The sequence below is a fragment of the Ursus americanus genome, chromosome 14 (genome assembly GCF_024610735.1).
Source record: "Ursus americanus isolate L20-20 chromosome 14, mUrsAme1.1.p, whole genome shotgun sequence".
In the NCBI taxonomy this organism is placed as follows: Eukaryota; Metazoa; Chordata; class Mammalia; order Carnivora; family Ursidae; genus Ursus; species Ursus americanus.
In genome coordinates this window covers 58888886-59022686 of record NC_142140.1, presented here as the reverse complement: position 1 = coordinate 59022686, position 133801 = coordinate 58888886, and the positions used below count along the sequence as shown (strand labels likewise).

The window sequence follows — 133801 nt, the reverse complement described above, 5'->3', positions numbered from 1 at the left end:
AGGGGTTCCGTCTCGGCACCTCTCCTCTCAGCCTGAAGAACTACCTCTGACGGTTTCTAGAGTGTGGGCCTTTGGGCAACAAAGTCTCACAGCTTTTGGTTGCCTGAGAATATTTTGCTGGCATTAATGACGGGTGTTTTGTTGGGAATGGAATTCTAGGTGGGCAGGTGGGTTCGGTTCTTTGTGGGGTGTTTTTTGCTCGCCAGCATTTTAAAGACGTCATTTGGTTGGTTCTGATGTGAGGTGAGCTGTCATCCTTGTTCGCCCCGAAGGCGGGTACCGTTGTGTCCGGCTGCTGGTAAGGCTGTGTGCGCCGCTCGGCTGTGCTGTGCGGTCTCCTTCCTGTTTACCCCGCAGGGCACTTGCTGAGCTCCTCCGACCTGCAGGCTGGTGTCTTTCATCAGCTTTAGACGATCTCCTGCTATTAGCTCAAGTGTCTGTGCCCGAGCTTCCCTGCCCCCCGCCCCAGGACCCCAGTTATCTACGTGTAGGACCATCTTCTCTGACCCCAAAGTTCTCTGATGCTCTGGAGGTTTGGTTTTATGTTTTTCTTTTCTTTTTTTTTTTTAATCTGTGTTTTCAGTTTGGATAATTTTGACATGTCTTTGGATTTACTAGTCCTGTTTTTTTTTGTGTGTGTGTGCTTTGTGTGTTCTTAAGCTCTCCAATATATAATTTTTAAAAAAGATTTTATTTATTTGCCAGAGAGAGAGGGAGAGCGCAAGCAGTCAGAACTGCAGGCAGAGGGAGAGGGAGAAGCAGACTCCCCACTGAGCAGGGAGCCCAACATGGGGCTCCCAGGACCCTTGGGTCGTGAATGACCCAAGCCGAAGGCAGATGCTTCACTGACTGAGCCGTCGAGGTGCTCTGCCAGCCAGCACATTCTTTGAGATGTTTTTTAGTTCTAGAGTTTCCACTTGTGTTTGTAGAGTTTATTCCTCTATTGGAGTCCTCCACGCCTTCCCGTCTCTGCCCCGCCGTCTTCTGGATTCTTTACCAGTTGCAGAGCAGTGACTTGATAGTCCTTGACCTCCAGTTTTGACCTCTGGTTTCAACGTCCGGGCCCCTGGAGGTCTGCTTCTGTTGGTTGTTTTTTGTCCTCTTGATTATAGATGACATTTTCCTCCTTCACATCTCAGAACTGTTTTTGCATTCCAAACACTGTGTGTGAACACGGAGACGCCAGCCCCCCCCCCGCCCCCCGGCGAGAGGACACTCCTTCCTGTCCTGGCCGGCCTGGATGAGGGACTTGGGCGGGCTGATCAGGCCGGGTTTCCACCTGAGCTTCCGCTTGCCTCTAGTTCACACGTCTTGAACTTCATTTCACGTCTCGAGCGGCCTTGTTTTTATTGCCAGCCCTGAGTTCTAGCAGGACTCTGATTTCCAAGCATGGCGAGACCACAGATTTCACTCTGCCTTTCCACCCCCACCCACCCCGCATCAGCAGCCAAGCACCAAGCAAAATCCTGTGGGAGAAAACCTGCCATTTTTTGAGCTCCTCCAGGTTCCGGTTCGTTCTGCCAGCCCGCACAGGCCTCAGCCCAGCTGGCTTCTCTTCCGGCAGAGAGTACCCCACCCACAGCATGCCCAGCTCAGCGTATGCTTCTGCGGGGCACTCGTGGCCTCTGCTCACCGGGCGGTGGCTCTCCCCCTGAAGCCTAGCCTCTCTAGATTCCCTGGCATCCACATCCCTTTGATATGTTAAATTAAACAATTAAATATTTATTTTAAAAAAAAATTGGGGATGTTCAATGTGGTCTGATGCATGCATACAAGAGGACACGATCCCCCACAACCAGTGCAGTGAACACAGCCATGAGCTCACAGAGTTGACCGTGTGTGTGTAGGGTGAAAACACAAGGTCCCCTCTTAGCAGCTCTCAGGTATACGGACTGCGCTGAGTGTAGTCACCAGGCTGGGCAGTGCACCCCCAGAATGTGGCATCTTAGACCTGGTACCACCCCCAACCAGCATCTGCCCATTTCCCCCACCCCTGGCCACCAAGGTACTCTCTGGTTCTGAGTTAAGCTTTCGTTTTAGAGTCCACGTGTAAGGGGTCATACAGCATTTGTCTTTGTGTGCATAATGTCATACATGCTGTTGGAAGTGGCAGAGCTTTTCTTTTTTAAAAAAGGCTGAATGATACATACACTATGCATCCCATTTTCTTCATTCATCCACCCATGACACTTCATTTCCATGTCTTATGAGTAAAGCCACATGAACATGGGGGTGCAGATGTTTGGGATACTGATTCCCTTTTCTCGGGCTGTACACCCAGAGGTGGCATTGCTGCATTGCATGTTTCCGAGTTATTTGCAACTCCAATACTGTCGCAGTGGTGGCTGCACCTGTATGTAATTTCACAGGTGCACCTGCCTTGTCTTTTTAAACCAAACTTCCAGTCTGCCGTGACTGTCCATATCCTAACCAGAAATGACCCCTCACTGTGTCCTCAGTATCTGTAGGGTCTGTAGTGCTGTCCCCTTTTCAGTCTTGACGTTGCTCTTGTGTTTTTGCTCTTTAAAAAAAAAAAAAAAAGTTTTCGTTTTTGCTAGGATTCCATCAAGAAACCAGCTAATGGCTTGTTTTGTATTTCATTTGTTTTTTGCTTCATTTTTGGTCTCAGTATTTCTATTTCCCATTTTGGGGATCTAATTTGCTGTTAACATTGTAGTTTCTTTTTTCTTTTTTTTCTTAAAGATTTTATTTATTTATGTGACAGAGAGACAGCCAGCGAGAGAGGGAACACAAGCAGGGGGAGTGGGAGAGGAAGAGGGAGGCTCCCAGCGGAGGAGCCTGATGAGGGGCTCGCTCGATCCCAGGACTCTGGGATCACGCCCTGAGCCGAAGGCAGACGCCTAACGACTGAGCCACCCAGGCGCCCCTAACGTTGTTTCTTAAGATGAAAACCTAGACCTTTGGTTTTAAACCTTTCTTCTTTTCTAATCTATGCGTAAAATACAAATTTCCCCAGTTCCACCTTAACAAGATCCTACAGGTTTGCTATGATACAATCAGAGTATCATTCAGTTCAAAGTATTTCCTAATTTCCATATGGCTTTTTAGCCTATGTTCATGTAAACATGCTTCTTTTTATCTTCCTATGATTTATTTCCAGTTTGAGTCCCCTGCTGTCAGAGCGCAGTATTCTGCGGATGCCAATCGGGTGAAATCTTTCTCATTGAGGGGTGTGGTGGTGGTCATTTCCAGCTAGGGTTAGAGATTTCTCCGTTTTGTTCTGCTGACTCCGGATTTAGATATTTCAGACGTGTGCTCTGGTGGGTACACTTAGGGCCGTGCTTTCTTCCTGTCGAATTGACCCTTTCATCACCGCGAGACATCCTTCACTTCCAGTGGCCCTTGCTGCCCTCACATCTCCATTGCCCGACGCTGGTGTGGGCAGCCGACTTTCTTGGAAGGTTAGTGTTTGCGTAGTGAAACCACCTCTTATCTTCAGTTTTTCTGTTTCTTTGTAATTAAAGTGAGACTCTTGTAATTAGGAACTAGTTTAGTTTTGATTTTGTATCCAGTCTGTCTTTTATCTTTTAATTGGAGGGTTTAGATCTGTATACGTTTAACATAATTGACATAGTTGGGTTTTGGTCCCGTCTTGCTGTTTGTTTTAACTTCATTTGTCTTCACTTTCATTTTTGAAGGGCGTAGAATTCTAGTTTGGTAGTTCTGGTATTTTTTTGTTTTGAAGATTTTTTATTTTAGAGAGAGAGTGAGAGCGTGTGCTGACGAGCTAGGGGAGGGGCAGAGGGAAAGAGAGAATGTCAAGCAGACTCCACCCCGAGCACGGAGCCCGACACGGGGCTCAGTCTCACTACCCCAAGATCGTGACCTGAGCCCAAACCAAGAGTCAGACACTTAACCAACTGAGCCACCCAGGCCCCCTCTCCTGTTAAGATTTTTTTCCCCTTGTTTTTTAGCAGTTTGAGTATATGTGAATTATTATTTTTTTAATCTCACTTTGGGTCACTGAGATTTTTAAATGTCTTTATTCATTTTGGAAAATTCTTAGCTATCAGGCCCTGTTCTCTGCCTGTTCTCAGGGATTCCCTGACACATGGCGGGCAGAGCCAAGCAGGGGCCCTGGGTCAGGTTACCCACACTGCACAGGCACGGCCTAGGCACCCCCTGTGTGCCAGGCGCAGCCCAGGTCCAGAGGGCAGAGCTGACAAGGTGTAGGCACGGCGTGTTACCGCAGAGCCTTCCCTGGGGTCCCCCACTGCTGGACGGCAGGGGCAGGATGGGCAAACCGGAAGTTTGTGCAGAGGACAGAGGGCATGGGGAGGGTCCCCCGTGCTACTGGATGCCCCAAGGTGGGGACGTCTATGTCAGGAGACCGTGATTCCGGACGTGGGAAGAAGTCACAGGCCCTTCCACGGGCCCCCCAATCTTACAGTGGGGGAAGCAGCTGCAGGGAGATCTCAAAGCTGCCAGGGTCCTGTCCCGCCACCTCCAATAGGAAGAATCACGCAGGTCAGGGCAGTGACGTTTCTTTCCTTTATTTAAAAAAATCATTTGGGGATCTGGTGTGGGGAGGGCACACCTTTCATGGCTTTGGGGAGGACAGTTTCCAGAAGGAATCACTGGGGCAGAAACACATGGTGGGGAGGCAGGAGGGACTTGGGGGAGGGGCTGCGCCCTCCGGCACCTCTGGCCAGAGCGCTCTCTCAGAGGCTGGGTGGGGCAGGGCTGCAGTATGTACAGGGCGGGGGGCAGGTGGGCCAGCCGGGGACCTGGCCATCATGGCAGACCCACAGCATCGCCCGGGCAGACAGGGTCTGCGGTCCATGGCCGTGGCTGCAGGGGCTGGACGAGTGTGGCCCTTCACTGGGCCCACTGGGTGGGCCCCGGGCCTGGCAGAAAGCCAGCCTGCAGGACCTCAAGGGGGGCTGAGGCCAGTGTGCTGGGGGCCGGGGGCAGGGTGGCCTAAGCATCCCCAGGGAATAGGCCAGAACACGAGACCCCAAGCAAATGCCCCCGCACACCGCCTCCTACCAGAGAAATGGGAATCCGAGATGCACTGCCGTGTGCGGTGGAACAGCGAACAGGAGACGGAATCCTACTCGAATCCTGCGGTCAGGCAGCCCCGAGCTGCAGGGACAGCGGGCAGCACTCCGGCGCCCGAGGACCCGGCGGGCCCTCCGCTCAGGGCGGGTCCAGGCCAGCCCTGCCCCCCGAGTCCCACGGGGCAGTCTCGCAGCCCCTGCCCGGCTCCTCTGAGCAGGCGGCCAGGCTCACCACAGGCGGTGACCCTCTCCCGACGCCCAGAAACGTGGCAGGGAGCGCGCGCACAGCAGGGGCTGCGGGGCGCGGCCTACTTGCACCAGGCCACTTTGGGGGCCTGGGGGCCTAGGTGTAGAAGATGACCTCGGGGATTTGGCCGTCCTCCACGGACGTGCCGTTGTTGTTTCCGGCCGCGTAGCAGAAGGTGAAGCACGTCTTGGCCCCCGTCGTGGGGGACTCGTGGGTCACCTTGCGCAGGCCCTTGGTGCCGTAGTGGGAGTCCGGGCCCTGGGGGGGGAGCGGGATCCCGGCAGTCAGGGCGGGGGGCAGGGGAGCCCCTCCGGAGGTGTCTGCGCTACTGGGGGTCGGGGTGCCGACGGGGTCTGGGGCAGGGCAGGGCCCACCTTGAGCGTGGCGCAGGCCGTGTAGTTCACGCTGGGGAGCACCTCCACCGGCTCCTTGAACATGACCCGGAAAGTGCTGGCGGAGCCGTCGCAGCTGAAGCCCGTGTCGTTCTGGCCCAGGACCGTGTTGCTGTCCGTGTGGATGATCTGTGGGGGCGGGAGCAGGCGCTGCTCACCGGGGCCCCCCGGAGGACCCCACGCAGGCCCCGGGGGGCCGAGCCGCACCGAGTCCGGCCTGCGACCCGTGAGCAGGCTGCCGGGGACGGGGCGGGCACCTGGATGTTCACTTGGTAATCCGTGGGCCCGTGGATGGAGCCGTAGAGCCCAAAGCCGACCACGAAGATGCGCTTGCTGACCGAGAACCTGCGCCGTGGACAGAGGGGCGCTAAGCCAGGCCCGACGCCCCGCCCCGCCGGGCCCCGCCCCGCCCCGCCGGCCGCCCACCTGATGCGGTCGCTGGTGCCGCTGTAGCCCCAGCGGCTCTCCACCTGCTGGAAGCGGTTGATGCTGCACTCCTTCCCGCGCAGGCAGCACCGCGGCCGGTCGATGAAGTCAACGCGCGGCTTGGGGTTGACGGTGAAGTGCAGGAAGAGGCTGACCACCTCGCGGTCCACGAGGATGCCCGACTGCGCGGGCCCTGCGGGCACAGGGGGCGGAGGTCGGCCGCGGAGGGGGCCTCCGAGGGCACCGCACCGGTGTCTCAGCGGTGAAGACGCCAGGGCTCCGGGCGGCCCTGGGGCAGGATGGCCCCACCCTGGCACTTGGGGAGGCGCCTGGCTCACGGGGCGACCTGCGCCTCCCCGCCCTGGGTCGCCCAGCAGGCCCCGGCCCCGGGGGGCCGCCCCGGTTCACGGAGCACCAGCTGCCCCGCCCAGGCTCACGGGGCGGGGCGGGGGGGGGGGCACCGGCTGCCAAGGGGCGACTCGCCGAGACAGGCCCCGAGCCGGAGGGGTTCCGGGATGGGGTGTCGAGCGGGGCCGCCCCGCCCGGCACCGTCCACGCCCTGGTGAGCTGGTCTCTGCAGGCTGATGCCAGCACTGTGCGCAGCCCGGGCTCCGGCGACGGCGGCCACGGGGGACCCGCGGGGGACAGCTCTTCGTGAGCAAGGAAGATACAAGGTAGAATACCGAATGTTAACCATGGTTCTTTTTAATCTCTGCACAGGAAATGCAGAAGGAAAACACATCAGGCCGCGGCTGTGGCGCACTGAGCTGGGGAGTCTCTGGGCGGAGTTTTCTCGAACTTCTCTCTAGTCTCGTACTTTCCAGTGGGACACAGAAGCAGGGGAATTCTCTAAAACATGCTAAGTGACCAAGAGCCAGAAGGCCCAACTCTACCCCAGCGGACACACACGGGGTCATTCCCGGTGACCTCAGGCAGAGCAGGGCAGCCTCGGGGGGGCCCCCCAGGAGGGGCGAGGGGCAGTGGGGGCACAGGGAGCAGCCGAGGCTCCACACCAACGGGGAGGCGACAGCACTGGCAGGGCTTGGGGCCCCAGGGGGTTTAGCGGCCAGATGGGCAGGGGGACCTCCGGGCAAGCGGTTTTGGGGCTGCAAGCCAGGCTGGAGAGGGAGGGGCCCAGCAAGGGTCCCGCGGGTGTGGGGATGGGACAGAGCAGCTCTGTCGCCTGGCGTCCCGGGCACCCTGGGCCATGTCTCGGGACATCTGTGGTCCTCACAACGGCTGCTCCTGGCCCCATGACAGCCCCTCGCCCCTGACAACGACCTGGCCCCGGTCGGTAGCGCCCAGGCCCCCGTGGTCACCGTGTACTGCGGGGCCTGGCACACCAGAGGCACTCGCTAAGCGTTTGATGAATGAGCGAGCCCGGCACAGACGGGACAGCCAAAGCCGAACTTCACGTCAGAGACAACGACTCCGCAGCGCGGGAGATACTCGCGCTGAGGTTACTACCGCTGCCGGCAACCCCGAGCAGGGAGGGGGGCGCGCGGAGACACGGGACCGAGCTCCGCACCGGCCGCGAGGCTGTGATGTGGGGCCTCATCCGGGACCCGCCACCCCAGAGAGGAGGTTGGCAGATGCGTCCGCCCGGGGCGGGAAGCGCTGTCGGGGCTGCCCCCACACGGGCCTGACCCCAAGCCCTGGCGCAGGGCCCCGACCCCAGCCACCTCCCACCCCTCGCAGGCTTGTCAAGGATGCCGATGCCAGAGCCCGGGCCCCAGGACGGGAACCCAAGACGAGGCCCTCGGTGGGTGGCCCAGTACACGCACGCACGCAGGCACACGCACGCACGCACACACGCACGCACACGCGCACGCACGCATACGCGGAACGTGGAGGGGAAGGAACCCAGACACCCATCAGGCGGCGTCCGTGCGATGTTCGGTCTTCACACATTGACACGCGCTCCACGCCGTCCACGCGCACACGGCAAGGGTGTCCTCGGCAGAGAAGCACAGCCGTGCTCCTCGCGGCTGGTTCGGGGTCACTCCTGGGGTCCCTGGGGGTCGTGCTCCTGCCCAGCGGCCCCTGTCCCCTGACCGTTACCTGCGGCAAACTCCTCGATGGTCATGAGCGGGAAGCGGATGAGCGCGAGCGCCTTGCCCAGCACCTTCCGCTTGTTCTCGGGCGTCACGGGCAGCTGCTGCCGCTGGCACTCGGCCTCGGACCAGCGGACGACGGCGCCGAACAGACGCACCTCCCGGATGCCCAGGGTGTCCCGCTCCAGCACGGCCACCAGCGTGTCTGCGGGGAGGGGACCGGCTCAGCGGCCTCGCGCCCCCCCCCCGCGCCCCACGGCGGCCACGCGCCCCGGCGGCCAGGGCCTCACCCAGATCGATGTCCGTGAAGCCCTCCGCGGTGATGGCGTCGGCGGTGTTCTTGTCGATGTTCTCCAGGCACAGGCTGGCCAGCTGCGGTTCGTCGAAGAGTCGCGCCTGCTGAGACGGAGTGCGTCAACACGTGGCCCGGGGCGGGAACCCTGGACGCCCCTCTGGCTTGAACCCGGTCATGAAGGTCACGTCTCACAGGCCGTGGCTGCACGGACTCGGGAGCCGCGGGGGCCTGCACCTCCCAGGCCTGGCGGCGGGGTCCGCGGACAGGACAGGCCCCTGGGAAGGCAGGAGGCCCCGGGCAGAGGGCCACGCAGGGCCAGCGGACAGGGAAGCCGGGCACTTCCGACTGGGAGTGCTCCATCAGGAACCTGCAGGCTGCGGGAACCCGGAGCCGAGAAGATTCCGGCTCCTTCTGCCCCGGCGGTTGCTGGCCAGCACAACCCCTACAGCCTCTATGTCCACTCCCTGCCTGGGGCCTGGCCAGCACCACCCACGTGGCCACGGCCCTCAGTGCCACATGACAGGCCCCGTCAAACCCCACTCGTCGGGGGGCTGTGCTTGGGCCAGCTGGAGAGAGGGCGCCCCCCATACCCCAGGCGGCCCTGTCCCCTACCCGCCTGTGTCCACATCCTTCCCTGCCTCTGGTCCCGGAGGCCACGCCAGCCCCCCCCCCCCACGACCCGGACCACAGAGCCTGAAAGGGACCTGCTCCAAGAAACTTCATGATGACAAAAGCCTTTCTCCCCACACCTGACCCCTGAAAAAGGGCATCAAAACGGAAGTGGGAAATCTTTAGCCAAACAAGTGCCAGGCGCCCTGCTGGAAAGGACCAGGTTTAAGGGACATCACAAACTCAAGAGATCTCCCCCCAGCCCCGTCTCAGGTCCTCCCCTAGCACACCAACACCTCCATTCTTGCCCAGCCTTCCCCCTCCCACACACCCTCCACCTCGCCCCGCACCCACGCCCACCTGCGTCCCTCACCCGCCCCGCGCGCCTTCATCTCGCCGGGTCCCAGCATCCCCGTGCTCCCACGTCCTCGAACCGTCCCAGGGCCTTCACCTGCCCTCCCCGCCAGCACACCGGGGTCCTTGCCCTGCCCCCGTGCACCTGCGTTCTCACCGACCCTCCCACTGCGACGGCGCCCTAACCTGCACAGATGCTTCCTCGCCAGAAGGCACAGACGCTTCCTCGCCAGGCCTACCGTCCTCGCCCAGCCCCTGCGAACCCCTGTGCACCCCGTCCTTACCTCCCCCGCCCCCACTCGCTTCGTCTTTGCCCCGCCCTCGCGCTCTCGCCGGGTCCCTGCGCCCCTTCATCCTCATTCGGCCCCTGGACACCTCATCTTCACCTGGTCCCCCCCACCCCAGGCCTTCGCCGGACCCCACGCACCTGTGTCCTCGCGCCACCCCTGTACACCCTCTCCCTCGACCCCGTGTCCTCACCCCACGCACCTGCGTCCTCGCCGGGCGCCACGCCCTCGTCTGGCCCCTGCGCACCTGCACCCTCTCCCCGGCACCCGCTTCTCGCCCGGCCCCGCCCGCCTTAGTCTTCGCCTTGTTCCATTGTCTTCATCTGCCCTCCCCCCGCCCCCTCCCCAGGACACCTGTCCTTGCCCCGCCCCCGCGCCCTCCCCCGCCTCCACCCCCCGCGGCCGCGCCAATCGCCTCGCGCACCCACATCCTCGCCTAGCAACTGCGCACCTCGCCCTTACCTGCCCCACCTTAGTCCTTGCTCCGCGCCCCCCCCCCCACCGGCGTCCTCGCCTGGTCCCAGCGTCCCTGCTCTTTCGCGTGCTCGCCACCACCCCCACCCCACACCCCCACCCCACCCCACCCCGGCCTCCCGCGCCTCGCGCGCGCGCGCCCTGGCCCACTCCAGACTCCCGCGCCCTCACCTCGCCCCGCCCCGCGCACCTGCGTCAGCAGCATGAACGCGTTGTCCGCCCGCAGGTTCTTCTTCAGGAACTCCACGCAGTGGGCCTCGAGCGCCGGCACCGCGTACTTCTTGGCTGTGTACAGCGTGGTCATGACCGTCTCGGGTCCTATCTGAACCTCATCCGAGTAGAGAAACCTAAGACAGGACACCAGGACCGTCAGACCCAGCTGGCAGACATCACTCCAGCCCCGGCCCCACCAGCCCAGGCCGAGGAGCCTTCGGGAACCAGCGTCTGTTGCCCTGTGGCCTGCAGACATGACCTGGCAAAGACCACTATCCGCCAAGACCAGCCGCACTCCAGCACCGGAACTTGGGTCTATACAGCAGGCCCGCCTCCTTCCCGGTGTGACTCCTCGAGCCAGGGCACCGAAGCATAAGCCCCCGATTCCTCTGGAGGCACCTGCGTGGGATCGGCCCTGGGACGGCCAGAGCTTTCCACAGCTCGGGCCCGGACGTCTGCATGGCTGCAGGGCTCAGTGGGTTCTGGGCGGGTCACAGGAGCAGGAACGCCAGCCTGAAGCAGGCATGGGGCACTGTGACCACCGCCATCCCCACACCCGGAATGGGGAGGTCCGGTCAATTTTACAGAACGAGGCGGTGGAGAGATGAGAACCGGCCGAAGCCAGTGGGATGCAGAACGAAACCATCGTAAGAGCAAGGCCTGGAAGGCTGTACCCATGTCCGGGGCCCCCGTCCCCCGAGAATGTGCTGGAAGCCAAACACAGCCCCACACATGAGCAGCTATAACTCTGTGGGGTCAGGGAGACCCTGGGCCCGAGGAGAGCAGGGATGCGACACCCCGCGGCGCCCCGGCCCCACCCCCGAGGTCAGCAGTGCGGGGGGACCCCTGTGACAGGCCGGCCGGCAGGGGCGCGAGGAGGGGGCACAGCCCCTCACGCAGCAGCGAGGGCAGCACCAACCCTCTGAGGGGGCAGCTCCCCAGGAGTGCTGGGAACCGGGGAGCCAGCGGAGGGAGGTTATGGCTGGAACCCAGCATCCCGAGTCCAGTCTAAGCCAGGGTTTCGGCAAACTGCGACCCGTTCCGTGCTTGTGTGTTTTTAATGAAGCTCTCTTATTTATTTTCTAAGAATTACGATAAACTACACACAACAAGGGGGCGCTTGGCTGGCTCAGCTGGAACGGCATGTGGCTCTTGGCCTCGGGGGCATGAGTTCGAGCCCCACGTCAGGGCTAGAAATTACTTACATAAAACTTTAAAAAAATACATGCACAGCACCGGTTGTGTCACTGCAAGCGTTTTTAGGCGTACGCGTCAACGGCACGAAGCACGCTCACCCCGTCCTGCAGCCGCCCCCACCCTCCGTCTCCAGAACGTTCCGTCTCCCCACACGGAGACGCTGTCCCCAGGAAGCACGGACTCCCCAGCCCCGGCCCCAGCCCTGGCTCCCACCAGCTCCTCTCTGTGTGGACGGGACTCCTCTGGGGACCTCCTGGGAGTGGGGTCCTGCGGGATGTGTCCTTCTGGGTCTGGCTGCTCTCGCTGAGCCCGGCGTCCTCAGGGTCCGTCCACATTAACATTCTAGCGTGTGGACGGACACTGGAGTTGCGTCCGCCCCGTGAGGGTCGTGCCGCTGTGAACAGGGTATGCGGGTACCTGTCTGAGTCCCTGCGCTCAATCCTCGCACAGACGCGCTGCGGTGGAACCACTGGGTCACGCGGTGAGGGACCTCCCTCCTGTCTTCCGCAGAGGCGGCCCTGCCTCACATTCCCACTGGCCCTGCACGGGGCCCCGATCCCCCACCCGTCACTGATTCTTGTTATCTTCTTTTTGTTTTTCTGTGTTTTTCATACTAGTGGCCCTGGTGGGCGGGAAGGGATCGCTCATCATGGTTTTGTCAGCTGTTTTTGTCAATGAAGTTTTTTTACAAAAAGTCTGTGGCTGCTCTTACAATACCAGCGGCACCTGCCCACCTGCCCCCGGTCGTAGCAATCTGAGAAGTTACATGGTGACAAATCCGTGAGACTGTTCCCCAAAGTGCTATTTGTCATCGGGAAGACGCTGGCAGTGCACACAGGACCCAGCGTCAAGGACTACGGGGCATCCATGGACGGGAGCAACGGGACCAGAATCCCACGCGTCAAGGAGCTGTGGACAGCGGGGAGAGGGGGGTGGCGGCCCCGAGGGCAGCAGGTCGTGGGCCCGGAGGCACAGCCAGCGCTCACAGCCTTGGACACGGCAGATGGGGGTGGCTTGTTCTGTCCTCTACACTTGCTGGGACTTCCACTGTTTCCTTCTCTTTCCTTCCTCCCTCTCTCTCTCGCTCTTTCTGTGAGTCAGGGCCGTCTTCATAATCATAAGAGAAAAACCAAACTCTGCATTTAAAAAGATGTTTTCACTGTTTGGAACAGTCTGTGAAGTTCCCCACCACGATCTACACTCGGCATTTCTGGAAGCGAGAGACCTGTGCTCTGCGGAGGGGAAGAGCCCAGCCAGCCCACAGCCTCGCTTCGCCCCTGCTCAGAGCAGGCGACCCCCTGACCCGGGCGCTCACTGCTCTGATGCGAACACACTTGAGCGGGAATTTTGAGTCTCGAGAAGAAAAAACTAGTTCTTACACTGTCTTACTTCTTCCACAAGCCCTGTTGACCACAAAGGGCGAGAATGGGGATGCACACATGCTGCCCGGGGACGGACCCGAGCCCACGACGCTCACGGAGGGAACCAGACACAGAAGGCCCCACGGCGTGTGCGTCCACATGTGTGACACGTCCAGAACAGGCTCCTCCACGGACGGGGAGGGGGCTCGTGGGGGCCGGAGAGGGGGAGTGTTGGGGACGGGGTGTGCAATGAGGCAGCACCGACAGTTGCCAACCCTGTGGACACATTACAAACCACAGACGTGGGCACTATCAATGGGTGGACCGTCCAGTATGTGAATTACGCCTCAGTTAAAAATATACAAAACTGAAAATGGGGTGGGGCCTCCAGGGCCCTCGCTTCAGAGGCGGGCCTGGAAAGCTTGCGGGAGCCGGGGGCTCTCCGGCCTCTTCCTCAACTCGGGCTCCATGTCTGACAACACCAGGCCCCTCTGTCCCGCCCCACCGTGAAAGATCCAGAAGTCTTACTTGAGCAGCGCCAGGAAGGCGGCCGGCTCCACGTCGGGCAGCTCGATCTCCGTGGAGGTGGTGGCCATCCCCCCGTTGAACATGGCGTCGAAGACGGCACTGCCCACGGCCAGCACGAACCTGGCGCGTCAGAGAAGAGCCCGGTTACCCGCCACGCGGCCTGCCTGTTCCCGACTCCCGAGTCTGGGGGCCCAGGTCCCCCCACAGGAGGTGCTGCGGGGGAGCTCAGGCCGGCCCTGGCAGACATGGGCCCAGAACAGCCTGGTGGCAGATGCTTCCAGAAGGAGGCGCTGGGGAGCAAGGTGAATGCAGCCGGCGCCACAGCTACAGCAGGCCCCCTGCGGCTCCGCCCCCCCAAGCGTACACAGCACACACACACCCCCCCCCCCCGCGCTCAGGCTGTGGTTGTCCCCCGTCCCTCCCACTCACCCCCCCCCCCGCGCTCAGGCTGTGGGTGTCCCCCATCCCCCCCACTCACCCCACCCCCCTGCGCTCAGGCTGTGGGTGTCCCCCATCCCCCCCACTTCCCCCACCCCCCGCGCTCAGGCTGTGGGTGTCCCCCGTCCCCCCCACTCAGGCTGTGGGTGTCCCCCGTCCCGCCCCCCCGCGCACCCCCCCCCCCCGCGCTCAGGCTGTGGGCACTAGGGTCCTGGCCATCTTGGAGGGAGGCCAGACACAGGTTAAGTGCACAGACAGATGGGAGCGAGGGTCAGGCAAGGCTTGGCAGGGACATGGGAGCGGGTCTGAGGCTGCAGGGAAGGGCATCGGAGCCTGGGGAATGGCAGGAGCACGGGGGAGCATTAGGTAGCTGTGAGGCCAAAGGGTTCATCCAGTGTAATGTGACCACACGGGTCCCACCTGCCCATGATTTCTCAGCTCAAGGACAGGAAGGCCCAGTGGGTGAGGACAAGCAGTGAGGTGCCCACCCCCCCGCCGGAACACTCCATGGGGGCCGCCCGCTCTGTGCTATCCACCCGCGGTCCGCAGGGCTCACCCTGCAGTGCGTCTGCCCCAGAGCACCCGTCTCTGGGTCCACAATGCCCCTGCATCACACCCACTCCCGGGGTCTCTGGGAGACTGGGTCCCAGCCACTGGGTCCCAGCCACTGAGGCAGGGGGTGGGGAGTCCATGCTTCCTGGGATAGCGTCTCTGTGTGCAGAGATGGAAAGTTCTGGAGCCGGGGGGGGGGGGGCTGCAGGACAGGGTGAGTGAGCTTCGTGCCGCGGAGCTTTGCGCTTAGAGACGGTTACGATGGTGACTCTGGTTGTGTGTACTTAAAAACTTTAAAGAAGAACAGAACAATGACAAACTGCCTGAATGAGGCGGGAACACCTAAGTATTCTGGGAAAGGGGGTGAAGGCCAAGCGCTGCCCTGCTCAACACGTTCGCGGCTCCCAGGAAGGGCCGCAGCCCTGCGCTTCCTCCATGTGGCCCCCAAGCGGAGTTGTGTGTTCGGGGCTGTGCACGGAGCAGGCGTGTCCTGGAAGGTGCAAGCCGGGTTCTCCTCCAAGGACAAAGGGGTGACACGTGCAGGGGGGCCAGCATGGATTCTGGGGTGCTGACCTGGAGACAGAGGCGTGGGGACCAGAAGCAAGCACAGGCATGTGGGGGGTGCGCTCCAGCTCTGTCTGCTGGGAAGGGCTCGACACACGGGCACCCCATTGGCGAGGGGACGCCCAGCGCCCGGAGCTTGGTGTGTACGTCCCACACCAACAAACGGGACCTGTCCCCTGGAGACCTGGTGGGTTCCGGGGCCGGAGCCGGAGCAGGGAAAGGATAAGAGGAGCTTGGAGTATCTGAGGGGCAGGAAGTAAAGAAATGCTCCAAGCGTGACGGGGAAGCGTTAAGAGGACGCGGGACGGCCAAGTCTGGGGCACCGTGAGCCACCAACAATACGGGCACTGGATAAAGCACGTGCCCACGTCCACGCGGACAGAACGATTACGCCACGGAGTGAGCAGAGCAATGAGAAGAGGGCACAGCTCTTGCCTTTAGAATTCCAGCTAACATGTAGGGGCAGTTACGGACGCAGACGACCACCACCTGGCAACCATCCGAGCTAAAGTGTCCGGAGAACCCTCATCCCTTGCCGGACGGCCAGCAGGCACCACGGAGAAGACACGGGGGGTGTGCACAGCCTCACAGTGTCCCCGGGGAGAGCTGCTCAGAGGGGACGGTGCTGTGCTCCCGACCACCAGCGTGGGGCCGGCTGGCCTCGGCGGGCCTTGGCCACGATGTCCTGGGAAGGACGCACGCCACCGCGTGACATGCAAAGACACAGTGAGAGTGGGGGGGGGGGTGAGGAAGGCACAGCCCGTAAGCAGAGACCGAGTGAATCCGACACGACGGGCGTCGGGATGAGGATCTCACTGAAGACGTCCATTTCCTGAGCTCGGGGGGCCAGTGCTCTGCAACAGGGGACAGTCATGGACAAGCGCGCACCTGCCAACGGCCTCCCCGCATACACGAAGCAGAAACTGAGTGTTGAAGGAGAAAGACAACTGACAACTGGACAACCAGACCTGGAGCTTCCGGACTGTTCTGGAAGGCCGGCCGAGCGGGGCACAGACTGCGGCCAGCCTGGAACAGGCGGCCTCATCGACCCACCTCTGGGGGCCCTCCCCGTGCACACACAACGGTCACCAGGAGTACACAGCCCGTGCCGACATCAGCCAGAGCGCGCTCCCCAGACGGAGGAATTAAAGTGTCCGTCCACAACCAAGGGAAATCCGAGACATCCCCATGTGTTTGGGAATGAACACACGTCAGATGCAGGAAGCAACGTGTGGCAAACGAGAAAAGATCTCAGCTGCCCTGAAAATGAAAACATGACCCGCCACGGGGAAAGAGGAGCTGTTAGAAGCAAACGTCGTGAATCCACGAGGCGAAGCCTGGGAATCAGCGAGGGGAGCTTCTGCCTCAGGCGTCCAGACAGTGGGGAGCAAACCCAACCCAAGGAGAGAAGGAAGCTGACGGGACAGCGAGACCTCGTGAGCCCGGCCACGGGGGCACACAGAACCCGCTGCCCACGGAAGAGACGCAGGCCACTGAAACCAGCAGCGAAGCCGGGAACATCGCTGCGGACGCTCGAGAAGAGGAACGACTTTCAGAACAGTTTCATGCCAACACATTAGAACAGCTGAGACGAAGGGATGATGTCCTGGGAAGACGCAAACCGCAGGAGACTCCCGAAGGAGAAGCTTGGAACACACGCAAGCACAGGTGAACGGGCCCCTGAGACCTCTCCCCGGAGGGAAGCCCCCCAAACATTTCAGAAGGGACGGTGACTGCGGGCAGACTCTCCCAGAAGACGGAGGAGGAGGGAGGAGCGCAGCCGCGAGGCCAGCACCGCGGGGGCCGATGGCATGGACGCACTGGAAAAGCAGGCTGGTGCTTTCCTTTTTTTTTTTTTTTTTTTAAGATTTTTATCTATTTATTTGAAAGAGAGAGATTGAGCACAAGCAGGGGGAGCAGCAAAGGGAGAGGGAGAAGCAGGTTCCCCGCTGAGCAGGGGGCCCCTTGGGAGCTCAATGCAGGGCTCGATCCCAGGACCCCGGGATCATGAGCTGAGCCGAAGGCAGACAGACGCTTAACGACTGAGCCGCCCAGGCTGGCGCTTTCTTAAACTGTCGAATGTCAGAGTTACCCCCGAATTCCAAGGGTCTGCTCCCAGGTACTTCTCCAGGAGGAAAGGAACCGCGTCTGCATGGACTCGAGCGCCAGCGCGCACAGCAGCGTCACTCACAGTAGCGCAGGAACCGACACGGCCGCCCGGCAGCTGGTGAACGGACCCACCGCGGCCCGTCCCTGCGGCGGGATTCAGAGACCGCCCGAATTACTTTAGTGATCACCGTAACTGAGCCGGGGTGCCTGGGTGGCTCAGTCAGTTAAGCCTCGGACTCTTGATTTTGGCTCAGGTCATGGTCTCAGGGTCGTGAGACCCAAGTCGGGCTGCGCACTGAGCGTGAAGCCTGCATGGGATTCTCCCTCTCCCTCTGCCCCTCCCCCAACAAATAGATAAATAAAAGTAAAATTAAGAAAAGGTAACCAGGCTGTAGCCGACCCTCGAACAGTGCGGGTCCACACACACACGCAGTTTCTCAGTCAAGGCAGCACGGGGACCGCAAACGCCCTTTCTCCTCCTAGGATTCTCTGTATTCTAAGAACACAGCACATGACAGATAAAGCACGCCAACCACGTGTTAACCCACTGCACGTGTAACCGTGAGGCTCGCGGCCCACTAGGCTATCAGTGGGTGAGGTGTGAGGGTGGAAAGTACGCGTGGATTTTTGGCTGTGCGGGAGGCCGGCACCCCAACCCCCCGTGGTTCAAGGGTCGAGTGTACGGATACACGCAACAGCGTGGATGAATCCCAAAAACTTTTTAAAATTTTTTTAATTTAAAGATTTTATTTGAGACAGAGAGAGAGAAAGAGAGAGCACGAGCAGGGGGAGTGGGAGAGGGAGACGCACGCTGCCCGATGAGCAGAGAGCCTGACGCAGGACTCGATCCCGAGACCCCTGGATCATGCCCTGAGCCGAAGGCAGACGCTTCACCCACCGAGCCACCCAGGGCCCCTCAAACACTTTCAAGAAGCCAGACTGAAGACGACATGCTGTCTCACTATGACTACGTGAAATTTCTAAGAACAGCAGAACCGGACAGACAGGCCGCTGACGGCAGCAAGTGCGCAGGACGGCCCCTGGGGTGGCGGCCACACGGCCACGCACACCTTCTCCGTAGACACTCGTCAGTCCGCACAGACCCGACTCAGGAAAGGGGCTTGGGACCCACACCTCACGAAAACTCTCCACAAGCACGAACCGAGAGACATGTGAGAGAAGCTGTCGGAAACCAGCATCCGTGGCCCCGTTTGTTGAGGAAAAGCAAAGACACCTCGCTCTCTCCTCCGTTGTGGAGCAACGTCCCGGGATCAGAAGGGCAGTAAGAAGGCGCCTACGGGGCTCTGCCGGTCCCGCGTCTGCCTTCCGCTCAGGTCATGATCCAGGGTCCGGGATCAAGTCCCGCATCGGGCTCCCTGCTCGGCGGGGAGTCTGCTTCTCCCTCTGCCCCTCCCCTGGCTTGTGCTCTCTCTCTCTCAGATAAATAAATATTTTTTAAAAATTAAAGACTGAACTCCTCAGTTACAACAGCTATGTTTCAAACGCTCAGGAGCAACGTGCAGCTAGCGATGGACCGTGCAAATCTAGAACATTCCCACCATCATAGGAAAGTCTACCGGACGGTGCCAGAGCACAGAATCCATGGAACAATTATTAACATGTGCAAGCATCTGGACAGAAACTGTGCAAATCAGATAGAAATAAATATGCAAAAAACATATAGCTTCCCAGCAAGAACGAGCTGGAAAAATATAATGAAGATTATTCACAAGAGAGAAGGAAAAAAAAAGTGAGCAAAAATCAGCAATACAGGTGCAAAAGCTGTATGTAGAAAACCACAAAATGTCCTAGGAACACAAAAACCACCCTGAACAGATGGAGAGACATCACGATCCCAGATCCGCACCCTGACCTTCGCTCTCCCCAGCCTTGTGTCGCTGGGGGGGGGACCCGTCCTCCCAGTAAACGCCTTCAGCACGTGACAAGCTGATTCTAGAGACCCTAAGGAACCGTGAGTCTGCCCAGGGGCCGGCCAACCACTGGCTTCTGCAAATAAAGTTTTATTGGGACATGGCCGTGCTCATTCACTGATGGGCTGTCCACACCTGCTCCATCCTGGGGGCAGAATTAAGTCCGGGGAACAGAGGCTGCGTGGCCATTTACCTAAGTTGGCTGATGCCGGGCTGGACTGTCGGCTGCACAGGGACAGGGATGCTTCCCACCAGCACCATGTGCCTGATGCAGTGGGTGACCAATGCCCGAAGGGTAAATGTGAGACCCCTGAGGAAGTCTTGACAAGGAATAAACTTGGGAACATGGGCCCCAGCAGCTCTCAAGACCGACTGTGAAGCCACAGTCATCACACGTTCTCTTACGCAGAACACGATCGACCGATGAAATGAGACCCCAGACAGACAGACTGCCCCCAGCTGGCCTTCGCTGTGCCCCATCTTCCGTGACGAATGAGCACGGATGTCTAAGATACGGATTCTGTGCGAGCGTCCAGCGTTCACAGAGGGGCTGCCCCACCCCGGAGACACGCAGCATTGCCTCAGAGCCAGCGGCAAGGGAACGCAGATGTCTGCTTCAGGCAGGGCGCATGCCGTGCAGTTACTGAGCACCTACTGTATGCCAGGCCTTCTCCCAGGGCCCGGGAGGCAGCAGGGAAGGAGAGGAGCAGGCCAACAGCCCACGATGGAGGCACCGTCGTCAGGAGGTTAGAAGGAAAAAGTGAGGGGAAAACAGTACAGGATGAAGGCCAAGCAGAACCCCCGGACGAGGGGCCAGGGCCCACTCCTCAGCCTACACGGATGCCGGCCCTCCTGTCCCTGCCCAGGTCAGCCTGTGCCCGGAGCCCATGCCCACCCGAGCCCAGGGCCCCTGCCGGGGGGGGGGGGGCAGTTGGCACGAGCCCCTCCCCCACTCTGCTCCTTGGAGTCGGCCTCAGCTGCGGCGGCTCCCGTGTTCTGGTGCTGACTCCTCTCTCTGCCCCGGGACAGCACCTGGGGTCCCACGTGGCATCTGGTCACCTCCTTAGGTGTCCCTAGTGCGTGGCAGTATCTTCACCTTTCCTTGTTCCCCGTGACCCTGACAGCCTCCAGGACATCCCCGATCTGGGTTTGTCGGGTGCCTTCCTGGGGTCAGTCTGGAGCTCTCGGTTTCCCAGACTGATCTAGCTGGGTACCACGCGCTGGGCAACTCCCGACCACAGCTCATCCTCCCCCAGCCTGGAGGCCCGAAGTCCCAGATCGAGGTGTGGCAGGGCCCTCACTTGGGAGGCGCCAGGGGAGGGCCTACCTGCCTCTTCCAGCTCTGCGGGGCCCCGGGGCACCCTGGCCTGTGGCCGCAGCATGCCAGTGCCTGCCTCCATGGTCACATGGGGCTTCTCCTCTGTCTCCCCGCCGTGTCTCTTGTAAGGACACTCGTCACTGGGTTTAGAGCCCACCAGATAACGCAGGATGACCTCGAGACCCTGAACTTAACCACATCTGCAAAGACCCTTTTTCCAAATAAGGTTCCACTCACAGGTACCAGGGACTGGCATGTGGACACACCTTTTTGGGGGCCACCATTCAACCCACAACACTGGGGTTATGGGTTTGGGGAGGACACACGGAGGCGAGGTGCCCTTCTGGTCCCGTTCCATCAGGGGTCCCTGATGGCCGCTCGACATCACGCTGAAGTTGACCTTGGCCCCTGGCTCGGGTGGGGTATGCCAGGTATCCCCACGGTCGGGTGACCATCACTTCCTGGGACCTGGGCCTGGGCGGGGAGCAGCTGCACACACCAGCCCCAGCCGGGCTCCGGGACGAGGCCCACCTCCTCCACACTCATCCCGGACTCAGCCTCTGTTCCACCACGGCCTCGGGCTACTTGCCTCTCGCCCTGGATTAAATCTCCACCTATATTTAAGCTCACCTGGGCCACCGTGACAAGCACTTGGTTGGGTCACCAACTCAATCCTGCCAAAAGGCCTGGGGTGGAGTCAGTCCCAGTTCACAGGTGGGGAAACTGAGGCACAGAAAGCCCAGGGCTACTTGCTGGGCAGTCATCACCTGACCACTGCAGGTAAAATTTCACCAGTGTGTACAAAATCACAACCCAAAGGCTGAAAAGAAAGAAAAAGAACTAGAATCTTCTATCAGTAAAGCCCAAATAGTGGGGCATCAATGCCAGGGCAAATGGGACAAGAAAAGTGCCATCATCCTGACCCAGACCCTGTCTGGACATCAAACATACCCGCTCAGGGAGTCTTGGGGCCCGGGGACGACCGACGCCTGCAGGGACCAGCGGAAGCCAAGCTCCCGGCAAGGCAGAGAACCACCCTGGGGACTCGGGACTCGTGTGGCAGGCCACTGGTGTGAGAAGCCACGGGTCCAGTGGGTGAAGGTGAATGTCGGCATGGAGGCATGTATCCCCTGTGCCCAGAAGAGCCTCATCCCAGACCCCACTTTCAGAGTGACTTCTCACAGCCATTCCTAAGCACCACCCCCCTCTCCCATCCACAGCCCCCCAGGCTGCCCCATCCTCTCCCACTGCTCTGTTCCCACATGCTGCAGACCCCAGACCCACATGGCCTCTGGCCGTCTCTCCACCAGGTGTCTCGGCCCTGGACGCGTCCCTGCCACACTTGTCCTTCCCTAGGATGCTGGAGCCGGAGCCCCCCACTCTCCCTCCCCTAGCAAGCTGCCTCCTGCAGCCTCCACCCACAGCCAGGCCCCCTTCAAAGCAGACTGTTCCTCTGCCCACAGTGCCCCTGGCCCCTGCTGCCTACCCAGGCCCTCTGGTCTCCAGGTCTCCCCCCTTCCCCATCCTGCTCAGCACCACCGGCTCGGGGTACGGATCCCTGTCATCTCCTCTCAGGGCCCTGTATCTTCCTCCTGCTCTCAGAGAACCTAAGTATCTTGCCGGGCTGACCCTCCTACCAGAGCCCTTGCTCCCAGCGACCCGCTGCCCTGCCATTCTCCTGAGCCCCAACAGCACCACACCCCTCCCCCCACTTCTCTGGGGGTCCCCACGCCCACCTCCCTCATCCCTTCTTCACCACCGACAGCCACGCACAATCGAGTACATGTCCTAAGGTTAGTGGTGCCCGGGGAGGGGGGGGGCGCTCGCTCCCCTGAAGCAGAAACCCTGAGGTCCCTCTCCCCCCTCCCTGTGGGGTTTCCAGCTGCATCCACCTGGCCCCCTCCCCAAAGGGCTTGGGTCAGGCAGGCGGGAGTCCTGCAGCCTCACCTTGCTCTTCCATGTGTTCCCTGCGGCTTGGTGAGGGAGGGGCCAGCTTTAAAGGCCACCGGGCTGAGCACTCATTTAGAAGCACGGATGGGCATGAGGCCGGGAGGGAGGGGGCGCTTCTGGGAGGGACCCGCACATGGATCAGTCCCCCTACTCCAGGCCTGGGTGGGGGTGAGGCACACGTGGCTGCACACACACAGGGGAGGGAGGAGCCACAGGAGGTCCTGGGGACCCAACCACAGGCCTGGAACCTTCTGCAGACAGGAATCTAGACCCAGGTATGCATAAATAACCAAGAAAAAGCCAGAAAGAAACATCTCAAAGGCACAGGTTAAATAAAGGCCACATGTCAGAAAGGCAGGGAGGACTGCTCACAGCAGGCTGCGGAACATTCCAGGCCAGGGGCAAGAACCCCCCCCAGTCCCCTTCCCCCCATGAAGCCCTCCCAGGGAGCCCCAAACCCCCAGCTCCCTGGAGTACAAGGGGGAGCAGAGTCCGAGAGACCAGGAATGGACATCAGTCCCACCCTGCCCGGGAGCCTGGGGGCTGCACCCTGGAGACTGGCAGGGGGGCCGGACTAGGGCCAACAATGCCCCCTTTTTCAGAGAGAAAGCCTGGAGGCCGGGGCGGATATGAGGCTGGGGTGTCACAGAACTGGGATCACTGAGGGGTTATGTGGTTTAGGCGTCTCGGCTCTTGGGTTCAAGAGGCGGGGGTCTGGTGGGGGCCTGGGGATCACCACCGGGGAAGGATGGGGCACTTGGTGCAGGAGGTCACGGGGGCAGGATGGTGGGGGTGGCTGTGCCTGGAGATCCTGGACTGGGCGGCAGGGTTGGGCATCATGAAGCCAGCAGTCCGCTGGGGGGTGGAGAGGTGGGGGTCCCAAGGCCAGGGTATGGCTAGTATCAGAGGCCTGAGGGGTGGATGCGGGCCTGGCGGGGTCCCGGGGGCCTGAGGGGTGGCGGGTTCCCGGAGCGGTTGGGTCCTGGGGATGGCAGGGCCCGGGCCCGGGGCCGGGGTGGGGGGCGGCGGATCCCAGGGCCGGGGGACGGCGGGGGTCGGAGGACGGCGGGGTCCCGGGGCGGCGGCCCACCTGTGCGCGGGGATGCGCTGAGCGCCGAGCCCCTTGCCCACCAGGAAGTGCACGTCGCAGAGCACCTCGTTGTTGAAGAGGAAGGCGAAGCGCTCCTTCAGCGTGGGCTTGGTGGCCTGCCAGTTGTAGACGGGCTCGCGCAGCAGCGCCGCCGCCCCCGGCTCCTCGGCCGCCCGCTCCCCGCCCGCCGCGGCCTGCGCGCCCGGCCCCGGCCCGGCCCCCGGCCCCGGCCCGGGTCCCGGCCCCGGCCCGGGCGCGGGAGGCGGCCCGGGGGCGGCGGGGGCCGGGGCGGCGGCGGCGGCCGCGTTGCCGGCGGCGGGGGCGGCGTTGGCGCTGGGCCCGGGGCCGACCCCCGCGCCCGGGCCGACCCCCGGCGGGCACGACGCGCGCCCGCCGCTCCCACCCGCCGCCATCTTGTCGGTGCGGCGGCCGCGGGGCGGGGCGGGCGGGAGGAGGGCGGGGAGGGGAGGGGGCGGGGCGACGGGCCAGGAGGGAGGGAAGGGGCGACGGGAGGGAGGGGGCGGGGAGACGGGAGGGGAGGGGAGGGAGGAAGGGAAGAGAGGGGAGGGGAGGGAAGGGGCGAAGAGAAGGGAGGGGAGGGGCGGGGAGACGGGAAGGGAGGGGAGGGGAGGAAAGGAGCGATGGGGAGGGGGCGGGGAGATGGGAGGGGAGGGGAGGGACGAAGGGAAGGGAGGGAGGGAGGGGAGGGGCGACGAGTGGGGGGGAGGGGAAGGGCAGGGGAGGCGGTCGTGGAGGGGAGGGGAGAGGTGGGGCAAGGGAGAGGAGGGGCGGGGAGACAGGAGGGGAGGGGAAAGCCGCCCAGTCCTGGGCCAGGTACCTGACGAGAAGTACAGACAGGGCTGGAGCCCCCATACGGGTAGCCACACCCATAGTGTCAGAGTACCCCGTGCCCCGAAGAGGGGACACGGGGAGGTCGGAGAGCATAAAGCCGGGCTCCTTGGGCCACCTGGGGAGAGGGGTCAAAACCTGGAGCTGCAGCCTGGGGAAGGGGTTTCTGGAGGAAGGGATGCTGACCAGCGGACCAGCAGTCAGGAAGATGAACAAGCCAGGAAGAGCCTCTTCCAGGTCCCGGAGACACAGCAGAGTGGCCAGAAGGCTGTGTAGAGAGGTCAAGGCCGGAAGTACAGACCCATCCCCACAGGTGGGCGTGAGGCTCTCCTCGGGCCCTTACCTGAACACGGGACTTCAGGACACGCTTCCGTAACGTCTGCGACAACGCAGCATCTAATTAGTGGCTGGGAGACAACCCCCTCCCGACCCGGGTCTCAGCCTGGTCATTCCCATGGAGAAGGGATTTTTGTTGGGGCAGGCGTACACGGCCCAGTGACACCTAGGAGAGCCACAGGCAAGACATCCCACCTCATTGTCCAGTCTCTGCCCAAAAGTTGATCAGCTCTTTTCCTCCAAAGCAGACCTTGAATGGGACCCCTGTTCCTGGCTCCCACCACGGCCAGCCTCACTGGACACACAACCCGAGGGGTCATCCGGGGCCTCGCACTTGATTTGATGCTCTGCTGTCACCGTCTTGAGATTTGTAATCATTTTGGAACAAGGGACTCCGCGCTTTAATTTTGCACCGTGCCCGGCTTTTCATGACCACCCTCAGCCTCAACCACTTACCTTTCCTTACCCTTTAGAATCCAGTCTCCTCCAAATTTTATCGGGTGTCTTGGAGCCTTTGCTTAAAGCCCTTCAGGGGTTTTCCTTCCGTTGACAGCCAATCCCCTCCCCCTGGGGACAACCTCTACCCTGGGGGTGAGGGCACAGCCAAGGGCGTTGTGCGGCTCCACACCTCCCAGCCCCACCTCATGGGATATGCTCCCATCAGCAGCCTTGGCCACTGGATTTAATAAAATGCCACCTTGTTGCCAGCTCACTGCCTCTGCTCTTTTGGGGTGAGAAATTGACCCAAGGCCAAAGCATGCAACTTATACCCATGGACAAAGGCAGCCCTAATCTGGGGGTAATTTTTTTTCTCATTCTAAAAGTAATGTATGAAACATAAAGGAGGGAATCTTAGAAATGCCAGAAAAATACAGAAAAGTCCATGACTATCACCCTTTGTCTTAGGATCCAGAAGGAGCTAGTGTTCACACTTTAATGTATTTCTTTATTGGCCCTTTTTTTTTCTTGTTTGTTTTTTACAAAGAGTAGCATCTCTTTATATAGTTGGGATCACCCTGAAACTATCTCATGTGGCAAGAGGGTACCAGACTTTTTATGTGGGGATGCTGAGAAGTGGTTCATCTGAATAAATCGGGTCTGGTTATAGTATAATCCTTGTTCTTGCCTTTTTTTTTTTTTTAAGATTTTATTTATTTATTTGACAGAGACAGACAGCCAGGGAGAGAGGGAACACAAGCAGGGAGAGTGGGAGAGGAAGAAGCAGGCTCCTAGCAGAGGAGCCTGATGTGGGGCTCGATCCCAGAATGCTGGGATCACGCCCTGAGCCGAAGGCAGACGCTTAATGACTGCACCACCCAGGTGCCCCTGTTCTTGCCTTTTGAAGATAATTATGGATTCACAGCATTCAGACTCAGGTAGTTTGAGTTAATTGTAATCATGATTGATGAAGAATACCTCTATGTGGGCTCCTGTGTGCCTTCAACACCCCCCAGAACGTGGAGAGGCACCCCTGCCTTCTCTCAATGACATGGTCCAGGCCCATAGTGCACCTCCCCTGCCCCGAAACACAAGATCAACTATTCTCCGGGGAGCCCTCATTCCCTGGGGTGGAGAAGAGTATCCGTGACTGCATTTTGGGTACTGGGGACACCTCTTCAATTACTGCACGCTAATTTTTGGTGCGAAACTGTCAAATGGCTACCTAAGTGATCAGGTTGAAATGATCAATTTTGAAGAGTGTGAGCTCATATTGCTATTTGCAGTTTAGCTCTAACAATACTCTGTAACAGGTGTCCTCAGCAAACATGGCCTGCCTGAACCCGCTAGACCCAGCCCACCACTTACTGTTGTAAATAAAGTTTTATTGGCACACAACCATGCCCATTTATTTGCAAGTCATCCATGCCTGTTTCCCAGCTTCCAGGACAGATTTGAGTAGTTACCGCAGAGACCAAAGGGCAGGCAAAGCCCTTTACAGAAAACATTCGCAGGGGCGCCTGGGTGGCGCAGTCGTTAACCATCTGCCTTCCGCTCAGGGTGTGATCCCAGCGTTCTCGGATCGAGCCCCACGTCAGGCTCTTCTTCTGGAAGCCTGCTTCTTCCTCTCCCGCTCCCCCTGCTTCTGTTCCCTCTTTCACTGGCTGTCTCTCTGTCAAATAAATAAATAAAATAAAATAAAATAAAATAAAAAACATTTGGAAACCCTCCTCAATAGATGCCTTCCTCGATTTTTAGCCCCTCGCCCAAAATATAATTTTACCTTTTTCTTTTATCATTTGGTGAACCACATAAGTTTCTGAAGATCCTGATTATAGCTTGTGTAATTTCATACTCATTTTATGTGTTAGCATAAAATACAAGGACAGACCCTCGTAGTAATATCACGTCTCTACGATCACTGCCGGTGGGAAATCAGGATCTAAGATCACAGGAGCTATGGAGGTGGGTGTGAGGGACTGGCCCGCCTACTGGGTCAGGGACTGGGCACGTGACCAATCCTGGCCAATGAGTGTGTACGAGATTCCCAGGGATGGTGTAACAAATTATCAGAAACGCGGTGGCTTGAAACATTTACTCTCTGTCGATTCTGGCGGTCAGAAGGCTGACGTGGTCTCATGGGGCTAAAATCAAGGCGCAGTGTTGGTTTGCAAACGGGCCCCTGTATGTGCCGGGCAAGGAGAAACTGAAGGAGGGGGCAGGCCATTCCGGAGGGGTAGATGGCACGCTTATGAGCAAGGGAACTTCCTTCCAAGGCTTGTCTAGCGCTCTGCACCTGCCTGCCAGCATGCTGAAGCTTCTATAGAGGCCTGAACTGGGCTCCGGCACGTAGCATCCAGATGGTTGGTCTCAGTGTCTCAAGGCTGTGTCCTCGGGCAGCTTCTCAATGCGGGCAAGGCCAGGGGACCACACCTTCCCGGGACTGGGGAGGGGGGTGGAGCCTCCAATTGCCCGGGTCCTGCTCACAACCTCTCCACGCCCCCTCCAACGTATGGGCAGGGTTCTCCTTCTGGAGGCTGGAGGGGGCGCAATCCACTTCCTGCCCTTCTCCAGCTGCCTTTGCGGTTGTCTCATTCTGCTTCCACTGCCGCGTCTCCTCCCACTCCGACCCTCCTGCCCACTCTTATAAGGACATTTGTCGGGTCATTGGGCCCTGTGGGGAATCCAGGGTCAGCCTCATTCAGGGTCCTCAACTTAATCCCATCTGCAAGGTCCCTTTTGCCATGGGACATAACAGACGGACAAATTCTAGGGATTAGGACATGGACATCTCGGGGGTGTTATTCTGCCCCCACGCAGGGTGAACGGAGGCTCCAGTTGCACTGGTGTGTGTGTTCGTTAAAACGCAGCAAATGTATACGGAAGATTTATGAACGTCATTGTGAGTTTTACTTCAAAAGAAAAAAACGTAAACAAAATTCACAAACTCTTTGGGAATCCTGTGCTAAAGGCATGCAAGCCAAATTATTCAGAGGGGAGCCGGCTGATGTCTGCAACTGTGAAACGCGTCCGACCCAATTCGGAGCCATGGAGGGGCCCCCCCAGCTGGAGAGGTGGGAGGGGCGGCAGAATGCCAACGGTAGAATTCATGTTTCGGTAGGTGGGTGTGCCCTGCAAAATTATTTAAACTTGGCTATATGTTCGGAAGTTTTCAAAATCAAATGTTGGTGGGGGAAGAAGACAATCAAATTGTTTCCCACTGTTTGGGGCTTGGGCTGGCGCTCCAGCGGGGGTGGCCGCCGGTTCCCACGGTGCCCATGAGCCACGTGCGCGACTGGGGGGGGGGGAACCTCCAGCCCCGGGGCTCCCCAGCCCCGGCCTCGGCCTCAGCCAGGCCCCAAAGGCAAGAACAAGGAGGCTGTCCTCGAGGCTCCGCTGGAGTCAGGTTTCCCTGCGGCCGCGGGAACCACAGGCCCCGAGATGATTTGCGGGGGGCCTCGCGTGTTCCAAGACCTGCCTGTGCACGGCGCTCCACCGGCCCCGCATGTTGCCTAGTCCGTGGATGAATGGAGTCGCTGCTGGCGCATTGGTTTCCGGGCTGATTTCCAGCCTCCGGGTGCTTGGCCTGGTCACTGCAGCCCAGTGCATTATGTTTTTTTTTTTTTTTAACATGATTATTCTCTTACTCGTGTTTATTGTTCTGTCTTCTGTATGTCCTTGCTTAGCCCTGAACCAGGAACAACTGGGTCAACTTCCAGAAGAGGGCTGGAACAATACAGTGAGGGCTCAGAATGACATCCTGGGAAATTTAAACTGCTGTGGGTTTTGAAGTTCTAACCCAAATGACACCTGTCTGGCCAGCTGTGTCCAAAGCAGCCTCGGGAGCTCACGTGTGTGCCAATTATAGGAACATAGGCCAGAAAGTTCCGAGCTTTGCAGAGGGCTGGGGCGCTGGCCTCTTCCTCCGCTTTCCAGCCATCCTGGGTGTTTGGCTGACCTACAGACGCAGGAACCAGGAAGCTCCTTGTGCCGATCCTAGTGGAATCCTTTGATGAGAAAACAAGGACCATCTTTCATGTTCTGATCTTGCTCACTTTCTCAAAGCTCCACTAACCTGCCTGGGTAAGGAAGCCATAGCTGAAAAGTAACATCATTGACAGTGGAATTATATATTTGTACTCTTCTGTTTCTCTAAATGTTTTTCGTTTTCCATTGCTGAAAAAGGAATAGAAACTTGTGGTCTCCTCTGAGTCTCCGTGGTGCCTGTCATCCCCACTGTATTCACCTCGTCTGCACGCCCCCTGGGCGGTCTCTGAGCATATGGACCTGCAGAAAAGCTTCGTATGCGCTGCTGTGTTGATTCCACTGTGGATCTAAATATGCAGCTCCTGGGGCGCCCGGGGGCTCAGCCGGTGAAGGGTCTGCCTTCGGCTCAGGTCGTGATCTTGGGGTGCTGGGATCGAGCCCCATGATGCGCTCCGCGCTCAGTGGGGAGTCTGCTTCTCCCTCTCCCTCCCTCTCTGCCCCTAATGAAACTTGCATATATACAGCCCAGACATATTCATGGCAGTATTTTGTGTTTTTTGGTAATTGCTCCAAACTGAAAACAACTCCAGTCAAATGGATAAGTAACCTGAATGAATGACCCAATATTCATTCCATGGAATATATACAGTCATGAAAATAAACACAGCTGCTTGGGATAACCTGGATGAATATTAATTGAAAGAAACCAGACATAAAGAATATGTGCTGGGGAGTTCCTGGGGGGCTCAGTCGGTTAGGCATCTGCCTTCAGCTCAGGTCACGATCTCGGGGTCCTGGGATCCAGCCCCAGGCTCGCTGCTCCGTGGGGAGTGTGCTTCTCTCTGTGCCCCTCCCCCTGCTCATGCTCGCTCTCTCTCAAATAAATAAAATCTTAAAAAACAACATGTGCAGTATCATCTCACTTATGTCAACTTGTAAAAGAGGCAAGACTATGTTTATGTAGGCTGCATACTCCTGTAGTCAAACCATAAAGGAAGTGAGAAAGTAATATTCATAAATTTCAAGTTACTGACCCTGGTGGGAGAAGGAAGAACTGGGTCCAGATGGGTCTTATGGTTGGTTGTCAGGGGGCAGGGGAGGGCTTCTCCGATGGGACGGGGGTCATGTGTTGGCTTTACAATAACTTGTTAAATTATCCATTTGCATGCATGCATTTTTTTAAAGATTTTATTTATTTATTTGACAGACAGAGAGAGAGGGAACACGAGCAGGGGGAGGGGCACAGGCAGAGGGAGAAGCAGGCTCCCCGCTGAGCAGGGAGCCCAATGCGGGACTCGAACCCAGGATCCCGGGGATCACACCCTGAGCCAAAGGCAGACGCTTCACCGACTGAGCCACCCAGGCGCCCCAGAATGTTCTAGATCTTGATGGGGATGACATAGTTACCTGCGTTCGCCTAGACCTGTCCAGCTGCGCTATTAGGTTCTGTGGAGGTCACTGTGGGTCAGCCACACCCCAGTGGAAACGTGACATTTTTACCTGTGCTCTGCTGTCCTTTGGAAGACCCAGAGACGAGCTGTGAAGGCAGAAATTTGCGGGCACGCCGGACCCAGGGGTGACCAGGGAGGGTCCACGGGCCCCTTGCCTCATCTGACACTCCTTCTGTTTGCCGACCAGACGTCGGGGCGCTGAGTCTTTGAGAAGGTGTCAGAATTTCGCGGGCAGCGGTCTCGGAACCGCCCCAGGCCCGTCTATGCTGGCGGTGGCCTCTAGGGGGTGCTGCTTACACAGCCAAGCCCGGGAGTTCAGCTTCCTTTCCGGAGACGGAATTTTTATGAAACCATCGGTGGAAGGCCAGGTGGGATGTCATCTCCCCGACCCCACCGCCCTGATTCTAAGACACTGCGGCTGTCACACAGGGAGATATATCATTCACGCCAAAAATGCCTGACACAAGAAAAAAGAATAGGAAAGGTTAGCAAAAAATTTGGGGGGATGGGGCGTCTGGGTGGCGCAGTCTTTAAGCGTCTGCCTTCGGCTCAGGGCGTGATTCCGGCGTTCTGGGATCGAGCCCCGCATCAGGCTCCTCTGCTGGGAGCCTGCTTCTTCCTCTCCCACTCCCCCTGCTTGTGTTCCCTCTCTCGCTGGCTGTCTCTGTCAAATAAATAAAATCTTTAAAAAAAAAATTGGGGGGAGCGACTGAAGGGAACCAAGACACCCCCAAATATACCACCTTGGTGTAAGAATTACTTTGAGCTGAGAGCATCTGAGCTCCTGAAACCCCTTATCTGCCTAAAAACAGAGCCTCCCCAAAGAACTCAATTGTCATAAATCCCTTCTGGGGATCAGTGTCTCCTCTCGGAGAAGCGAAGCTGGCACCCTTCCCAGATAGACTGTGTCACAAACTGTCCTATCTCCCATTTATTCTCCTGAGGGCCCATTTATCGTTCCTAAAATTAATTTGCTCTCCTGTAAGTGGCTTTTCTCCCCTCCCTTTGTCCTGTTACGCCGGCGTATGAGCTCTCGGAGCCCACCGTCCTTCGCTCCTTCTCTCTGCAATGGCTGAGCACATACAGTTAAAAATGAATAAAGTTGCGTGGCTCCTATCGAAATGTCTTTCATCAGTTTCATTGACAGGTCCCCAGGACAGAACCTAAGAGGGTAGAGGAAAAGGTTTCCCTCCCCCACACAGCTGGAGTTTGCCGGGGACACCAGCTGGGGGTCAATGCTTCCTGGTTCCACTTGGCTAACATTAGCCGGGGAGAAGGTGGAAACACTCCCAGCGAGCCCGCCCAGCCTGCTCCCTGACACCCCAGCCCAGGAAGGCCTCTCCTCCAAGCAGGTCAGCGACCCTGAACAGGGGAGGCCCCGCCTAGTCACGTGCCAGCAGGCTCTGCCCGGATCTGGTGTCATGCCCAGTCGGATTTGCTTGGGCGCAGAACGGACTGTTCACACAGCCTCCTGAGGTCACGAACTGAGTACATGACCGGGTTTGGGGGCAGGAAGGAGACACGTTTGCCGGAAACCGGCAACTCTTCATGAAAGTCTCACTCCCAGTCGTGGTGGTCGTGGTGTTGAGATCACTAGGGGAGCGGTAAGAGGGGCGAGGGGCGCTGCATGCGTGCCCGTGGGCTTGCAGCGCTCCTTCCAGGGGTGAGTCAGAGCCCCTCCAAACACGGGGCCACCAGATATCATGGGGGACAGAGGATGAAGGGCCCAGCGCCACCGCCGACGGGTTCAAGCCAAAAGTGTTACCCGGACTCCCATCAAGACCTTGAGTCTGGGGCGCCTGGGGGGCTCAGTCGGTGAAGTGACTGCTTCCGGCTCAGGTCATGATCCCAGGGTCCCGGATCGAGCCCCACGTCAGGCTCCCAGCTCAGCGGGGAGTCTGCTTCTCCTCCCTCTGCCGCTCCCCCTGCTTGTGCTCTCTGTCTCTGTCTCTCTCTCAAATGAATAAATTAAAAAATCTTTTTAAAAATTAAAAAAAATAAAGATCTCTTTGCATTAAAAAAAAAATAGTCTTTTTGTCTAACTTCCACTGATGAGTTCCCTGGGCCAGAAAACAAGCTGAAGGAACCTCGGAAGCTGTGGAGCTGCCAGAAGGTGGTGTCTTGCAGGACAAGGGCTCAGTCTCTAGGGGAAGTCAGGACCTGGGGGGGGGGGGTCTCAGCTCCTGCAAGCAGGTGTGCAGGGTGCTGCCTGAGCCCCCACCAGCCAACAGCCCAGACGACCCAGGCCCCTCCTCCTTCTGCAGGGCGACGCTAGGCAGCCATCCTGGGGGCGCTGGTCACGTGGAGCGAAGGGTGCCGACTGACGGGGCCCTGAACCTGGTGGGCAGCCTGGACCTCCGGCCACCTGCATAGCCCACGCCGCTTACCTGGACGTCCATTTTTAGCAGGTGCCCGCAGCCGCTGAGTGGCACCCCCGGGCCCCAGGACTTTCCTCACACTGCTCCCCCACAGCCGGCACCTTGTGCTCGTGGCCCCTGAGCGGCCCTCCGGCAGCTGGCACCCACTTGGCCTGGATCAGCAGGAGCCGGGGGGACCTGGGAGTAACGTCCCCATGGGAGCAGCCCTAAGCCGATGACCCACAGGTGTGGGGTGCAACTACCCCAGCTGCCTTGCCCCAGGTGGGGCAACTGAGGTGTGACCCTCACCCTTTCCAGAGTTCCCCTTGGGGACCTTGTCCGATGTGCCCCCCTTTGCTCACCTGCCTTTCCCTTTGGTTCCACGCCCCCCACCACGGGGCTTCTGCCCCTCGGCACTGCTGACACAGGAGACTGCATAGTCCTCAGTTGTGGGGCGTCCCAGGCGCTGAGGGGGCTGAGCAGCACCCCCGGCCCCCCTCCATGCGAGGGGCACCCCAGTGTGACAACCACGGACACCCCCCGATGTGGCTGCGCCCACGGGGGGGCGCAACTGCCCCCCTGGAGAGGCACGCCCTACTGGGTTTTCCCAGGGAGTCCTACAAAGCCTTCCCGCGTGCTCCTGCCTCACTGTGTGCTTCTGGAAGACCTGGCCCAGGACAGACGGCAAGAGGAAGAACTCCATCTGGGGGCCAGTTTCCCAAAGAAGCGGAAGGGCCTCGAGATTCGGGGCTACTGGTCTGACTGACGCACTCATCCGTTTCGACTCTCAGAGCAGACCCCGTTACTACATCCAGGACTCTAGAGACGGGCCCGCCTACCACTTTTCGAGCTCCCAGGTTGACCACTATACTCCGGGAATGCTGACCACGGATGAGTATAGAACAGGAGAGGCTGTTCTGGAATGTTCTGGAAGTGCTTGTGCTGCTCTCAGGGGCAGGGATCCTACCCCTCTCCCTCCACCCCTCCTCAGACTTATCTTATCTCTCCCTGACCTGGCAAATCCAAAGTCCTCCGCAGCACGAGATTCTTCCTTTATTGCGGAGACCTGGCGTTGAGGTTTGTGCTAACCCCCCCCCCCCGCCCGCCACGTTGCAGAGGCGGCGTCCGAGGTGTGAGAGTCATAATGCCTCTCTTCACAAGGCGGCATTTGCGAGGGGTCAAGTGCGGGACCCACGATACAGGGACAAGCAGGAAGACGGCCTCGTCTTGGAGGCAGGCAGGGCCTTCCAGCTCTGTCTTCCACCGCGTCTGAGAGGAGCAGCTCTTTACGGCGGGGCTCAGGAGGAAATCGAGGCGAGGCTGGTGACTTCGAGGTCAAGTAGACAAAAGGGGGCCTCGCCTGTCGCCTCTCCAAAGAGGGGAGCCGATTCCTCCCTGGCCGGTCTTGTGGCTTGAGGGAGGTGGCAGGGTGGCTCCCTTGTCCTCCAAGTGCTGATGCTGAGACCCCTTCTCCGGAGAGCTCCCACCCACCGGCCACCACCCCCTGCTGCAGGACCGTCCTGGCAGAGGCCTGGACATGGCTGAGGCCTGGGTCACTCCCTAGCCCCGGACTGGACCAGGCTGAGTGCTGGACATCGGGGCTGCGACTCAACAGAGTGACCCACTCCAGATCCCTGTCCCTTCTGCCCCACGGGGACCGGTGGCTGCATGCCCAGGAGTGGGGAGAAACGAGCAGAAGCCCAGCCACCCAAAAATGGAGCCCGAAATAAATCTATGTGTTTTGTTGCTGTTCTTTTTGGTTTTTGCTTTACCTTTTTAAAATTATTATTATGATAAAACACACACAACATAAACTTACCACTTTAACCGTCTCCAGGTGCACAGCCCCGCGGCATGAAGCACACTCACCCCGTCCTGCAGCCACCCCCACCCTCTGTCTCCAGAACGTTCCGTCTCCCCACACGGAGACTCTGTCCCCAGGAAGCACGGACTCCGCACCCCCTGCCCCAGCCCTGGCTCCCATCATCCACTCTCTGTCTGTGTGGACGGGACTCCTCTGGGGACCTCCTGGCAGTGGGGTCCTGCGGGATGTGTCCTTCTGGGTCTGGCTGCTCTCTCTGAGCTCGGTGTCCTCGGGGTCCTTCCACGTCATGGCAGGTGTCGGGGTCCCTTCCATTCTAGGGCTGGGTCATGTTCAGCGTGTGGACAGGCCCCGCCGTGTGTCCTTCATCTGCAGAGGGACCCTGTTGGGTGTTGTGAATCGTGCTGCTCTGCTGTTTCTCCCCCTCAGGGCTTCAATGATACGTAATGCACCCATCTTAAGTGCACAATTTGGTGTTTTTAGTGTATTTCCACAGTGTATACCCATCACCACAATCAATTCCAGAATATTCCATCACCCCAAAAGCAGCCCCATCTCCATCAATCATCATTCCCCATCTCCTGCCCCAGCGCCCAGCCCCCGCGAGCCCCCTTCCCGTCGTGGAGGAGTCTGTTCTGGGCGTGTCACACACGTGGACTCACATGCCGTGGGGCCTTCTGTGTCTGGTTCCCTCCCCGAACGTCGTGGGTTCAGGGTCCGCCCCCGGGGCAAACCATCCAGCTGAGCCCTTCCCAAATTCCTGGTCCACAGAATCATGAGCAAAATAAAATGATTTCGTTAAGCCAGTGAGGTTGGGGATTATTTGTCAGGCAACCACACACCCGAGCTCACCCCTCTTTCCCGTCTTGGTTTCGTACGACGACTCCCTAGAGCACAATGGGGTGGGGAGCCGTCCCGTCTTTGCCATGCCTTTGTGGGGACACGTCTGGTCTTGAACCCCTGAACCCAGCTGCAAGCCCAGCCCTTATCGGCTCTCCTGAGGAACCTCACATGATCGATGGTGTGCGTCCAGGCTAGGGTGGGGAAAAAGGAGACCCCGTCGGCGTGACCCCAGCCTCCGCCACTTCCTCGCCTCCCTCACCTCCTTTCCCCTCCCAGATGGTTCTTGCCGTCCCCAGGGAGAAGTCCAGCCCTCCTGCTCCTGCATGCACCTGGCCAGCGGAGGGAGGGCCGAGCGCTTGGGACGCCCAACGCGGAGGGCCGGACCGACAGGACCAGCTGAACCCAAAGGGGTGAGCGCGCCGGTGACGTGAGGCTGGAGCGGGACTCACTCCCCAGCAGTGCGCGGAGAAGCCGCTGTGGCCAGGAACCCTGAGCTTCACCTGGAGAACCCCAGCCCCACCCCCCAAGTTGTCCAGAGACCGTCATCTCCTCCCCCCAGCGTAGACGCCGCGCATGAAAACCTTTCATTCGCTGGTGAGTTTTTCAAGACCCACAGCACAAATGTACTTTATATGTTTTCCTCTGGGAAGTAAAATCTGGATATTTAGCAAATACGCGCTGCTTTTATTCCAGAAAGAAAAGCAGGAGGGAGGGAGGGAGGTGTCAGGAGGGAAAGACAGACAGACAGACAGGCAGACAGACAGGCAGGCAGGGAGGCGTTCGGAGAGGCAAGGGAATGAGGTGTACGCTCTTTGGAGCTCTACAGCTCTAGCCGTGCACAGCGCTTCTCTGTCCGTGGCCCAGGGAAGCGGCAGCTCTGTGCCTCGGTTTCCCCGGCGGTGCCTGCAGTACCCACTCTGGCTCCAAACGCAGGGCGAGGAGCTCTCCTCTCCCACTGGGCCCCCCGCCTCCTCCTTCACTCCAGGGTGGGGGTCCTGGCAACACCCCCCCCCCCAGATGCCACCTACCACCGTGGGGCGTATGGCCCTAAGGGGCTGCGACAGGTGTGAACTGCGCCAGTGAAGGGTGAAGGTGTGGAAGACAGGGAGGCCCCTCTCCTGGTCCTATGACACCCCTACCCCAGTCCCCAGATGGGCAGAGTGAGGCCCAGAAGGGGGAGAGGCAGGCGAGGACGTGCGGAGGGGCACCGGTCCAGAGACTTCACTCACCCAACCTCTCCCTCCACGAGCACTATCGAGTGCCCAGTGTGTGCCCGGGGCTCAGGATGAAGGGACCGAGGGTCCGGGAACTGGGGACCAACCCCACACCATGCAGGGGCTGGGCTTCTCCGTCCACCTTTCCAGCGGGAGACCCACCAGCCCCGCCAGGCTCAATGAATTCATTTATTTTTATTTTTTTTTAAGATTGATTTATTTGACAGAGAGAGAGAGAGGGAGCACGAGCAGTGAGGGGGGGCAGAGGCAGAGGGAGAAGCAGACTCCCCGCAGAGCAGGGAGCCCGATGCGAAACTCGATCCCAGGACCCTGAGATCATGACCTGAGCCGAAGGCAGACGCTTCACCGACCGAGCCACCCAGGCGCCCCAGGCTCGATGAATTTAAATAGAATAGAAAGAAATACATAAAGGATTTGCTTCCTTATTTTTATTGGCCACGTTTCACTCTGAAGCCACGTGTGGCTGGTGGCTGCTGTCTTGAGAACATGTCCGTCATTCCAGAAGGTTATTTTTCAGAAGGTGCCAGCTCAGCAGGGGAGTCTCCCTTCCCACTAAGCAGGTGCTCTCCGGCTTCAGAGGGTGGGGGGGGGGAGGTGGCAAGCTCAGAGGCCGGGACTGGGCGAGGGGACATCCTCACCCCACTGGGCTGGACTGTAGCAAAGCCAGGGTCCTGGTTGTGACATTGTAACAGTTTTGCAAAATGTTACTGCGAATCTGCAACTGTCCCTGCAAAGATTTCCAGCAGGAGGAGGTGTCCCGGGGACCCTGTGTTTGGAGCCCCTCAGATTTCGTGCCCGGGAGAGGCCCGGCTCCCCTCCCCGCGGTCCTGGCTCCCACCGGCAGTGGTCTCGAGCCAGTTTCTCACCGCTGTGTGCCTGGCACCAGGATCAAGTGAAGGGATGCTGAAGGACCAGAGACTGGGCAGGGCCGAGTCACCGAGCTGAGGACCTTGGGTCAGGAGTGACCAGGGCTTGGACCCACAGCTGCATGTGGCCCCGGCCCTTCAGGTGCCACCGTGCACGAGCTGCTACTGTGCAGGCCGCGCCATGCTTCTCCCATGTCTCCGCGACTCTGTCCTGAGCTGGGCAAGCACCTGTCCCCCCTCCTTGTCGTGTCCCAGCCTTCTGCCACCTCACAGGGGTCACAAAAGGGAAACGGAGTCAGGGAGCAGCTGGAGCGTTACTGTACTTATACACGGGGAAACTGAGTCTCCATGGGGGAAGTGACGGACAGGGCAGGGGATCTTCCCGAGGTCACCGCAGATCCCAAACCCTGTGTGGGGACGAGGGAAATGCCCCTTTGACAGAGGCGTGAACGCAGCCCCAGGTCGGGAACAGACGAGGCCAAGGGCACCGTCCTTCCTCACGTTCGACTTGATCCTGTCACTCTTCCGACGTGGGTGAGTCTAACTCCCGGACAGGCGAGCGTTCCCTCTGGAGACAGGACGATTAAGGAGGGAGCCGACCTGGGGTGGCACAAGGGAGAGCTTGCCGCGGAGACGGGTGACGGAGACAGGAGCAAAACCCGCGGGAGGCCCCAGCTCTGGGGGGAGACGTCTGTGTGCCCCCCCCCAGGGTGATAAACTCGTCCTCAACGCATTTATCGAACGCTGAACACATCCTACACAGACACACTCTGGCGATCTTCCAACTTCAATCGAGGTGCGATTCACAGAATACATCAGTGGTGTGGGGTATATTCACCGTGCTGTGTAACCATCACGGCTGTCTCATTCCAGAAAGTTCCATCACCCCAACAGGAGACACTGACCTGTCCCCATCAGCCATCACTCTCCACCCCAGTCTCCGACACCCACAGAGCCCCTGCCTGTCTGTGGCTGTGCTTCTGCTTTATTTATTTATCTGCGAGCGAAACAGAGCAGGGGAGAGGGGCAGAGGGAGAGAGAATCTGGAGCAGACTCCCCGCTGAGCACGGAGCCTGACACGGGGCTCGATCTCACGACCCTGAGATCAGGACCTGAGCCGACATCAAGAGTCAGACGTTCAACCGACTGCACCACCCAGGTGCCTCTACTTTATTATTCTTTTCAATAAAATTCATTTTTTAAAACACTTCCAGCTCTACAGAAAGGGCTGTGAAGATACAGTTCCACGCGCCCACCCGCCTCCCCGCCATTAGCACCGAAAGTCAGCTTGTGCAGCGCGGAGACCCACAGCGCGGACATGGTTTCCAGGGCGCCTCTCCCCGTCCCGTCTGCCCCGGCCGGGATGCGCGAGGCCAGGTGGCTGTGGGGCAGCTGTGAGCCCCAAGGCAGCCTCTCCATTGCCCCAGGTGGAGACGGGCCAGGGCGCCACAGCCACGGCCTGGGAAAGGCTCCAAGTTCCTCCCGCTCCGGAGTTTTCCTGCCGCTCCTGGAGGAGAGAGACGTGGAAGGGGCGGGATAGGCCGAGAAGAAACCACAAGTCCAAGAACAAGCCGTGCCCGAGGCTGGCTCGGCGGGCAGGCAGAGGCAGGGAGAGGTCAGCGGTGAGGCCTGGCAGGGCCAGGCAGGGCTCGGTGCCGCCTGCGAGGGCAGGAACTTGGCATGCAGCCCCCGCCCCTCTGCACACACACAGATGCCAGGCTGGGCAGGGGACAGGGGCGGGGCCCAGGGGCATGGAGAGGGGACTTGGCGGGGGTGGTCCTGGAGGGGGCAGGGTAGCTGCAGCGTCTCTGAGGGGGGCTCTTGGGGGATGGCTGGACCAATGCAGGGTAGGGGCCAGGTTCAAGGATGCTCAGCTTTTCCTTCGGGGTGTCAGGTAGGGGGAGGGTGTGCTCACGCTGAGCCTGGCGTTTCCAGGGAGGACGGGGGTGGCCCGCAGGCCCCTGTTGCCCAAGAGATCCTAGAGCCTATGCCTGTCCAGGTAGGTCTGTCACCAGCCCAGAGAGCGCCCCTCTCTCCCCAGTCCCATGTCCAGGCTGACTCCAGATGCTCCCAGGTCACCTACTGACACAGCCAGCCGTTGGTCCTCTCTCTGGCCTCCTGGCCACGGCTCTGCCCTGGCCTGTCACCTGTCACCCCTCCCTAGGCTGGCTGCAAGGTGACAGCAGCTCATCAGGCCCTTTGGGCTGCGTCCACACTCCACGCGGCGACAAGATGGTCCTTCCAGAAATGACATCCAGTCGGGTCTGTGCCCTTCTGTGCTTGGTCCCTCCTGTGGGTGTCTGTCCGCAGGAACAATGGAAACCACACTCACAGCAGCACAACTCACAACAGGCAAAAACGTGGGAACAAGCTCAGTGTCCGTGGACGGTTACGGTTAGGGTTAGCGTCCCTGGGCCCCGAACAGCGGTGCCGCCCTGAGCCCACGACGCTCGGGGAGGGAGCCAGATGCAGAAGCTCCAGGAAGCAAGCCTGGCTTGGCACACCCGAGGACTGTCCCCCAGACCCCTGACCCACAGAGCCCAGTCACGCAGACGCCCCGCAAGGCCACGGCATCCGTAGGTCGCTGGGCAGCTCACGCGCCACGCCGCCTCCCCTGGCCGCTCTCAGATCCCTGCAGGTCAGAGGAGGAAGCGGAAGCACACAGCCACCCAGGCTGACACCCTCCACCACCAGACTTCACCGCCCCTCCCCCACCCATAGGCTCCTGCCTCCAGGAAGCTCTCCCTGATCCACCTAACTTCCCACCAGGATGGGAAGTCAGCCTTGGGCTTTCCAGCACAGAGGCCTGCACCCGGCAAGGGTTTAACGATGGCTGAGGGCCAGGCACATGGGGGAGGATTGAATCACTAGGTTTTGACCGGTTGCAGTGTTCGACGTTGGCAATGCCACTAGAAGCTGCCCCCTTTCTCCTCCCTAAGCTTAGATCTGGGGCAGCCGGGAGCCTCGCCTTGGATGTGGGGAGGTCATGGCACAGCTTCCAGGGCCAGGCCAAGCCGGTAGCTCCCCCTTCGGTGCTGTGGAATGTTTGCTCTCCAGTCCGGATCCTGAGGGGCCGCCCAGCGCACCGGCGAGAGCCCAGGCCCCCTGGAGCAGTGAGCCAAGCCCGCTAGGCCGCCCGCGCTCCGAACTCATGGCGTCACTGGGGATGAGAAGTGGTTTCAGGCCACTTGTTACACAACAGAAAACCAGGGCAAGGACACAAGTTTTTATGACTTTTATTAAATCCTTACAAAACAATACAAAATTCCGGCATTGACAGTTGGTGTAAGGAAAATGAGCCGTATCGATTCACCTGGTGCGGTGGAGTTAAAGTGCTTGGGTGTTTTCCCCCTACTTTTAAAAAACTTTTTTTTTTTTTTTTTGTCTTTTTTACTTGTCTTAACATTGAAACGTGGCCGTTCCCCTCCCCCAGCGCCAGGTGGCCTGGGAGCCAGGTGCTCATTCACAGTAACGGTTCTGACAGTCCCTCCAGCTCACACGGTCCAGGTGACACGTGATGGGCGGAGGAAGTGGCTGTCCCACCTTTGGGAAAAAAAAAAAGCTCCTCACAGCTCCGCTTTCCAGAGTAAAAGGGCCAAGGCGCCTGTGGCGGGCGGGAGTCGTTTGTTTCTTTTTTACAAAAAGGCAGAAACCCCAGTTGCAAAACGTAGGATCACCTGTGGGCAAGAAGAGGGGGTGGGGGCGGCCTCCCCACCCCCCGGGGTCTTTGGAAAGGCCAGTCCACAGATCCAGGTGGGCAGGGGGACAGGAGGGGGTGTCAGTCCCCACCAGGCACCAGAGACTGCCACAGAAACGGCATCTGGGTCCCCCCCACCCGCGAGGCCCCCCAACATTCAAGTATTCAAGAACAGGGAAGGGAAGTCAACTGATGTCTTTAAAAAATTAACAAAACAGGACGAACAACTAGAAGCCAGAGGGCTTTCCAGGCCCTGGCCTGCCATGGAGACCTGGCCAGACCCCAGGCCCACGCTGCCCTGGCGGGGGGCCATAGGCACCCTCCCTGGCCGGCAGAAGCGCGTGTGCGTGGAGAAGGGGGCCTGTATTGCATAGTGTTTCCCACCCGAGGACGAGGAGGGCGTCAGTCTCCCCAAGCCTGGCAGGCCCCTTGACGTCTGACCCCAGCGCCGAGGTGGGCAGAGGCGGGCATGACGATTCCTGGGTGCCCAGAAGGAGGCCGTGGCAGCAGCGGCCCTTTTCCTGAAGGTGGGCAGAGTCGAAACACTGCCCTTGGGGGTGGGGGCTTCAGCAGGACCCCTGGGTGGGCCCTGGCTCTGAGGAGGAAGGGGGCTGACAAGAGCTTCCACACCAGACCCCAGGGGTGACAAGGGGCGGGACGTGGCCGTGGTCAGACTGAGCCCTGAGAAGGGGCACTCGGGTGCCCGGGGTGGGGGTCTCTGGGACCCCCACGTTGGCTGACGGGCGCCTGTCCAGCCCCTCCCACTTCCGCTGGCACCGCCCTCCTGGGTGGGCAAGGGAGGGGGCAGTGGGTGCACCCCCCACCCGGGTCAGCTGCAGCTTAAGGTCAAGGTTTGAGAGCCCCGATTGTCAGTCAGAGGGGAGAGGCCACGGGCAGCCGTGTATCCCGCCCGCCTGCACCCAGGCCCCCTCCCGCCACAGGGAGACCTGAGAAGCCCCTGCCCCACCAAACCACCAGGCTGTCTCGGGTGAGGGATGAAGGGGCGGCTGCGTCACTGAGGGGAGATGTGGGGTGGGCCCGTCCCTGAAAATACTGTGAGGGCTGGGGAGGGGGCGCGTTCCTGTGCCCCCAGCTCTGGAAGACGACAAACGCCCTCCTCTCCTGAGTCACATCTGGGCGGGCCGGGCGGGGGGACCTTTCACAGTACAGGTAAGCATCTGGGGCTGGGGTGGCAGGGACCGGGCAAGCCCAGCGACACGCGTCCTCCACTCTCCGCCCCAGGTGCCTGCTTTGCTTTAACACCTTTTAAAGGGGAAAAATGGGGGTGGGGCAGAAAAAAGGAGAAAAGAACCCAACAGCAAAAACCTCATATAAAAAGAGCCCCCCCTCCCCCCCCACTGAGCTTAGTGCCTCGGAGTCCAGCCAGGGGAGGGCAGCCTGCTGGTCACCGGCTGGCAACAGCTTAAAAAAAATCTTTAGATCTGACGGGGGGGGGGTGACCTATGTACAGAGGGAGGGAGGGCTCACGCGTGGTCTCCCACCAGGACCACGGGGGCCGCGGACAGGCTGGCTCGCTGCCGCCTCTGGGCCAGCTTGCTCTGAGAGGGCGGGGACAGCTGCAGGCAGCGTGAGGTAGCTCGGATGACCACGGGCGGGCCCTGCTCCGCCTCCTCGGCTGCATCCTCCTCGCGCTGAGCCAGCTGCCGATTCATGGCGATGGCCTCCGCCGCAAACGATGTGAGCTCTTTGGCACAGCTGTTCCTGGGGAGGGGGCGATCGCAGAGGAGGTGGAGGGGGCTGCCAGGCTGCCTCGATCCCCTCGGGACCCCCGGGGGCCGTGCAGTACCCGGGGGAAGGGGTTGCAGGCCCCAGGCCCCCTGAGCCTCCCTGGAGGACGAGGACACCCCCCCACCCTCGGGAGCCCCAATCCATCTCTGTTACTTGTACAAGAAAACCCAAACACTAAATGGCTTCTCAGCCCAACAATTTAAAGAGGATTTCTTGTCCTTTTAAAACACTTAACATTAACCACTCCCAACTCATGGTCCCTGCTCAGAGCCCCACGCCCCGCTGCGGGTCTCACCTCTGCAGGACCATGGGTGTAGGCAGAGTGTTCTCCGGAGCGCACTGTAAGGAGACAGGAGGGGCGGGACTGAAGAGCAGAGCCCAGCTGCCCTCCCAGTGCCCAGCTGGCTGTGACCAGGGGTCAGGGGGTGCACCTGCTGGAACCAAGTCAGGCCAGGGGGAGCAGCATGTGGCAGAGGCCCCGCAGTGGTCCACTACATCTGCTCCCTGTCCCCTCCTCTGCCTACTCATGGGTCTCCTGATGTTTCAGAGAGCATGAGTACTCCTCCACCAGCTGCCTCTGTGATCAGGACCCCAGTCTTTGCTCCCTGGGGAGTTCCGGTGCCAACTTCTATTTCTGGTTAAGACCCTTGCCCTTGTGACCTCCTTGCCATGGGCTGACAGCCTGGCTCGGGTGACCGCTGGCCAGAGAAATGGCAGGCTCTTTCCAGATGGGTGGGGACAGAGAGCTGGGCTGGGGTTGGCAGGCCCCGTCGGAGGTCTGCGACCTGCCCAACACCTGGACGACCTCGGCTTGCTGTTCTGTGCAGGTGTGCCAGGCAGGAAGAGGCCCCAGCGCCTCCGGGGCACAAGGCCAAGCAACTCACTGAGCAGCAGTGCCTGAAGTCCCAGACCCTAGCTGGCAGCAGTTCCCTCTGCGCCCATGCCCCCACGGAGGGCCGGGACTGAGCCCCAGACCCACGCTGCAGGTGGGGAACTGCTGCTGGGCTCCCCAAGGGCTCTCATATACCCGCTCCAAGTCACCCCCTAGCCCCTCGGAGGCTGTGTGGAGGCAGGAGGCCCTAGCGGGGCTCACGCTCACCCCCTGCACCCACGGGTGCTGCAGAACTTGGGCGGCGCTCAGCCTCTGCTTGGCGTCGCGGACAAGGAGCTTTGAGATGAGATCTTTGGCAGCAAAGGAGATGTGGGCCCAGTCCTTCTCGGGAAATTCGTACTTGCCCTCCTGGATGCTCTCAAACAGCATGTTCTGTGGGGCGGAGGGGGGCAAGGGATGAGAGGCCCGCTGCAGGTGGCAGAGCCCCACAAGGACACGTGCCAGCCGGGACCCAGAGTCGGGCACGTCAGCTTAGTAAGGAGCTCTGCCAGGGCCCCCCGACCCAGCCATGCGGTCTCACCCCTGACCTGGACACACTGCACACCCTCCCCCCACCGATGGCAGGGTGGGCAGGGGGCGGAGAAGGCCCTGAGATCAGCGGGCAGGACCGGGGCTTTGGGGTTGGACACAGGCTGCACTGCAGGGCTGGCCTCACCCAAGTGCTCAGTGCACTCTGCCTGAGACGGGCTGACTGGCAGCCAAGCTCCGGTGGGGCAGAGGCCACGAGGCTGGAACCCCGTCTCTCCCCCACGGCAGCTCCCTGACTCCCAGCGGCTTTCTCTCATAGCCCGTGGATCCAAGAAGCCTGTGTAACCCTGAAGGGCTGGGCCAGCACTACCCTGTGGATGTGTAGGGTGTGGGTGGCCATGATCAAGGTGGTGGCGGGAGGGAGGAGTAGGGGTGTGGCAGGGTGCAGGGGGCGAGGATCTCTGCCGGATGCGGGGGGGGGGAGGGTGGGGGTCCCCATGGGGTGTGGGGGAGGGTGGGGGAGGGTGGGGGGGTCCCCGTGGGGTTAGGGGGTCCCTGTGGGGTGCAGGGGCGGGTGGGGGCCCCGCGGGTGGGGGCCCCGCGGGTGGGGGCCCCCGTGGGGTGTAGGGAGTAACTGTGGGGTGCGGGGATGGGTGGGGGTCCCCCTGGGGTGCAGGGGGTCCCCGCGGGGTGTAGGGGGTCCCTGTGGGGTGTGGGGGCGGGTGGGGGTCCCCGTGGGGTGCAGGGGGTACCTGTGGGGTGTGGGTGTGGGTCCCCATGGGGTGCAGGGGGTCCCCGTGGGGTGCGGGGGCGGGTGGGGTTCTCCGCAGGACACGGGGGCCGGCCCGGCGCCCGGGGGGGGGGGGGGGGGAGGGGCGCATGCGCGCACCTGGCAGGCCGGGCAGGCCTCGCCGCGGTCCCAGCCGCAGTCGCTGCCGCAGTGGCCCACGAAGGGCGGGTAGCCACTGAGCAGGATGTACAGGATGACGCCCAGGCTCCAGAGGTCGCAGCGCTTGTCGTAGATGCTGGCTTCCTCACTGAAGGCCTCCACCACCTCGGGGGCCATGTACTCCGCCGAGCCGCACTGCGGGCGGGGACCGGGCGTCAGGAGCCCGCCGAGGGGGAAGGGCAGCGCCGCAGGCCGGGACTTCCCCGCGTCACGTGAGGGCCCGAACACAGGGTCACCGGGCCGGGGCGCCCAACGCCCCGCCGGGCCAATCAGAGGCGGGACAGAGGGCCAGCCCCGCCCCTCCGCCCAATCAACAGGTGGCAGGTGCCGGCCCCGCCCCTCCACCCAATCAGCGGCCGAGAGCCAGCCCGCCCCGCCTCCTGCGGCCGCGCCCGCCCCTTTCTGCGGGGCCAATCAGCGGCTGTTGCTAAGCAAAAAAGCCCCAGCTCCGCCGGCCGCACCTCGAGGTTACGCAACTGCAGCCCAGGAGCGGATCAGGGCGTGCCCGCTGCCCGCGCGCCTCACCGGGGTGAGCAGCTCCGGGGTGGAGATGGGGGAGCAGTCCCCGTTGAGTTTGATGCCGCTGCCCAGATCGAAGTCGCAGATCTTGACGGGGGAGACCTGGGAGGGGTGGGAAGAGGCGGTGAGGCGGGGGTCCCGGCCAACCCCGCCCCGGCCGCAGGGAATGCCGCTCCCCGCGTCCTACCTGGTTGGGGTGCTCGCAGAGGATGTTTTCTGGCTTTAGGTCCCTATGGGCGATGCCTGCGGTGAGAACCAGGGGGGAGAGTCAGTGGGGGGAGTGGGGGCATCTTCTGGGAGTCCTGGGCAGGTGGACCAGGCGCAAGGCTGGACACCCCCGGGGACTACGGGGGTCCCACCACCCACCTTTGTTGTGCAGGAAGTCCAGGGCACTGGCCACGTCCTGCACGACCACGCTGGCCTCCAGCTCGTTAAAGTGCCGTCGCTGGTGGATGTGGCTCAGGATGGAGCCTGCGGCCAGGCCGGGGTGCAGGGAGAACGTGTACGGGTCACCTGTGTGTCTCCAGGCCACTGCCCAATAGTACCCACTTCCACCCCGCAGGGATGCGCCCACTCTGGCCTCCTTGGGCTCAAAGCCTGGACAGGAAGCTCAGACACCCCACCCCCATTCTGAGGTAGAGGGGCAGCTCTGAGAAGTCCTTCCTGGTGGCCCAGCCCACAGCCCATGAAGACCCAGGTGGAGTGTCTCCCAGTCCCCACATACCACCCCGCATCTTCTCAAACACCAGGTAGAAGCGATCTTCCTCCTCGAAGAACTCTATCAGCTCTAGAACATTCCTGGCACATGGGAGTTGGAGAGGCAGGAGAGGAGGGAGGCTTCCTGAGGCCCCTGTGCAGCCACCATGCAGCCCAGCAGGGGCCCACCCTTTCCACCCCTCCTGCCCACAGGAAGGCTGGCACTGGGCCCACTCTGGACTGCCTGCCTGACCCTGAGTGCACCACAGCAGACCCTGCACAGAGATACACAGCAGGTGCTCCCTGAAAGCCTGCCGGGGAGAACGAGGTACTCAGGCTCATTCATCCACGGAAAGATGGCTCAGGGCCCAGCTCTGTGGCGAGGTGGGTCCCATTACCTGTGTCCCTGGCACTGGTACAGCATCTCCACCTCCCGGAAAACCCGACTCCGAATGTGCCCCGGCTGCTTCTCAATGATCTAGAAGGGGGTGGGGCAGGAGACAGAGCAGCTTGGTCAGCCAGACCCTCCAAAGCCCAAGGGGCCCCTACCAGAAATCTGCCCTGTGCCATGCCTAACCCCATGTAGAGCTTAGATCTCAAATTCTAAGAAGCTGAGCTCGCCTCCTGGGGCCCAGAATTTGCCAGAGGTCAGGACTGTGGCCTCAACACAAGCCTGGGAGCGGAGGAGTGCAACATGTTTTCCAGGTGGCACCAGGGGAGAGACAAGCTGGACAAGAAAGGCAGACGGAGAAGAGAAAGGGCTGGGCCTTCTCCACTCCAGACCCTGCAGACCTCGGCAGCATGTCTGGGGTCTGGGACTCCTACAGAACACCTCTTCAGGGTGTCAGGGTCCCTGGGACTGCGCAGCCTCCCCTCCCTGACCGGGAGACTCGTGGCCACTGCGTGGGCTCCCACACCACCCAGGGGACTGGAGGGGCCTTAGGGTGCCTGGCTGCCAGCCACGCCGTCCCTGCCTGCCTCGGTGCCAAGTGCCACCTCTCCAGTTTCATGACTGTCTGGGCAGCTGCCTGGGGTCCCTCAGCCCGTCCAGACTGGCCCTCCTGCCAACCAGCAGGCATCGTCTCCTGGGATTCAGCCTCAGGAAGCCAGCTTCTGCCCCCACTACCCTCGCGCACCCAGGAGCTCTGAGGACCAGAGGGTCCCCCCCAGCCACCTTTGCTCCTAGAAGTGGGGGCAGAAGGTGCCTGGTGCCTCTCTCCAGGCAACCCAGGCCCCCAGTGGGGACCTCTCCCCAGGCTGGATCCTTGGGCCCCCTCTCACTGGGCCAGTGAGGCAGGCTAGGTCACCCCCGGGCCCAGCGCTCCCTGTCCAGTGCATCGGCCTGGAGGGGAATGCGGTGTTCCCCCAGCTAGTTTCTGCAGCAGGCGCGACATCCGTTTGCTGCCAGGGCCCAGCCTGTGCACCGTGCCACCGGTCTGGCGACAAACCCCGATGCCACAGAGAAGCATGTGACAGAACCACCAGGTTTCAGGCCTCTTGACACAACGTCAGCAGCCACGCTCTTCTGGACTAGCTCTTGGCAATCCGGCCAGGACCCCTACTTCATGGAGAAAAATGTGGTCCCGCAGAGGAGAGGGATGGCTTTACGGGAGGTCCCACAACAGTGTGAGGAAGCCACAGGGTCCAACAGTGACCGGAAGCCAGGCTGCCCAGCAGGGTCCCGGGGAGGAAAGCACCCAGTGCAGAAAGTGCTGGAGGCTACGCATCTAGTTCCCTCGCACCGTCGCTCCCCACCCACCCAGGAGCTCCCAGGGTAGGGGTGGGGTGGGGGGCAGGGACCATGGCCACCTTTCTCATCAGACTTCCACCAAGGCCCTAAGCTCTGGCCAGCCCCGCTCACCGAGGGGCACCTGGTCCTCATTCCTGGGCCGCCAGCCTCCTGTGACCCCACCCCACCCCGATGCAGGGTCGCCAGGGAAGGCTGGAAGGTTTCTCAGAACACAGGGTCACACCGTCTGCCCCAGAAACACGGATTTCGGGGTCACAGCTCCCACACCACTTGGCCATACCATGGGTCAGGGGTCACACAGGAACACTCAAGAGGTTCTTTTGGGCCTGCCCTGGTCTCCCCAAATGCCAAGCCTCCTCGGGCCCCAAGTAAAGCATTGCCTTTTTATCCTTGTGTCCAACATGGACAACCACTCATCACTCCTGAGGAATGGCATGAGGTGACCCAGCAGACAAGAGCCAACTCTGACTGAAGCCCCGAGCCACACTGGCCCTCGGCCACCTGTGTAGGGAGCTGCCCCTTGTGGTCACTTCCTGCCCAGCCTCAGGGGCTCAGACCAGTCTGACCTAGATTCCCAGGGGTGGCCTGAGTCACTGGCCCTAGGGCCATTTTTAGACACTAGTTTTCCCCAGCTGCTGGTCCAGGGGCTCGAATGCCAGCTCCCCACCTCCCGCCACCCTCGGCCAGGGCCGGATCCCAGGTGCGGTGGGAAGAGGTGAGGGGAGCCGCCCGGGCGCAGGCGCTCACCTTGACAGCATACTCCTGGTTAGTGATGAGGTTGACACAGGTCTGCACTCGGGCGTGGGCGCCCTCCCCGAGCACATCCTCCTGTAGCTGGTAGACGTCTATGGAGCAGGGGGGCTGTGAGAGCTGCCCCAGGCCAGCCCCATCCCCCTTCCTCCCCCGCCCCTGCTGGTCCCCACTCACCTTCAAACCTGCCAGAGAAGCTGTCAGTGGCCCGGCACCGCTTCTTCTTCTTGCCCCTCTTCTTGGCGTCCGGGATGTCGATGGGCTGGCTCGTGGGCATATCTGTACTGGGAGACCCAGCGGTGAGGCCAGCCCTGCTCAGCAGGCAACGGCCCCTGTGGCTCCCAGGCCCAGCCCGGCCCTCACCCGCCGCCGGGGAAGCGCCCCTCCCTCTCAGGCCCTCACCAGGGCGGGCGGGGCACTCCAGGCTGAAGTCAGTCTCCCCGTGATGGGTCTGGTCTAAGGAGAAGGCCAGCTCGAAAGGATTCTGCCCCTGCAGGGGAAAGGAGAGGAGAGAGCTCTCAGGCCCTGCCCAGAGAGCGACCCAGCCCCCTGTGTCCACAAGGCAAGGGGAGCAAAGCCTGGCTTTGCCTGTGAGGAAATGGATGCCCCCCCACACCAGCCCAGGGTCCCTGGGGCGTCCAGGAAGGGGATGCGGAGTGGGGAGGGACCGTGAGGAGGCAGAGGACCAGGCGTGAGTCACCGTGGTGCCCAGGCCATGTCTCACACCTTGGTTGCTCACCCCTGCAGAATGGGGACAACCTTCATAGCCCAACTGGCCCCCTGGGCTGCCAGGGATCAAAGGCAGCAGGCGGTCAGTGGGAGGGGATGAGTCACCGCTTCCAGGCGGGGTTCCCAGCAAGGGCGGCCCTGCCTGCTTTCCCACGGCCTCCTGCACTAGGCCCTTGCCTTTCTGGCCTCAGTTTCCCCTCTGTTGAACGGGGAGCCACTGCCCTCCTGGCCACATCCTGCTCCCTCTGTGGTCCCCCTGTTACCGGACTGTGTCACTGCCCCAGACTCTGGAGGCTCACAAGATGGGCCTCCAAGGCCTCCCGTGTGAGAGTGTCAACAGCGGGCCACCCTTGTCCTGGCCCTGCCCAGGCCACAGCATGCACTGTCCCTGTTTCACCCCCAGGACAGAGCCCCTCACAGGCCCCCGTGCCCAGCCAAGAAAGCAGCCCTGGGAGAGAGGGGCCCACTGGAGGCTGCCCGCCAACCCCCACGACTGGGGGAAGGGCGCTAGGCCCTGACTAGAGAAGGAAGGCGGCTGGGGATTGGAGAAACCACCTCATATGCCCCACAGGATTGCTGGAATAACTTTCTGCAGAGCAGATGGTCCAGGGTGAGGACTGACAGCCCCCGGCGTGAGGTCTTTGAGGCTGAGGCCCAGCCAGGTTGCCTCAGGACTTAGCTCTAATTTAGCTCCCCGCATCCTAGTGGACTAGGTGGCCAGGGCCGTGGGGGGGTGGGGGGGCCTGTGTGCACGGTGGTGCTGAGGCTGGGTGACCTGGCCCAAGTCGCTGCCCCTCCCTGGGCCGCAGGACAACTGGGGCCAGGCTCTGGCTGGAGGGTCACCCAGAGAAGGTACTCCAGGAAAGCCCTAGAGAGACCCCAAGGGGCGACCCCCAGGGGCCCGCTGCCAAAGGAGCTGAGCCAGATTCCTACAGACAGGAGGCCCGGAAGCCAGGCCGGCAGCAGAGGGGGGCAGGCAGAGGTCAGAGGGAGCGGCTGAAAAACATGCCCAGGCCCTCCCAGCCTCCCCACCCACCCTGCAGATAGTTGCTAGGAGGCCCAGCCTGGCAAGGGAGCGGGGAGAAGGGAACACTCCAGCCAGCCTGCTCAGGGCTCACCCTCCAGCCCCGGCCCTGCCTGCTGTGGGCTCCGGCCCCGTGGGGAGTCAGGCACACAGCCGTCTGGCACACCGGCCATCAGCACTCTGATAAGACTCCTCCAGAGGGGCCAGGTTACTGCTTCCACCTGGGAGGAGGGGCTCCAGGGCAACCACACGAAGGGGGTGATTACGAGGGAGTGTAGACAAGAGGCTGGCGGTCAGCAGCCAGCGATGTCACCTACCAGCTACCTCACCTTGGTCTAGTGACCTCAGCCCCAGGCCTGACCGACATCTGTGGGTGTGGTGGGAGGAAGCTGCCCACGGTTCGTCCGAAGGAGGAAGGGCGCGAGGACCCCAGGGGGCCTGCTGGGTCCCCTCACCACCCCCACACTCCTGTCCCGGCCTCCAGCTTGGAGACAGAAAGGGTGGCCAAGCCACCCCCAGGGGAGAGCCAGCTCCCGCGTCCTCGTCACCACGTGCAGGGAGTACCCAGGGCAAACCGTTGCCCTTTCCGAGCCTCCGATTTCCCAACTTAAAATGGGGAAAGTGTGTTGGGAGATGCCTGGCAGAAGCATGTCCCTGGTGTGCTGCTGCTGGCGGCAGGGGGGTTGGCCCCAGCCCCAGGGAGCAACCTCAGTGTGGTGGGAGGAGAATCCTAGAGTGGCCGGGAGGCTCATTTCGGAGCTGAGGCTCCCTGTGCAGTGTCCTTCCCACCCCCTCAGCACTCCCATAGTCCCACCTGGGCGCAGCCTCTGGTCCCAAGCAACGTGGGCCGGCTGGGCCTGGGGCTGGCCTCAGGCCTCCAGTCAGCAGGCCTTGGCAGGAGGCAGCTGGAACCATCCAGAAAGTTCGAGTTTGCTTTGGCCGCTGTGCCGGCCCCTCACATTGACCCTGTCTCAGTTCCTGCCCGGCCCCAGGAGGGGACAGACCACTGCCAGTGACGTCTCAGGTCCACCCCCCCCTTCAGCCCAGCCCTGGACACTTGGACGTGCCAAGGGTGTCGCTGCCCTAGGCGGGGGAAAGTGCGAGGATGACAGGCGTGTGGTGTGGGCAGGGGTGGGGCGTGCTGGCGCGAGATGCTGGCTGGACAGGCCTGGGAATTCTAACCCAAAGAGTCTCAACTCGCTCCTCCCACCCCAGTGCGCAGCGCGCCTGTGTACACACACACACACACACACACACACCCAGGTCCTGCCTTCTTTACAGGGCAACAGGTCCCTGCCCAAGGAGGCCCAGGGAAGCCATTACATAACACGGCGGGCGGGGTGGGGCGGCCGTTGACATCACTGCGTCCCCTGAGCCAGCTCTGTGAGGCCCCAGCCCAGCACCTGCCCGCCCCCCCCCCCCCCGACTCGCTCATCTGAGACCAGGACTCGGCTGCAGCCGTGGGGCCACCGCAGAAACTTCCCGCTCCCACAGGAAATAGCACTTGGGCCTGGAGTGTCTGGGAGGTGCAGGGCCAGGGGGCATCCAATCCACTCCCCCATTCTGTAGACCACCTAGGAGGGCTTTTGGGGACCTGCAGCCCTACCTCAGATCCCTGGAGGAAAGACCCCATAGACCCATAGGCCCAGGGCGCTGAGGACTGGACTGTGGCCTGCTGAGCTCCCTGGCAGTGCACACCCGGCTAGGGTTTGCAGGGGACACACAACCAGGTGCCCCCACGGGCTGCAGGCCCCAGCCCCACTTGGGGTTTTTAGAGGAAAGACCCCACAGTCCCCAAGGCGCTGGGGCCTGAACCGTGGCCCACTGACACCCCCCCCACCAGCGCACACCCGGTTGGGGCAGCTCCAGACTCAGGGTGGGGGGCAGGCATTAACTCCGGGGCGGGGGGGATCCTGGGGGTGGGCTACGCGCCCCCCACCAGCCACTCGAGTGGCCCAACCCCAGGCGACCCCAAACCCACCCGGCCCTCACCTTGAACGAACGGTGGAAGCCCTGAAGTTCGGCTGTTTTCTTCTGCACCATCTTCTGTCCGGGCCCCGCCAGCGGGGGAGGGGACGGCGGGCCCGGGGGGGCGGCCCGTGGGCGGGGGGCGGCCGGGGAAGGGACCCTGCAGGCGGAGCAGACAAAGGAGAGCGTGAGTGTCTGCGGCCAGCGCGCCGGGAACCCGGGCCGGCGAGGCTCCGCTGGGCCCGATCCCCGAGACCTGGTCGGGGCCGGGCCAGGGTCGCAGGGCCGCACTCACCGGGGTCGGGCTCGGGCCGGGGCCGCAGTGCTGCCGCCGCCGCCGCCGCCCGAGACACGCAGCCCGGACCCCGCTGCGCGGACCGCGCGGGGAACAGCGCCGCCGCCGCCGCCACCACCGCGGACTCCTCCGCCTGGGCCGCCGCCGCCGCCGAGAGGAGCCGGGCGCGCCGCCCCGCCGCCGCCTTTATAGGCCAGGCTTCGCCCCGCCCCATACGCATGCCCCGCCCCCGCCCGCCCCGCCCACACACGCACAGCGGGGGCGGGGCTGCAGGGCCCTCCGGGCCAAGTGAGGCTGCGCACTCGGGCCTTGAGGGGTGTTCACGCGCCTGCGCGGTGAGGTGCGCGGGGCACCGGGAGAAGGGCTTGGGAGGGCTGCTGACGGTTGCTCGCAGGGGTGCGGGTGCTGGAGGGGCTGCCTGAGGCCCTGGGAGGCCCGCGGGTCCCTGGCACCGAGCTGGAGCCGGGCCCTGCGCTCTGGCAGTTCCCCCAGGATGCCGGGCAGGGCCTGGGACACACTGACTCCTTTGGGCGACTTCCCTTCCCTAGAACATATATGGCTCCCTCTTGGAGCTCCCCAATCCCAGAACGTGCTGTGGCTCTGTCTTGATTGATCCTACAACCTGCTGTGCGCCCCTGGTGCACCTCCCTGATCCTGGCTCCAGTTGTCTTGCCGGTGCAGCCCAACAGGCTTTGAGACCCAGCTGCCTCTTCCAGGGAGCTCCCCAAGAGTTTGCCCTCTAGTTGGCAGAAAGAGGACCATTGTATGGGATGGGGACTGACATCTATGAAGGACCTTCCCTCAGTCCTGCACAGGAACGTTTCGGGGAGAGCAGGGACCCTGGACCAAGAAAGAGCCCAAAGCGGGGGGGGGGGGGGGAGCCAGGGGTGGGAGTAAAATGAAAATACCATCTCATTTGGTTGCCCCCCCCCCCCCCGCCCCTGATCCAGCCTTGGGTAGAATCGGCCCTTCCTGAGCTGGTCCAGCTCCCTGTCCCCAGAGCACCGTGGTGCAGAGTCCTCAGACTCCCTGAACCCTGGGCACACGGAAGTACAAGTTTGTGGGGTGGCCCGACCTCCCTCTCCTCCAGGATTCAGCTTGTCCTGTTAGAGGCTTCCTGCCACCCAAACCTAGTTGTCCCCCAAGCAGCCCTGCTGACCTGAAGCTGAGTTGTCCCTAGCTAGTAGGGCAGCCTCTATGTGCCACCCGCAAGACCATACCTGACTTCGGCTAGCAACCCCCCATCTTCCTCCGTCCCCTGCGTGGGCATGTGTGTGTGTGTGTGTGTGTGTGTGTGTGTGTGTGTAGACATACACGTTGGCTCCAGCTGCTTGGGGTGGGGCTGTTAGACCTGCTTGCCCAGAAGTCTCCCCATCCCCCCTCCCTCCTCTCCCGGCTGTCCCCTCCCACCCCTGCCTCCAGGCCACAGCCCTCTCTGTCACCTTCCGGGCTCAGGTGGGTACAATGGGTCACTGCCCCTTGTCAGAAGCTCAGCTCCATGAAGGCGCAGATCTGTCTCCTGCCCGTCCAGAGCCCAGCACAGGGCCCAGCACACGGGAAGTGCTTCCTGAATACTGCTGGAAAGAATGGATGTGTTTGAACGCGAGTGCGCACGGGTGTGTGCAAGGGGGTGTCTGTGCACGCAGGGGTTGTGTCAGTGTGTTAGCTTCTCGCACACCGGGAGGCTTCAAACAAGAGCAATTTACGCTCTCAGATTCTGGAGACCAGGAGTGAGTCTGAAATCAAGGTCTAGGCAGGGCCACACCCTCCCTGAAGGCTCCCGGGCTTCCTGCTTCTCCCAGCTTCCCATGCTGGCTGGCAGCCCTTGGGGAGTCCCGGAGTCCCGAGGCCAGCTGACTCCCTGCCCTGTCCCTGCCCCCCCCCCACCTTCCGGTGTCTGTCTGCTCTGCGTCTCTGGTCTCACCCCTCCTCTACGACCTCATCTTAGTGAATTCCAGCCAATGAGGCCTATTTCCAGGTGCCACATTCACAGGTTCCAAGGGTTGGGCCGTGAACATATCTTTCTGGGGAACACGATCAATCCACCACAGAAAAGTAGGTCTATACTCCAGGGCGGGTGTTTAGCCACGTTCATTTGTGTGTGGACCTGTGGGGGTTGCCATTCGCACTGACCTTGGGGAACAGATGTGAACAAAGGCCTCCCCCTGGGCCCTCTTCCAGGGGTCCCTGATCCTGGAGCCTGGCCGGTGGGGGGAGTGTGCAGATTTGTTCCCAGCTCTTGGCACGGCTCAGACAACCTCCTCACCCTCACACAGCCCGAACAGGGGGACAGGTGGTTCCTCTGTGGGCACCGTGCTGCAGGTGGGAAGACAGAGAGCTGGCCCCTACCTCTGGGGTCTTTCCAGCAGGTGCCCCTCTCGGCACTAGTGACATAGGGGCAGGTCATTCTCTGTGGGGGCCGTCCTGGGCACTGCGGGGCGCTGAGCAGCATCCATGGCCCCCACCCACTCGATGCAGTAGCACCCCCAGTCATGACAACCACAAATCCCCAGACATCACCCAGTGTTCCGGGGGGGGGGGGCAGGCTCACACCCAGATGAGACCCACTGCTTCTGCCAACCAGTGAGCCGAGTCCTGTAATCCCTGCCCTGTGTGTGAGAAGGTGGGGACCATGAGGGGAGCACACCCTCATATGAGTGTTGGGGGGCGTGGTGTGCACAGGGCCCTTCCCCACAGGTGGGGGCCATGTGTGATGTGCACACAGGTACGGGCTTCTGCGCACAGCCTAGGGAGCTGGCATGTGTGTGTGTGTGTGTGTGTGTGTGTGTGTGTGTGTGTGTGTCCGTGGCTGCGTGGAGGGGTCCTAAGTTAGCCCACACGCATCCCCAGGCAGAAAAGGTCAGAGACACCCCCCCCAGAGGTTCCTGAGCCCCCAGGTCTGGGCCCTGGGGCTGACCCTGGGACAGGTGTCTGTGGTTGCCTGGGTTGCTCTGGCGAGGGACAGGCAGCCAGGCCCACCCCAGCCCGGCCTGCACTGGGCGATGGGGGCTGCCAGTGGGAATGGGTAAGTGGAGGGACCTCTGTGCCCAGCCTGCAGGCTCACAGGCCTGAGCCCTGTCCCGCTGCCAGCCAGCCACAGACCCAGACAGCCAGTCTTCTTCCTTGAGGAAGGCCCTGTTTAGAGGCCAACCTCCTAGAGGTGCTGGGTGCCCAGGGGCCAGGGAGGGAGAGGGGGCTGACGGGTATCCGCCAGCCACCCTGCCCACTCTCCTTGGACCCCCAGGGGTCTTGTCTGCCTCTGACCAGCCCTGCGGGTGGAAGGCAGTCTGCCAGGCAAGTGAGGCAGGAAGACTAGGTCCGGGCCCCTGCTCCTCACACCTGCCCAGCTCCTGGTGACTGTCACTGGGGGGGTGGGGTGCAGTTCCAGCAGAGGCAAAAAAAGACGGAGAGACCTGGTGGGCAGGACAGGTAGGGCTCAGGACGACGGTGCTTTCCAACACCCCAAAGGATGCAGGGAAGGCAGCCAGACTAGGAGGGGGGCTCAGGATTGCCCTGGGGGGCCAGGGTCCAGTTTGAGACTCCCGGAGCAGGAGGTCCTGGCCTGAGAGGAGGACAGGCAGGAATGAAGTGGCTGGCGCCAACCTCCTGCATCAGGGGCCACCCGTTCCTGATTCCTCGGCCTTCCCCTCCCCATCCTGTTCCTCCCCTCCCCTCCCCCGGCTGCTGGCTCCCTAGGGGCTCAGGAGGAGAAGGGAGCTGACCCCCTTTCCTGCCCCAGTCATGGAGGGGGCTTGGAAACCTTAGATGCAAGGTGCAGGCACCCAGCTCTTTTCAAGAGTCTGTGCCCAGCCAGGCCCTGAGAAGCCTCTCGCTTCTACAGAGTGACTCTCAGCCTGTGTCACATGTGGGGTCTCCCCAAAACCCCAGAGGAGACACGAGGCAGGCCTGACCTCTCCCCTTAGGGCCCCTGCTTCCCCTGCCTCCTTTGAGTCAGGAGGCAAGCTGGCTGTGATGGGTGGTGCCCCCTCTGGCCACCCTCTCTTTGGCCTGGCTAAGTGGCCAGAGCCCTGGGATCTGGGGGGCTTGGGTGTGCAGTGTTCACTTCCTGGGCAGTGTCTGGGGGAACCCAGGAAGCTCAGGGCCTCCACAACCCAGCAGCTAGAGCTCCTAGATTTAGCCAATAAAACGCGGAACACCAAGCTACATGTGAATCTCGGGTGGAGGAGGAGTACTCTTCGCGAACACGTAAGTGTACCCCAGACGGTATTCATTGTTCATCTGAAATTCAGCCCCGCGGGAAGAGGGGTGATGGTAAAGACCTTTCTCCCCCAACCTTAAAAACAAGTCACCGGTTTGGTGTGAGTGTGTGAGTGCGAGCAGATTTGGGTGTGTTTGTATGTCTCTGCACGCTTAGAGAAGCACGGAGCCTGGGTCTGTGTAGGGCAGAGCCCGGGTGCGCACCTGCTGGTGTGTGCACACACAGGTCGGAGCAGCGGGGGCCCGGGCGTGGGGCTGGGACGTCCACAGCACCCCCACAAGCCAGTGCCTTTGGGGTAAAGGCTGGGCCTCTCCCTCTTTCGTTCAGCGCCAGGTCCCTGTCTCAGAGGGGGACCTAGGGCTGCCTTAAATCCCTGAGCTGGTGTGGGAGGACCTGGGTCCCAGGGCAGCTTCCAAGGAGGGTCAGGGTGTTGGGATCAGGATTGGCACTTGGAGCAAGGGTGGCTGTGGGTATAGGGGATGAGTGGGGTCGGGAGTCCCAGGCTGGCGCCCCACCCCCGGCCGGTACCCTCCCCACATGATCCCACATGTCTGGCTCTCCATGGACAGGAACCCCAAGTCCCAGGAGCTCCCCAGGGAGGCAAGGGTCACGAGCTGGGGCTTCTGGCCGTGGGGCCACGCGGCAGGAACATCTGATGCAAGTGGCTGTAAGTGTCCCTTCCTGCTGACTGACTCACAGCCCGCTCCATTCCGGTGGCTCAGCAGTCCTGGGGATGGAGCCAGGGCCTCTGTCCTCCGTGGGGGTGGGGGGAGGGCAGGGAGAAGAGAAAGCAGGGGTGGGTGTGGCCAGGAGTTCTGGGCTGCCCCGCCTGCTTGGCTACTTGTGCCTCTGCAGCCATGGGGCCCCACACATGTCCTGTCTCCCAGGAATCAGTCACTGTAGGTCCCCAAGGTGGGGGCAGGGGTGGGGCTGGGGGCTGGCAGGGCCGGCCCAGCAGATGGCCAAGGGCCACCACTTTGTCCCAGTGACCCAGGATGGGGCCCTTGGCCTGTAATCTTGTTTCCTCTCTGCCGGGTCGTCCAAGCCAGTGGACATGCAGGTGGCTCATGGGAAAGCCAGATCTCCCACTCCCAGCTGACCTGTCCAACAATAACCTGGGGCATCATGTACAAGAGCCCCCAGTTTTGAGGAGGCGGGGGCTTTCAGGCACGTGTGCAAGTCCTACGAGGGGCAGGGCCACGGGAGCACAAAGAGGACAGGTGATGGGGTTAGGGAGGGAAAAGGAGGCGGGTGTAGGGGGAGCCCCGTGCCCCACCAGGCCACACTACTCAGGTCACCTGCCTCAAACCCTCTTGCGGGTCCATGCCACAGTCATACAGCCACGGGGTCGGCAGACATCCTGTTCTAATGCCTGGAACCTGTGGTTATGAAATCTAGTGGCAGAAGGGACTTTGCATGAGATTAAGGGCCCTGAGGGGCGCCTGGGTGGCGCAGTCGTTAAGCGTCTGCCTTTGGCTCAGGTCACGATCCCAGGGACCTAGGATGGAGCCCTACATCGGGCTCCCTGCTCCGCTGGGAGCCTGCTTCTCCCTCTCCCACTCTGCCTGCTTGTGTTCCCTCTCTCGCTCTCTCTGTCAAATAAATAAATAAATAAATAAATAAATAAATAACTTAAAAAAAAAAGGGGGGCCCTGAGGTTGTGATTGCGGGGGGGGGCGGAGGCGTCCTCACGAAAGGAAGGCAGAGGGCGGGAGTCCCAGAGACTGGCAGACCGCGCGCTGCCGGCGGTGAGGATGGAGGGGGGCCGCGGGCCAGGAAAAGGCAGGAGCCGCGTCTCTCTGGGGCCCCGGGGGTCCAGCACTGCCCACGCCTGGCGTTTCAGCCCGTGAGTCCTGTGTGGGATTCCCGACCTCCAGAAGTATCACGGAATAGATTTCTGTCCTTTTAAGGCCCTAAATCTGGTAATTCTTACAGCAGCCTTAGGAGGCTGACACAGGCACTGGCGCCTCGTGCTGCCATTTTGCAGACGAGCAGAGTGCGGCAGGGCCAGGCGGCCCGGAGCGGGCAACACTGGCTGCTGGGACGGAGGACGGGAGAGGCCTGGAAGGCTGGTCTCCCGGCCCGGAGCCTGTGGCCGGAAGCGGCTGCTGCAGGGACCCGGCGCCAGCCTCCAGGAATGCCCTCCCTGGGGCTGGATTTGCTAATGCCGCTAAAAGCTCCAGCAGATCCGCCGCGGGGCCTGCGACCCGGCGCCCCCGAACCCTCCCCGCCCGCGGCGCCCAGCCCGTTCCCACGCCGAGACCCCCGCCGGGCACGCCGTTCCCGGGGCCCCTCCCCCTCCTCGTCCCCACGGCGGGGCCTCGCCCTGGGGTGGCGGGCGGCAGGGGCGCCGGCCGGGAGCAGGGCTGACTCCGGGGTCCCGGCCGCGCGCCCTGGGGACGCGCGGCCGCCGCGCCTGCGCCCTGGCTACCGCGCTGGGCCCCTCTGCCCCGAGGCGGGAGCGGTTGCCGGGCAACGCATTTGCGTCACCGAACCTGGCGTAGTGCCCAGGTTCCCAGGTTGTGGAAGATGAGGCCGTGGAGCTGGGCCAATAGGATTCCAGAGACTGAGCGCGAGGGGCGTGGCTGAGGACCACACTCCAGCCAATGGGATTGTTGTCCTCAAGCCCACGCAAGGAGGGCCGCGCCCCTTTTAAACGGACCGCGCACTTCTCCGGGCGCTGGAGTCCGGGACCCAGGGCGCCGCCCAGAAGTGGGGGTGCGCGGGCCGGGGCCCCGGGTCTTCCTGAGCCTCAGTGTCCTCAGGTGCGCTGCTTCTCGGAAGGGGACCCCTGCATTTATGCGGCGCCAAGGTGTGCGCCTCGACGCCAGCCCGCGCCCTCAGAAAGCCACGCCGCAGGTGGGGGCAGAACTTGTCCCTGGGCTTGGGTCCCCGCGCCCGTCCCTCTAACTCCGGGCCAGGAGACAGCCTTTACCAGGACCCCGTCTCCACCTGTAGGGTCAGGGAGGTCGGTGGCCTGGGCCTCAGGTCTCCGTGCTCGGGCAACATCCCCTCCGGCTCTCGGTCCGACAGCGGAAAGCACAGGGCTGGTGGTGAAGATCTGGTCTCCTATGGGCTCTGAGGGCCAGTGTCCATGGCCACAACGTCCCTCCACCCTGGACTGGCCCTCCTTTCTCCTCTGAACGGGTCCAGGTCGATGAAAACACAAACCAGGGGCAAGAAGTGACATTGGCTGATCCCGGGTGCAGACAGCAGCAGAAGTGATGCCCCAAACCACTGCCTGCCTCCTGGGTTCCAAGCCTGGAGTGCCCCCGAGGGGGCCTGCAGGGGCTGGAGATATCTGAGGCCCCTGCCGAGGCTGCCCCCAAAGAAGAGGACCGACATCTGGAGGGGTGGCAGGACCTAGAGTTTGGGGGAGGTGGGGGACAATTAGCAGGGCAGGGGCCCCGGGACAGGTCAGGCTTCGGGATGTGGACCCAGCTTCCCCCGTGGCCTTCCTTCCTGTCCCTCCATCACCCCCCACCCCAGCCTCCTAGGACAGCACTCCCTGGGGTGTCCTGCTGTGATTCTGTTCCCTGGCCATGCAGGATACTAGCTTTAGGGGAAACCCGGTGGGGGCATCTGAAAACTCTCAGTTCAAGTTCTGCAACTTTTCTCTAGTCTACAACTAGTTCAAAATGAAGTAAAATGAAAGAAAGCACACACTGAACCTGGGTGGCTCAGTCGGTTGATCGTCTGCCTTCGGCTCAGGTTTCGATCCTGGGGTTCTGGGATCGAGCCCCGCATCGGGCTCCCTGCTGATCAGAGTCTGCTTCTCCTTCTCCCTTTGCTGCTCCCCATTTGTGCTCTCTCTCACACGTTCGCTCTCTGCGAAATAAGTACATAAAATATTTAAAAAATTATTAAAAGAACAAGCACACCACTATTAAGTAATTTCTTTTTAAAAAATATATTTACATATTTTTAAGATTTCTTTGAGAGAGTGTAGGGAGAGGGGCAATGGCAGAGAGAGAGAGAGAGAGAGAGAATGTCAAGAAGACCCTACACTGAGCGTGGAGCCCCATGTGGGGTTCGATTCACCACCCTGAGATCACAACTTGAGCCAAAACCAAGAGTCAGATGCCCTTCCAGCTGCACCACCCAGGTACCCCAGTTGTTAATTTCTAGACATCGCTGTCCACCCCCCTTGCTGACCCATAAAAAATGACCTGCAGGGGCGGCGTGGCCCTCCAAGACACGCAGCTGGACGTGTATCTGAGGTGCTCTCCACCTTCCTTCCGGGCTCGTGGGCTGACTGTGGCCAGCAGTGGGGGGCGGGGGCGGGGGCACCTGGCCCATCAAGGCGCTTCCCGTCCCCTGTCCTTGGTCTCCACACTCCCCCAGGGTCCCCAGCCAGTGGGAAGGTCACCCACACGCCCAGGACTCTTCAGGGTTGGCGGAGGGACGCTAGGGTGGCTCTCTGTCCCCCGGGGACCAGCGTGTGGTGCTAACAGTTGTGACAGTGGAGGGAGGGGCCAGGCGCCTGTGGAAGCTGGAAAAGCCCAGAAATGATTCTTCCTGGAGTGTCTGGAAGGAAGCAGCTCCGCCCACGCCTGGAGACCCGAGTGGGTCTTCTCACCCCAGGATGTGTGGTTCTAAGCCACCGAGTTTTGGGGTATGTTATAGCATCCCCAGGAGACCACGACGCCCTCCCCCCAGGCCGATCCCGGGGGTGAGGCTGCATCAGCCTTCTGCTGGCGATCGGACACACGGGCATGACTCCCTGGCGGCCCGCGGGAGTGGACTCACAGACGCGCACAGTCGTGTGCCGGAGGGTGGGGCGGGGTCCACCTGCTTGGGGCCTTTCCTCTGGGCCCCCCACCAGCATGCCTGCTCTTGCCTTGGTGGCTGCCAGCGAGAACTCATGGCTGTTCACAGAGCTGAGCCAGAGAACAGGCAGGAAGGTCTGCTCACATGCGGTGAGGAAAAGGGCGGGATGGCCGGGAAAGGCCAGGGGGGCCAACCGATGTGGGGGGACAGGGACCCTGGGCTCGGGGCCGCCTCCTGTGCTGTGACAGACCAAGGACTTGCTGTGGGCTCCCAGCCATCCTTGTGCCATCCTTCACAGAGGCCAGGATTAGGCCCAGGGCCTGGTGAGAGGGAAAACTGGCAACGTGGTAAGTCAGCGCTGGGGGTCCCGGGGGGGGGGCGGGCAGGGTGACGGCCCGGCTCCATCTCCATGTCCCTGTGAAATGCTGGAATGTGCCAGATGTCGCCAGTGTGAGATTCAGGTCAACCCGGCATCTGCCGGGAGCTTGGACAGACCTGGGGCCGGGCAGCAGAGTGGGGGGGCCGGCCTCCCCTGGGTCTGCTCAGGACAGACAGAGCTGTTGCCCCGCGGGCCTTCCTGGGAGCAGAACGCCCCTCCAGGGACGGGAGGCCCACAGCCGGGAGGGCAAAGTGGAGCAGCTGGTTTCGTTTTTCATCTGCTGTCTTTGGTTTGGAAAGAAGGGCAGACGGCTCCAGAAATATCTAGGAACGCACCCCCCTCCCCGGGGTGGGGGGAACCAGTGGCGGCATCAGAGGTCAGCAGAGTGTAGTGTCAACAGTGGCTTCAAAACAGCAGACCTGCACAAAACTCCGCCCCCGGCTTGGGACAGGAACGGTGGTGACAGCCCCAAACTCGGACAATGGCACATGACGCGCTGCCCTGGGGACGGACCCAAGCCCACAACACTCAGGGAGGGAACCAGACACAGAAGACCCCGTGGTGTGGGAGTCCACGTGTGTGACACGTCCAGAACAGGCTCGTCCACGGACGGGAAGGGGGCTCGCGGGGGCCGGGGGCTCAGGGGGGAGTGACGGCTGATGGGGACAGGCTTGCTTTTAGGGGGGTGAGAATGTTCGGGAACTAGGCTGAGGTGATGGTTGCACAATTTTGCAAATGTGCCAAATACCACAGAACTGTTCGCATCGGGCGCGTGACGTGCAGCACGCCAGCGGTACCGGACGGACGGGGCTCAGCAGCCGCGGGAGCCAGCCCACGGCCCTGTCGGCCTGGACGGGGCGCAGGTGCCAGCCAGGGCCGGCCACGCTTCCTGGCCACGGCAGGTCAGTGGCAGAGAGCTCTGTGCACAAACACAGAGCAGGAAGCCGGGGAGCACATGAGAGTCTGCCATGCCGCAGATTGAGAGCCGAGCCAGGGACCGTGCTTTGAAAAATACTGGCAACAGGAAACAAGGCATTCTAGAAAACACCTCGCTCACAGGCGGCGCTGGGAGGGCATGAAGTCAACAGCAGCCCCCGCGCTCTGCCGCGGCTGACCTCCGGAGCCAGGAACATCCCCTTACAGCCTTTGCACCTGGCAGCGGTTCTGTCCCAGGGGTCACGGGGCCATGTCTGGGGACATCTGTGGTTGTCACGATGCGGTGCTCCTGGTGTCCAGTGGCTGGGGCCAGAGGGGCTGCTCAGCCGGCACGGTGTCTGAGATGCCCTCAAGAGAATGATCCAGCGTGCTGGGGGGACAGACCCTGGTCTAGAGAGACTCTTGCCAGGCGGGTGCAGGAGGAAACATCTAGAATATTCCAGGAGTACCCTCTCTACGGATGAACAGCTCCAACCACCTTCACGTCCTCAAAGGCCACCTGATCTGTGTTCCTGTCATGTGACGGAGTATGACCCAGCAGTCACACCGCAGGATTCAAGGGCCATCACTTCCCCTTCGTGAGAGGAAGCTTGAGGGCTCTCAGGACCCACCTCCTGGTGGTCGTGCCCTTGGTCGGTCCCCTTCCCTCAGCGTGGGTGGGGCCCGGGACTGGCTTCTGGCCAGCTGGTGGGGTCCGCATGCTCGTCCAGCCCACGCTGGCCCTGGCTGGCTCCGATGACACACGTGGCTCTGCCGGGGTGGCCTCTGCTGGGCAGCCAGCAGGACACTGAAGCCCCCCGTCTCGCGACTGCAGGGAGCCGAATCCTGCCACCAAGCACGGAAGGCTGGAAGCAGCTTGGGGGAGACGCCGGCCCCGCAGACAACTTGCCAGCAGCCTGAGCGGGGACCCAGCGAGGCAGGGCCTGACTCCAATCCGTGGGAACCGTGAGACAGCAGATGCGCCGCCGCAGGGGGCTTTGTTTTGGTGACTTGTTACGCAGTGGGAGCTGACGGACACAGCTACCTCATTCTCAGCAACAAACGCTAACGGGGCAGCTCTGGGAGCCGCGTGTGTGAGCTCTTGTTCACGCGGTGCCGGCTGAGTGTCAGACTGTGACACACACACACACACACACACACACACACACACACACGCTCCCCAAGGGCTCTTCCCTTCACCTCCAGGCTGTCCCCCGGCTCCGGAGGTGTTCAGGAGAAGGCGCTGTATGCTCCAGTGGCTGAGACTTTAACGTTTTGCTCATCTTTTCTGCTTTTACTGCTATGGTGGAGCCCTGACAGGTATTTTCTGGTTCTTATTTATTTTATTTATTTAAGTTTTAAAGATTTTATTTATTTATCAGAGAGAGAGAGAGAGAGCACACAAGCGGGGAGCAGCAGGCAGAGGGAGAAGCAGGCTCCCCGCTGAGCAGGGAGCCCGATGTAGGGCTCGATCCCAGGACCCCGAGATCAGGACCTGAGCCAAACGCAGATGCTTCACCAACGGAGCCCCCCAGGCGCCCCTGCTTTTATGTTTTAAATTCACCAACAAGGAGTGAGTCTGAGGAACCGGAGGCCCCCACCCTCGACCCCGTTAAAAGCAGAACGCCAGGCCTGTGCTCCCTCCCTACCCACGGTGTGTGAACTCGGCGTGCCGTGGACTTTCCAGGTCCTGTGGGGAATGCATTTGTTCTGCGGGGTTTCCCGATGGTTGTTGCTGAACAGAGTCTTGCGATGATAAAAACCGTCAGGACCGGTCCAGCCACGACGCTGGCTATGGCCGGGCTGAGAGCAGCGCGTCATGAAGCATTCTGGTTAGGGGAGACAGCGCGTACAATTTTTGGTATGGTTTTATGGCTTTTTTTGGAATTTGATATTTTTCATACAGTTGAATATATAATCAGTTCAAAAAGGAAATCAATTTTCACAAATGCTTATTTATGGTAGCCTGGCAAAAAAAGAGGCTGTTGGTTGTCAGGTAAGAAGTTGAAAAACTAGCCAGTAAATAAGCTTTAGTAAATTATACATATGTAAAATATTATTTTAATTATATTAAATTAGCATGTTAATTTATAAAGGAATTACATGATATAAATTAATAAATTATGCTTTTATAGTTTATATATTTATATATCAATATATTAATACTTTCTTAGCCTGCAAGAAAATTAACTTTAAATGCTTATCAAATCCTTTTATCAGGGGGCACCTGGGTGGCACAGCGGTTAAGCGTCTGCCTTCGGCTCAGGGCGTGATCCCGGCGTTATGGGATCGAGCCCCACATCAGGCTCTTCCGCTATGAGCCTGCTTCTTCCTCTCCCACTCCCCCTGCTTGTGTTCCCTCTCGCTGGCTGTCTCTATCTCTGTCAAATAAAAAAAAAAAATCCTTTTATCATGTTTTCCTTAACTTTCTATTTCATTTACTATATTTCAGTACATAAAAGTTTCCTAATATATTTTCCCTATAGATATTTTATCAGAAAACTTGATCACAGTAAGTACACAGTTGACCGTTGAATGACACAGGGTCAACCTGTGTGGGTCCGTTTAGCAGCTGATTTTTTACAGTACAGGACTGTTAGTGTATTTTCTCTTCCTTGTGATTTTCTTAGGAACATTTTCTTTCTTTTTTTTTTTGAATCCAGTTTCTCTCCAGAGGTTTCTTTTCTTTTTTTTTCTTTTTTTAGATTTTATTTATTTATTTATTTGACAGAGAGAGAGAGCCAGCGAGAGAGGGAACACAAGCAGGGGAAGTGGGAGAGGAAGAAGCAGGTTCCCGGCAGAGGAGCCCGACGTGGGGCTTGATCCTAGAACCCTGGGATCACGCCCTGAGCTGAAGGCAGATGCTTAACGACTGAGCCACCCAGGTGCCCCTCTTAGTAACATTTTTTTCCCTAGCTTGTTGTGCAAACAGCGTATAGAATTCCTAGAACACACACCATACGAACTAATCCACGGTTAGCGTGATCGCTAAGGCTTCCGGCCAGCGGTGGGCTGTCAGGAGTTAGGTTTTGGGGAAGTCGACAGTTACATGTGGGGATTCAATGTGTGGGGGTTCGCTGCCCCAAACCACCAGTGTGAATCAAGGGTCAGCTGCACTGTCTTACCTATGTTAATTTTGCAATTCCTGCTTTCTCGTGCTTTGCTTTGATAAAACTTTGCCTGACCTGCTTTGAACTGTTCTATGTGCGTCTCTCTTTTTTAATCACAGTGTTATTTGGATGGAAATCACACACCGTTAGGTTGGAGTGCGCAGCTCGGGGCTGTACGTTCAGAGCTGTGCAAGCAGCAGCACGGCCCTTGTTTGAAACGAAGGAAGTGTGAAGGCTTTGGTTTGACGCCTCTGTGAGGTTCTCGTGTTTTAACCCGAGAGTCAGCCTGTATCCCCACGTCAGGTGGGGGCCCGCTTTTTCTGTAAAAGCCTGGACTGGCTCTTTTCAGCTCTCTGGGGCTAGGGGTCTCTTTCTAGCTTCTCAGCTCTGCCACTGTGGTGAAAGAGAGCCCCAGATCCCAGGCAGATGAATGAGCAGAGCTGTGTGCCAATAAAGCTTTATTTACAAGCTCCATTTAGCCACCGATCCACGACCTGTGTGTTTAATTTCCGGGACCTAATCTTGTGTTATGCTTTAAAATAGTCATCCTTGGGGTGCCTGGGTGGCTCAGTCGGTTGAGCATCCGGCTCTTGACTTCAGCTCGGGTCATGACCTCAGGGTTGTGGGATCGAGCCCCGAGTCTGGCTCCGCGCTCAGCAGGGAGTCTGCTTGGGATTCTCCCTCTCCCTCTCCCCCTGCGCGTGCTCTCTCTCAAAAATAAATAAAACCTTCAAAAAACCCGTATTTTTGTAGTGCTTTATCTCACACCATACATGGAGATTAAACTCAAATTTATCTAGCGTTTAATATTAAAAAAAAAGGGGGGGGCGCTTGGGTGGTCAGTCGGTGAAGCATCTGCCTTTGGCTCAGGTCAGGATCTCAGATCCTGGGATCGAGCCCTGTGTCGGGCTCCCTGCTCAGTGGGGAGCCTGCTTCTCCCTCTGCCTCTCCCCTGCTTGTGTTTGCTCTCTCTCTGTGTCAAATAAATGGGTAAAATCTTTAAAAACTATATTAAAAAAAAAGAAGAAGAAAACTATATAGAGAAGGGGAAGAAAACAGTGGTGAATGTTTACATAAAGGCTTCCCCAGCCCAAGTTTGTAAGCTTGTCACCAAGCGTAGAAAACATCAAGGAAAAGAATGACCTAAAATGTGAAAGCTCCAAAACAGAAAAAAAAGTATGTTGAAATGATCATAAACAATGTTAAAGATAAACGAGAAACCAGGAGAAATTTGTGTAACATACGACAAATTATGTATAAAAAAGCTTTTATAAACAAGTATATTAGAAGGCGTATAAGCCCAATATGTATTTATAAACCAATAAGAAAAGACCACTTCCCAATGGAAAAATGGACGAAGGATATAAATTGACAATATAAATGGTCACGTGCACTGAGGATGTTTTCCTATCAAACTGGCACATGACACATGGTCTACCACCCAGCGCCGGGAGGGGGATGTGAGGAACTGGGATCCATGAAAGTGCTGACGGAAGAGTAAATTGGTGCCCCTTCCCTGCAGGGTACGCCACAACTCACCACAATGTCCCCCGATGTAACGCCCTCTGACACAGACACCAGCCCTGGCAATTTATCTACATCCATCATCAGGGATTTTGTAAAGACTTGACGAGAGGAGAATTTATTGTCACCGATAAGTACTGCCCACGACCAGGAGGGATGTGTCCCATGCTGGCCCCCCGCACGGTGCAGGACTCTGCCGGGAGACGCGTGTGCGCGCTTGTCCGCACCCCCTGGCCGCCCGCAGGGCCCACTGCCCCGCGTCAGGCCAGGCCTGCCCCACGTGCCGCCCCACGCTGCTTCTCCACCGGGGGGCCAAGAGGGAACCAGCAGCACGATCCTAGACTTAGCCGTCGGTTTTTATGAACCGGGGAGGATTGGAACCGTCCCCACCTCGACTTTGCTTCCGACCAGGGGTTGCTGAGAAGCAGCAAGGTCTGGGACCGCCGCTGACCAGGGCTCCTGTGACTGAGAAGCTGAGTGGTTCTCACTGTCCTCCGCGGCTCGTGGCTGCCATGCTGGTCAGCGTGGGTCTAGGGATCATGCCACCCCCAGGGGGAAATTTCCCCTAACGGGGGCTCCTGACCTCAGATGGCTCAGGAAGCCACTGCTGAGTTACAGGAGAGTAGCGCTTTCCCGGACGCCGAGGCTGCCTGCGGGGTCATGTCCACCGGAAGGACAGGAATCCACGCCACTGACATGACAGTCCCTCGTGTGTTGGCCGGGAGGCAGCTCGGCCAGCCGTCTTGTCCCAGCAGCTCTGCCGCTTCCCTCTCCCACCCCTCCCAGTCCGGCCAGATTTCCAGATGCCAACACCTGTCCCCCATCACCTCTCCCGGTTGGACAAGTTCTGGGGTGACCCGCCCTGTGAGGATGAGTGACTCTCTGGGCAGGAGGGCGGAGTCCCTTGGGAGCTGGCCTGACTCCGGGATTCCCAGTAACAGGGGAAGGGGTGCCAGGCGTTCTGTGGGCAAAACATTTCCTTCTAGCAGGGGTGTGAGCCTTCCGCGGCCGCTGCGACAGGTCACTCAGGGCTTACAACCACATGGAAGGACTCTCTGACAGTTCCCGGCTCAGAAGTCCTAAAACCCCAGCGTGGGCGGGGCTGGTCCCCTCCCGGGGCCCCAGCTCCTGCCTCTCCCTGGCCTGCGCCCCCCCCCCACACCACCAGCAGCGCGGGGTCTGCCTATCTCTGGGCCTCCCGCCCTCTGCCTCCCTCTCATGAGGACCTCGTGAGGACGCCGGGGCCCCCCCGGGAGCCCAGGGTCACCCCAACCTCCGGGGCCTTGACAGGGTCCCCTCTGCCCGTGAGGGGACGCGTCCCAGGTCCCGGGGGGGGGAGCAGGATGGGGACGTCTTTGGTTGACGTTACAAATCACAACAGCTCCCAAAATCTTAGCGGGTTCTGGAAATTTTTGTGGTGCATTTGCAAAGTCAGCGGGTAAAGGCAACAATGGTTTTGTGAGAAGGTCTTTCCAAATCACGTAATTGCAGGGAGGCGGCTCCCTTCACACGGAGACGGTGCGCCCTCTAGGGGCGAGCAGCTGGCCCCGGGCTCCAGCCCCGTCGGCTCCCATTCCACCCAGGACCCCAGCCTGGACCCTGATTTCCCCACAGAAGAAAGGGCTCTTGGGGTGCACGAATCAGGCGTCCGTGGCCAAAGCTGGCTGGCAGCGGCGCAGACGAGGGAACGCCTGTCCGGTGTCGCCCCCTGATCTATTCCACACAAGGGTCAACGTCTTCCGGCCCCTTCGCTGCAAAAAGGCAGAGTTAAAATCGTGTTCCGTGAAGGGTGGGGAAAAACTCTCAGACAAAACAGAAATGGGAGAGGGAGCACACGCCTGCCTCAGCGTCTCAGTCCTGACCTCCCCACCCAGCCGGACCCCACGGTACCCTAACCTCACTCTGTGCATTTGTTTAGCCATCTGGGGGCCCTTTGCCGGACCCTCAGCCCACGGGGACAAGGGCAGTGACATGGCCCAACACCAGGCCCTCAGGCCAGGGTAGCGGAAATGACAAGCAGCAGACGCGGGTACGAAGATGGCACAGTGTATTCTGATGGTCGTGTGGGAACAGCCAGCGGCAGGGAGGGTGGAGAGCAGTCGCTGCCACCTTCCCCGACCTGGCTGGCCTGTGGGAACAGCCCGCAGCCCTGGGGGACACAGTGGTTATGGTGCTTGGCCGAGGTTTCGCGTTTAAAGGGAGCTACATTCAGTCGGAAGGGGCCTCCTCGAGCTGGAGCCCGGGGCTTTCCAGAAGGACCGAGGCCAAGGTCACATTAATTGCACTTGTTCGGCGTTGGGGGACAGTGCTCCTCGCTCCTGCGAGCATCCCAGACACCCAGAGGTACCGGAGTCGGTGCGGTCCAGACTGGAAGGGCTGCCACGGAAAAGGCCACTGAGGACGCTGCGTGTGGGTGGGGTGGAGGCACAGGCAGAATGGGGCTCCTGTGGTCACTTTGGTGTGGCCCAGACGGGGCCCTGGCCACCCCTCCCAATGTCCACGGGAGACAGTGCTGGGATTTGGGTCCCGAAGCCACATGGGGCCACGCAAACACAGGGTTTCCACATAAAGTTGGCAGGCATCTGCAGAAAGGCTACCTCCAGCTAAATATTTGGCAAAATTCAGAAGATTCCAGCCCGGGAGAGGGGATCCGCGGGAGACTCACCCTGGGTTATGCATAGGGGAGAGGGGATACTTTTCCAAAGGGGGAGGCGGGCTCACAGGGAGAAAAATCCAATCTTCCACGATCCGGGAAGGGGCCCGGGAAAGCTGGGGAGCAGGGGCGGGGTCCCCGTCATGCGAGTTGTGAAGCAGGCTCGGGGCCACTGCGCGCCGACGATACGCGGTGGCTGGTCTGGGCGCCCACAGGGCAAATGCTAGCGGTTCACAGAGGGGGTTTTCCTGGGTGCTCAGCACACGGAGTTCACGCGCACACAGGTCCACGCACAGCCACGGAGTTCAAGCTCGACGCCTGCCAAGCAGACGGGCTCAGGGTGGCCGCGTGCAGACCCATGGCGGCGGCCGGCGGGATCAGGGAGGACTCCACCCCCGAGTTCAGTGCAGCCTCCACGGCACCGAGCTCGCTCACCGGCTGGGCTTTCTAAAAAGCCCAGGTCCATGTTCCGGAGATGTGGCCCTCAGGTGCGTGTGTCCCCCGGGGCACTGCCTCGGTGACTGCGGGGCCGAGGGGCTCTCAGTGGCACATCCGTGCAGTCATTTCTTTCTGTTAAGAACAAGCAGGATGTCAGATATGGACACAAGAGGGACGGAAACCACACGCAAATGGAAAAGCAGGGGATCCGGTCTCCAGGGGCCCGTGGGCCTCATTTAACGCCACAGCTTACGAACGGAACAGGTAGCAGCACGCTGTCGGCCCGGGGCGGCACGCTATTTCTGTGAAGGGCCAGAGAGGCAATGTCCAGGCACCGCCAGGGAGCGCGGCCCCAGCAACGCCTCGACGAACTGCCTGCGTGCCAATAAAACTTTATTCACAAAACCAGGCAGTCGGCCCGGTGCCACAGTGTACCGATTCATGCCTTCTATGCCAGACTGGACACTGCACGGAAACTTCTGGAAAGCAGCCTGGAAATAAAGACGAATACTATGATACACCCTTTAGACCCGGCGATGGCAGCCTCGGGAGTCTGTCCCAACAGATGAATGAAAAATGCAACAAAGCTAGGCAGGAAGGCATCCCGCCACGTTCTTCCAGACAGAGCCCGGAAGCCTCGGGCACAGGGCGGATCACCACCCCCTTCCTTTACGCACGGCCTGGGGACACCACGGGCTTAAGCACTTTATCCTCTGCCCAGCGCCAGAAAGAACTCTAAGCATTGGGCGTCTGGGTGGCTCAGTCAGTGAAGCGTCTGCCTTCATCTCAGGTCCTGATCTCAGGGTCCTGGGATCGAGCCCCACATGGGACTCCCTGCTCGGCGGGGAGCCTGCTTCCTCTGCCTGCTGCTCCCCCACTCGTGCCCTCTCGCTCTGACAAATAAATAAAATCTTTAGAAAAAGGGAAAGACCTCTAAGCATTGATGTGGGGAAAATGACAAAGGGATCAAGACACAAAGTTAAAAAAAAAGAAAAGCAAGCCGAGCACGAAACTGCAGGTTTCAATTTTCAGTACTCTGTAAACGATACGCGCGGGGGACCGTCACGTAAGAGTAGCCATGGTGAGGCGAACAATCCAGCAGCATTCACATTCACAACGGCACGCACCCTTCATCTACCCAGTTCCAGAATGTTCCATCAGCTCGGAGGAAAACCTCCTCCCCATTAGGCACGCCTGCTGTAACTTCAACTCTGGAGAAGTCCACTGACAGGCAGGGCCCACAAGAGCACAGAGAACTGGGAAAGGCTGTGTGAAGAGGGTTCAGCCACGGCTGAAAGCCGGACAAGAACAGAGTTCAGAGACCTGAATCAATGGAGAAATCCACCAAAAAAGAAAAAAAAAAAAGCCCACACGGAGTCCTGGGGCTGCGCAAGGGAAGCCGTGGGGGCCCCGGAGTGACATCTCAGTCCCCCAGCAGCCGACCCGCAAGCCCAGGGCCCACTGGTCCCTGGAACATTCTAGCATTTCCACGCTTGGGGAGATGGCCCCACCCCCTGGAATGGCCCTGGGGGGCTCTGAGTACCGGCTTCACCTGGGACCTCTTGGGGGGGATGTCCTCCCTGCTTGGGACCAATGGTGGCAGCTGGTAGGTACCTGGAGAGCAGCCACTTGCCGCCCTCGGACCTCCCAGGTCTCACTAAAAGCCACAGCAGTTTGGGAAAGCGGTGGGGGAGAGGCCTCAGGGAGCCACTCTTGCTGCCTGAACTGTCCCGTCTCTAGGCTGGGGTCGACCCAGATCTAGCTGCCAAGTCCACAGCCAGAGGGTGGGTTCGAGGGTGCCGCAGGCTGGGAAGGGGACTGGGGAGTGCCTGCCACACTGGGCTGATGGAATGTTCTGGAACTAGAAGTGATGATGATGGTTGTAGCACCTTGTGAATGTATTAAATGCCACTGAATTACTCAGCTCACAACGGATAATTTTAACTTCTGTGAATTTTGTCTCAATTAGAAATAAATTGTTGCCTGCTCTCCAGCCAGGCAGTGAGGACATGGGCAGGGCAGATGGGGATGCCCGGGACCAGCCGTTGGGCTGTGGCTGTTTATGGCACTAGAGACCCCCCGGTGTCTCCCACAGGGAAAGGGGGGCAGCCGCAGGAGGGAGCGGCTGTTTCCAGGCCCCTCCCGGGATGGCTCTAGGCTGCACGACAGGGGTGACCTCCCTGGGGGGCCCCGAGGGCACGGCAGCCCCAGGATTCAGGGCCTCTGTCTCTCGTGGGGACAGGACGGTCATGTGGGCCGCCGCATCCCCACCATGCCTGCCAGCGGGGGCAGCGAGCAAAAGGAACCAAAAACCACCCCAGTGGGTGGGTCCCACGTGCTGGGAATCCAAGTGGCCCCCTCCGTCTGTGGCCACGCCCAGGGTCGCCGTGTCACAAATTTGGGCCCAACCCGAGGAACGTGCCTTGGCTCACTCTGCCTACTACCGGCCGCGGAGCTGCCCACCAAGGGGGGCGTCTGCCCGGGACTGAGTGCCCCTCCCCTGCTCACCAGCGGCTCCAGCTCTTTGGTGTCGATGAGGCCGAACTCCTTGACGAAGTAGTAGAAGTGCTTGTAACAGGTGTTGACGTGCGCCTCCGAGCCCATCTGCGCGATGCGGTCGAAGTGGTGGATGTAGACGTGCACGAACACGCGGAACAGCCGCGACAGGATCTTCTTCACCACCTGCAGGAAGTTCTTGGGGAACGGCGTGCCTGCACACAGGGCGGGGGCTCAGACAGGCTGGGTGCGCCACCGGCCCGCGGCCCACTCGGACTCCGGGACGCCCTCCCGCCGTGAGCCAGGGCCGCGGTCACAGGGAGACACGCAGGGACGTGCCGGCCACGCGCTCGCCCTCGGCCGGGTGCCCGGTCAGAGCGGGGCGCGCTCCCTCTCCTTCCCACCAGGGTCCGCGGCCGAGGGTCCGCGAGCCCCCCCTCGGGTTCTGGGCCGTGGGCGTGTGGGTATGTCTACTTAGCTTGTTTTTCTTAATAAAACGGAACAACCCATAAAAATGTGTTTTTGACATCTGACATCTTTCACTTGGTGTATTTCTCTCCACCTCGCGTGCGTCTTTAAAACGTCATGTACGTTCGGGCGTCGACGCAACTTAATTGGGTGCGGGCGCACGCGGTAAATCCTACTGTGGAGTTTAATACTTTCTTCTCCATTTCTCTTGATTGTGGTGAAATGTCCCTACGGGGGTCCCCACGCCAGCCGCTCGGGCGCAGTTCGCGTGTTAGGTGCCCCCGCGTGCTCCCTTCTGCCCCCCACACGTTCACGTGTCTTCGTCCCACAGCACAGACGGGACACGGCCCGCACCAGCAGGTGGGTGCTGGGACCGGAAAGAACACATCGACCCCATCCTTGACATGAGGGGCTCGCGGGCTAACAGCCCGTGGGGAGCCCACAGGGAGATGCCGCGGTGCGCCAGGCGCTTGCTGCCACAGATGGACGGCAGTTGGCTCGTTGGGGCGCGCCGAGGCAGGTAACACTGCCCAAGTCGGGCCAGCCCCCCCCCCCCCGCCCCGCCCAGCGGAGCCCACGAAACTGCTCTCCCCAGGGGAAGGCCTGACGGGTGCGGAGCCGAGGGCAAGCGGGAAAGAAAAGGCTCTCCGTGAGCTGCGCGTGGCAGCTCCAGCCTGACCCTGTGCCTTCCCGGGTGCCGCCCCGCCCCCTCCCCAGTATCTGGGCCCAAGCGGCCTGTCAGTCCAGGAGAACAATGGCACTTGTATTCAGTTGGCGCTGAGCATCTGTGAATGCTGAGCAGGGCCCAGTGCCTGGGCCGCTAACCCCGTGGAAGCTTTGTTCAGCATCACTGAGATCTCTGAGTTTCCCTGTCACTCGACTCGGCAGAGATGAACCCCAACGGTCATCCACAAACCCACATCTGTGGGTACCCGAGGAGCGGCTGCTGTCCTTGCAGAGCCCTGAAGACTACGTGGTAGGACGGTGCCCTTGAGGGGGTGGGAATCCCCTATGCACTTGGGTCCTCAATAGTGGATAAAGGGCTATAAGGTCAGAAAGAGGGTCCAGCCCCGGCAAGCAGGGAAGGGAAGATGGAATGCCTGGCTCAGCTCTGAGCCTCCACGGCCCCCTCTGCGCCTGGCTCCTGGGCTGGCAGTCACCAAAGGCAATCCTGGGTGAAGGGGGAGCCTGGCTGGGACGGGCTCAGAAGCAGACTCTCTCAGGACTTCGCTGCACGCGCTCGCAACGATACGCTCACCCAGGGTGTGCCTGGCCCACCGCCTGCTTTTATAAATAAAGTTTAACTGGGGCACAGAACCACCTGTTTGTTTATAAACTGCTTCCGGTGGCTCTCGGTCTACGACGCAGACCTGAGTGTCGAGACACAGACTGTCTGGCCTGCGAAGCCGGAGAGATCGACCATCTGGTCCCCATGAGAAGCGTGCCCGCTGCTGGTCTCACATTAAGAGCACAGGCAGGTGGCTTGAGGCCTAAGCGGGTGCACAGGTGAGAGCAGAACCAACACGGGAGCCGGCATAAAACGTGGAGCCGTCCTCTCTTGGCTCAGCCACACATCTGACCCTGAGGGCGCCCGGCCACGGTTCTCAGAAGCACCACGGACAGGAAGCAGAGGGACACGGTTGTCTGTGGGAAGCACGTCATTCTGGCTACCTGGCTGGGGTCCTGAAACAGGGCTGGCAGGTATGGCCCAGGCCCGGCTGGCCCCCCCGTGAGCGTGCGGGAGAGGCCTGGGGTGCTAAGGGCCTGAAGAACGAGGCCTACGTGTGAATGTGAATTCCACCTCGATGGAAGAGCGAGGGGAGCCTGGCCTGCCCTTCCTGGTGCCCACTCGGCCCCGGCCCGGCCCCCCCGACTCACCGACGTGCGTGGGGAAGAGCTCCTCGTTGTTGATCTGCACCTCGATCCAGTCCATGAGCAGGTCCATGTAGCGGGGGGCCGACAGCGCCGTGGGCTTGCGGAACTGGTGCTCGTCCTGCCAGCGGTACTCGTACTTGGGGCCGCCCGACATGACCGGGCAGGACTGCTCCGTGCAGCCGTCGCCGATGGTGCCGTAGATGAGGTTGACGCGGTTGAAGAAGTCCACCACGTGCACGGCCACCCAGTCGCTGAGCTCCTCGCCAGGGGGCAGCTGCACGGCCAGCTTCAGGTCCAGCCCCGCGTTTAGCGACGCCTGTGCCTTCTTGTGCAGCTCGAACCGCTGGGTGCCCGGCTCGAACTTGCGCTTGGGGCGGAAGGTCTTGTCCTTGTTGAACACCTGCTTCAGGAAGGGGTTGGACATCTCGGCCCCCCGCCTGGTCTGCGCGCCCCCTGGGGACACCTCTGCAGGCGGCTCGGGCAGGACGTTCCCGTCAGGCACCGCGGCGGCGACGGCAGGTTCGCTGGGCCCCAGGCCTTCCCCGAGACCTGCGATACAGAAAGGGGAGGAACTGTTGGCTGTTTCTGGAAGCCCCGCTCTGGGAGCACCAGGGGCTGGACCGGGAGACTCCCGGGACTCGCGGTTGTCAGTTTCACCAAAAGGCACCAGTTTCTCCGTGGACAAAATGGTCCATGGTGCGTCCCAACTGCCTCAGAGCAGAAGACGCAGCGACAGCTCCTGACCAGGCGGAGTGGTGGCACCTCCCCCGTGCCCGGAGGCTTCCTTGTACAGCGGGAGCGAGAGTGGAAATTCGCACAGAGGCTAAGGGGGACCGCGGCGCGTTAGTGGTGGCCCCCGTGAAGAGACGCCCACATCCCTGGGACCTGCAAACCGGACCTCATTTGGAGGGAGGTTCTTTGCAGAGCTGATCATGGATCTTGGGCTGCGCTCCTCCTGGATCATCCAGGTGAGCCTGGTGCGGGAGAAGGCGGCACGAGGGTGGAGGCAGCCTGGGAGGGGGGGGAGGGGGGCGGTGCCAAGGACGGCCAGCACTGGCAGAGCCAGACGAGAGCCCAGAGTGCTGTCCCCACGGCCTCTGCGGGAGCCAGCCCTGCCCACACCCTGGCTGGGGCGCTGGCCTCCAGAGCTGGGAAAGGATAATTTCTGTGTTTTTGCATTGCACCCAAATCTTCTCATTGCATGGGGGCCCATCCTAATCCAGGGCCCTGATCTCGCCCCCTGAGGATGTGTGCAAAGACCCCATTCCCGATGGGCGGACGTGACACTCCCCACCACAGTGCCGTCTCAGAGGCCTGGATGAGTCTGTCTGGGTCCCGCCTGTCCAACACGGGACCATGACGGACGCCCGCTGGTTCCTCCGGGACGAGGCCCTGCCGCGACAGCCCACCTCCCCTTGTCCCTCCACCAGCTTTCTTTCTGCGCTCAGCGTCCTCCTCTGTTACGTGGATGGCACGGGCCCCACGTCCGAGAGTGTGCGAGGATGCGATCAGGCGTGTGAAGGCGGCGGCCGGCTCATACTGGGGACGTGGTCACCATGCTGTGTCCGGGGCCACCCGACACTCTCCGGGCAGCGTGGGCCAGGCTGGGACGGGGGGGGGTGGTGGCTGGGACAGGGGAGGCCGGGCGCCTGAGGGGCCGGCGGGGTGGGGCCCTTGGGAGTTCACCGGGCAGAAGGCGCAGAAGGGGAAGTGCGTGGAGAACAGGGAAGCAGGAGGACTCGCTGCTGGCCCCACCCCACACTGAACACCCCGTGCCCAAGTAACCAGCCACGTTACAGTAAACGCCCGCCCGCTTTCTCTCTGCTTAAATTGTGGGGGTTCACTTCTCTGACTCGGGGCTGGCTGGCTGTCAAGCAGCCTGCCCCTCCGGACCCGCATGTTGCTGCAGCCAAATACCACAGACCTAGGGCTCTTGAGAGACCAATTCCAGAAAGTTCTGGAGGCTCCACATCTGGAACGGGACTCGTGGGGCTCCTGCCTCTCCTGGCTTCTAGGGCCCCCCTGCACCCTCTGACCTCTGCTTCCCTCATCACACCTGCTTCCATGGGGATGCCCCTCACCCCCAGAACCCAGGGCGGCCCCCACAGAGAGCGCCTGGCCCGATGTCGACACTGCCCAGGACGGCGGAGACAAAGGGAAGAGCTTTTGAGCACAGGTGCTGCCGCGGGTCCCAGTCCAGGCGACTGCAGGCCCAGACTCCCGTGGGGCCGAGCAGGCCTACGCAGTGTCCCTGGGACGAAGAAGACAGGCTGCCAGCGGGAGCGCCCTGGCTGCCAGCAAACATGCAGTCAGCTTCGTCACGACTCCTGCAGGTGTGGCCCCCGACAAGACACCCCGAGAGCCGGCGTCCCTCCCGCGGGGGCCACGTGGGAAGCAGCGGCAGTGTGCCGTGCTCCCTCACCTACTCAGTTGGGACTCTGAGGCCAAAGGCCAGGCTGCCTCCCTGAGCCGGTGATGGCATACCAGATGCCACGTGTAAGGTGCCAGCGGCCTAAACCAGCGTTGGGGCGGGGGTGACTCTGCCCCCGCAGCTGGAGTTGTGCAGACTCGCGGAGCGCTCGGAGTGGAGGGACGGCGGCACTTGCACAGAGCCTCGAGAGCTGGTCCTCCTGGGGTCACCGAGCGGTGTGGGGGCTGAACGGGAGGCGGCAACAGAGATGGAGCGACCCCACCTCCCCCCTTCCTGCCCACGGCTGCCCAACCTGGCCTCAGTGTGTCCCTGAGGCCCCCCCACTCCCAGGGCTCAGACGGCACCCCATTAATGTGCCCTGGTACGGGGAAAGGATGTGGTAGGGAGAATAAAGGCCCAGAGACGTTCCCGTCCTGGTCCCTGAGACCTGCAGACATGTCCCCTCACATGGCAGAAGGGACCTTGTCAAGGCCCCAAGGTGGGGGCGACCCTGGGCTCCCGGGGGGCCCAGCGTCCTCACGAGGTCCTCATGAGAGGGAGGCAGAGGGCGGGAGTCCCAGAGACGGGCAGACCTGGCAATGCCGGCGGTGAGGATGGAGGGGGGCTGTGGGGCAGGAAGAGGCAGGAGCTGGGCCTCCCTGGGGCCCTGGGGGAGCTAGCCGTGCCTGAGCCATTTTGAACATGTGACCTCCGGAACCGTGAGGTGACAGATCAGTGCTGCTTTAGGCCACGACATCTGTGGTCACTTGTTACAGCAGCCCCAGGACAGTCCGAGAAGCCAAGAGCCACAGGCAAAGCACGGCACCCTAACGAGCGCTGGCTAGACGAGCGAGCTGCTAACGACGTCAGCCGGGCCCTGGTTCCAAGGGGCCCGGGGCCTCTCCTTCTCTGCACTGACCGGGGAAGCCTGAACATCTTCCCGGCCCAGCTGAGCAGTGAGGGTGTGAGCAGGGCCGCTCGGGGCAGCACACGCTGCCGAGCACCGAGCGTGAGCCTCAGGGACGGAAGAGCTGACCAGATACAACGCGGCCAGCGGGACGGGGGGAAGCCCGTGAGAAGGGGAGGGAACCGCCGCTCCCCACGAGAACTGCTGTCACCACGAAGGACAATCACCGGTGCCCGTGAAGACACGCAGAAATCGGAACCCTCGTGCGTGGCTGGTGGGAGCCTGAGACGGGGCAGCCGCTGGGGAAAACGGCCCAGCAGTTAGACGGGGCCACCTCCCAGGTCAACCCCCAAGACAAGTGGCAACACATGTCCACACAGAAACATACACACACGTCCGCAGCAACACGAGTCGTGATACCACCGAAGGGTGGAAACGACCCAAACGTCCATCAAGAGCTGACACATGAACACGATGTGTCCACCGCACACGGGCACGTCCCTCGGCCGCGAGCAGTAGCGAGGTGCCCACTCGCGCTGCCCCGGGGATGGACCCGAGACCCCAACGCTCAGGGAGGGAACCAGACACAGACAGCCCCATGGCGTGTGAATCCACGTGTGTGACACGTCCAGAACAGGCTCCTCCACGGACGGGAAGGGGCTCGTGGGGGCCGGGGGCTGGGGAGGGGACTGCTGATGGGGACGGCGTTCCCGTGGGGTGATGGGATGCCGTGGAAGCAGACTGCAGACCCATGAGCGCACTGAGAACGCGGAACTGCGCGTTGTCGGTGAGGGGGTGCACGGACCGTGGATCCTCTCTAATAAAGCTGCGACTTCAGATGGTGCGGGAAAGAGGCACGAGAAGAGCCTCAGTCCGGCACCTGCAGGAACCGAAGTCACCACCCTCGGTCACACTGAAGCCGGCACCAGCTGCAAGCCGGGTTTGCTCCAGAGGAGCTCACAGGGCGGGGGGCGCAGGAGACCACTCGTCAGAAGGAATGACATCCCTGTGTGGGCTGGCCGGCTCTGAAGCAAGAGGGACACGGGCCGTGAACACAGCACAAGTGCTTTCACTTCCTTCCCCACAGCTGGCTCTGGCTGCCATCACTTCCTGTGGCTGTGTGGGCTCCCGGCCGGCCACGTCCCGGTCGCCCTCCCAGGACGTGGCAGCTGCACCAAACAGAAGGGAAAACGGACCCAGGCTGGGTCTGCCCCTGGGCCCTGCTAGCATCGGGGTGTCCCGGGCGCTGTGGGGGGCTGAGCAGCACCCCCAGTCGGGAGGACCACAGGCGTCCCCAGACACTGCCCAGTTCCCCTGGGGGCAGGGTCCCCTTGGCCGAGACCCTGCGTTAGAAGACACTGATGCAGTGCTACGCGGTTAATGACTAGTTAAGTCACTGGGAGAGGGAGCAGCCGGAGCTTGAACCCTGGGCTGTGTGGCTGAAGCCCCATCCTTTCTGCCAGGCCACGCCCCTCCACGGCAAACCAGCTGTCCACGACGCAGGCGTCCCTCGGTCTCACCCCACAGCCAGTGCCAGGTACCGCATCCCTGCACCCCTGCACAGAACCGATGTGGGTGCTTTCCAGGTCCCAGGCCCGGGCAGCCGACCCTCCTGGTCTCGGTGGGTGGGCACAGCCCCGGGCACCCAGGGCCCGGATGGTGGGAAGGTGGCGCCTCAGAGCACAGGGCACAGCCACGCTCACCCCCCGCACCAGGGCCCCTCCGCGCTGTGGGCGGGTGCGCTGGACAGGCCGGTGGGACCCCCGGGGCCCCACCTGTGACCGGTGAGGCCCAAGCAGCCTGCCTACCCGCCCCGGTGGTGAATCTGAGGACGTGGCCCCGTCAGGCCGCGCCGGGTGCAGGTCAAGGGGCAGCAACCCCCTGCGCCCCTGGTGCCTGACGGCCGTGCTGCAATGCTTCCTCATTCACGGTCTTACTTCACCTGCAAACACCCTTCCGCTTGAGACGACGAGGTGGGGGTGCATCCCTTGTCCGGCCAGATGGGGGCACCGCGGCTCCCGCAGGGCATCGCCTGGTTTCCGGGCTCCTCATGTACCCCGCAGCGAAGCTGCACCTGGACAGCCATCCCAGGACAGGGGAAAATGCTCCCCGCCAGTGCCCCATTGTTGCCTTTGATCTGGGGGCCTCTCGGGGGTGACTCTGGGAGCTTAGCCGTCACCACGTCACCTGGGGACCCGGGACCCGCACAGACAGAAGGGGGCCGTGTGACATGGGCACGACAGGGTCTGCCCGCCTGCCTCCTTGCCAGGGACGAGACGCGCACCAGGGCAGTTCTGGAAGATGGGGCAGGGCCCGGGGGCGGGGGGACTCTAAGCGCTCCTGCCTGCTCTGTCTCTTCTCAGAATGTGTGAGGATTTTTTTAAGCGGCAGCAATGATTTTCTAAAAAACTTCCCTGATGAGCAGAATTCCCCTCAGAAGCAAAGGGCTTTCTATGGGAAACACACGCGCCCCATGGCCGCGGGGTGGCCGGCCACCTCAACGTGCCTTTGTCCTGAGAAGCACTGGAGGAGGTGACCCCCCATCGCCACCCCCCAGCCCCGGTTACCGGCTCTTCCCAGACACGTCCGAGGACGGCGCCAGGGAAGGTGGGACAGGCTTCTTGGGCTCAGTGCTAAGGGCTCTGCTGGCGGCCCAGGCTCTTCCCTCAGACGAGATGTGGGTGGTGCTTAGAAACTTCTAGACTGATGAAGGTAAGATGACAAAATTCCCCAGCCCCAACACACACTCTCCTCCCCCTTTCTTCTTCTGAAAACCAAACAAAACACAGTTCCTCCAAGCAGCCGCCTTGCATGACCCTCCCGGGGAGGTACGGCGCGGCCCCTGCCACTTCCTTCCGGTGCCTCCGCATCCTGCCTGGGCTGTGGCCGCGCCCCCACGATGGGGACACTGCCCTGGAGCCGGGGGGTCTAGACGGACAGGCCCCAATCGCAGAGGTCAGCCCGCGTGTCCTAGATCAGCACGCAGACCCAGGCTCCCGGCCGGGCAGCTGAGTGTTTGGCTGGAAGATGCTCGAAGCCCAGGATCAGTCCTATCCAGGAAGGCCGCACCCCAGAGCTGTCTTCCACCATCTGAACGTTGACGTTTAAAAATCATCACTGCACCCTAGGTGGGAAGCCGCCCGCCATCCTACGGGGTGCACACGGAGGTGGCTCCAGCCTCCCCTACCACGGGCAGCGGCGTTCTGTTGGCATTTGGCCCTCATGTCTTTGCTTCTGGGGTGAAGTTCCCCAATTTGTTCTGTAGGAAGGCAGGAAGTGGTTTGCTGAGACCACACCAGGCCAGGTGCTATCAAGGGGTTCTGCATACTCTAGCCCTCCTATAATCCTTTTACTTTACAATCGATTGTAACGTAATTCATGTATTGTAAATAACTTTTAAAGTATACAATTCAATGATTTTTAATAAAATCACAGAGTAGTGCAACCATCACAATTCTAGAACATTCTCACCACTTCAAAAGAAACCCTATACCTATCAGCTCACTCCCCATCCCTCTGTTATGGGTTGAATCGTGTCCCCCAAAACACACCAGTGGCACCTGTGAATGGGGCTTCTTTGGAAATAGGGTCTTTGCAGTTATAAAGATGAGGTCACACTGGATAGGGTGGCCCCAAGTCCAATGACAAGCATCTTTATAAGAACGGGGAAATCCAGACACACACACGGAGAAGTGGGCCATGCGACCACGGCAGCAGAGAGTGGGTGACAGGTCTACAAGCCGAGGGCGCCTAGGATTGCCTGGGACCCAGAAGCCGGGAGAGCGTACAGCAAATAGGAGGGAGGCCTGGATGCGAGCCCAGGTGTCCCGTGCCTCCCGCCGGTGCGGCACCAGCACGGAGGGGGTGCTGGGGGCACACGGGCCGAGCGGACTCTGTGGCTCCCCCCGCGCCTCCTCCTCCACGGGGGCAAATACAGAAATACTGTTTGACAAAACCGTGCCACCTGGGAGACAGAAAGCAGAGCGTGAAAGCCAGCGAGCCGGCAGGGAGGCCAGGGTCGGCTTGGGACCGCGCCTCTTCGAGGGCTGGGCCGGCTGGTCTGGAGGCCCGCAGGTCAGGAAGGGCAGGGCACGAGACGCAGAGCCCCTCACCCCCTGGTCTGAAGCAGACAGCGCACCCACAGCAGCCCAGACCCGCCCACTCTCTCCAGGGTGCTGTGCCCAGCGCCCAGCTCCGCCGGGGGTCTCCCCCGGGCCGCTCTGCCCCCGGAGCTGCTGGGCCACGTCTGGGGACCCTTGGGGTGCTCCTGGCATGGCACGCACGGGGCCAGGAACGCTGCTCAGCCCCCACAGCGCCCGGGCGCCCCCGCACACAGTGACCCCATCACAGATGTCTTATTTTGGACTCAGGAGACGCAGAAGCACCTGGCTCCTTCCAGAACGTGGTTGCTGAAGTTGGATTTGCCTTTTCTGCTTAAGCAATCTGAGCCTCGAAATTCTAGGAAATCAGGAGCAGGGCTCTGAAACTTCCCTGAGTAAAAGCCCAAGCTCTGAGCCAGCTGCTCGGGGAATTTTTGCTAAAGCTCCATTTTATGAAGCGCTGGAGAAGGGAGAACAGCTCCCGGAAACATGATTAATGGCTGACTTGTCACCAAGCTGCCTTGGCTTGGGAGCCTTTGTACGTACGAAACAAACGGACTGAAAATTGTTTAGGAAAAAAAGTTCAGGAACTGAATTAGCATTTCTGAGAACTCCCTGAGGAAGTAAAATAACTACTTTTGCTTCTGCTGAAAGAGAGAGAGCGCGCGGAGGGAGGTGTACCTAGAATTCAGCTCGCCAGTTCCTCGGGGCGCCTGGTACACAAACACTGCGCCCCTCAGCTTTCTGAGGGATCTGAAGATGATAAAGACATGCTCGCCCTGTAGGGAAGTTCGAATAAGACCACCGAGCCAGGCAGACACGGAGGACGCTCAGCGGCACGTCCCTAAGTGAGGGCGGCCGGCCTGAGAAGGCCACACACCCCGTGGTTCCAAGTCTAGGACGTTCTGGAAAAGGCAAAACGGCGGAGGCAGTAAAAGGGTCTGCGGTGGCCGGGGTGGGGGAGGCTGATGGGGCCGAGCACGGAGGGTCGGTAGGGCCGGGAACGACTCGGTGCCACGCTGTGATGGTGGGTCAGGGTCCGTGACGTTCGTCCAAACCCACAGGGCGTGCGGCACCGACTGAGCCCCGGTGTCACCTGCGGCCTATTGCTAATAATTTTGCAGTGTCGGTGTGTCAGCTGTCACAAAGATCGGACTCTGGAGGGGATGTTGCTAATGGGGGAGGCTGTGCATTTACGGGGAGAGGGTGTCTGGGGGAACTCCATCTTCCACTCTGTTTTGCTGTGAAACTAAAATTGCTCTTACAAATAAGCTCAATTTAAAAAAATTATAACCAATACTAATTCAATTACAATACACCAAGGATTTGGGTAAAACCTTGAGTAGCTTACCCTATTTAACAACTAACTAAAGCCACAGAAAACAATGAATCCTGTGAAAGCAGGAGCTGGACATACATTTGTGGAAAGAATGTCACAGAAAACACTAGGAATATAATATGCGCCATGGGCAAAATTTAAAATTTTCCAGTAGCTTTGCTAAAATGTGAAAAAGTGCAAAGAAACACGTAAAGTTACTATTAATACTATATCATATTTTACCCAGAAACACCAAAATAGCATTTCAACACCTAAGCGGACATAGAAAATACTCCGGACATTCTGCCTTTTTTTTTTTTTTTTTTGTAAACGCGCTCTGTGTCTGGGACTTGGTGTGTGTGCGGCGCCTGCAGCGCACCCCAGTTTGGACGAGGCCGTTTTAAGGGCTCTAGCCACACAGTGGCACCTGCTGGCTCAGCTCTGCAGGGGTGAGCGAGAGGAGAAGCCGCGTTCAGGAGCTGGGGGGAAGCAGGGTGTTGCAGGAGGTGGGTACCTGCAGGGGGAGCGGAGAGGCCCGCAGGACATGCACTTGGTTCAGGGCGCTCTGAGAGCAGACCCGACAGGTGGGCACAAACACTCGGGGGCACCGTCCGTCCTCAGCATGTCAACTGGGGACTTCGGGGGAGGCTGCAGCCCGCGGCCCTTCTGCTGGCCAGGGGTGCGAACTTTGCCATCACTCCAGGATGAGCCTGTAAATGGGCTAACAAGAGCCCCCAGACTTTATGTGCGGTGGAGGCAGGAAGAAGGAAGCATCTGGCTGGGGCCATGCGTGGTAGAGTCAAGTACAAAACCAGAAAGCAAGTGTGCATCAGACCTCTCCGCATCCGCCCCTCCCGAGAAATCCGGCCTCCCCGCCGCCCGCGTTCGCCCCTCCTGAGGGACCTGGCCTCCCCGCCGCCTGCGTTCGCCCCTCCCGAGAAATCCGGCTTCCCCGCCACCCGCGTTCGCCCCTCCCGAGGGACCTGGCCTCCCCGCCGCCTGCGTTCGCCCCTCCTGAAAGATTGGCGCTCCCCGCCGCCCGCGTTCGCTCCTCCGGAAGGATCCGGCCTCCCCGCCGCCCGCGTTCGCCCCTCCCGAGGGACCTGGCCTCCCCGCCGCCCGCGTTCGCCCCTCCTGAAAGATTGGCGCTCCCTGCCGCCCGCGTTCGCCCCTCCCGAGAACTCCGGCCTCCCCGCCGCCCGCGTTCGCCCCTCGGAGGACCCACCTGCGGGCTCACGCCCAACCGGCCGGGCGGCGCTCGCGGCTGTCCGGCGTCCGGCGTCCTCCGCCTCGTCCCCTCCGCCGCCGTGGAGCCACAGCGCGCACCACCCGCCTCGCCGCCCCGCCACCCCGCCCAGACAGATGTACTTCCGCTACCGGCCTGGGCCTCCCCGGAAGCGGAGCCGAAGGGGGGGAGAGGACTAGAACCAGGGGGGCGCTCCCCGCCGCCGCGCTGTCTGTTGCCTGGCAACCGGAAACGGGCCGGGACGCCATTGGTTGGTGCCGGTGGCTCCAGGCCTACGGGCGGAGCTTGCGCAGTGCCGGGAAAGCGGGGCGGGTCCTCCGGCCTGGGCCAGCCCGGAGGGAGGAGCTTGCGCCTGCCTTGGGCGCAGGCGTGGGGCGCGGCCTGGGGGCGGGGCCGAAGCCTCCCCTGGGAGGGGCGGCTCGTGGGCGGGCCCGGAGGCGGGGCCGGCGGTTGTCCGTTGCGGGGCGGGGCCTGCGCCGGGGGCGTGGCGCGGGAGGCGTTGTTGGTTGGCGGGCGGCGGGCGGGGGCGGGCCATGGCCCTGCTACTGTGCCTGGGCCTGACCGCGGCGCTGGCCCGCGGCTGCCTGCACTGCCACAGCAACTTCTCGGAGAAGTTCTCCTTCTACCGCCATCACGTGAACCTCAAGTCCTGGTGGGTGGGCGACATCCCCGTGTCGGGCTCGCTGCTCACCGACTGGAGCCAGGACACGATGAAGGAGCTGCACCTGGCCATCCCCGCGGAGATCAGTGAGTGCGGGGAGAAGGGGTGGGCCGGCCCGGGCGCGCCAGACCCCCGGCCCGGGCCGCTCACCTGCGTCCGCCTCTCTCCTCCAGCCCGGGAGAAGCTGGACCAAGTGGCGAACGCCGTGTACCAGAAGATGGATCAGCTGTACCAGGGGAAAATGTATTTCCCGGGTAAGCGGGCGGCCGCCACGCGCGGGAAACCGAGACGGTCGCCCTCCGCCCTCCGCCCTCCGCCCGAGCCTGACCTCCCTCCTGCCCACCCCGTCAGGGTATTTCCCCAATGAGCTGCGAGCCATCTTTCGGGAGCAGGTGCACCTCATCCAAAATGCCATCATCGAAAGTGAGCACAGGAAGGGCCCGGGGGTGGGTGGGGGAGGGCCACGGGAGTATTTCAGAAGTCCCTTGGAGGTTGGGGGCCCCGGCGTGGGGTGGTCGGGCAGGGTGTGTCCGGCTCCGAGCGCAAACGGGAGGAAGGGCAGCTCCCAGAGGCAGGGCCCCTTCCATCCCGTGGGCAGCAACAAGGCATCACGGATGAGCCCCACCCCTCCCTGCCACCTACCCTGGCCGGTCCCTGGAGGCCCAGGTGAGTACTGCCGCTGCCCTCCAACCGCAGTGTGCTCCATCCCTGGCTGAGCGCCACCCTGGGCGAGCCTGGGGCAGGGCAGGAAGAGTGGGCTGGAGCAGGGGACAGACAGGTTGGCCCTCTTGTCCCCCAACAGGCCGCATTGACTGTCAGCGTCACTGTGGTGAGTGAGCCCCCGTGCAGCCCGTGGGGCCCAGCTGTGGTGGCGGCCCTGGAGGCCGAGGCGGGGGAGCCTGCGGCTGCCTCTCCTGTGTTGCAGGCATCTTTCAGTACGAGACCATCTCCTGCAGCAACTGCACCGACTCGCACGTCGTCTGCTTTGGCTACAACTGCGAGTAGGGCTCGGGCTGGGGTGGGGAGGGGAGGGGCAGCCTGGGACCCTCCTCCGCCCCTGCCTGGCCTTCCAGCACCCGGGGAGGGTAGGGTTCTGGCCCCGAGGCCTCCCCATCTCCACGTCCCGTACGCCCGCAGGTCGTCAGCAGAGTGGGAAACAGCCGTACAGGGCCTCCTCCTGTACATGTGAGTCAGGGAGGCTGGGCTCTGGGAGGGCACCCTGACCTCTGACCCTGCCAGCCCCTGAGTCCAACCCTGCTGTCGTTGTAGAAATAAGTGGCACAAGTACGTGAGTTTTGTCAGAGGCCGTGTGCTTGTAAGCCCTGTGGGTGAGTAGGAGCCGGGGCGGCCGCAGGGTGCTGCACCTGCCTCCAGTGCTCGGGACCCCAGCCCTTCCTTCTGTGAGCGGCTCTGGACTCAGCTGGCACAAGGGGGGCAGGACAGTGGTCAGAGCTGGCGAGGGCCCCCCATGATGGATTTGCCGTAGTGGAGGGACCCAGGGGCCAGAGGCCCCAAAGCTTGGGGCTAAGTGAGACCCTGTCGTGTCTTTCAGACAGGACAGCAACACCAGGTAAGCCACCCCCTGCCCCCACCGTCCTCGGCCTGTCCTCTCCAAAGCCCTGGCCGGGCTTTCTGAAAGGGAGGTGGGGACGGACAGGGAGGGGTTGGGTAGGGCAGACGCAGCCGGCAGGGATCTCTCCGCACCCGGGAGAAGCCTGCGGTCACCTCTGCAACCACACCCAAGTGATCCCTTCATGAATAAACATCAGCCCCTCCTCCCTGGATGCACAGAACCACTCCAGCCTTGTGAGTGGCCCAGAGGAGGGAGGCTGCGAGGACTTGGGGGCGGGGGGTGCAGCTCGGTAGGCAGGGGTTGAGCCTAAGCCAGAGATCAAAACCCAATGGCCAATTTGCCCAAGTCCCCCCCACCCAGCTTTTGCGGCCTGTTGTGGGAGTGTTGGGCGTGACCCCGATGCTGTTGGGAAGATGACAGCAGGCCAGGGCCTCCACATTGAGCTTTGAGGGTCTTGTCTGCAACCCTGTCACAGGCCCCAGGGCCCCAGCAAAGAGCCTGGCTGGGCGGTGGTGGAGCAGGGACGGAAGGGCTGAGGGCACCCATGTTTCCCCAACAGTCTGATATCACCAAGCTTCACGTGTCTTGAGCCCCCACACCTGGCCAACCTGACTCTAGAAAATGCTTCCGAGTGCCTGACACAGCACTGAGGACCACCGGGTCCGCCAGCCCGGCCCCAGCCTTGAGGTGAAGCCAGGACTCAGCTGGACTGTCCCCGCCTGACCCCATGAAGCAGGCCTGCTGCTGTCTCGAGTCCCTGTACTCCCATCAGAGCCCGGGGGCCCCGGGGAGGGGGATGCGGCTTTGTCGGGCGGGGTCACAGAGCTATTAGATGCAATGATTAAATGTCCCTGACGTGTCTCATCACCGAGCAGTCCTTGTCAGGGCGACAGGGGCTGGGGCCCCAGGCGAGGCACATCCTGGTCATGGGGCGGGTGGGTGCTCCTGAGGACTCAAAGCGAGACTGCAGTTTGGTGAAACCCAGAGCCAGCTTTGGTGCCTCTTGGGGTTCCCACCACATTGGGCTAAACCAGAACCATAGGAGCACAGGACTGTCCCGTGGCACCGTTTTCTTCTGCAAAGCCTCCACGTGGCTCCCAGAGGTCCCAACGGCTTGATCTGCTCAGCAGACAAGCAGGGGACTTGGGGACCAGAGTCCTGCCAGAAGGTGGCCTTGTGCCTGGAAGTGCTTCGGGCAGCAGTCCGTCCAGGTCAGGAAAAGTCCGCAGGGCACGTGGGGAGTGACATGCCAGCGGGCCGTGGAGAACAGCAGTCTCATGGGCCGAGCGCCCATCCAAGGGGATGGGTGTTGGGAACGCGGGCTGGTGGTGGGGCCAGCGCTGCCCTCGCTCCGTCAACGTGGGGCCTGTCACCTCAGTGCTTGCCTTTCCTGGCCCCGGTGAGGGAGGCAAGGGGCCGGGCACAGTATGGGACACGCTGTTTCCACTAAGAAGGGCTAAAACACCTTGTGGCTGCTGCTTCTGGACGGATGGTTATCAAACAGGGACACTGGTGGCAGGGGGTTTGCCAAGGCCCGTCTCCCATTGGGGCTCGTCTGTGCTTGGGCTCTGCACTCTCCCAGCTGTGATTCAAGCTAGACTTGATCTGGCTTTCCGTCTGCTGACCCAGCCAGCCTTACTCGTCTTGAGCGGTCCCTTGCCCACGTGGTGTCAGTAAAGCCAGTGGAAACATGGCAAATTAGAACAATGAGCAGGGCCTGCCTGCCAGCATCTGTTCCTCGGCTCACCCACACGCCCCTTACTAGCTGGGGTCCCCTGGGAAAGGGAGGGAGGGCATGGCCACTGTGCATCTCGGGTCGGCGTCCCGGAGCCCATGGGTCAGGCGGCTCCTTGCCACACCACCCAAGCTCAGGGCCCTGGGTGGTGTATGGGGCTGACATCACTGCCCTCATGAGGGGAAGGGTGCACGGGCAGGAGGGGACAGGGACCCCCAGCCAGGCCCCGGCCGCCCAAGCACTGTCCGGAGTCCCTGGCTGCGAGGCGGTCCACTGGCATGGGCCAGGATGTCCAAGAGAGAAACATCTGTTTTACAAGTTTATTGGATCATCTTGACACAAAATCATTACAGCAGCGTGATATGTCTGTCTCTCCTTTATCCGGGAATGTCGATAGCAAATCAATTCTTATATAACACATCATACAATTCTGAGGTTCTAGAATCACCACACAGGATTCTGGAATAATTACTCTACATGCTAAAGTGACAGTGTTCGTCAAAGGAAGTTACGCCATCGCCTCTGAGGAAGCGCATCTCACGGGCGTGGTCTGGGGGTCCCCGTGCCCCGCTCTGTGGGGTACATTCCAGGGGCCGGTGCCACCCCAGGAGTGCGCCTTCCTGGCAGCTGCGGGCACGACGTGGGACAGACCCCGTGGAGCGTTTAGCGACAGGAAGGACCTGGAATCCCCCACAGTCCCACCACTCCCCAAACAATGCTGACGGACACACACCTCACTGAACAGGAAAAAAACCGTAAACCAACGGGGTCCAGGTCCTGCTCCATCAGGGATCCTGACTGGACCGCCACCGCGGGTGGCAGCCCCCCGACCCGACACACGAACACGACAGAGAACAGCCTGCACGACCCTCTGGCCACCAGGTGTCCTGACCCACGGCTGGGAGGGTGAAGGGGAGCATGTCTGCGATGAGCAGGTGCTCCCGGGCAGGGCGTCCGGGGGACTCATGGGACTCGGATGGCCTCCTGGATGCAGGACACACCACTCTGTGCCACCCGCGGAGCGCCCGTAGCCCGACGGCACTTGTGCCTGCTTCTCGGGCAGCCGGCCGAGAGACCCGAGCCCGCGGTGGAGGGCGGGGCGTCAGCGCGTCTCGCCAAAGAGAGTGCAAAGAGTCAAAGTAAAACCAGGGACAGGATACATCAACGCAACACGTCACCTCGCCACGTCAGCAGCGGGCACCGCCCGGCGAGGCCGCGGACCGGGCTCAGCACTTGGCCAGCGTGGCTCTCATCTCCTCCAGCACGTTGCTCAACAGCGTCGAGTCGCTGCACTTCCCATCGACGGACACGGACTTCTCCCCCTGCAAAAGGGAAAACCACCGCAGGATTTTGAACTACCTGCCTCGTGACGGTATGTTCATCCTTTGTTTCTCGGCGCCTTCCTCGGCGTTCTGAGAACCAAAACGAGGGAGGGACCCCAGGTCAGATGGAGTGTCGGCCCAGGATGAGCGAGGTGACCGGCCGAGGCGCGGCCCACGGTGGACTGAGGACCGAGACCAGAACTGGAGAACCCCTATCTGGGAACGCTAGGGCTGGTCAGAGTGGGGTCATCAGGTGAACCCCGCATCCTCGTGGGGGCGACGGGAGGAGCACCCAGAGCCTCGAAGGTCCTGCAGAGGCCAGCGGGGAAGCAACAAGCAAGGCTGTCCCAAGAGCCGCTGGGTTGGTTCCCCAGCACCGAGGACACGTGGACGTCGCCCTCATGTGTGCACGCACAGGGGACTGCGGCCGGGCCACCCTGACAAGCAAGACGGAGGTCATGGAGACAGACGTGCGCCGGAGCCACAGGTCCAGCAGCTGCAGCCTGTGCTCACACCTGCACAGCATTAACCCGGCCCCGAGCTACTCCGCAGCCAAAGACCCGGGAGACCCTGGCTCAGCTCGGTGGAAAAGAGTGCAAACGGCCAGGCCGGGACGAGGCAGCTGCGGGCGCGTCCGACACAGGCCCGCAAGCACCCACCGTGAGGATCCGCAGTGAGCAGCCTGAACGTCGTTGAAACGAAGAGAAAAACAGAACGTCTCAGCTAAAAAGTGCACGATGTCAAGTCCCCTGCCCTCCACGGAGATCCGAACACACGGCCCTCTACACGAGACGCCTACCGGGTGGGCCCAACGGAAGATGGCTACGACAGAAGAGAATCACGCCACACAGGCGCAGGGCAGCCCCGCCGCAACAGACGGAGGGTGGGGGCGGGCAGGTGCGGCCGCAGACACTCTAGGGATGGGAACACACATCCCGGACACCTGTCATTGGGACACCACAGGGACAGCATGCAGAACCCAGTGCTGAGAAAGGGGTTTTAAAAAATGATTTATTTATTTATTTGAGTGAAAGGGAGGGCGGGAATGCGTGCCGGGGAGGGAAAGAGGGAGAGAATCCCAAGCAGACTCCCTGCTAAGTGTGGAGCCTGATGTGGGGCTCGATCTCACGACCCTGAGATCACAACCTGAGCCAAAACCAAGAGGCGGACACTCAACCTGACTGAGCCACCCAGGCGCCCCGAGAAACGATTTAAATAATAGCTGAAAACTTCCAAAATTTTGCAAAACATGTAAAAACACAAACATTCAAGAAGTGAGTAGATGGCCTGACAACTAGACAGACCCAGAACAGTCAAGGCTGGGGCGTGCCACACGTTGCTGGAGGTTGCGGGCGGCAGCCCAGAGAACCGTGCAGAGGCGTGGCCGCGCACGGCCTCCTCCCACCGGGAAGGGTTGACGGGCGGGGCTCTGCAAGAATGCTGGGGGGCAAGAGGAAGTGGCATTACTTGAAAGGTTTATTGTTTTTTTTTTTTTTTTTAAAGATTTTAAGTCCTCTCTACCCCTAACGCGGGGCTCGAACTCATGACCCCGAGATCAAGAGTCAGACGCTCTTCCAACTGAGCCGGCCAGCACCCTGGAAGTGGCGAGATTTGAAAGCACCAAGAGAAAGGTCCAGCAAAACTAGTCCGGGGGAGAACTGGAAGGCACAGACGGCGAAGAAGCAGGAGGAAACCTGAGCACGGGCTCAGCGCCGCAGCCGTAAGAACACGTGGCCCCCACGGACGGCACACGCGAGCACTCCTGCCAGCAAGAGACAGACACACCGCGTCGACGCCAATCACAAGACAGCAAGGGGACTTTTTGTCTGACATCAAACAAAGGGCTGGATGGCAGAGAAAACCCCGTGAGATGAAGAGGGACGTTTGTGGGTCAAGATGCCGTGACTCTCCGTCGACACACCCGCCGGCAGACGCAGAGCGAGTCCTGAGCGCACTAGGGCACAGGCAGCCCACGCCACTGCCCACGGGCCCAGAGGAGTCGAGACCCCCGCCGGCAGGGCCCAGCAACAGCGACGAGCGGTCTGCTCCGCAGGCAGAGCACTCACCGTGTCCACGCAGCCACGGAACGCCACCCGTCACAAACAATCACGTCCGCGGCCAGAACACAAACCTCAACCCTTCCAAAGGCCCAGGCACAAAAGCAGCGTGTCCTCCCACCAGAGGGGCATCGACTAGACACTAGGACTGGAAAACCAAACACGCCACACTTTTAAGCAACCTGTGGGTCACAGAACTGGGGGCAGACATCAGAAAATGTTGTGAACTGTGCAGAAATACGAAAGTGGAACCTCTAAAAATTTGTGGGGTTCAGCTAAAGGGCTGCTTCGAGGAAAACGTACAGGATTAAACCTCACATGGGAGAAGGAAAGTCTCAACTTCCACCCAAACCAACGTACAAGACAACAGTGGGCAGAAAGGAGAAAAGAACAAAACTCCACGGCATTGACTTACTGCTTAGAAAACAGCACAGTTTCTAAAAAGATAGTTTTGTTTTATTTTGAAGTGGGCTCCACACCCAGCGTGGAACCCAATGTGGGGCTTCAACTCATGACCCCCGAGATGGAGACCTGAGCTGAGATCAAGAGTTGGACACTCAACTGACTGAGCCACACAGGCGCCCCTAAAAAGATCATTGAAAAAAAACTAAGGAAACTGATAAACCTCTCACCAGAATGACCAAGAGAAATGAGAAAACCCACACACGTTGCCAGCTTCAGGAACGAGCGAAGGCACCACCAGGGACCCCTTGGACGCGAAAGGAGAACCACCAAAGACTGCCCACGTGGATTCGGCAGCTCAGCAAAGAGACACACGCCTTCAGGGCTCACCTGAGAGGGAGCAGGTAAATTGAGGACCTGCACTGAGAATAAAGAGCCTGAAAACCAGCAGACGGAACCCTGGCACAGAAGCCGCCCCCCGGCCTAGCCAGCTTCCCTGCTGAATCCGAGTAAAGCAGCAAGAGAACAGGACCTACAAGTCTCTCCCAGGAAACGCAGGAGGGGTGCACCTCCCAACTCCGATGGCGAGGCTGCCAGTGCCCGAGGGAACCCAAGAACCCCCAGGAGACTCGAGGCCACGGGGTTGCTCCAGAAGCAGGGTAGCAGGGGCCGGAGGGCCCGTGCGGGCCGGGGCTCACCTTTTTCACCAGGAGGCAGACGTGGTGGCCCTGGATAGAGCGGCTGTACATGGAGGCGCAGGAGTCTACTCTCTCCACCACTGCAACAGAGGGCCCGGGTGAGGCCGCCGCTGGCCAGCAGGAGCAGAGGGACCACGGCACAGGCGTTCAAAGCCACGCCCCATCTCTTACCGGAAAAATGGTGATGAAAACATATCTTTGCCAGAAGGTTCTGGAAGGACATACTAATGCCATCGACTTTGATTGAGCTCATGCTCAGGTCCCCCGACTCCAACAACTTGGCAAAGGCGTCACTGCGGCAAGGACACAGGACAGGGAGGTGGATGCCGGGCAGGCTCCCCAGCCCCCTCTGGGTGGTACCTTTCCTGTGTGCCTGCAGCTCAGGGTCTCGGAGGGTCCTGTGCGATGTCATGGGCTAACCCGTGCCCCCCCAAGTTCCCATGTTGAATCCTGACCCCTGGACCTCAGAATGTGACTGTGTTTGGAGACAGGGCCCTAATCCAGCACGACCGGTGTAGCATCCTAAAAAGAGATCGGGACGCAGACACACGCGGAGGGACTGGGGGGTAAGGTGGGGTCTATGCCGGCCTCTGGGACTGGGAGGAGCCCGGCGTCTGCTGTCCGCGGGCCCGCGCCGCCCTCATGCACCCACAGAGCCTGCGCGCTCGCCGCACAGCAGGCGCAACGGAGGGAGCGGGGCGCGCACCTGTAGCAGGGCGTCGTGACCAAGTACGAGGTGCAGCTGAAGTGCAGCTTGAAGTCCAGCTTCTCGTGGGTTGACCCCTCGTCGTTCTGTGGGAGCAAGTGCACAGAATGAGCGGGGTGCGGGGCACCGTCCCGCGGGCTCCCAACGCCACCTCGAGCCCCGCTACCTTGGCGATGAAGGACAGGGTCCCCTTGAGCTTCTGGGCCATGACGATGCTCTGGATGGTGAACACAAACTGGGCCTCGTTGGAGATGCCTGCGAGGGCAGGAGCGGGGTCTGGCTGCTGTCCGGCACCCTGGCAGGTGGCAGGGACATGACCCTGGCCAGGGCCTGTCCTGGGTGCTGCCCACCCTGGTCAGAAGACCGGGCCCCGCCCCCGAGGGAGGCCAGGTGAGGGGGGCTGGGGGGCCGGGACCGAGCGGAGGAGCAGCCACACCAGCACAATCCCTGGGCGTCCCGCCAGTGGCGCGCGCACCTGGGGGCAACTGGAAAGGCACGGGGACACCGTCGTGGACAGAGGAGCCCTCTGGCCGGGCCAGCTTGGTGTTGAGCGAATCCAGCACGTTGAGCTCCATGCTCTTCAGGAAGCTGCTGCTCTGATTCTCCAGGACGACGGACACCGTGACCTGGCTGTCCTTCTGCAGGCTGCCCTGGATGTCGTATGTCTGCGGGGAAAGGCCGGGGTCAGCCTGCACCCCCATCGCCCCCTCCGGGGCCTGCACGAGGGGCCAGGGGAGCACCAACAAGACTTGCCGTGCAAATGTAGATCGTCTCCGAGAAGAGAAAGCACGAAACTCCTAACGAGGACCCGCACTGCAGCGCTGCCCACGGTCCCAGCCACTCCTGCCCCTCCCCTGGAAGCCGCCGGCCCCCGGCCCCGCCCGCCAGCAGGTACCCACGTGCGCCTCCCCCCAGACAGGCTCCAGTGGGGGAGGCTCTGGGAGCAGGAGCCCCGGGACCCAGATATTCGCAGCCTCCCTCCACACACCCAGAGGAAGGACCCTGAAGCCTACCCCAGCCCCTTGTGCTCGCAAATACCCACGCCACTCACCATTTTGATGTAGGAATTCTCAGCCAGGAGGCAGTAGCTGGACATGGGCTGGAAACAAAGGGAACACTCAGCTTCGGCCAACGAGAACTCGAAGGTGGTGGCCACCTGCACAACAGGGCCTGTTCCGACCTGCCAAGTGCTGCAGGCGGGAAACCCCCGCCAGGTCCTGGACAACACGAGCCTGCACCTCAGGGACTCCTGCCACGCGACACCACCACCTCCCTGACGTCCAGAGCCCCCGGGGCTCACCCACCCGTGCCCACCGAGGCCCCACTGCCCGCCGGCCCGCAGACGCAGCTCCTAGACTCGGCTTGGGTCTCTGTGTCGAGGCCTTGGCGGGCTGTGGAGGCGCCTCGGGCCCGTGGGAGGCAAGTGAAGTACCCCTCACCGGGAGAGGGTCCTCATCGAGCGCTCCGTTCTCGACAGGTTCTGCCGCCTCGTCGCTGGGAGGCTTTTTCTTTTTGGATTTTTTCTTGTCTTTAGATCTCTCCTCCTTCTCCTTCTTGTGCTTCTTTTTCCTATGCTTGGAAGATTTCTGAAACAAACCAACCAAGTCAGGGTTAACGGTCAAACTTTTCCGGCCAGTGGTGCCCTGCAAGGAATGGCACAGGCTAGGGCGGCTCAGGAGGCACGTGGCTTGAGACGCAGGCCCAGTGAGCCAAGCTGAGGAGCACACGTGGCAGGGCAGACGGAGCGGCAAGCCCCAGGTCGCGGGGAAGAGGCGAGGACCTGGGAGCCCACCGCTCAGTGGGACAGTCGCTCCCAACAGGTACGAACCCACGAGGAGACCAGCAAGAACCCAGATGCCAGCTCCTCGCTGCAACCGCGACAGATGAGAACACCCGTCCGCGAAGAAACCTGCCCATCCACGCTCACAGCAAGATTCATGACAACCGGAAGGTGAAAACTTCACAGTGGACAGATACACACAGTGTGTCCACCACGCATGGGAACGTTCCACAGCCGCGAGCGGGAGCGCGGCGCCCACCCGCACTGCCCTGGGGACGGACCCTGAGCCCACAACGCTCAGGGAGGGAACCAGACCCAGAAGTCCCCACGGTGTGTGAGTCCACGTGTGTGACGCGTCCAGAACAGGCTCCTTCACGGACGGGAAGGGGGCTCGTGGGGGCTGGGGAGGCGCGGGGAGTGATGGCTGATGGGGACAAGGTTGCTTTTGGGGTGATGGAATATTCTAGAAGTAGAGAATGGCCGTACAACCCTGTGGATGTACTCAATACCACTGAACTCAATGCCACCTTAAAGAGATGAGCTTTACAGCACTGGAGCAACAATCAAGCCGTCGTGAAAATTAGAAACCCGGAATTGTACAGACGGGAAGCCCCATCCCGAAGGCCCTGATGGCCCCCACTCACCCGTGGGATTCAGGCAGCAGGCAACGACCCTCCTCCCCCCAGTCCTCAGCGCAGCCACACAGCCCACTCCCTGACAGCCAGGGTGGGCACCCTCACCTTCTCAGGGTCCCGCTCGTCGTCGTCCTCATCCTCCTCGGCACCCCGCTCCTCTCTCCGGGGTTCCTCACCCTCTTCCTTAGGGGCAGCGATGACGGCATTCACTCCAGGCTCTTCCTGCACGGAGCCAGGTGGTGGGGCTCGAGGGGGCAGCCAGGCCCAGGCGTCCTCCATCCCCCACCACATCCTGACCCGGCCTCTTTGATCAGCACCAAGGTGTGTGGCCACCAGACAGTGCAAGTGGCTGGCAGAGGGGAGGAGGCTAGGCCTGACGCAGGCTGGGGGCACTGAGTGGGGTCAGTGCCCCGCCCCCGGGCCCCATCCGTAACAGGAAGCAACGGCTCAAGGTTGCCCCCAGCTCAGGAGTAGCGGGCTCTGTGCTGAGGGACGTTCCTACAGCCACTGACTGGGCCAGACCGCAGGCACGGGACAAGGCTGGCCCAAGTGTGGCTGGTCTGTGCAAGGGTGCCCCAACACCCACGCACCCCCGGGGCAGGCAGAGCTATAGAGGCAGATCTATCAAGGCTGCTGGCCGCACGTGCAGGGCCGGCACGGCGCGGGCCTCCCCCCAGGCTCTTACCGGGGCTGGGGCTGCAGCAGGCAGCGGCGTGGCAGACAGCCAGAAATCGAGGTCCTCGCCCTGCAAACACAGGAAGACAGGCCTTTGCCTTAAGCAGCAGGATGGGCTCCAGACGGGCACGGGGTGGCCCCCACCTCCGACCACAGCTTCAGCTAAGCAGGACCCAAATGTGCAGGGAGCTGACCACCACGTCAAGGCTGGAGGCCAGGGTGGCACTGCCAGCTCCCTCACCATCAGGAGAACGAGCAGCCCCGGGCATCCCCACACCAGCCCGTGAGAAAGCACTACGACCTGCGAGTGCACGTGCCTTTAAAACCCCCGGCCCTTCCCCTGGTGTGACCACACGTGCAGACACAGAGGGACGTGAAGTTCAGTGGGGGGGGTCTGCGGGGCCCACGTACCTCCTTCTGCTCCTTCCCCTTCTCCCTCTTCTCTCGTTCCTTCTCTCTGTGCTTCTTCTCTTTCTTCTTGGGCTTCTTGACCTTCTTTTCTACGATGGGGACATCCTCTTTTTCAGGTGACTTGGAGGTGTCCGTGTTTCTGTGTTTCTGGACAGGCAGCTTCTCGCTGTCGGCTAGGGGCCTGGGGGTGGGGCAGGCGGGTCACAGAGTGTGGGGACAGGGACACAGAGAACACGGAGCGCCCTGGGGCAGTCCCGGCCCTGCCCCCACACTTACTTGTCCAGGTCGATATCCAGGGCCCTATAGGGGTCGTTGGGGTCTTTGTCATCCTCGTCGCTAGGGAGAGCGTTCTGAGGAAAAGAGGAACTCTACGTCCAGTCCATCCAGCCCCGAGGCCCAAGGGTCTGTGGAGCCTCCCACCCCCTTCTCACAAAGGGACAACCAGGCCCACACTCGAGAGGGGATCTCATCTGGGGCAGGCAGCAAGGTCGGGATGCGCCACGGTCTCCTGCTCACAGCTCAAGACCCCTCTCTGGGGCCTGGGGCAGAGCGCGGGCTGGCTCCGAGCCTCCTTGCTCCACAGTAGAAGTCAGTGATGGGTAGGCCCGCTGGAGGGGGCCTGCTTCATGTCTGCCACAGGCGTGAGAGTCGGGGCGCCCCAGGGGCTGACCTCGGGCATCTCCTCGGTGACGATGTCCACCTGCTGCGCTGGGGCGATGTCCTCATCGCTCTCCGTGTGCAGTGAGCTGTGGCGCCGCGGCTTGCCCTTCTTCTCCTTGTCCTTCTTCTTTTTCTTCTTTCTGTCCTTCTCCAGCCTCTGCCGGTGCCTCCGCTCCTCCTCCAGCTTCACGTACTGGTCCGACACGGGCATCCCTGTGGATGCGCACATGGCCCGGTGCTTGGCCGCGGCCCCGCCATTGCCCAGACCAGCCCAAGCCCTGACAGCCATGTGTGGGTGGGGGACCCGAGGAGCTCAGCAGGGAGAGCCCACCGTGGTCTGTGCTGGAGCGAGGCGAGGGAACTCGCGGGCACTGCCCCTTTGGCCGCTGGGAGGTGAGCAGAGGCTTTCTGAATGCCGACAGGCCCAGAGCAGCAGGGGTAGGCGGGGGGCTCGGGCTCGGGGAAGGAACGAGACAGCACCAGCATAAAGATGTGGCCTGTGCCCCCCATTCATCCTCCAAGCTGGGGCCTACCACAGCCAAAGAGGCAGCACGGGGTGTAGCCGAGAGCGTGCACGATGGGCTGGAGGCTTCCAAGGCCGGGCCTGACAGCATCTGGGAACCGGACCCGGCCCTCACCCCCCTCGCTGACAGGGGCTCCCCAGGCTCACACTGCCTGTGCAAATACTTGCCTGGCACCTTCAGGGGCACCGAGAGATCTATCTGCACCACGGGTATGTGCTCCACACCTGGCATGTCCTGGTACCGCTGGAGAAGCAAGCACCAAGACATTACTGGGGAGAACAGACGGGGACGCCTGAGGATGCCACGAAACATGTGGACAGCCTGGGGTGTGCGGGACCCCGCTGGGGGCCCTGCACATGCGAGAGGGCATGCTGGGGGGCGCGGCTCCCTACAGACTGGGGGACTGGTGTGAAAACACACGAGTCAGATGTAAAGCTTCTGTCCAGTTCCTCCGTCTAGATCGCCTACTTCAAGTTAGGAAAGCAGCGCAGGCCCGAACCAGGGCGCCCACCAAGATGGCTACAGTCAGAAAGCCAGACGTCACGGGAGCCAGTGAGGTCGCGCACGGCAGGTAGGGGCCATCTGTGGGCCCTGAGAAGGCTAAGCAGAGTCATGAGGTGACCCGGCGATCCCAAGAGAAGGGAGCCAAGGGAGCACCCATGTGTGCAGTCGTGTCCGTCTGGGGAGCCTAGCGGCTGGAGGACGTGGATGAGGGCAGTGGGCACTGCCTGGATTAAGATCTGCAACGTTCAGCTGCCTTTACTGGGTATTGTGGGCAGTTGGGCCACACGGACCTACCACAGCAACGGAGTGCTGTCCTGCGGACGGGACCCTGATGTCCTCCCAAGCGTGGATGGGGGCCCTGGGGGGTGCGGAGGAGGAGACTGTCTCTCGAGGACGACTTGAAACCAGCCTTACCTTTTGGGGGGACGGGGAACTTTTGATGTAGAATGGGTTGTTGGCCTGTTCCTGCTTCCGGGCTTCTCGACGCTGCAGGGACAGAATGCAAGTGCACGCCCGTTAACTCACGTGCAACACGTACCCTCCCTGCTAGGCGGGGGCCACCTCCATGCTCCAGGCCCGGGCAGGGCTGGGAGGCCGCAGAGCTTTACTGTCAGCCCTCAGCCAATAGGAAGACCACAGCAAGGGTAGGAATGACGTCAAGAATGACCCCAAAAAGTGGGGATGACCATCTCTGTTTCAAGGATGACAGCTCAGAGAGGCTGTCCAAAGAAAAGCTGAGCTGGGAGCCAGATCACATTGGCTGAAGGCTCAGACTGCACACGGGTGGGAGGAAGGAAGGACAGGCCCAGAGGGGAGGAGGCACTCCTGGGGGTCACCTCTTATTTCAGAAACAAAGGAGCCAGACATAGTGGGACAGAGAGCTGGGGGGACGTGGTATCTGTTCTGAATGCTACACGTTGCAAATCCTGCACCCAGGAAGAACGGAGCAGAAGCCCCCAGACACCAGGTCAAGCCCCCTTGGCTCTGAGGGGCTCTGGGCTCAAGTGAAGCCGCTTCTCATTTCCCAACCCAAAACCCAACCCAGACTTCAAAGGGTCGCTTGCTGCTCCCTGGAGGACCACAGGACCGAGCCCAGCTCTGCCAGGACCAGCACAGCCACCCGTGGGCTTAGGGTTCAGAGCGCTCCGAGCCGCGCCACCTGCCCCAGGGGCCCCGGCGGGAATGAAGCCCGCCTCTGTGCAGCCGCTGCTCACCCGGGCCAGCTCCTCCTCGTCTGCCTCCGGCTGCCGAGGCTTGGCGGGGCGCGGCTCCTCCTCGTGGAAGATGGCCTTAGGCTTCTCGTCCTCGGACTCGCTGTCTGACGGCGGCTCGTTGATCCAAGCGTCCAGGTCCAGGCTATGAGACACGGTGAGGTCACAGGGCAGCTCCGCCTGCGCGCCAGCCCTGGACGCTCATGGCAGCACATGAAGCAGGAACACCCCTGGCGTCTTGGAGACAAGGACGGCGCTAAGCTGCTACTTGAGATCACAGCTACCAGGGACAGAGACACCAGCGAAAGCCCCGCTGCACTTCCGCTCTCACTGTCCTTCCTGCCACCCTGGCCCAGGACCTCTGACCAGTTGCACAGCTCACCCTTCGGGAACCGGAACTTTCTTCTGTGCCTTGGGGGCCACCGGGTTCAGCTCCCCAGCAAAGAGGGCGCTCACTTCTTCTGCCACTGGCACGTCCTTCGCCTGAAGCTTCTGGATGTGCTTGACCAGCTGCAAGATGCAGGACGCCTGAGGGGACCACAGGGGAGTCACAAGGGGGTCACAGAGGACTGGCCCTGAAGGTCACCAGGCACTGCGGCTCACTGCTCAGAACACATGGATGCCCAGCCCGAGGAAGGCAAGCGTGGAAGCCCCTTGCCTGAACCCTGCTGAGAACATCTGGAAGGCTCCCAGAAGCCGTGGGCTCTGTGGACGCATCCACCGAGGAAGAAACCAGCCCACAAATAAGACATGGGGGTCACGAGCAGAGAGGGCACTGTCGTCCAAGAGAACCACTCGGACAGGCCTGGGCGGCCCCAGCGACCCGCAGCGCCTGCTTCCAGGACGCACCGAGGCACCTCTGTGCTGTTGTCCTCTGTGGGCCCCAGCTTAGGACTCCGCCCGAGCGTGGCTCCCGATGTGACGCAGGGCTAGGGGACTACAGCCACCAGCTGGGTTAACGTCGCACAGCTGCCATCGACCGTGGAACACCAGGGCCCACCAAGTGACATTCAATGCTCATGTGTGGTTTGGAAAACAGGGTCCTGCGTCGCCCACCGGGCACCAGAAGCGGCCTGGCCGCTGGTGCCCACCCGGCTGCTATCACACAGCACGTGCCAAACCAGCTCTCCCCGTAGCAAGAACCCCGGTCCTCATCCACCCAGAAACCCACTGCCAACCGGATGCTCCCCTCAAAGGCCAGTGACACACCCTTGCAGTGGCTCCCTCTTGTTCACTGTCTCATGTCCCCCCTCCCCACCTGCGGGCCAGCACCCAGCGCCACTCCCCCCCTTCCCCCCGCCACATCCCCGGGCTGGGGTGGAGCCCCAGAGAACGGATTTCCCCAAGTTGCCCTTGGGGAAAAGCAAAGTTGACCGCTGTTGGGAAGACACAAGCACGAGACACGGGCTCCTCCAGAGGCGGGAGCGCCCCGTGAAACACTGACCCGCTCCTGGACCTCCAGGTCTGCACTCTGCACAAACTGCGGCAGCCGGTCCACCATGAGCTGGGTGACGTCCTGGGCCGCCTCTGGCTCTGCAGCCTGCTCCTTCTGCTGCAGGATGGACGCGTAGAGCTTGACCACATTCTGCACGTACACGGCCTGGATGTGGCCGGGCAGGGTAGTGACCTTGGGCCGCAGCATGGCCTCGAGGGTCTGGTGGGGTTCCTGCAGGTGCCTGCAGACAGGGAGGGCCTGATGAGCACACCACCCGTGGCTGCCAGTCCTGGGGCCGCCCTGCTACGGGGGTCCCATGCGTGCACTCCCCCATCCGGGGGAGGAGAGAGAGAGAGAGAACTCTAAGGAAGAAACCACGGCGACGAAGGGACAATCACGGAGTAGCCACGGGGAAAAAAAACGCTGAGAAAAAGAGCAAACAAAAGCAAACCGACAGCACCATTTGGGTGACAGAGTGTCCGTGGCTGCAACGGGCAAGGAAAAGAGAAGAGCTGGGGAAAGACGCAGCCGTCCTGGGCCACTGGGACTGGCTTCTCGCTTGTTCTCAGGGTGGGAAACGTGTACTTAAAGGAGCTCTTTCAGCAGAGAAAAACCCCAGGAAAGAGAGATGGGGGCAGCTGCCAGGAGCCCGGGGACACAGGTCTGCCAACACACCTCTCCCTCCGGGGAACGCGGGCGGCCCCTGGTGCCACTCACTCAGAGAACTCCCCGCAGATCCAGGCGGCGGCATAGAGCACCTCGCAGATGCCGTTGCGCTGGGTGCTGCTGGCCACCAGGTGCGCGCTGTCGAGCAGCGCGGACATCTGCGACACGGCAAACTTGCGGATGGCCTTCACGCGGATGGCCACGTCCAGCATTTGCGCCGCAATGAGGTGGCCGTGGCGGGTGCCCTCCAGCCGGGTCAGCTCCACCAGGACGCTGATGTACCTGCGGGAGGGAGCCCTTGAGGTGCGCCCCTGGCGCCGGCGCCCGCCCCCCCCCCCCGCGCTGAGGGGCACGGACCACTGGAAGTTGGTGATGTGCTGGTAGTTGCACTGGCTGCAGATGTCGATGATCTTCGTCAGCAGCTCGTCGCGGTACGTCGTGCCCTCGGCCTTGTCCACGTGGCTCATCAGCTTCTTGACGATCTCCACCAGGTTCTTCTTGGACACCTGGGGGCAGGGAGGAGCTGGTGAGGGCGGGGCCAGGCCAGCTCAGGGCGGGGCAGCAGGCCGGGGGCGGGGCACACACCATTCCGTACAGGAGGTCGAGGGCCCGCAGGCGGATGGACTCGTCCTTGTCGTCCAGGCACTGCAGGACGAGGTCCTTGTGGGCCTGCACGGACTTGGGGTGTGTTCTCAGGATCTTGGACATGGCCAGCAGGCCCAGGTACTTCACTGCGGAGATGGCGAGATGCAGTTAACCTGGACGGGCCCTCACAGGCTTCGGGGCCTGCACACAAAGAGCGAGGCCGGGTCTGCAGCCCGAGCCCGACGACCTAGGCGCGGGCAGAACCAGCCGCATGCGGGCCCCCAGGGATCCTAAGTGGCTCACTGGGTGCAGGGAGAGAAGTCCCAGTGACCTCACACGTGCCCACGGGTGCCACTGTCTGCCCCTGACCGACCCAAACACACAAGCGTCTAAAGCCTGGGTGGTGAACTGCAGGCCACAGGCCACGTCCGACTCGAAGCCCAGTGCTGTGAACACCCCCCGCACAGGCCGTGCCTCCCACTGCCACAGCAGCAGACGCTGCCGGGCCTGCAAAGCTGAGAAAAGTTACTATCCAGCCCTGCGCAGGCCAGGCATGGGAGCCCTTCCCTGCTCTGGACGAAAAGATCCGGACTGAAAAGCCACAGTCCTCAGCAGCCCTGCCACTGCCCCCAGGCTCCAGGGCGTGTGAATGCCTGGAACCCACGCAGAACACTAGGAATGATCACAGGCAGGCGAGTGAGCAAGGTGCACAGAGGTTACTTCACGCCTGTTGGGAAAGCACCAGGATCGCCAGAAGCTAAGGCGCTCTGTCGACACCAGGAAAGCCGCAGGCATCGCAGCAGGAATGGGCGCTCCCAGGAGACCCCAGAGGAGAGGGCACCAGTGGCTCCAGGCCTCCACGAGACTTGTCACTGACCTCCCTGCTGTGTGTGCACAGCACCTCCCGGAGCCCCCCGGGGCCTGGAGGAACCACATCCTGCTTAAGAACCTTGCCCATGGCAAATCCCTGCCATTTAAGACCAGGATAGTGGTTACCACTCCTGGCAGTGATGGAAGGGAGCATGAAGGGAGCTTCTGAGGTGCTGGATTAGTTGGGTGTATTTTTGTGAAGATATATCAAGCTATACATTTACAGACCTTTTTCTGAATGTATATTATACATCCATGCAATTTTTAAAAAATACTAATTTCCCTCCAACAAGCACTGTAAGTATTTGCATTCAAAAACTGTAATATAGACCATTTTTCCTGTTTTAAAAAATAAGTTTGAATTTTTCTACAAAAAAAAAAAAAAAAAACCTTGCCCATGGGGCGCCTGGGTGGCACAGCGGTTAAGCGTCTGCCTTCGGCTCAGGGCGTGATCCCGGCATTATGGGATCGAGCCCCACATCAGGCTCCTCCACTATGAGCCTGCTTCTTCCTCTCCCACTCCCCCTGCTTGTGTTCCCTCTCTCGCTGGCTGTCTCTATCCTGTCGAATAAATAAATAAAATCTTTAAAAAAAAAAAAAAAAAAGAACCTTGCCCAGGCCCCACCTCCCCGTGGACACGGCACACGGCCCGCACTCTGAAACCATCCCGGCCGCACGCGGGAAGTTTTATTGGCAGACGGCAGCGGAGACGTTGCCGCACACGCGAGAAGGGCAGGCGCGGGGCTGCAGCTGTGCCGACAGAGGCTGGTTTGTTGAGAACGCTCTGGAAGCCCGAGTGTCACGCTGCACACACGGGACGGCAAAGCAGGGGAGTGTGAGCGTCTGGTTTCCTACACGGCCGAGAGCCCCAGCCGCAAAGGCTTAGGGCGCAGCACGAGGAGGACTCACAGTTCTGATCGGAGTCTTCTATCAATATCCTCAGTTTCTGAACGCAGAGCTGCAAAGGGAAGGCGACATGGGTCACGCCTCCCGAGGCCACAGTGAAGTCGGTGACCCCAGGCCCACCTCACAGCCTGATCCGGCCCAGAGGCCCTGGGGCCAGGGAGGGACAAAGGACACCGAGCCCCACTTGGTGCAGCACCCACCATGCAAGCGAGGCTGTCCGCAGCACCCACAGGGACACATGTTTGGGGAACGCGCACTGCCACACACACGGACACCCCTGTGGCTTCTGGGGGCACTCACGTTTGTGTCCACCCCACCCCCGCAACTTGTCAACTTCACAGAAAGGCTGGCGAGGGCCCAGTGCGGGCACCACGCGTGAATGATGGAGCAGAGGTGGGGCAGGCCGGCACATCCCCCAGATCCTTCCCCAGGCCGCGCCCGACTGCAGCCGCGGCGCCCAGAGACGTACCTGGATGCTAGCGCTGTGGTTAGGCATGCCAGAGGACAGGGAGATGAGAACTGAAACAGAAAACTCGTGTCGGAACTCGCCAGGCCTCACCCACGTGCAGAAGCCCACACAAGCGTCCACTGCGGGCCCCAGGACACCACACACACGCCAGCATGCCGGGAACTGCGGACGCAACTGCTCTCCTGGAGAGGCTGGCTTACGGGATGGCATCTGGCTGCTGGGTCTCTATGGCTGGGAATACAGGCCACAGTCCCACAGCAGGTACCCCATCCAGGGCAGGTCCGCAGAGCCTAGGCCAACCCCACCTGCCTGGCGCTTACAACCACCTGGGTCTCAGGTGCCGTGTGTCAGGCCTGCTGCCTTGCCCTATGCCCCCAAACCCCTTGCCCATCACCAAGGACAGACTGATCCTGCCACACCCCGGTTTCCCCCACCGACCACTCGAGACTTGCTCTCTAGGTCCTGCATTTGCTGCCTCTGGGCACCGGCCGGCCCCAAATGCCCACCCTTCCTCTCCCTCCGTGTCACTGAGCCTCAGGGCCCACACAGCTCTAATCCAGGAGCGTGGCCCTGGGCCAGCTTCCTGGGAACGGCTGAATTTCAGGCTGCCCACAGGGCCGTGAGGAGGAACCATAAGGCCGGCTTCCCAACAGCTTCGGGCAGATAGGCAGGCAGCAAGGAGGTGAACCCCGTGAGCCACGACTCTGGCTCCAACAAGTAACGTGGACAGGGGCTCAACTTGCCAAGCGTGCAGAAACACGTCAGCCAATGCTCTGTGTGGCCCTTGGCTGGAGACTGACTCAAACAGGCAGGACTCCAAGACTCAGGAGTGCCTTCTGGTCCCATCTCGTGAAAACTTTTTGCAGTAGGTTCCTATGCTTAAGAATGCACGGGGGATGGCATGGTGCCTGAGACTTGCTCTAAAGTCCTCAAGGAAAAACGGTCTTGCTGGCAGGTGTGCCACAAGCTGTCCATGCCTCCAAGGGGCTCTACGGGGGGTGGCAGAGATATGGCGCGAAGGAGCTTGGGATGCGCTCTGCACTATGGGGCCCCACCTCGGCGCCCAGGGTGGGAGCAGAGAAGGCCTTCCACGTGCCACAGCCACCTGCCCTAGACCCCGTGGCCAGCCCCTCACCTGCGATGACGGTGTTCACGCACTCGTAGAGAAGGGACATGGCAGACGTGCTGGAGGAGGAAGAAGAGCAAAGGCGTGAGGACCAGAGGACCAGGACACCTGAGAAATGAAGGGAAGGCCCATGTCTGCCGCCCCCTCCTACCCTCCCCCCCGCCGAGTCCGAGGCAGGGCTGGGGCAGGAGCTGGCAACCCCTGCACACTACTGTCACCTGGGTCAGCAGCATTCTCCAAGGGACACAAGCCTCCCTAACTGCCAACGTGGGCCTCTGACACTCCCACCCGTTGAGCCCATTCCTGGAACTTTCCATTGTGATGCCCGTAAAGGAAAGCCAACTCCCCTCAACGTCTCTCCCAACCTAAGACCTCACCACCTGGCTCCACCGTGGGGGGACGCAGGGGGCAGTGAGGCGTGGCTGCACACAGGCAAGCAGAGCACAGAAGGCCGTGGCTGCCCTGCCACCGCCAGGGGTGTCTGGAGGACATGGCAGGCACGGCCCAGGGCGACTGCCACGGGAGGACACCAGGTGTGTCTACTCCATTTTGACCTCCTCACAGGTGACACTCTGGATCCCAAGTCACCCAAACCCAAGGGTGTGGCTGCCGCGTGTCCCAGAGAGCAGGGGCCATCAGCCCGTCCATATCCATGGTCACCAGACTGATGGCCTCCTGTTAATCCCCTCTGGAAACCACAGTGCTGCACCACTCACTCAGTAATGGTGGGTGTTCAAAACCAAAGACGTCCCCAGCTCAAGCGCCTGTTCCACCCAATTATCCTTCACTGTCTGATCCACTCATGAGCCTGGGGACAGAGGCCCGGCCTCAAGGCCCCAGTTCCTCCTGTCGCCCATGGCCACCTCCCCCCAGGGGACCTGGGAGCAGGATCTGCTGCGCCATCTGCCACTTAGCCCCCCCGACTCGAGCACAGGCCCCGAGTGGTGTGGGAGCTCCTGCAACATTCCAGAAACGGCGAGGGACACAGCTGTCTACAGCTCTTCCGGCAGACGGCCGAGGGCTCCTCGTGAGCTAGAGGACAGCCGCGGGCTCTCTCTTCCTTTGCTTTTACAGCTGCCGTTTCCAAAACTGATTCACGGGGAAAGGACGCACCAGCCCCCCGGGCTCCCTGCAGGGCCAGCGGGCACCGTGGCGGCACAGCTCCCTCTCAGGAGCAAAATCACACGGCGTGTTTGCTTCTCCACCCCGAGACTCTCCCCGGGGTCCCCGTGCCCGAGGGAGTGCAGGCCTGCGCGTGCCAGACGGCGGGGTCACGCGGGGGCCAAGGGCTCACCTGTGGATCAGGTTGGTGAGAGGCTCAATCAGCTTCTTGCCCAACCTTGGCTCCAAGGGGGTCAGAGCACCAAACTAGGGATGAGAGAGGACGGCGGGTCACTCGGGGCAGGGACAGACCGCACCGACCCCACCCCTCCCCCCAACGCCCAGGGTGCTCCCAGGACACACTGGGGCCTTTTCACTCGGCGAGAAAAGGGAAGATCGGGAGGGATACTTGCCAGTTTGATAATTTTAATGAGGACCCAGTTGTTGGTTGAGGAGGTCATCAGCTTGAAGAAGAGCGGGGCGAGGGAAAGGTAGTTTTTGGGGTTGCGCCTGGCCAGTTCACAGATGACGTTGACCGCTGCTGACTGCACCCCTTTGAAGTAAAGGGGGGAAGCTCCTCGTCAGTGAGAGCAGCATCAGTATGGAGGCTGCACCCTTATCCAGGAGGACGGTCATCCTCAGTAGGCTGGTCACCCCAAGTGCAGGAACCCCTGCTTTGTGCCTGGCACTGTGCTCATCACCAGGGGACATGGTTCAAGCACCAACCTCCGAGGGGGTCAGGCTTCTGAGAGCCGAGTGTCGCCTGAGTCTGTGGGGCTGGCCCCTGAAGGATCCAAGTAACTCCTGTGCAGGACACCCACCGCGCCTGCCGCCTTGGCTCCTACTTCCCCTACCAGAACTTTCCACACCCTGCCATTCTCCCTGATACAAGGCAGGTTCCCCCGAGACAAGCCAAACCTTGCCTCATTTTTAGAGAAGTTGTGTGACGTGTGCTCAGCCCAGAGTCCTCGATGAGGGAAGGGTTGACAGAGAACAGGAGGAAGGCTGGCATGAGCCCTGCGGTGTGGGACCAGAGTCAAGGCGTCAGAATAGTCGTGAATGCCAGCGTACAGACAGACAGACAGACAGCCAGGCACTCCCCCGTGTGTGGATGGCTGGTGTCTACTGAGTGAATGCCCGTGAAGAGGGGACACCCAGGGCCCAGAGTTTGGTGTTTACGTCCCACACCAACAAATGGGACCAGCCCCTTGGATGGCAGATTCCAGGGCCGGAGCGGGGAAAGCAGAAGGCAGACCTGGCATCTCATGGTACCAAAAAGTAAGGAGATGCTGTCTGTGGTGGGACACCAGGACGGAAGTCCCAGGACCCAGCGCCCCTCAACTCTTTCCTTGCACCATCCTCCACCCCCACCGTCCCATCGTCCATCAACAAACCGGGGTCAGGGTCCTCCAGCTTCTCCTTCAGGCGGGGGAAAGCGGGGCGCAGCGACTCGGGGTACTTCAGGAACACCTTGTACATGATCAGCACGGCCTTCTTCCGGATGTACGGCTTGGTGTGCGACATCTGCAGGAGTAGAGGCCGGTCAGCCTCCCCTCCACATGGCCACTGTCCCCGGGACTTGCCCCGCTCCGTCCCCCACCACGCCTCCCCGCACCCGCCCGCTCACGTTCCCACACCTACCCGTGTGTCCCCTCCCTCCGGCTCATCTGGTCTCTGGCCTTCGAGGGGGCCTGCACACCTGCGCTGCGGCCCCAAGCGCAGGGCCCACATAACAGGGTCTTGCATGGAATTGAAACCAGCTTCCCTATGTCCATGACCCCAGGCCTGCCCCCTCCAGAGGCCGAGACCCTTCTCAGACTCACTGGAACCCGATGAAGGGAGAGAGAGAGGGAGGGGACTTTAACCGGAAAAAGAGCCTTCGCCAGTTAACGCTGGCCTCCGACTCCTCTGGCATCCAAGGTCTGTCCCCAGAGCAGGCCGCCGAGGGGTGTCCAGGGCTCCCCTCCACACTGGACCGTCCCAGAGCTCTCGTCCTTTTGGAACTCTGCTCTGGCCAGGAAGGCCACACCCCGAGAAAGCTCCCAGCCCCCACGACTCACTAGTGTCCTCCCGGGCTTGCAGCTACTTTCACCAGCACCGCATCAGCAGCTTTCTGGCCAGGGGGCATGTCCGTGGTCCCGCGGTGGCAGCTTGAAAGCCACCAGGGACACCACGTGAACAGAAGAGCAGGGCCAGGTGTGGGCAAAGCGACTGACAGCAGGTAGCCAGCTGCATGTGGCAGGGCTGTGATGGACCGGCCCCTGATCTAGAAGCTGCTAGCACGTACCGTCTGAAACCACAAGCCCGGACCTATCCATCTGCACGACAAACAGGCTAAGCCGTATGGACAGAACTCTCCAGAGAGGAAAGCAGCCACCCTTCTGCTCTGCCCAGATAAAAGCGGATGGGAAATGGCCTCCCAATCAGTTGGAGATTTGGGTGAATGACTGATGCCTCTGAGAACCAGGACTTGTAAGAGGACGTCCGCATTTTAGAAAAATGCTCTGGACACCCTGGAGGTCAGCAGTGGCTGGGGTTTTTGTCCTTCAAATGGACTGAAACACAAGAAGTCACTCCATGGCCAAAGAAAGACACACGGCATCAGGGACGGAGCAGGAAGGACCAGGCTAACTGTGCACTGCCTGCTGGGAACCAGTGAGGCGGGAGCTGGCGGGGCGTACGCTGGATGGCATGGGTGCTCGCCCGGGGCGCCAACCACCTCTGCCCCAAGCAGGGCGGTTTGAAAGGAGGTGAAGAAAGAATGTGAGGGTAACAACGGCCTGAGGCTGGGCCCCACGGTGGGGGGGGGTCTGTTGGTGGGGGGAGACACAGCAACTCGGTTTCCCGTCTGGGGGAACCCTGCCCGTTTCTGCACGCTCAAGTGTTCTTGGTGTGAGTTTAACCTCGGTTTTCCAGGCCCCCGGATGGACCAAATCACGTCACAAAGGATTGGGCACACTCACAAACTCACCAGTGTCATGATGTCATTGGCCAAGTCCCTGGCAAGATCTGGGGTAACAAAACAGGACAGGCCAGTCAGCGCAACACCAGTGTCGTACTGGCTGGGGCTGCTCAGGTCCTGGAAAGGGAGGGAGAAGAGTCAGCAGACAGGCGCCGACAGGTCATCACCAGCTCCGGCTTGGGGTCTGGGGCTGGGCCTGCGTGAGGACCAACAAGCAGCAGCCAGTTCCAGAGAGAACCGCCCCAGCCCTGCCAGGCACGAGGCACCCAGTGAGTGCGGCCCTCAGTCTAGGCCCAGGCCGGCATGCCAGCTCTCGAGGCGGCCACCTGCTTGAGAACCCCGGGGCTGAGGGGCCAGAGCAGAAGCCAAGAACCTCTCCCGTTTCTGGGGTTTCTCCTCCACGACAGCCAGGACAGCTCCTCTGGGCCCCTCCTGAAGGCAGGCCAGCTCTGGCCTGACTTTCCTCTCTCAGGTGAGCATAAAACCAGTCATGAGAGTGGCGCACGCCCACCCCAGACCCCTGGTCGCACAACAGCCTCGCCGTGACATCAGCAAAACAGTGTTTGTATCGTACACTTGCTCTGGGGAGACTTTCCTAAGGAACTCCCCAAACATCTCACAGACGTGGTAAAAACACACGAAGAAACATTTTAAGAGGTCACTCTCTGGATAGCAGTAATAACCTGAAAACAGACTCCTAAAATCCACCCCAGCCCGGGGTTAAAAAGGTAAAACTGTGTTGGACCCACGGTACAGAACTCAGGCCCTAGAGGACCACTCCTAACCCAGCATGACTTACAAAGACCCAGCAGAGTCACCACAGGGCTTTTCAGAAACGGAGGTTTGTGGAGAGGACACTCAGGTCACCGTTAAGCGGGGAGAGCCCCAGTTGAGGGGGATGGAGACTGGGGGACAGGGATGGTTTACCGAAGTTGTTCTAGAAACCGTGGGTTTATTTAAAATGACCCACGCGCAGACTACAAACACTGGGGAAGAGAATGGAGGAGAATGTTTTATAACAGAGCAGGGGTACCCTCCGCTCCATTACGGGATGTCTCAGGCTCGGGCTCTCTCCCCAGCAGAGCAGATCTAGGTGACCTGCTCTGACACGCCTCCGTGCAATCGGAGGTCGTTACAGAGGGGCAGGTAGGGGGCGTGCCTGGGCCCAGACGGCCGGCAGGAAAACCCAAGCTGGGCCAGAGTCCCTCACTGTCCTCCTCCCTGTGCCCCCGTGACACAGCCCTGTCGGCTGCTCCCAGCTGAGCTTGCCCCTCACAGCCCCGTGGCACCCACGACGCCCAGTGCTGCCGCACAACCTGACCCACGCTGGTCTCAGAGCCACAGCTCAGGGCTCGGTCCAGCAGCCCATCCTGTAGCAACCAGTACTCTGGCCAGTGCAGTGCTGCCAGAGTGCCACAGGGTCTGCCCAGGAGCGCAGGCCAGGTCCCCAGGTCCCCCCGCGGGGGCAACCACAACTCATAGGGTCTGGCCTGTGCACCCAACCACCACCGAGCTTCTGATTCTCTCTGACACCCCCTTTCATTACTCCACAAATGACGCTCAAAGCTCTAGGGCCAAGGAAGAAATATATTACTCAGTGATCTTCAAGACCATCTCCAAACACAGAAATTTTCCATGACTAAGACACATGCAATGTGACTCAGAAGACCCACTGGGCAGGGGCACCTGGGGGGTGCAGTCAGGTAAGCACCCGACTCTTGGTTTTGGCTCAGGTCATGATCTCACGGTCATGAGACTGAGCCCCAAGTTGGGCTCTGTGCTCACCACGGAGTCTGCTTGTCCCTCTCCCTCTGCTCCTTCCCCCATCCTCTCCCCTGTTCACATGTGCTCTTTCTCAAAAAAGACCCAGTGGGCAGAAAGGCCCCCAGGGGAAGGGTATGCAACCTCAGCACCCCCGCCAGAGGGAGAAGGGCATGAGAGGAGGACAGCGGCCGGGAGCCAGCTTTCCAACACCCAGAGTACCCCAGCGAGTCAAGAGGGAAGTATGGCAACTCTCTGGCCTCGCCCGCTGCCCGAGAGCAGACAGACAGACCTGCCACACCACTTCTGGGTATCTTCTGACAATAGCGCAGCGGTGTTTGGAAGCCACTGGCTTATGACGGGGGTCACAACAGCGAGAGCTTGCTGACCCTAGCGCTTTCTACTCGCTGCTCGCTCGGAGCACCAGAGAGGCCAGCGTGGAGAACACTGTGGGGCCAGGGTGACAGGAGGGAGCCCGGGGAGGGCCGATGACAGCCACGGGGGCGGGAAGGCCGCCTACCTTGCGGATCTGGTTTGTTGTCAGCATGATGACGTCAGTCCCCTCGTGAAAGCACTGGGAAGCAGCAAGGTAGCCGATCCGCTGTGAGTCAGACATGAGGGCGTCAGCCACCAGACAAGGGCCGCACACCCCAGGGGGGGAGCCCCCAGCCCATCCCCTGAACTTCGTGCCAAGCAGCCCCAAGCCAGGCAGTGACACCTGCGGCTGGCCGCGGGGCCACAGGGCGTGGATGCCAGGAAGTCATTCGGGGAGGAGGAGGGACCGGCCAGAGCTCCGAGGATGCAGTCTTTGAAACACAGAGTTCTTGTAAGGCCGGCCACACCACCCAGTGCTCCTCCAGCACGTGTCCTGACTGCCTCCGTGGCAGCCCAGAACTGCCTTTGTGATGGACTATGGAAGCCAGCGTAAACGCCGGCTTTTCTGAGCACTCAGACCTCCCTGCCGCGCCGACGTGGACCCGCCACTCCTGCACGTGAGCGTGAGGCTCTCGTGGCCAGGCAGAGTGCCTCCTCTGTGGCCGCACCGAGAGCGGCCCGCAGGCAGGACTGTGTCCGTCAGATGGAGCCCGAGACTGACCCAGGCAGTGACCCGCAGGCGGGCGCCGGGGCCCAGGGACCTGGAAACGGTCTAGCCTCGCGGCTGTCACACATTCCTGTCTAAACCTGCCCCGGCCCAGGAAAACAACGCAAGGCCCCCCAGAGGCCATGGGCGTTGCCGATCGCGCTGCAGAACACATCGTGAAGTGGGAGCCGGGAGCCGCGCACGCTGCGGTGCCAAGTGAGGAGGCCGCGCCCCAGATACTCGCAAGCACGGCCTCCGTGAGGTGAAGGGAAATGCTCAGAATCCACTAGGAGGCCCTGGGGCTGGGGGCACGTGACGGCCTCTGAGTAAGACCATCAGTGTTTTGCTTGTTTTAGGGGAAAAAATTACAAGCTTTTTTTAACTACTATTACAAAATACGTAACGCACCCAAGGAACCCATCATTTCACGAACACACCACCCAGGTAAGAGTTCGCAGAGAACACAACGCACGCCAGCCGCGGCATCTGAGGGGCTGAGGCTTGTGTCCCACACTCTTGTTTCTGCAGAGCGCGGCCTCACGCCCTCACGCCCTCCGCCGGTCACCACGAGGTTCGGGTCCCAGGGCAAGCTCGACTACCTCACCTTGAACGTGAACTTGGAGGCGCTCATCACTTCTATGATGTTGAAGGCAGCCCAGCTGATGTCATACCCCAGCATCTGTAACTGTTGGAAAGACAGGCACAGTGAGTTCCAGTCACACGCCGAGGCTTGAACCCCAACATTCAACGCCCTGTCTCGGCTGGCGGAAGAGCAAACACCATGCACACCCCCACTGGCCGGGCCTTGCCGCACACACGCCCTGGAGGATTTCGTTTCTTCGGCTGCTAGTCCTTGCATTTAGAGCTACAGAGACAGGTTAATCACAAAGGCGGAAGCTAGGCGTCTGCAGCTGAAATGCCAGCGGCCACGAGCACTGGTTAAGACTCCCCATCGATGAGAATGAACTGGCTCCTCCCAAAAGCTACAAGGTGACCGGATGCCCCTGGCAGGACGTCCCCCTCCCTTCTGACCAGAGAAGAGACGAGAAGAGACCAGATGAGAGGGGCGTGGCCCAGGGCAGGTGGGGTCCCCCATGCCCTGGGCCACGGGGTCATCACAGCACGCCGGCTCTCAACTCTGAGAAATCAGTCCTGCATGCCAAGGCCAGCGCCTGGAGCTACTGGTGTTGATCCCTGCTTGGCAGGTGGGTAGAAATAGGTGGACAGAAGGACAGACAGAAAAGCAGCCTGACCGCAGCAGGGGTGTGGGAGGGGGGCAGCCCTGGGAAGCGCTGTCCCCTGAGCAAACAGCGCTCGGTACTTACATAGGTCAGCTTGCAGACTGCGTTTGCTTTTACTGCAATGTTGTCTTGCTTCAGCTCTTGCTTGATTTCATCAATGCACTGAGAGATATATTTTGCCTGAAAGGAAACAAAAAATGAGAAATTGCAAATGCCTAAGAGAGTTAGGAATCATTACTGCAGAAAGAAGCCAAACCCAAAAGGCCACACAGGGCACGATTCCGTTCACATGACACAGCCCGAGCAGGCCCATCACAGACACAGCAAGGGGCTTTGTGGGTGCCGGGGGCTGGGGTTTCTTCCTGCGGTGCCAGAATGTTCTAAAACGGACAGCGGTGCTGGCTGCACGACTCTGTGAACGTACTAAAACCGCTGAACTGTACTCTTTAAACAGGTGAGTTGTAGGACATGTGAACATCTAACAAAGCTGTTACTTAAAAAGCCATTTCGGGGGCGCCTGCTGGTGCCGATTCTAGATCTCGGCTCCGGTCAGGACATCAAGCCCCTGCTGGGCTCTGCGCTCAGCGGGGAGTCGGCCTGAGGTTCTCCCTCTCCCCTCCCTGCTGCTCCCACAGCCGCACTCCCTCACGCTTGCTCTAGAACATAAAAAAGCCATTTCGGTGTGCCGAGACGCCCGGGACTCCTTCATAGCCCTCCCGGGAAGAAGATGGTGACGCTGCAGGTGCCTCAGCGTCCGCTTACTCTGCATTCCCAACGTGGGCGTGGAGCTCATGTTTTTTTTCTGTTTTCTTTCTTTTTAAAGATTCTATTTTTAAGCAATCTCTACATCGAACATGGGCTCGAACTCACGACCCTAAGACTGTGACCCAAGATCAAGGTCCCCAAGATCAAGAGTTGCATGCTCTTCCGACGGAGCCAGCCAGGTACCCCTGGCTGATGTCTTCTACATGGAAAAGTGTTAAAAGTTAAAGAAGAATAATTTCAACACAGAAAGTTAAGACATGGAAATCCTCCGGATTCTCTCGTTTAGCCTTTTAACAACTTGCACAGGAAACCTGCACAAAGCCAGGAAGCAACCCCGAGGTCCCACCGCCTGGTGTCCCTGCCCACCGTTCACCTCACGGGCACCTCTGAGGCCGACACCCAGCCGGCGGCTCAACACCGAGCCCTCCCCACCCCCACAGGCCTCTCCTGGAACGGGGGCGGGGGGTGCACAAGCTGCTCTGGGTCTCTGTGGCTGGCTTCCAGGGGCTTCTCTCAAGGAGCACCACGTCGGGGCTCCAGCCCGCTGCAGAAAGGGGTCCCGTCCCTGCCACACGCGTACGGACCACCAGGTGTTTATCTAGCCACTGGAGGATGGACACCTGCGTATTTCCCACTCTCCGCTCTTGTGAGTTGAGCTGCAGTGTTTGTGAGAACACATGTTTTAGGATCCCCTTGGTCTCCTCACGAATTCAGCTTGTCTACCACTCACACAGGTTTGACCTGAAGCAATTCGGATACATGAGGACCAGAGCCACTGCCGTGCCTCCTGGGAGCAGTGGGGCACAAGGCTCCCATCACCCCTGCCCCGGAGACACACGGCCCCAAAGAGAACCCATGAGGTGAACGGCCACCGCAGGGCTCACAATGAGTTTGTCCTGCCAACGCCCAAGCCCCACACGTGCCCGGCACTCCATGAAGCACAAGGAGCCTCCTGTCTGTCATCTGACCAAGTGCAACAACCGCTAGAAAGTCCCCAGCCGTCCACCAGGTGGCAGGAGTCAACGGTCGGCCCACCGCAGGAGTGACCGCTTCCCAAGAGACCTGGGTGGCAGGCACAGACAGAAGACTCCTGCTCCGAAGGCCCTGTACCCTGACCCCACACCCTCCGTCCACATCCCCCCAGACCACACCCTGTTCTGGCCCGAGCCCCTCAGTTGCCTGAAGCACAGGCTCATGGGGAAAGGAGCCCTCAGGCCCTCTCCCGGCCACGGGTATTTTATGAATAGTTTATGGCTGGGAGTCTGGCTGGGAGTCGGTGCCATGGAACAAGTGTCACTATATCCTTCCAACAGGCTTCGAATTACTAAATCCCACTCGGGGATCTTTACTTCCTGTACTGGCGCACAGATCCCCTCCAGTGTCCTGGATCACGACTGTGAAAGACTTAAAGGGGAGAGAACAAAAAGACAGTCACAGGTGTTGGAGACACCGGCCGTCACGCACAGACAGCAGGGATGGAAGAGGGTGCAGCGCTGCGGAGACAGCCTGGCAGCTCCTGGAAGGGTAAACAGAGTCCCGCCCTGCATGTACACCCAAGAACACCCGAAACAGTGTCCAAACAAACACTACCACCTGAACGTACAGAGCAGCGTGACTCGCAACAGCCACAGAGAAGAAACTCCAATGTTCTGCCGCTGCTGCTAGGTCAATAAAATGTGGTCTCCCCGCGCACGCGCTCTTCTGGACGTCTAGGGCCCCCGCCCAGCTTTCAGGACCACCCGCACAGTCCACCGCTGCTGATGTCCAAGTGGCTCCTATCAGACCAAGCCTCCCACAGCTTGAAAACCGTCTGGAGGCACTGGAGAGGAAGCACAGAGGTGCTGGGTGTCATGGTTTTTGTGGCTTTCATCTCCAGCACCCAGTCGCTGGCCTGTGTCTCCCGGCTTCAAGAACCAGAAAGCAGAGACTAGGGCTAACACAGCAGCTGCCAAACGAGGGAGGAAATCCCGGAGGAGAGGGGGTGGGGGGTGGTCCCCACACTCTGCATATAAACTCAGCCCAAAGCCCGGCAGACCCCGGAGCTAGGCACGCACGGCACACTGCGCACGGCCAGCTGAAGCTGGAAGTGAACACATTTCACCTGCCTCCTGCCCATGAGAGGACAAGCTGGAGCTTCAGCCCAGACAAGCTGACTGCCCCCAAACAGTACTCTCAGAGACCATAACAGAATCCACAGCCGCTACAACACGCTAGTCACAGCACTCAGGATATGATCTGAAGTTATTCAAGATAAGAAACAAGAAAATACTACCTACACGCAAGAGAAGACGACAATCAAGGTGCACTGGCCCTGAGCCAGCCCCAGTGATGGAATTAACACCCAGAGATTTCAGCTTCACAACCGTAACCATGCTCCCATGGACCAGAAACAAATATGCCCATAAAGAACAAGAGGGGAAATCTCAGCAGAGAAAGTCAAGTGATATGAAATAAGCAAGCGGAGATTCCAGAATTGAGAAACAATTTGTGAAATAAAAGAGTCACTGAATGGACTGAAGAGCAAACTGAAGATGGAGAGAGAAAGTCAGCAAATTTGAAGCTACAACAAAAGAAACCATCCGGTCAGAAGGACAGAAAATTTGAGAAAAGGTGAGGCGAGCCTCACGGTCTGTGGGACACCACCACAAGGTGTGACACACAAGCGACTGGTGTCCCGGAAAGGAAAGGGTGGGAAAGAGGATATATTTGAAAAATGAAGGGTTAGAACCTCCCCAAATTTGGTAAAAGACAAATTTACAAGTTCAAGAAATTCAGCACCCATGAACGGAAAATGAAAAGAAAACCACACTCAGACAAGTCAAAGTCAAGCTACCAAAAAATGAAAACTAGTAGAGAATCTTTTTTTTTTTTTAGTTTATTTACATAATCCCTACACCCAGTGTGGGGCTCGAACTCATGGCCCTTAGAGCAAGCGTCACATGCTCTTCCGACGGAGCCAGCCGAAAAGCATGGGCTACATACAGGGGAGAAAGGATTCCACGCTGTCATCAGAAACCACCAAGGCCGCGCAAAAGCGGGAAAACTGCTGACCTGAAGTCTCTTCCCAAAGACAACATCCCCCAGGGAAGAGAGGCAGACGTGTGGAGGCCGGTGACATCCGTCCCTGCACTTCAGAGCATTCACCGGGGAGGACAGATGAGCCTCAAGGATGAGTGGCTGCAATAGCTAAATCATGGAAGGAGCCGAGATGCCCTGCAACAGATGACTGGATTAAGAAGTTGTGGTCCATATATACAATGGAATATTACTCAGTTATCAGAAAGAATGAGTTCTCAACATTTGCTACAACATGGACGGCACTGGAGGAGATAATGCTTAGTGAAATAAGTCAAACAGAGAAAGACAACTATCATATGATTTCTCTCATCTATGGAACATAAGAACTAGAATGATCAGTAGGGGAAGAAAGGGATAAAGAAAGGGGGGGTAATCAGAAGGGGGAATGAAACATGAGAGACTATGGACTATGAGAAACAGACTGAGGACTTCAGAGGGGAGGGGGGTGGGGGAATGGGATAGACCGGTGATGGGTAGTAAGGAGGGCACGTATTGCATGGTGCACTGGGTGTTATACGCAACTAATGAATCATCGAGCCTTACATCGGAAACCGGGGATGTACTGTATGGTGACTAACATAATATAATAAAAAATCATTATTAAAAAAAAAAAAAAAAGGATGAGTGGCTGACTTTCAGGAAGGCCCTGCCTGAACACTAGTTTTTAGGCGGAAAAGAGGCACACGGCTCATGGCTCCTGCAGACAGGAAAGATCGTAAGGACAGAGAAGACTCTATCTGCTGCTCACTCGGGAGGACTTAAACATTACCTTACGCGGAGTTGCAAGAAGGTAAAGGAAGGAAAGCGGAACACAGGTGTGACGTTCCTCTTTCATCCACATACAACACCGCTAACAAGCAGAGTGTCTACTCCCCTTTTACAACAAGAAAACAAAACTGCTCAGGTCACGTGGACATGATCTAGATCCAGAAAACTGTAATAAAGACATAAATTAGAAAGACGGTAAAGTCTACATTATAAATGACTACATACCCTTGATATTTATTTGTTTTAAACAGACTCCGTGCCCAGCGTGGAGCCCGACACAGGGCTTGAACCCACGACCCTGAGGAGATCAAGACCCGGGCAGAGATCTAGAGTTGGATACTTGACAGACGGAGAAACCCAGCAGCCAGGAAGCAAGGAAGCAAGGAAGGAGAAGGGGACGCCTGGCTGGCTCAATCGGTTAAACGTCTGCCTTCGGCTCAGGTCAGGAACCCAGGGTCCTGGGATCGAGTCCTGCATCAGGCTCCCTGCTCAGGGTGGAGTCTGCCTCTGCTGTCTCTGCTCCACCTGCTCGTGGGCTCTTGTGTGCACACACGCAGGCTCTCTCTCTCTGACAAATAAATAAAATCTTAAAAAAAAAAAAAAGAAATGGAGGTAAAAGCATGATTCCGTTTCTCAAATACCTCAGCCTGTTCTGTGCAAATTCACACTTCAGCACAGAGCAAACCAAGAACCAAAACGCATGCTCTTTCTACATCATCTCTGTCACAGAATTTAACCTAGAACAAAGGACTCAAATTTCCCCTACACGAGAACTCCTCAGGTCTAATATGAAATAGCCATTTCGATCCTGGCCACTTTGCAGAGTTCCCTGGAGCACTTTTTTAAATCTAACAATCAAAAGTCAAACAAAAACCCACAACAGATTCCTAGCTAGCCCTCCCTGGACCAGTGGAGTCAGGATCTCCAGGGTGAGGCCCGGTGTGGGTTTTGCAAAGCCTTGCAGTTGGTTCGGAAGTGCAGGCAGCTCAAAGACCACGGGCTGGACCCTGGACTTGTTTTAAGAGCAATTTTAGTTTCGCAGCAAAACAGAGTGGAAGATGGAGTTCCCCCAGACACCCTCTCCCCGTAAATGCACAGCCTCCCCCATTAGCAACATCCCCTCCAGAGTCCGATCTTTGCGACAGCTGACACACCGACACTGCAAAATTATTATCAATAGGCCGCAGGTGACACCGGGGCTCAGTCGGTGCTGCACGCCCTGTGGGTTTGGACGAACGTCACGGACCCTGATCCACCATCACAGTGTGGCACCGAGTCGTTCCCGGCCCTACTGACCCTCCGTGCTCAGCCCCATCAGCCTCCCCCACCCCGGCCACCACAGACCCTTTTACTGCCTCCGCCGTTTTTTTTTTTTTTTTTTTTTTCAGATTTTATTTATTTGACAGGGAGACAGCCAGTGAGAGAGGGAACACAAGCAGGGGGAGTGGGAGAGGAAGAAGCAGGCTCCCAGCGGGGGAGCCCGATGTGGGGCTCGATCCCAGAACACTGGGATCACGCCCTGAGCCGAAGGCAGACGCTTAACGACTGATCACCCAGGCGCCCCACCGCCTCCGCCGTTCTGCCTTTTCCAGAACACCCTAGATTTGGAACCACAGGGTGTGTGGCCTTCTCAGGCCGGCCGCTCTCACTTAGGGATGTGCCGCTGAGTGTCCTCCGTGTCTCTGCCTGGCTCGGTGGCTCGTGTCCAGTGCTGGATGGACCAGCCCATCTGTCTGCTCACCTGCTAAAAGGCATCTCACTTGCTCCAACCCTTGACATTTTCCAGAGGTTCTCTGGACTGTCCCAAACAGGCCCCCCCATCGTTGGCTGTGGGCCCCACTGGCTCCCCAGCTCAGGGACTTGGAGCCCACACCACTCACTTCATGGGCATGAGCCCCAGCCGTCTTGTGACCTCTGGGCCCCTTCGGTGGTTGAGACTATCACAGCTAGCGTGCGTGGAATGTCCTAGTGAGAAGCCTAACTATATCAGTGTTCCAAACCTTTCCAATTTCTCAGGCCAGAAGTTTTCAAGTCATCACAACTGGGACAGGGTGGGAACAATTTCACCCACCTTCCGAACGAAAACCACCTGGTTGCTGTCTACCATCACCAGCGTTTCAATACCTTTTAACCCAAAAACGTAGAGAAGTCAGTGAGGAAATAAAAAGAAGTTCAACTGACTACGTCCAAGTGTAAGCAACCACGGAGGCTGCTGTCCTCGTTTTCATTCGGCCGTGGCTGGGCTCCAAACCCCCTGCAGCCAAGACGAGCCTCAGCGACCTAGGAGAAGCACAAACCCGAGGGCCCCCACGCCGACACCCAGATCCACTATAGTTCCAGCACCTGGAGAGAGTGAGGCTGGAGCAGGACAGAAAGCAGACAGTCCCACCCCCGTCCTGCCCCCTCCCCACCTCAGAAACACCTCCTCCCTGCATCCAGCCTCCAGACCCTGTGCACAATCATGACTTTCCCATCACCCTCATGGCCCACGTCACCCACGGCCCAAAGGGTAGCGAGGCCCACCTCAGGGCGGGAACACCATTCAAAAGCCTTTGGTGCCGGGGCGCCTGGGTGGCTCAGTCCGTTAAGTGTTGACTCATGGTTTCCATGCAGGTCGTGATCTCAGGGTCGTGGGATGGAGCCCTGCGTCTGGCTCTGTACTCAGCGGGGAGTCTGCCTGAGATTCTCTCTCTCTCCCTCCCCCTGCTCAGGCATTCTCTCAAAATACATGAACAAAATCTTTTAAAAAATAATAAACAAAAGCCTTTGCTACAAATACATAAAAACAGAAGTAGAGGAGCGCCTGGGTGGCTCAGTCAGTTGGGTGTCCGTCTGCCTTCAGCTCTGGTCATGATCCGGGATCGAGCCCCCACGTCAGGGCTCTGCGGCTCCCTCTCTCCCTCTTCCTCTGCAGCTCCTCCTGCTTGTGCTCTCTCTCTCTCTCAAGTGGATAATTAAAATCTCAAAACAAAACAACAAAAAACAGAAGTAGACTAAGGGAGCTGGGGACTAGGGGAGGTGGGGGTGGGAGGTGGAGTGTCCGGAAACGGGCATGGGTTTCTTTTGGGGGTGATGGAAATGTTCTAAGGTGGTATCGTGCTGAAGGCTGTACGCTTCTGAAATACTAAAATTCACTGAACCTGGGGGTACCTGGCTGACTCAGTCGCAAGAGCACGTGACTTTTTTTTTTTTTTAAGATTTTATTTATTCGACAGAGATAGAGACAGCCAGCGAGAGAGGGAACACAAGCAGGGGGAGTGGGAGAGGAAGAAGCAGGCTCTTAGAGGGGGAGCCTGATGTGGGGCTCGATCCCATAACGCCAGGATCACGCCCTGAGCCAAAGGCAGACGCTTAACCGCTGTGCCACCCAGGCGCCCCAAGAGCACATGACTCTTGATTTCAAGGTCAGGAGTTCGAGCTCCGCATTGGGCACAAAGATTACTTTAAATAAATGACATTTTTGTTTTTATTTCTTTTTAAGATTTTGAGAGAGTGCACGTGTGCGCACTCATGTGAGCAGGGGGCAGGGCAGAGGGAGAGACACTCTCAAGCAGACTCCACGCTGAGCAAGAAGCCCAATGCAGGGCTCCATCTCACGACCCCGCGATCATGACCTGAGCCAAAATCAAGAGTCAGATGCTTAACCCACTGAGCCATGCAGGAGCCCCATAAATGAAAATTTTTTTTAAAAGATTTTATTTATTTATTTGACAGAGATAGAGACAGCCAGCGAGAGAGGGAACACAAGCAGGGGGAGCGGGAGAGGAAGAAGCAGGCCCTTAGTGGAGGAGCCTGACGTGGGGCTCGATCCCCGTAACGCCGGGATCACGCCCTGAGCCGAAGGCAGACGCTTAACCGCTGTGCCACCCAGGCGCCCCCATAAATGAAATTTTTAAAAACTTCCGCTGAACTTCAAGCTTAAAGCAGATGAATGTTATGGTATGTAAATTACAGCTCAGTAACACTGTGTAGAGGAAAAACAACCTCGGATCATCCGGAACCCCCACGTTAGTCCACACGAGACCTAGACGGACCTGCTGCTTCTGGTTCTGCAGACGCTCACAGCGCTTTCGCTGTGCCTGCTCTTCTGTGTCCTACAGCAGCAGCCCCTCCTCCCTGCAACAGGCCCCACCACCTGGAGACCCGGCAGAGCCGCTAGAGACCAGTCCAGGCTGATGGAGCTGCCCAGACAGTCAGGGGAAAAGGTCCAAGTCCTTCTGCTGAAAGAACATCTGTCTTGTGGACTCCAAGGACAGGCAGGAGATGACCCTACATACCAGGGTCCCACCATAGGGGACAATGGTGCCAGGACCCACCTGTGAGCCTGGGTGCTGCCCGCATAACAAGGACAGGATCACAAAACGTGGCCCAATTTGTGGCCCACGTAAGCAGCCTTGGGGAAGCCAAGACTAAGGAGGGATGGTGAGGCTGGGAGTGCCTGCCATCTCTGTACCCTCCACAGGCCCTGGGCAAAGCAGGGGGAGGGGTCCATGGATTGGGGGGGAGGGGGAGAGGAAGCCCATAGTCAAGCCTCAGACTTCATAACCTTCAACCTCCCACCCCCACTTCCTAACCAGCAGATTTCTGGGGGGGGTGTCACCGTGCCCCCCAGGGAACATTTGTGGTTGTCATGACTGGGGGTGCTCCTGGCATTGAGTGAGCACCCAGGATGGCCCCCACAGTACTGAGGGAAAGGGCACCCGTCCTTCCTTCTTCTACTGCTCCCAGGTGCTCCCAAATGCAGTGCACACAAGAACCACACAAGGCTGGTTCCAATGCAGACACAGCCCCACCGCAAGCCTTGGTCCTCTCAGCCGCCCCACCCACGGCCTGGCTACATACCATGCCTTCGGCCTCGAGTGGGCCCCTTAAAAAGCCCTTACAGGGGGCGCCTGGGTGGCACAGCGGTTAAGCATCTGCCTTCGGCTCAGGGCGTGATCCCGGCGTTATGGGATTGAGCCCCACATCAGGCTCCTCCGCTATGAGCCTGCTTCTTCCTCTCCCACTCCCCCTGCTTGTGTTCCCTCTCTCGCTGGCTCTCTCTATCTCTGTCAAATAAATAAATTAAAAAAATCTTAAAAAAAAAAAAGAAAAGCCCTTACAAATCGGCAGCCAGACAAACAGAAAAAGTGACCAAGCCCTAAGAGGCAATGTCACAAGGAATGCAACCAGACACACACTGAGCAAAGCACACCCAGCTGTGTTCTCGGTCAGGGAACTGAACACTGCCGTCTGTCCTGCCCAGGCCTCAGGTTCTGACCGTTCCAGATGCACTCCGGGGTGCTCATCGCCTGTGCTGGGACGTGCGCCGGGAAAAGTGCTTGGCAGGCGGGCAACGCCCACGAGGAAGGTGGACAGCAATCCCAGCCCGGAGAGTTGTTCATAGAAGGCCCCAGACTGGAAACTACCCAGAAGTCCAGAACAGTCGAACGGGTAAATAAAGGACTGCAGACAGAGCGCCAGGTGCTGTCGGCCACAGCACCCACAAGCTACGGGGCTCCCCTACAGCGGCGAGCGCCAAAGGACGGAGCCGGGCCGAGAGAACTATGCTTTAGGCAGCAGTCCGCCAGACCGTGTAGGGACACAAATTTCAGTATTAAGTTATAAGCAAAGCAAGGAAATTACAATCAGAGAACTTAAGCTAATTATATTAATTAAACTACAGAACAGGGGCTCCTGGGTGGCTCAGCCGGTGAAGCGTCTGCCTTCGGCTCAGGTCTTGATCCCAGGGTCCTGGGATGGAGCCCCACATCAGGCTCCCTGCTCAGCGGGGAGCCTGCTTCTCCCTCTGCTGCTCCCCCTGCTTGTGCTCTCTCTCTTTTGCTCTGTCAAATAAATTCTTGAAAAATAAGTAAGTAGAATAAACTGCGTAACATGTAGCGCACCACAACTTCACAGCGAATAAGGGCTAGGAGGGAGCACATCCAGACGGCACTCCGCGCAGCTGTCTGGAACCGGTTCTCCTCGGCTCCCACGCCCGGGAGGGGCACCGGCAGGCTCAGGGCTCCGTCCCACGTGACTGCATCCACCTCTGACCCCGGCCCCCAGCCCAGGCTGGCTGTCACCTGTGCTCTGACCGACCGGCCATGAAACCTCTCAGGTTTGATTAATTTGCCAAAGCAGCTCACAGACCTCAGGAGAGCACCTGTTCGCCTTTAGCAGCTGAGTGCAGAGTAAAGGGCATGACAGTACGATGAACAGCGAGATGAACAAGTACCCAAGGAGGTGTCCAGAACGGTCAAGTATAGGAGCTCCTGTCCTTGGGGAGCCTCTTCACCGCACCATCCTCCCGGAACACGATGCTTTCACCAACCAAGACCCTCTCCTAACCCCACGGTTTAGAGATGTGCATGACAGATGATTAATTCAATACCTAGCCCTCTCCCTCCCCAGAAGATGGGGGTGGGGCTGAAAGTTCCAAGCTTCTAATCATGGTCTCTCTGGCAACCTGCTCCCATCCAGGAGCCCACCAGGTCATCTCATTAGAACAAAAGACACTTCGATCACCCAGGAAATGCCAACAGATCTAGGAGCTCAGGGTCAGGAACTTAGGGAGGAGACCATACGTATCAAGGATGTTCCTAATACCTTTATCGCTTAGGAAATGACAAAGACTTTAGAAGCTCTGTGCCTAGAGTGAGCGACAAAGACCAAAATATGTATTTCTTTCTTTTTTTTTTTAAGATTTTATTTATTTATTTGACAGAGATAGAGACAGCCAGAGAGAGAGGGAACACAAGCAGGGGGAATGGGAGAGGAAGAAGCAGGCTTTTAGAGGAGGAGCCTGATGTGGGGCTCGATCCCAGAACGCCGGGATCACGCCCTGAGCCGAAGGCAGACGCTTAACCGCTGTGCCACCCAGGCGCCCCCAAAATATGTATTTCTTACATCACAATATCATAGGGTCCAACAACATGGTGACGATGAAGGAAACACAGGGTGCGTGGATGAAGGGAAAAGCATTAGGGAATCTGGATTTTTCTTATCGACGTGGATCAGCAGTTCTCCTGGGCAATGTCTGGGGACATCTGTGGTGGGCACAAGTGGGATGCTCCTGGCATCGAGTGGGTGGGGCCAGGGATGCTGCTCAGCTCCCACAGTGCCCAGGACAGACCCCATCCCCAAAATGACCAAGTCCTGAATGGCAGCGGTGCCAAGGGGGGAGACCTCGATTTAGGGTAATGACTCACGTTATTAAGGAAAATAAAAAACTCAGTTCAAATTTAGTATCTGATCCTCCTCAGAAATTGTTAAACTAAAAGGAACCTCTTACAAACAGCCACAAAGCCCTGAGTGCCTGACCCAGGCCAGACATGACCTACGCTTCAGTAACTGTCCCTGGAGCAGACCCCAGTCCTGGACTCACCTCCGTGGTCTGATGACCCCAGCACCAACTTCCTGGGTTGAGCCCCAGGATACTGCCATGTTTGAGATCAGAAACAACGGAGTATCAGCAATCCCATACAGTTCAATCTTAATCCCAGATTACTCCTTATTTCAAAACATTACTCTACGCAAACTGAATGAGTGTTTGAAGTTCTGAAACAACAGTTACATGGGTTGGAAGTGTCTATATCCAAGCAAAAACAAGTCTACACCATTCAGAAACTAGCAGATCCACTCAGGGCCCGCACCCGACCAAGTGAAGCCACTTAAACGCTGGGAATAAACTACGAACACCCAGACCAGGGGGAGGCAAATGTTAACGATCCTGTGGGAGGTCTTCATATGCTGTATCCTGGGACACAGTCAGTAAGGACCACTGCGCTAACAAGATGCAGAACAGAATCTTTTCTAAGAAAACCCTATGCCCAACATGGGGCCTGAACTCACGACCCCGAGCTCAAGAGTCACAGGCTCTGTGGACTTAGCCGGCTGGGCGCCCCAGGACGCAGAACAGAATCTTAACAGGCACTGAGCACTGCCAGCATGCTCAGAATTGCCCACGATTTCTATGCACGGAACACTCAAAGCATACACTCCAAACTGATTTACAGGGAAGGAGCTTTTCCCTTTTCCTTTAACGAACACTGAGCAGGGGCGCCTGGGGGGCTCAGTCAGTTGTCTGCCTTCGGCTCAGGTCGTGACCCTGGATCAAGCCCTGCACTGGGCTCCACAGGGAGCCTGCCGCTCCCTCTCCCAACCATGCCCAAAGTTTAGGAACAAGGATATTTGCAAGTGGATTTCGCCCTACCTGCCGACATCATTTGTGCTCTATCTTAAGGATACCTTAAGGATTAAAAATAAACTCAAGCACCCCAGAAATATATGAATTAGACCACTTTTTCAAACTTTCTGGACTCATTTTAAGAAATATGTTTCCACAGTAACCCAATACGCATGCATGCACACAGTTACCATAAGCTGAAATAAGTTTCAAAAAACAGCAGTTACTCTACGTGTGTGCGGGACTGGGACTTTCTAGTTTCTTTTTTAACATAACCCATTAAATTGAATTCACAACCCACTAAGGGGTTGCAGGCTGAGATTTGGAAGAGCCAAGCAGACAACTTCGTGGGTGCTCTGGTGCTCACAGAAGCCCACATTACATCACCTGCCGTATCCTCAGATGGGCGCAGCAAGGTGGGGAGGTGGCCGTCATCCCCACTGTATAGGGGTGGCTCTCTCCACCTCATCCAAAGAGGCCCAAGAACCTGGACGCAGGTCTCCCAACATCACCCAACATGACTAAATTACTGTGAATCACGCTGCGTTTCCGTGTGGCTTTCAAGGCCCCCTCGAGCCTCATTTGTAGGATGCCAAGCAGAAGTTAAGCTAAAATCTATTCTAAGCAGTACACTTTGAGGCAACTATAGTGCTGCAGAAAACACATGTCTTTGCTGGGGGGCGGTGGATAGAAGGGAAGGGCCTATCGGAGCCAGAGTGGGGAACTAGAAGAGTAGCAAGTCATCTGCTGTGTGCACAGGGGCACGTTCTGGGGCCAGAACGGGGCCTCAGTAACCAGCCTCCACATCACCAGGATCTTCTGGTGGGGAGACCATGGTGTCCCTGCGAATCGCCCACAGGTCAAGGGCAGGACCCACGCAGAACCCTGGCCTTGATGACTTCCAACAGCAGCCTCTTCCACCACCAACACCCCCGTGAAAAGGGCCCCAAGGGTGGAGATGGTGCCAGCGATTCTCAATGAATCAAGAATGGCTCGGGGAACGGCCCAGGAACAGTGGGCATCCCCCCAAGCGTCGAGGCGCCCTACCGGGAGTGGGCCATGGTCCCAGGGTGCTAAGAACCACGAACAGAGAGACAATCAGGTGGTCAGCCAGCACACAAAAGGAACCTGAGGGTATGAACGTGTTCCACATTTGCCTGGCCACCCTGGGTAAGTAAAATCCATCCCAACCGCTACTTCTCCAAGTCACAGACCCTGAGGTCCAGGACTGAAATAGACAACGTAACCAACACTGCTGACCAGAGCTTCTAACTCCAGGCAAAACTCGGGTGCAGAAAATAAGGATGGAAATTACCTAAAATAACCCCATTACTTTTCGGGGGAGGTCACGCCCATTCTGAAAACGTGCAACAGCACGGCAGGAACTCAGGCCCAGCAGATGGACCTGGGCTGAGGGTGCCTCCCAGCAAATTCCCTGACTTCTCTGCACCTCCCAGCCGGTACTGCCGGGCTTCCGGCGCCATTGTGAGCAGGGCGGGAGAGTCTGGTGCTGGGACCCGCTCCTCAGGGCCACTCCCTCCCCCTAGGAAAGCGCAGTGCTCGCTCACGACCCCTCGTGTGAGTGTGGGCTCTAGGAAGCCAGCGTCCTGATGGCCACTAACTGTCCCCATTCCTCCCAAATCTAGGTCACAGGTTGGGGGGAGGGGCAGAGGGAAGGAAATGGTGCCCACGGTTACGATCTTACTTCTGGAAAACCTTCCCCCTCGCCCTGCCTTTAGGGTTTCTAGTTGAAAGCGGTTCCCCATTCCAGGACCCCTCGGCAGCTTCCGTATTTTCAGTCAGGGATCCCACTGTCTCCCTCCCTCCCTAGGAGGGGCGGCCCCACCTTCCCGGGGACTCGGGCCCAGGAGCCAAGGCCCGATTCCGGACCCGGCTCCAGACAGCGACCTGGACGCGCACTAGCGGGGGCGGCCCGCGGAGAGGAAGGTCCCCAACCAGGAGTCCAGAGCCCTGGAGAGGACCTAGGGCCCTTCCAAGTCTCTTCCGCGGACACCTGCGGGAAGGAGGGAGGCGGGCGTCCAACACCCAGCGGGTAAACTGAGACCACGGGGGGGCCACCCAGCGGGAGGGCCCCCAGGGGATCCGACACACACAGAAGGTAAGGAAAGTCTTGAGAACCGCGGCTCTGGTCCCGTCCGGGGCCGTCTTCGGCCCTCGGGGGTAAACTGAGGCTCGGGGAGAAAACGGGCGTGGGGCGGCCCGGGTGGCAAGCAGGCAGGGCTGGAGTCGGGAGCAGGGCTTCGGGGACCAGCTGGAGGCCGGAGTCGGGGTCCGGGTCGGTCTTGGGGCCGCGCGGTGCGCCGGGCTCACCTCGTCCTCTTTGTGGTTGCGGATGCCGCGCACCAGGTCCTGCAGGTTCTTGTCGAACATGCGGTCGATGCTGCCCTTGACCATCTTGAGGGCCATCGCGGCGGTCGCCGCCGGGCTCGAGCCCCGGGAGGCCCGCGGCGGGGCACCGTGCGGGGGCCCGGGGGCTGCGCTTGCCGCCCGCGGAGCGCTGCGCTGCCGTCTGCCGCGGCGGGGCGGGCTCCCAGGCCAGGTCGGCGGCTGTCCGCGGGGCGGCGGCGGCTGCGACCCGCTCTGCAGGCCGCGCTCGCACTCCCGCTCCCCTCCGGCTCCGCGCCGCGCCGCTTGCAAATGGCGGACAAGATGGCGGTGGGTCAGCTGACGGCGGGTGCACCGGCTCGGCGGCCCGCCCCCGGAAGCCCCACCTCCCAAGAAAGCTCCGCCCCACCATCTCCGGGCCACCACGTTTCCCCGGCGACGCCGGCCGCCCAATGGAAACGCGGACAACGCCCTCGCAGTCCGCTCAGCCGCGCCCCCTCTGGCTCAGGGCTCTTCCCTCTCATTGGTCAGGGCCTGCAGAACCCCACCCACTTCCTCATTTAGGGTTCTAACCACGCCCCCCAGGAGCTCCCTCCCTGCCCCGCCCCTCAACGAAATGACAGCTGTAGGTGGGGTCTTCTATGGGCGGGGCTCCCACGTGGAGCTTCTCAAGCAAGTTCCTGGGAAGGAATCCAGCTCCGCCTTTTCTGAATCGCAAAGCTGACGCTGCTTGAGAATTTCCAAAGCCGGCGCTGCGGGGAGCGGATGCAGTGTCCGCATCCTGCGCGTCTCACGGAACCCTGTGATCTGGGCAGGACAGGAATTGGCATGCCCCCATGGAGAAACGGAGGCCCGGAGCTGGAACTGTGACGTGCGGGGCAGCGAGCGGCACACGTGGCGCTCTCCAGCTGCGCGGCTGCCGAGTGCAGACTCCAGCGGCAGACGGGGAAGAGGAGAGCGGCGCAGGTCTGTCCGACCGAGGACCGCTGTCCACAAGGCAGTCACACGGAAAAGGCAGGACAAAACAAACCTCCGACAAACCACGAAGAGAAAAACAACCCGGTTAAAATGCGGCAAGAGACGAACAGGCACTTCACTAAAGAAACACCCCGGTGGCCAGGTGTACGAGGTCAGTGGTTAGCAGGGAAATGCCAATTGAAACATCTGCCTCTGTCCGCTATGAGAGTGGCTGAAATTAGAAAGTTGACAACACCAAGTGTCAAGTCAGGGGGAACAGCGGGGATTTCCCTGTCACTCTCCAGGTAGAAATACAAAACTACACGGCTACGTTGGAAATCTGTCTGGCTGTATGTTGTGGTGGTGTTTGTTTCTTTGTTTCTTAAAGTAAACTCTACCCGCAATGTGCGACACGAACTCATGAGCCCAAGATCAAAATCCGCATGCTCTACCGACTGAGCCGCTCACACACTCCTGGCTGCATGTTTATATTTATTTATTTATTTATTTAATTTTTAAAGTAGGCTCCACACCCAATGTGGGGCTTGAACTCATGACCTTGAGACCAAGCATAGCAGCCTCCACAGGCTGAGCCAGCCGGGTACCCTTGGTTGTATGGTTTAAAGGTAACATGTGTATACCTTAGGACCCAGAAATTTCATTACTGTTCCCAAGAAGAATACAAAAATGCATCCACCAAAGACTTGGATAAGAATATTCACAATAGCTGTATTTATATTAGTCCAAAATCCCAAACAACCCGAATGTCCACCAACGGAAAATGGAGGCACAACTTGTCGTTGTCGTACAATGGAATACCACGCAGCATGAAAATAACAGATTGCTAATACACAGAACAAAATGGATAAATTGCACAGTGTGGAACAAAATAAGCCAAACACAAAGGAGTGTGCATGACATGATTCTATCAATGTGAAGTTCAATTACAGGCAAAACTAATCAGGTCACCTGGGTGGCTCGGTCGGTGAAGTGTCTGCCTTGGGCTCAGGTCGTGATTCCAGGGTCCTGGGATCCAGCTCCACATCAGGTTCCTAGCTCAGCGGGGAGTCTGCTCCCTCTCCCTCTGCCCCTCCCCCTGCACTTGTGCGCTCTCTCGCTCGCTCTCTCTCTCGCTCACTCAGTCTCTCTCAATAAATTAAAAAAAGATCTTTTTTAAAGAAGAACTAAGTGACTCATTATAGGTTACACAACCATACAGAGGAGAACTGGAGACTGGAAGTGTAAGGTCTGGCATATCCGTGCAATAGATTCCTGAGCAGCTGATGAAAAGAATGTAGTAGGTAACTGCTATGGGAATTGCACCCTAGACTATGGGAATCCCACCCTAAAGAGCTACAGTGCTGGACAGAATATACGAAACGATGGGCTTCCGACAGCATGTGATAGGCAGTGCAGGACAATGACCCCTGAGAGAAGGGAAGAAGCAAGAGGAGCCTTACAGTTGCTCCTGGATTCTGCCCGTAGCTGATATCCAGGCTGCGGTCAGGGGGAAACCCAAGCATAGCACAACGGTTTCACAAAGTGAGGGGACAAAGGTAGGAGATGAGGGAGGTCAAGGTGGCTAGGATTCTCAGGGCAATGTACCAGAGAGCAGGGAACTATCCTGAGAAAGAGCTCATAAATTTTCATAGGGGCGCCCACGAGTCTTTGGCCGACGGTCACTGCGTGTGCACACAGTGAAATGTCATGAGGCCAGGCAAAAAACAACGGCTGAGAAACAAGGGAAATAAAAACGAACCTCTAGTCGAAAAAAGTACAATATGAAAAACACTCACTGCATGGAATTAGCAATAGAATAGACATTGGGAAAGAAATCATAAGTGAAATTAAAGATATAAAAATAAAAACTATCTAGAATGAAACACACAGGGGCCTCGGGTGGCTCAGTCATCAAGCGTCTGCCTCCTGCTCGGGTCATGATCCTGGGGTCCTGGGAACGAGCCCCACATCGGGCTCCCTGCTCAGCGGGGAGTCTGCTTCTCCCTCTCCCTCTGCTGCTCCCCCTGCTTGTGCTCTGTCTCTCTCTGGCTCTCT

The 133801-nt window shown here is 60.0% G+C and overlaps 5 protein-coding genes, 1 long non-coding RNA gene and 1 pseudogene across 7 annotated transcripts; 2 read left to right on the top strand and 5 right to left on the bottom strand.

Moving 5' to 3' along the window:
- Positions 1 to 4498: 4498 nt before the first annotated feature.
- BTBD2 (BTB domain containing 2) lies at positions 4499 to 23840 on the bottom strand. The gene is made up of 9 exons (XM_045800125.2): positions 23411 to 23840; positions 13459 to 13578; positions 10350 to 10506; positions 8431 to 8536; positions 8148 to 8345; positions 6087 to 6279; positions 5918 to 6005; positions 5643 to 5789; positions 4499 to 5526 (listed from the first exon to the last, which is right to left on the bottom strand). Exons 1-9 carry the CDS (start codon positions 23821 to 23823, stop codon positions 5365 to 5367), a joined length of 1584 nt encoding a protein of 527 aa, XP_045656081.2. The 5' UTR covers positions 23824 to 23840; the 3' UTR covers positions 4499 to 5364.
- LOC148109002 (uncharacterized) lies at positions 16853 to 23342 on the bottom strand. Its single transcript, XR_015726742.1, has 2 exons — positions 22318 to 23342; positions 16853 to 21190 (listed from the first exon to the last, which is right to left on the bottom strand). It is a non-coding gene; the product is annotated as an uncharacterized LOC148109002 (long non-coding RNA).
- A 4241-nt stretch (positions 23841 to 28081) lies between the features above and the next one.
- LOC123793957 (tetraspanin-13 pseudogene) lies at positions 28082 to 29046 on the top strand (annotated as a pseudogene).
- An 11768-nt stretch (positions 29047 to 40814) lies between these two features.
- On the bottom strand, positions 40815 to 53227 carry MKNK2 (MAPK interacting serine/threonine kinase 2). The gene is made up of 14 exons (XM_045800124.2): positions 53081 to 53227; positions 52810 to 52945; positions 49467 to 49554; positions 49242 to 49343; positions 49062 to 49159; positions 46963 to 47042; positions 46593 to 46666; positions 46235 to 46339; positions 46056 to 46111; positions 45875 to 45970; positions 45290 to 45484; positions 44140 to 44304; positions 43336 to 43379; positions 40815 to 43013 (listed from the first exon to the last, which is right to left on the bottom strand). Exons 2-14 carry the CDS (start codon positions 52858 to 52860, stop codon positions 42776 to 42778), a joined length of 1392 nt encoding a protein of 463 aa, XP_045656080.1. The 5' UTR covers positions 52861 to 52945; positions 53081 to 53227; the 3' UTR covers positions 40815 to 42775.
- Positions 53228 to 70024: 16797 nt separating this feature from the next.
- MOB3A (MOB kinase activator 3A) lies at positions 70025 to 86041 on the bottom strand. Of its 2 annotated transcripts, none has more exons than XM_045800122.2 (4): positions 85888 to 86041; positions 75931 to 76476; positions 73597 to 73799; positions 70025 to 71220 (listed from the first exon to the last, which is right to left on the bottom strand). In XM_045800122.2, exons 2-4 carry the CDS (start codon positions 76349 to 76351, stop codon positions 71191 to 71193), a joined length of 654 nt encoding a protein of 217 aa, XP_045656078.1. In that variant the 5' UTR covers positions 76352 to 76476; positions 85888 to 86041; the 3' UTR covers positions 70025 to 71190. The 2 variants fall into 2 exon arrangements, with proteins under 2 accessions (XP_045656078.1, XP_045656079.1); XM_045800123.2 differs by lacking the exon at positions 85888 to 86041 and adding an exon at positions 81812 to 81964.
- A 379-nt stretch (positions 86042 to 86420) lies between these two features.
- IZUMO4 (IZUMO family member 4) lies at positions 86421 to 88998 on the top strand. Its single transcript, XM_087867435.1, has 8 exons — positions 86421 to 86655; positions 86743 to 86823; positions 86921 to 86992; positions 87372 to 87398; positions 87495 to 87570; positions 87707 to 87754; positions 87839 to 88375; positions 88702 to 88998. Exons 1-7 carry the CDS (start codon positions 86442 to 86444, stop codon positions 87903 to 87905), a joined length of 585 nt encoding a protein of 194 aa, XP_087723561.1. The 5' UTR covers positions 86421 to 86441; the 3' UTR covers positions 87906 to 88375; positions 88702 to 88998.
- Positions 88999 to 90183: 1185 nt separating this feature from the next.
- On the bottom strand, positions 90184 to 131109 carry AP3D1 (adaptor related protein complex 3 subunit delta 1). The gene is made up of 32 exons (XM_045800118.2): positions 130775 to 131109; positions 115750 to 115845; positions 115029 to 115109; positions 113864 to 113944; positions 111592 to 111699; positions 110015 to 110144; positions 109034 to 109173; positions 108814 to 108887; positions 107529 to 107578; positions 106394 to 106443; positions 105928 to 105976; positions 104149 to 104294; positions 103921 to 104069; positions 103615 to 103845; positions 102907 to 103138; positions 101845 to 101990; positions 101466 to 101607; positions 100666 to 100737; positions 99915 to 99990; positions 99234 to 99436; positions 98840 to 98913; positions 98564 to 98744; positions 98163 to 98222; positions 97583 to 97699; positions 96502 to 96648; positions 96114 to 96161; positions 95538 to 95727; positions 95229 to 95317; positions 95063 to 95148; positions 94528 to 94649; positions 94357 to 94436; positions 90184 to 91199 (listed from the first exon to the last, which is right to left on the bottom strand). Exons 1-32 carry the CDS (start codon positions 130868 to 130870, stop codon positions 91104 to 91106), a joined length of 3642 nt encoding a protein of 1213 aa, XP_045656074.1. The 5' UTR covers positions 130871 to 131109; the 3' UTR covers positions 90184 to 91103.
- Positions 131110 to 133801: the final 2692 nt, after the last annotated feature.

What these genes read in the sequence shown, in the direction of transcription:
- BTBD2 (XM_045800125.2), bottom strand. Translation starts at nt 23,823, where the DNA reads ATGGCGGCGGGTGGGAGCGGCGGGCGCGCGTCGTGCCCGCCGGGGGTC. An exon ending in CATCGAGGAGTTTGCCGCAG is followed by an intron (nt 6,280 to 8,147) that starts GTAACGGTCAGG and finishes CTGTGCCCGCAG; the next exon opens with GGCCCGCGCAGTCGGGCATC. An exon ending in GGCACCAGCGACCGCATCAG is followed by an intron (nt 6,006 to 6,086) that starts GTGGGCGGCCGG and finishes TCCACGGCGCAG; the next exon opens with GTTCTCGGTCAGCAAGCGCA.
- MKNK2 (XM_045800124.2), bottom strand. Translation starts at nt 52,860, where the DNA reads ATGGTGCAGAAGAAAACAGCCGAACTTCAGGGCTTCCACCGTTCGTTC. An exon ending in GGACTTCCTGCACAACAAAG is followed by an intron (nt 46,112 to 46,234) that starts GTGGGTGGTGGG and finishes TTCTCACCGCAG; the next exon opens with GCATCGCCCATAGGGACCTA. An exon ending in AGGCCTGCCCGGCCTGCCAG is followed by an intron (nt 44,305 to 45,289) that starts GTGCGCGCATGC and finishes TCCGCCCCACAG; the next exon opens with AACATGCTGTTTGAGAGCAT.
- MOB3A (XM_045800122.2), bottom strand. Translation starts at nt 76,351, where the DNA reads ATGTCCAACCCCTTCCTGAAGCAGGTGTTCAACAAGGACAAGACCTTC. An exon ending in GCTCTTCCCCACGCACGTCG is followed by an intron (nt 73,800 to 75,930) that starts GTGAGTCGGGGG and finishes CCCTGTGTGCAG; the next exon opens with GCACGCCGTTCCCCAAGAAC. An exon ending in CCAAAGAGCTGGAGCCGCTG is followed by an intron (nt 71,221 to 73,596) that starts GTGAGCAGGGGA and finishes TGTTCTTAACAG; the next exon opens with AAAGAAATGACTGCACGGAT.
- IZUMO4 (XM_087867435.1), top strand. Translation starts at nt 86,442, where the DNA reads ATGGCCCTGCTACTGTGCCTGGGCCTGACCGCGGCGCTGGCCCGCGGC. An exon ending in CCAAAATGCCATCATCGAAA is followed by an intron (nt 86,993 to 87,371) that starts GTGAGCACAGGA and finishes GTCCCCCAACAG; the next exon opens with GCCGCATTGACTGTCAGCGT. An exon ending in CAGGGCCTCCTCCTGTACAT is followed by an intron (nt 87,755 to 87,838) that starts GTGAGTCAGGGA and finishes CTGTCGTTGTAG; the next exon opens with AAATAAGTGGCACAAGTACG.
- AP3D1 (XM_045800118.2), bottom strand. Translation starts at nt 130,870, where the DNA reads ATGGCCCTCAAGATGGTCAAGGGCAGCATCGACCGCATGTTCGACAAG. An exon ending in CCAATGACATCATGACACTG is followed by an intron (nt 110,145 to 111,591) that starts GTGAGTTTGTGA and finishes CTACTCCTGCAG; the next exon opens with ATGTCGCACACCAAGCCGTA. An exon ending in AAAGTTCCGGTTCCCGAAGG is followed by an intron (nt 101,608 to 101,844) that starts GTGAGCTGTGCA and finishes CGTGTCTCATAG; the next exon opens with CCTGGACCTGGACGCTTGGA.